General features: G+C 46.6%; 2 protein-coding genes and 1 long non-coding RNA gene across 5 annotated transcripts; 1 reads left to right on the top strand and 2 right to left on the bottom strand.

Moving 5' to 3' along the window:
• Nucleotides 1–17,338: 17,338 nt before the first annotated feature.
• LOC118234719 (POU domain, class 2, transcription factor 2-like) lies at nucleotides 17,339–73,369 on the top strand. 3 transcript variants are annotated; one of them, XM_035431501.1, is made up of 16 exons: nucleotides 17,339–18,683; nucleotides 56,653–56,715; nucleotides 57,987–58,021; nucleotides 58,786–58,842; nucleotides 59,619–59,750; nucleotides 61,713–61,818; nucleotides 62,185–62,276; nucleotides 62,424–62,561; nucleotides 63,380–63,521; nucleotides 64,079–64,227; nucleotides 64,688–64,879; nucleotides 65,245–65,293; nucleotides 65,942–66,086; nucleotides 66,878–66,946; nucleotides 68,986–69,059; nucleotides 69,773–73,369. In XM_035431501.1, exons 1-16 carry the CDS (start codon nucleotides 18,584–18,586, stop codon nucleotides 70,108–70,110), a joined length of 1,881 nt encoding a protein of 626 aa, XP_035287392.1. In that variant the 5' UTR covers nucleotides 17,339–18,583; the 3' UTR covers nucleotides 70,111–73,369. The 3 variants fall into 3 exon arrangements, with proteins under 3 accessions (XP_035287392.1, XP_035287394.1, XP_035287393.1); XM_035431502.1 differs by lacking the exon at nucleotides 17,339–18,683 and adding an exon at nucleotides 47,221–47,378; XM_035431503.1 differs by lacking the exon at nucleotides 68,986–69,059 and having other exon boundaries at nucleotides 69,773–69,940.
• A 14,072-nt stretch (nucleotides 73,370–87,441) lies between these two features.
• On the bottom strand, nucleotides 87,442–126,911 carry LOC118234405 (ETS domain-containing transcription factor ERF-like). The gene is made up of 6 exons (XM_035430916.1): nucleotides 126,255–126,911; nucleotides 98,306–98,540; nucleotides 91,242–91,357; nucleotides 89,633–90,600; nucleotides 88,749–89,276; nucleotides 87,442–88,014 (listed from the first exon to the last, which is right to left on the bottom strand). Exons 1-6 carry the CDS (start codon nucleotides 126,274–126,276, stop codon nucleotides 87,925–87,927), a joined length of 1,959 nt encoding a protein of 652 aa, XP_035286807.1. The 5' UTR covers nucleotides 126,277–126,911; the 3' UTR covers nucleotides 87,442–87,924.
• Nucleotides 126,912–135,393: 8,482 nt separating this feature from the next.
• LOC118234593 lies at nucleotides 135,394–137,526 on the bottom strand. Its single transcript, XR_004766690.1, has 2 exons — nucleotides 137,443–137,526; nucleotides 135,394–135,887 (listed from the first exon to the last, which is right to left on the bottom strand). It is a non-coding gene; the product is annotated as an uncharacterized LOC118234593 (long non-coding RNA).
• Between the last annotated feature and the right edge of the window lie 4,571 nt (nucleotides 137,527–142,097).

Genomic DNA, 142,097 nt, shown 5'->3' on the forward strand with positions numbered 1-142,097 from the left:
ACCACAATTGTAATTTTGAAAACTGACTGATTAACCTGCATTTGATATACTCATAGAGTTAAATTAACATTAAACATTTTACAGTGTGTGGTATGGCTGGAGGACATGTATGTGGCAGGCACAGGGTGGCAACATTTTGGGAATATTCAGGAGTGGAAACTTTCCATGGGAGTTAAAAAGAATATATGACAATTAACAGATATATATGGAATTAATGGGAATAAAAGGGAAATTTTGGGGGTTATTTACACAGACTGCATTTACCATGTCATATGCACAGCGCAACATCAACCTTTATCTTATCATAAGCAGACCTAATTACACAATAAAATGCTAAAACATAATATGTTTAATGAACATATTATGGAATTAAATAATTGATGGTGTGTTGTTCATAGTTTGACCTAGAGTTCACATGAATGAAATTTGTGTAGTCTGACATATGTTGTCTTTCACTATTGCAGTCATAGGGGCACTATGAAGTACACCACTAGATGGAGCCCCAGTATTGATGTAGACTGAGCATTTGCATTTTTCTGTAGCCTAATTCATACATTCCTGTAAAAAGCCTTGAATTTGGCAGGGGATGACTTAATTAATTGGATCTATGAGAATAAAGCATAACACTAACTGAAATATAACACATAACACTGTAACTGAAAAACAAAAGCTGCCTATCTGTCAGGAACTGCTGTAGTTCATACAGTAGCCTACATTAATGTAATTTAAACTGTAACATGTATTCTTTTTTCCAAGTAAAGTAGTACATTCCACATTAATATCATTTTACAGTTGGGTCTATACACCGTTATTGTGAAAAGGTATTTCACAATAAAAAAAGATGCCTGCGAAGGTATATAGATTTGGGGTGGAATTAGTTGCTGAGTAGTTATTGACTGTGCACTTTACAATATTTACAGTAGGCTATTATTCTGCTCATGGGTGGAAAACATGACACTAAAAAGTGAAAAGCGCAATATAATAGGTCTGTTTGTATTTTGTATTAGAATAGTGCATGACAACAGTCTAAACCATTAGTATGCAAAGGACTGTACCATGTAGAAATGTAATGTACCGTGTAGTGGCCCAAAACAAATGGAACAGTGCTGTGTCATTTCCTTTTTTGTTCACTTCTTGTTTCTTTGTCATGAGAAACATTTGTGTTAAGTATTTGTTAGAATTATTGTATGCTGTAGGAAAACTCACAATATAATCCAACATGGCCTATCAGCACAAAATGAGTTGGACCTGCTACACAATTTCATTCAATTCAAATACATTTCTTGGGTTTTGTAACCTTTAAACTAAGATTTAAAATGCTGTATGTTAGGTTATAGGCTACTTCATGAACTCATAAAGTGTTGAAGAATGTTGTCGTTAATTGCATGTACTGGAAACCTTTGGAAATCCACAGATTGCATTCTGTGTACACCTGCCACACTGTGAAGCATATTATGATAAAAATAATATCACAATATGCTTCACAATACTTTTCCAGTAGGCTATGATAAAAAAATACCACAATATGCTTCACAATATGCTTTGCTGAATATTGACTCAAGTTTTGAAAAGATTAGTTCTTGTATGGAACTTTGTGCAAGTGTATCCTGTTAGTACACCAATATTTATCTATTCATTTTGAATTTAATGAATTTAACATTCATATTTTCCCAAATATGATGAAATACTGCAAAGAATGTTTGTGCCTTTGTCTTTGCCCATTTAAATCTGGAACATAAAATCAGGTGTGTCGGCCAAATGTGATAAAACAAGTGGGAAAATGTGAAAAACCAGCACACGGGTGTATACTATGGAAAAAGACGCTAATGAAGGTCTATGACGTTTGTTGTTTGGTTTTTTATGAATTATGGACATCACAATAAATAAAACTTATGCTGAAGCTTCCTCTCCCGATTTTTTCCATTTTATACACCAGTGTGCAAGTTTTACTATTTTTCTTTTTAAATGTAATCATTACCAAACGGAGAGAAACGCAGTTAAATATACAACCTGTTACATTTTAAATCGAGAAAGAAGCTACGGAAAATATCCTTGCGATGCAATTCCGTTTTTTACCTTTAGATGGCAGAAGTGATGTTCATTGAACCAGGCTGCAACTCTTCGTTGTAAAAACAAGAGCCAAGGTCAATATGATGCATAATATTAAAAAGTGTACCTTTTCCTCTTTACCGAAAATTATCTGTAAAAAATTGTAACCAACATGTTGCTTTAATTTAATTCTGAAATGTGATGCATGACTGAAAATATTCTGATCCAAAACATGAAAATACTGATCCCAAATGTAAAACAAGAGAGAAAAGCCAATGAACAAATCAAGAAACTGAAGTGAAACCAGCCCAAATGAGGCATGTTTCAATGATGTGAACTAGCACCGTAATACACATGATTTCATTTCCACACAAACTAGTGCAAGAAAAATAGCCTATTCTCCATAAATAAAACTTTGCAATAACATGCACCTGAAATTTTAACACAAAGCTCCAGAGTACACTCCCCCCAAAATTTAAAGTAGACTAATAAACATACCCTTTTTTTCTATTACTATAATTTAGCTCCATTTGGGTAGTCAAATTACGTTCCACTAATACACTCCTCGCAACCAATATCTTAAACAGGGAAACCTAAATCTGCCCCTCATTGTCGATCATACTGCTGGGTTTTCATTCTTCCTCTCTAATCAGAACTGATTTAAACCTGGGGCACCAGATGAGTTAAATCAGTGGCATGAATCGATCAATTAACATCCGGTAAGAAAACCAGCAGTACTACTGGCCTTGAGGGCCCGGTTTGAGTATCCCGGATCTACAATACATTCCCACTAGGATGTGTAAACATACGCCACGTGTAAAAAATAATTTTAATTATATCGCCTCAGTTCTCTTTTGGATTGCTGTCATACCAGCTTGTAGGGCAAACTAGGGGTCATGCTATAAACGTGGTAAATAGGATGTCACGCGCACACGACCCTCTTTTCACACTATTGTATTGATAGCTACTCCTTTATTAAATGTGCGCTAGTTTGATTATTTTGCATTGATATGTTTAAAATTTTGACCTACGATAAAAGTAGCGTCCCTTTAGGCTATTTAGGATTGCCCCTTATGAATGGCAAGATACTAATAGTGGAAGAAGTTAAATACTGTAAGGGTGGAACATTTTACTTTTGTGAGGAAGGTCCAGCCGCCGATGCTTATATAGCCGCTATAAGTTATTGGGTCTTGAGCCAGTATGAAATTGATAATGCTTCTGCAGCAGACTGCCCTTTATCCTTTCATGTGCACGCGCTTTTTAGCGACTGTTCGGTCTACACGTCGTCATGGAAACAACCGAGGCACATGGATACGGAGAGATGGAGGGCCAAGGTGATGGGTAAGGGGATTTAAGAGCATTGGAAGATTTAAAAAGTGCAAGCGTTACTAAATTGCACACGTCTCCTGGATGTATCCAAACTTCTTTACTGCTCCCCTTCCGTGTATAATTCAACCCATTTGATATGGATGGTCATATGAAGTCAGCATGTCTTCACTATCGTGCTGGACACACATGTCGACAGCTGAACTGCCTGCCTGTGTTATCCACTGAAATATTTCGACATCATTATTTCTGTTAACAAACATTTCTTACGAAATTGAAAGCGCACGTAGGCGATAACGTTACCTGTGACTAAATGACGAAAATTTTGTTTTTATTTATTATTATATATTTGGGCTCATAATCTTGGTCATTGTTCATATGGTCTTAGAAAGAACACGTTGAAAATAGCCATTTCTTCACAAATAAATGTAAAATCGTCTTCTTAACATTAAGCTGACAAATACAGCACAGGGTGCATTTTTGGATACAAGTTTTATGATCACAGAAAATGCTGTCAAGTACTACAATACTGTCGAACAAATACGGCTTGTTGCGGTTTGTTGAGGCCTACCTTACGTGTCTTAGTAGGTGGAAACATTTATGAAGTATAGCGCTGTGATTGTCCAATGTGGTCAATATTTGTTTGGCAGCAGCCCGAACAACCGCAGTTAATCCTGTAATAATACGGCTTTACGCGGGCGGAACGGATGTTAGATGCATTCAAGGCTGATACGCCGCCGAAGGGAAATCGATAGACAGGCTGAGTTAATTATGAGAAAATCAATTAAAAGGAGGGAGAAGGTTTAAAAGACCGGTTGTCCTGTTAAAGCGGACAGAGGAAGAGAGCGGACGCGGGGAGATATCTGCGGGTCCACACTCAGGCCTCTACATTTTTACTTTGCCACACGCTGGAACAGTGCGGGAGCACTGAGCCGCGAAAGAAAGCAATAGGCTAAAAGTCGCGTTCATTATTCGAGCTTGTTTATACTTGACGAGGAATGTATATGTGCCTTACATGGTAACCTATCATGTAGGCTAATTTGCACGTAGCCTGCCATTTAGTTCTGCATAGTGAAGATTTAGGCTACAGATTGACATAGTTTTAATTTGTATGCTTGGAAAATATATTATAGGATGTTATAGGCTATAACCGACATCAGTGTTCTATCGCACTAAAGTATGGGCAAAGGACAGTCGATTTTTCTGCAATAACCTGGTTTCGATTCCGATCGTGGTGTGTGTGTGTGTAGGCTATGTGTGTGCGTGTTCACGTGTATGCAATAGGTATGATTTCTTTAATTAATGCTGTCATCTAAAAATGAATGTAAAAATCTTAATCTGTTTCGAATCAAAATTAATAAATGACGTTGTGGTCTATCAACATGAACGTTTAATTACGGTTCTTTGTGTTAAGTACGTCAGTCATACAAGGGAAGTTTATTAGGCCAGATGTGTTGCTTCCACATCTTGAGCCATGCCACTCCGTGACCGGCACGTAATTTATGTAGAAAATATTGATTAGGCTATATCCATATTCGTGTATTCTATTTACAGAATAATTTATTTTATGAATAAATTGAATTCACCTAGTCCGCAATTGCGTAACATGCAGCTTTTCTTTGCTTATTTTATTCATTTTTTATCGAGGACCAAAGGCTTGATCAAATTTTCCAGAATTTAGTCAGTGTCTCAGGCTCAGTTCTGTCACATACAAAATAAAACAAAATAAAAATTGGTCAGAAATTGGCCCTATGACCACCTTAAAGTTTTTCTCTTTTTCGGGGATCCCGGGTTGTCGTCATGTTTATAGTGAAAACTGTCGTCGTGATAATCTGTTTCTTTGATAAAAATATTGTCACTAATTTCATAAGCTGAGCTCGACAAATATTTATACACATTTCCTTGGCTGTAATGTGTCTAATGGTAAAATGATCAAATTACTTTTCATTAGGCTTCTTTAAGCATATACATTTTTAGGTCGGCTAAACTGAAATTATATACATCATAGTATAGAGGTATCACAATCAGAGATTTATGGCGAATAATAATAATAATAATAATAATAATCATAATAATAGTATGTATGCATATATGCATATATGTATGTATGTACGTAAGCATGATTTATGCATGTATGTATGTTGGTATGTATGTACTTTCACGTGATGATGATGGTTATTAGTAGTAATTTTAGCTTTTACTTATATTTCTTTTTCTCGCAGTATACATTTAAAGATGTTACATCTACCGAAAAAATGTTTAATCCGGCTTAGTATACAGCTAGTACCATCCTTTAAATCTTAATCAAATTGTTTTTCCAATATATTGAGCGCCAAATTCTAGCTCATTTTATGCGGTAACCTATTATTATTATTATTATTATTATTATTATTATTATGGGGAAGAGACCATACAGGTAAGGAACCTAAATATATTTAGACTTTCAAATGTAAGGCTAAATTTTCTTACTTAGGCCAATTATTGATACAAATGTATCTTTGCATAGTGAAATTATTTCAAAATTGATTTAATGGAATACTGGTTTTCCCATTCTTATTCCGTGTGGAAATAATAATCGTCTTTCTGTCATTATAATTTACATATATATGCATTACATCCGAGTTTTTGCAATGCACAAGTGAAGTGTGTTCTGCATCAGCATGGCGATTCATGCGCATTTGGGGAAAGATGAAGACGGGATGAGTCAAGTGTGGTACTGCTGACGAATTATTTAGTTCATATTTTTAAGAAAGAAGAATTTATTTGTTTTATAAAAGATTTTTTAAACTGAAATCACGTGTCGTTTGCTTAGATCCAAGATTTAAAAATGATCGGTTAGCGTAATTGCAACTTTTCTCGCAACAAGTGTAATATGAAAAGTGACTCCATTTTGTAGGTGTAGTCACATATGAAGAAAAATGTGGATCTTTACTCATTAGTGCTCATCAACTAGTCAGTGTATGTGTGAAAGGTTGTAGGCTACACTTGATTCCTGATAAAATAACAAATGTATGCGCGCACGATGATCTTATTTAAGGGAAAATGTTTAGGAAGATTACAGCTTGATATTAAAGGTGATGGAACAAATGCCCCGTCTCCTCTAACAGCGTTTTTATTTTATTCTTTGTGAAATGTCAGATTGCCCCACCTCACCCTCTTGCAGACTTGAAACCACTGGACATTACAAAAAAATTAAATGAATAAAAAAGAAATAAATACATAATGAAAGAACTAAGCATGAGTGATATAAAATGTGTGCATAGATAATATTTGCAGAAAACATTTGACGATTTAAATAATGCTTTCAGAATTTAGAACTTGTATCTTTCAATGGGCTATAGGCTCAATGTGATTATTTTTATTACAGCGCACATTTCACTCAGCCGCTGTTGTTTTAAGTTCAGTAAAAGCCAAATTACATTTTATCACCCATTTAGTACATAAAACCCGAATATATATTTCCTTGAAAGCACTACGACGCAACAAGAATACATGACAAAGTTATGAAAAGAAAAATCATATTATTATTATTATTATTATTATCATTATTATTATTATTATTATTAGCCCTACGCGCCCCTTTACCATATTTGAGAATGTACGTAAACGATACCGAACGTCATTCAGGCCCTGATAATGTCCAGACGATGCCTTGATAATAAGCATGGGACATATGCTGTTTTATGTTCTGTTTGACCAGGTGTGGTTCAAGCGCCCGAAAATATTGTGCTATATCGCTTTTAATTTTTACAGTCTCATTTCTTTTTTAAAATTATTTTTATCGCTGCTGTTGTGTCAGAAACAAATTTATATATTTTGAGATTCAAAACTTATTTTTGCTTTATTTTGGAAAATGTGTTATGCTTAAAAGAGGGTCGACTAATATGCAAGCCATACAAGGCATAAAATGATTCATCATGTTTATCGAAACTATCCATGGCAGATTTCTTTTTTTTTCCAAGTATCGGTTCACTAATTTCAGGAAATGCCTTGCGTCCACCTACGGCGCGCTGCAGAACAGTCATTAAAACGATTCTCTGTCACGAGTACGGGTGGTCAGTGCTGCAATTAGAGTAGCGTTAGGCTGATTGGCTACTTCTTGTTATAGCCCCTTGCTTGTGAACGTGCTGCACTACGTCGCAATTTCATTTTCTTGGGAGACTGTCCTTGCTTTTCATAAAAAGATTACTCTGCTAAGGTAGAATCTGCTAGTTACATACTCGTATTTTATCTTCACATATTACCAGATTGTTATATTATGTCATTGCAAAGCTTATCGTACTTATATAGAGGTGGATTAACTTATAAAGGCTAAAGTACCACACAAAGCAAAAAGCAAAACCACAGGACACCTGAGAAAATGAATAACAGCTTATGTGTGGTAACATGTAGAATATTGTTGCTGTTTTCTTAAAAAGTGACTCAGAGAAAGAGAGATTGCGCAATATAGGTCGATTGTCTGTCCTTTCTCCGGATGTAGAGGTCAAGGTCGAACCTAGTCTGTCTGCTCATAATGGAAATCGTACATGTAGGTGGATAGAATGTGTATTCAATAAGGACATACTGCAATTGCAAACATACTGTCCTGAGCTCTCCATCAATTGAACAGCTTGTGAATGATTTTGCTCTTGTGTTGTAGGCTATTAATGTCACTAATGAAACTGTTATTGCTGACATTGATGTTGGATATTGATTAGTAGTCTTTCTCCTCAATAAGGAGTTTGACAAAGCAGGAGTTCCATAACTAGTTGGATTGATCCCTCCATTCAAATTATCGTCTTCTCTTTTAACTAGCCATAAATTCAAAATGGTTAAACACACAGGTACACAGATAAATGACAGGGTCCCATGTGACAAATGAATGAAATGGATTAACAATCAGTACAATGAAGCACACAGATGCTCTCTCACACACACTTCTGCGCACACACACACACACACACACACGCAGGACATTCTCTCTGCATGGGCTTTGCGATCCATGGATTTAGTGGGTGATCAAGCGGAGGGGCTTTGAGTTCAAATTCATCCCAGACAGATGACCCCATTGGACTGGTTGACCTTTGTGGTCAAACTGCCGTGGGGGGGGGGAGGGGTGAGCTGGAGAAAGCAAGGGAGAAAAGGCGAGGGGGAAAGATGGAAAAAGAGAAAAAGAGTGAGTGAAAAGAGAGTAAGAAGAGAGACAGGTAGGCGTCTGGTTTTTCCCTACTCTAAGTATCAACCAGTCTTTTTTCTTTTTTTCCATGGTACCATCCCACACTCTCTCTTTCTCCCCAGTCTCCTCTGATCTCTTTCGATCTGTCCCTCCCCCCGTTGCTGACCCTGACCTATGACCCCTCCCCACCCCCAGAAGCCACCAGATTAGCACCTCCCATTCAATGGTTTGGAAATGGCATTCAGGTGCTTGTCAGAACCAGGGCATTACAACTTTGGCGTTAATATGCAGCTTCTTACCACTACCAATGTGTGGCAGAAGGGAGCAGTTGTCTGGCTAAGTCCAGTTTAATATCTGTTTTTTTTCATGTTGAAAGGTGGAAGAAAGGATCAAGGGGAAACTTGGATTTTTTTTTAACACTCCCCCCCCCCCAACAAAAGCATCTCTGTCTTCTCCTCACACCCTTATTCCCTAATCCCTCTCTGCTCCCTGCATATGTTCTTTAATCCCAAATATCTCTCCCTCCCCATCCCTCCCCCCTTTGTCCACATAATTCTAACCCCCACTCCTCACTCCTCTTTCTCTGCCTCTCCTCTTATCACTCTCAAACACTCCTTCCATCTTGCCCAGGGTTTGTTCACTCCATCCTTCTTTCTTTTTCTCTTTTTCTCTTTCTCTCTCTCGCTCACACACACACACATACACACCATCACTCTCTCTACTTCCATGATCCCTCTCTACTCTCTCCACTGATCCCTTTTTGTCTTCTAGTTTCTGCCTCACCCCTGTTCACCCCCCTCCACCACACACATACACACACACGCACACCTGTCTATGTCCTTACATCTCACTCCCCGTGCAACTATCATTGTATAATTTAATACAATACCTCCATTTTGTGCTAGGAGCAGTGAGAAGACGGGCTATTCTTGTGGGATTGGTCAAGCACTTCTGTTTAGATGGTGATGGTTGTCTGTCAGATCATATGCCGTACTGCCGTTCTGTTCATTTTTCCCATACTCGGCAGGAGTTGGCTAGGTTCACTCATGCAACAATGACCATGAAAACCGTACCCTGGAAAATAATTTTATCAACCTTAACAAAAGAGGTATATATATGTGATATTTGTTATTTCATATTTGTTATTTTCAGCCTCCAGATCAGAAACAAAATAATTTCTTGCCACTGCTCCTCCTCTGTAAATGCATGTAATTCTATCCACATGTCTGCAAAATATTCCACAAACATTACCACACTACAAGAGAATGAAACAATGGGTTTGAAAACTGTGGGATCCCTGGGATTTCAGAAATGCTCAAAGTACCTTTTATGTCGTAATAGATCAGGTTTAAAATATTTCTGTTGATCATGCATGAAATTGAATCACCTATCCACTACCTATATTTCACAGAATGATGTAGAATATATCAAAATAAGTTATTTGATCTCAGGGATGAAATATGTCTCAGAGCATATACAAAATGTGAAATAATTCAGATGTGTACAGCCCTGTAAAACAGCACAGCACTGTTCGGTTTACAGTATGTTTACCCGTGTCACTGTGCACACAATGTATGAGGAATTCAGTAGAAAGGGATTTCGAGAAGGAAACAGGATGATTTACCAAAGAAGGAGAGGTCTGGTGCAGGAACTGTTTGGAATATCTTTGGCTAGCAGTCCGAGGAAGTGGTTGCACCTGGCCATTAAATCCAGGGCTCCTAACCCTGCTGAGAATGTTACAGAGCAGACAGCAGAAGGGAGGAGAGGAGAGGAGAGGAGGGGAGAGGAGAGGAGAGGAGTGGAGAGGAGAGGAGAGGAGAGGAGAGATAGGAGAGGAGAGGTGAGGAGGAGAGAGAGGACAGGATAAGAAAAGAGAGGAGAGGAGAGAGAGGAGAGGACAGAAGAGGTGAGGAGGAGAAGAGAGAGGAGACAGAGGAGAGGATAAGAAAGTAGAGAAGAGGAGATGAGGAGATGGAGAGGAGAGGAGGAGAGGAGGAGAGGAGAATAAATTAGCAGAGAGGAGATGGAGAGGAGAGGTGAGGAGAGGACATAGGGAGGAGAGGAGAGGGGAGCAGATGGGGAGGAGAGAGAGGAGAGGACATGGGGAGGAGAGGAGAGGGGTGCAGATGGGGAGGAGAGAGAGGAGAGGACATGGGGAGGACAAGTGGAGCAGCTCTCCTCTCCCCTCCAGCTGTCAGCAGAATATGGAAGGATGGTGGAAAAAATGCTCTAGCTGCTTTAGGTTATGGGATGGATTTACCCTCCTTGAAACTCCTCTCCTGAGTCTGTGTATAGTTCCAGCATCCATTATCTGTTAGTTACATTGAGACAAGCAGTCAGCCTTGAAGTTAAAGCAAATGGATTAAGTACAAATGTTCTCATAAAATTCACTCCAGCACCAAATCAGAAGAATTCATCGCTCAAAAATTCAGAGCCTCTGCATCGAATCCAAAGCAGTGTCATTTACACAAATGCTCATTCTTATGTAAAGTCAAAATTATTTGTAGTATTTTTAAAACATTAACCATAAAAACACCTCATAACTGTTGTGGTGGTACAAATCAAAGTTTGGATTATGTATTTATAGACCCTGTGCAGTGAGTGCATGTGTGTGTACGTGTGTGTGTGTGTGTGTGTGTGCGTGAGTGTGTGTGTGTGTGTGCGTGTGTATGAGTGTGTGAGTGTGTGTGTGTGTGGTTGTGTATGAGTGTGTGAGTGTGTGTGTATACGTGTTTGTGTATGAGTGTGTGTGTGTGTGTGTGTGTGAGTGTGTGCGTGTGTGTATGAGTGTGTGAGTGTGCGTGCGTGTGTGTGTGTGCTTGTGTGTGTATGACTGTGTGTGTGTGTGTGTGTATGTGTATGAGTGTGTGCGTGTGTTTGTGTATGTGTATGAGTGTGTGAGTGTGTGTGTGTGTATGAGTGTGTGAGTGTGTGTGTGTGTATGTGTATGAGTGTGTGTGTGTGTGTGCGTGCCTGCATTTCTCATATCAATAGGTTAATAGGTGCAGTGTCAGTTTCAGTGACTGTCTGATTAGTTGTCAGTTCACTAATCCACACACTACTGGGGATCTATTGCCTTTGCCATTGATTTTAGCTCCAGAAGCGGGGGGGCAGATATCGATCGACCCCAAATTAACCCCCTCACCAGTTTCTTCTCACTCAGTGAGTGTCTTTCCATTGGATGTTTTCAGCAGAAAACTCGTCATCTGATTGGATGGCCCACTGCACGAGTACGAAAACCGTCTCGACTGACTGATAGACAGACAGACCCGCAAAGGAAAATGCAGGTTGACTGACACAGAATGGCCGGCTAATACACTGACTAACAGGCACACCAGCACAGACTAATTAACTGACACACTGCAGGACATCTGGTGCACTCTAAAACAAAGAGGAAAAAAACTGTCGACTGAACCTCCAATATTCCCCTACTTCTCTCTTTCATCCATCCACCTCTTCTTCACTCCATATTTCCCCTTCCAATCTCAATGCCTGTCCCCCAGATTCAGACAGTCCCTTCTCCCTCTGCTCTCCATCTGTCTCTGTGTAGCCTACCGCACCGATCATTTCCCTCTCCTGTAGCGCTTTCATATTTCCTCTGTTCTCTCTCTCTTTCTCTCTCCCTCTCCCTCTCTCTCTCTTTCTCCCTCACCCCCCCTATGTAAGCAGAGCGAGGAGGTTGTTAAACATTTTTCTTCCCTCTTAATTGTTTTGACTTGTGCGATTGGCATCCCGATTAGACCCTATTGATTTCCTGGCGCTAAGTTCATTGATTTTTAAATTTCTTATTGATCCCGGCTTTAAATCTCCCCACACACAGTCTCGCTGTATAGACACACTGGGAAAGAGGGAAAGAGAGAGAGAGAGCAAGGAAAGGAAAGGATTTAGGCAAATACTCTGACTGGTGAATACTGTACATTAACACTGTACTGATAGAGACAATGCAATGCGGTTAATACACACCACAGAGGAAGAGAGAGGGGTTAGGTAAATACAGCGAAAGGGTGAATAGTAGAATACAGTAGGTTGACACAGGTCAGCCTTACAACTGATGAACACTGCACACTGCAGTGTTAATGCTGAGAAAACAGTGTAGACCTCCGCCTCAGCGCAGGGTCTGTCCTAGTTAACGTCGGAGCTGTTTGGTGCGTGTTTCTGCAGCTCGCTTTGAGCGTCTGCGTTGGGGTGCGTACGTGTCTGAATGCGCTTTTGTGTAGTCGACGTGTGTGCGCAAACACAGTGTCCAATTACAAATGGCAAAATCATACACAAAGGCGAAATTCCAGGAAGGGGGGGGACGGGGGACTCCCCAGAGCACTGGCTAGTGTTTACACTGTCGCTGGGGAAAGGAAGGCGACCATACATGGCTCTGCTTCCCTGCTCTGCGGTCAACATGGAGGGAACCCAGAAGAAGAGTCCAGACATGCAAATGTGTGCTTCTGTGTGCGTGCTGCCTCAGTCTATACAGCCTGAAACTGTCTGAGCTCTTTGGAGCCATTCGCCCACGTGTTGAAACCTAATGACTGTAGCTTCGGAAAAAGCTGCATTACCTGAGCTCTGATCAACACTGGCTATTATTGCAGACAGTACAAATCTTCAGATTTGCAGACGGACCACTGGTTTGTTTTTGGGACACATAGCACAGCCTGGTCATCCTTCTTGATGTGGCTAAGAAGCTAGGTTTTTTGCTTCATGCTTGCAGGTAAAATTCCCAGCTAGGGCAGTAATACAATACCCCCTGTGAAATTTGACCCGAAAGTATGTATGCAAGTACCTGGCTGTGCTTTTTTAGGTTTGGATTAAATAAAAAATACCAGCCTTGTAAATTACCCAGGATTCCGGTGTCTGCTAAACAAAAAAATTTCACGTGAAACAGTAGATTAGTGGTTAAGGCCTTACATGTCTGACCGGAATGTTGGACCTGAACATTTAACCAGTGAACAGTTCTATTTGGACTGGATGCAGTGAAATTATGCTCCGTCCTCAAACTTTCATAATTTAAAATAGATTTTTTCAGAATCTCACGTCTTTGCACTGTGCCTTGAAGTCAACTGAATACATTGAATTAATGACAATAATATGGGGTTGGTTTTGTTATTGCAATTCAGCTGCTGCAAAAAACTTTAGGGGACCTTCACATGCAAAAGTCTGGTGTGCCCAAAGTAGATTACAGATAGTGCAAGGTGGGAGATGACCTTTCGGTGACAACACAGATAAATATCTATAATAAATACCGTTGCTATTGGCTCCCTCTGCTACCATAAAGAGTACCTGTGAGAGGTGTCACAGAGGGGCAGGACTGGATATTACCAGTATATCAGTATTGATTATTTAGACCAGTGGCAGAGAGAAAGAGAGAGAGGGAGAGGAGAGAGAGCGAGAGAGAGAGAGGGGGGGGGGGGGGGGGGGGAGAGAAAGAGAGAGAGAGGTCAAGTTAATAAAAAGTTGTTTTTTTAAGTGGAGTGGGGAAAGGATAAGGGTGTTGGATGGAGAGGCTGCAGGTACAGAATTGAAGAAACAGAGGAATTGGAGAATGATAGAAAGTGAAAAAGTCAATGAAAAGATTTAGTGGTCTCCATGTTCATCTGGCTGTCTGTCTTCTCCCGTCTCTCTCTCTCTCTCTCACTCACACACACACACACACACACACACACACACACACACAAACACAAACTGCTCCAGTACTGCATACAATTTTGCTCTGTGCCTTTGGCTGTTTAAAAATACAAGCATCTCAACCTAATTGTTGAGTTCACACATACATCCATCTATGCAGTACCTAACCCGCTCATTCCTGGTCAGGGTCCTGGGATGGGGTGCTGGAACCCATCCCAGCATGCATTGGGCGAGAGGCAGGAATACATCCGGGACAGTTCACCAGTCCATTGCAAGGCACACACACCATTCACTCACACCTTCATACCCCAAGGACAATTTAGACTCTCCAATTCTCCCTAACCTGCGCAGAACCTGACCCAGAGGAAACCCACACGGACGCAGGGGGAACAGGCCAACTCCACACACAAGACCCTGGCCAGGATTCGTACCTTGCTGTGTGGCAGCCGTGCTGCCCACCGCACCACCGTGCCGCCCACACACTCATGCACAGCTTCTCTAATGTATGTTCCTGTGCATATCGTAGTTTTCAATCTGCTTGTGTGTGCGTACAAAAGAGAAGGCAGGCTGCATCAGTGTGTGTGTGTGTGAGAGAGAGAGGGGGAGGGAGAGAGAGAGAGAGAGAGAGAGAGAGAGAGGCGGGGGAGATACAGAGAGAGAGGGCATATGTGTGTAAGTGCAAACGCATGCAATGAGTGAGTTTGTGAATCAGTGGGAGAGTTCTCCTCAGTAATAGGTGCTTGTTACAGCAGTGAGGGAGGCAGTAATATAATTGTTAGCTGGTATTGATTGGGGCACTGTGTTATTGATGAGAGAGAATTTAATTCAACCAGCTCGTTTGTCAAGATGACATTGCTGTTTAACAATAACCATAGGGACGCATATGTACACACACGCACACACATTCACATACACACACACACACACACTGAAGCACAGACATTTAAGTATCTGAGAACAACTGTGCAAACTCTAGGCACCATGGCTGTTTTCAGTATGGTCATTTATAATACAGTAATAATATATTAATAATACAATGTATGTATTAATATATTATGGTATGTACTGTACAGTGCTTTCATAAAACAACAGAAACACTGCATTATTATAATAACTATTTTCTCTAATAATATATCTTAATATAGGCTACCGATCATTTACAGTGTTTGCATATTAATATCTTCTGCGCTCCTTGTTGTTCTTATGGTCAAATGCGTGTTTCTATTTCACAAATAGCAAATGCAGAGAGCTGGGATCACGGTTGTAGGAACAGAACTGTAATAAAACTACATTTTAGAGAAGGTCGCAGTTTCCCCTACATTATTTAAAAAGGAACAAGCGATCTACCGTATCCTCTTGTAAATTCTGGTTAATAACACCGAGAAATACTTTAGTACGTCCCTACCCAAAGCCAGTGAACTGTCTTTTTGTCGGATCTGTGAGAACTTGGGACGACACGTGCTAGCAAGACTGGAAGTGTCCAGAGATGGGCACGTGGAAGTGTTGCTCATGTGGATATGTCAACAGGACTGGGTTGCGTGTAGTCGCGTATTGTAGGCTTTTGTGTAGGCCTATAGGCTCGACTAGGCCTATTGGCCGTATTTCCTTATCTGACAGTGTAATTTTCTTAATGTAGGATTACATAAATTGTGTGCCTATCTATAATTGGCACACAAATAGGCCTATCAAATTTATATTTTGCGCATATTTAATTCTGTCTGTATATGAGCAGTTTTACTTTTTTATATCGATGGATAAAATAGTACACATGGTTTCCACCTGTGTACTATCGGTGCGTGAAACCTGTATGATATAAAATGTCCTAAGAAGAAAAGGTAGTGGTGAGGCGCGAAATCCACCCTGCCTTCCAACACTATTTCATTTTCCTCTCCTTCAATCTCACACACCCTCCCTCTATCCCCCTCTCCCACAGACGCACACAACCACACTATATTCTACAAGAAATAATTGCTTTTGTCTGGAAGGAATATCGGGGGGTGCTGAGCACCCTCTCCCGGCGAGGGGGGTTCGTGAAGGACAACTAGTCGCTTCTTTTTTCTTCCTCGTTCGACTTGCAGATGTCATCTGTCAAATGGTCGAAAGAGGAAAAGCAACAATAAACCTCGTGCTACAATTGTTGTGTATTTTAGGGGAAGTATAAAGGCTAATATAACTCGTTGATCTTACGTAACACTACGATGACTATAATAATTTATATTGATTATTATTTCCTATAGCCGAGTCCTTGGTGAAATAATATAAATAAAAATAACAATAATAATAATAATACTAATACTAATACTAATACTAACACTAATACTAATACTACTAATAATAATAATAATAATAAAGCAGCCTTGTAAATTTGCCGACAGTATTTTCTTCCATATATTTTATTGACATTCTTATTGCTGCATGTATCCGTTTTCCTGCTATGCGTACGTTTACAGTTTACAGTTGATCAGTAACTTAAACCACAGTGCCAAGAGAGGTGCATTGGGAGAGAGAAATCTAGCGCGGCGATTTCGATTTTTCCCGTATTCACTGCGATGCTTAGCGTATAGATTTTTCTATTTAAAAAATCTATACTGGCAATAATCTTGTGTGTAAGAGCTCAGCGCAGATTGTGGCTTTATAATTGACAGCATGTAACGTATCGGTGGAAGAAGGAGGAAATACTGAGGGACTTGAGAGTAGGCCAGCTCGCGCTGTACCCTGGAATGCATATAACCAACTACACTGAATGGATTAATGATACCTCCTGCCATTTAAAGGCCTACAACACATTCATCTAAAGCTCAAATTCTGTAAGATTAATGAATCATCCTACGAGCACATATCATATGTGGTAATATGAGTAATTGCAATGGGTAATTTTTCATTCTAGGCCTAATATAGATATTGGATAAATATTTAACCACAAGTAGAAATATATGCTTGCACCGTATTTGAAATTATATGCAAATACATCGAACACATTACCATTATGTAGTCCTGGTTAAAGGCCTATTACTGTGAATACTCTCGTCATTAAATAGAAGAAAATCATGTAATCAATAGAGAGGTCTTTCGTACGATTAGAACGGAGAGAGAGAGAGAGAGAGAGAGAGAGAGAGGCGGATGGGGGTGGGGGCGGGGGGCGAGCGTGTGAGTAGTAGCGGGTCCTCTCCTGCTTCAATGTTGCGGGCAACATAGTGCCAGAGCGATTTAATACGGGAGGGAGTCGAGTCGAATGAGCTATTGAGGTTCCCAAATAACGGGAACAAACAGACAGACACACAGGCGGATGGACGGACAGATAGGCAAGTGATACTAAAAACGATACAACGTAGCAGGTTCAGGGCTTTTTTCTGTTTTGTTTTCATTTTTGTGTACGCTGGTTTTATTTATTTATTTATCGATTGATTGCGTTTTAATTACTAGCCTACCCTGTGACAGAAAGAGAGAGAGACAGAGAGAGAGGAGGAGGTAGAGCGAAGGCCAACCGAGCACGTGTAGTCTTACTTATTATTTATTTATTTAAATTACTGTAATTATTTAATTGATTTTCAAAAGACTTGCGCTTTACACGTAGGCTACGTGTGGATGTGGTGAGATATTGAAAGCTAGAAACCAAATAAATCAACCAAAAACAAAGAAAAAGAAAAAAACCAAAAACAAACGCAAACACGAACACCTCAGCTACTGTTCTTTATAGCTTACGGATGCCAGAACTAAGAAATCTCTGTTGTGTCGAAATAATTAATCCTAATAGTTGTATTTACAAGCTAAAACCAAAGCAAATCCAAAAGAAGGACACGAGGCCATCGACTGTTAAGCCGAATGTTCTCATATTCATCTCTGCAGGGAATACAGAGAGTCAGAGGAAAGAATGAACACGAAAGAAAATGAGAATATGTATGAAAACATATCGAACGGGTCTTCTCTGGACTGTTACAGCTACAGCAACCCATGAGAAACGACGACAGAAACGCCAGATAGGAAAAACGAGCACTATTAGGCCATAATAATAATAATAATAATAATAATAATAATAATAATAATAGAGACAAAAAGACTAATAAATGTATAATCGTATAGTGTAGCCGCAAAAGAAAAAACAAACAAACAAACAAACAAACAAAAAACCAGTCCTATCCGTCTGTTGTGTTAGTTTGAGCTGACAACTGTTCTTCTTTTATTAAAACACAACCACGCAATCATTGGAAAGACAGTCTGTATCTATACATAGCTAATTACACAAGACGACACCAAAATAATGTTAAATTGAATTTAATATACGCACATTTATTGGATATTTCAGCTGACGTTTAAAGTACCAAATACATTTTTGTAAGTGTCTACCTGGAAAACAAGCGAAGATAAAGAGAAGAAAAGACCAAGATTAGTGCCGTTACAACTGTAGCTTAACTATTTAAATTAAGAAGACGAAGGATCATGTTTGTTCCCTTGCCGGTGCCGTTCGTCTTTCAGAGAACTGCTCCCGACCTCAACGCCTGGTGTCTCAAATCCCCGCTGGCTCTGCGATCCAACTCCGGTAAGAAATTTTTACTTTTACTGCTATTTCTGTAACTCTGTCGCCATACCTGTGTTTTCTGATAATTTCATTGAAAGTAAAGGGAGCCTACCCGCCCCTGTAATCCTGTAGCCTACAACGTGGCTCGCTAAAATCCACAATGGAAGGAAATCTTTTACGCGTTTTCCTATTTATGATGTTGCATTCTCTCTTCCACGTCTTGAAACTATTAGGCTATACGAATGACAACCTGCCACAAAGCGAAAAAGAACACAGCGATTGTGTCGTTTTTTAAAACAATACGAGGTTCCGTTTTAGAGTGTATTTTCGTCTCTTTAGAGCCCAAATACATACTCTGTCTCTTTATATTCCTTTTCTCCCATCTCCGTCTCCATCTGTCTCCTCTCTTCCTCTCCCTTAGCCTCTGCCTCTGCCTCCGTCTCTCCCGCGCTAGTCTCACCGCCGGCAGGGAATATTCATGGCAATTTATCGATCTTGTAGAGATCGATTCCAGGACTGTCGGATGGAGGGAGAGAGGGGGAGAGAAACTGGCAGAGGACGAAGGAGAGGAAAGGATGCAGGGAGGAAGAGGGGAACGCGATGCGCCTTTTATCTTTCTTTAAAATAGCTTCTCTCGTGGCCCGTGCCTGCGGTTTTAAAGTAGCTTACAAATGTGTAATATTCGTTAATTCATTTTTTTTCTGCCGACTAAATATGGGATTATGGTCTGATTTGGATAGTTCATATGCGACTGGAATGGGGTGCAATACAAACGGGCAGACTTTCTGCCATCAGAGATAGTGACCAACTCCCTCCATCCCGTCGACAGTAGTTTTGCCGGTTGATTCGAGGAGAGCGACCGAAAGCAGCCCACTGAAGCGGATTTCAAAGAAGACGAATTTGACAGCATAAACTGTTTGTCAATCAGGTTGAGATGATATTTTTTATTTTCCAACACTTTGAATTGAAAAAAGAAGATTCACAGTCCACCTTTAAACCTTTCTTTTTCACTGAACGCGGGCCCCATTGCTCTAGATGTGAGACATAATTTGCCTGCCAATGACGAAAGTGAACAAAAGTTAAATTAAATGAAGAGTAACTAGTACCTTGGATTCCTACGGAATATTGAGAGAGAGAGAGAGAGATGGGGGGGGGGGGGGGGGGGGGGGGCAAGTTTAGAAGCGAAGAGAGTGCTGTTCTCATCTCTCATGTTCCCTGGTTTTGTTGGAGAAAGGGGTGAGGTATGGGAACCGGATTGTATCTCCCATATGAAAATGTCTCAGAGGACACAATTGTAAGGACTGTCTTTTCGATGCTATACCCTGGGGAATAAAGGTGGGAGTGAGCATCGACATTAAAATGGAAATTCTTTGTCAGGATTTTGAAAAAAATCTGTTAAATAAGTAAATAGGTTGGTGTTGAAGAAATGGAAACTGTATTGTGAATCTGTGCACACAACATGTGCAATAAACTGTTTTCTCATCAATGTTCAACAACTACTTTTAACTAATTGTGTGCATTTGTATATTCATTTGTGTGTGTGCACACACTACTTCCATATATTCTGCATTGCTGATTGGAATATGTGGTGCTCCATATGTGGTACTCTTACATGTAGTCTTGGTTTGCTATTGCAGTCCCCCCGGTGTAGTAGTGGTGAGGAATGTGTTTCCAGAATGGGGGTAGGGCTCTGGTGATGGTGTAGTGTAATTGCAGTGGCTAGGTTACTGTAGCACAAAAGGGTTCTGACAATAGTGGGCCTTTCCTTCAGCTTGCAGAACTTGTGAACAGAAAGACGAGCCTGGAGGTTGCAGGGAGCAAGTCCTGTGGCACTGGGAGAGAGGAGGGTTCATTGGTGGCTTATTGTGGTGCAAATACTTTGAAATAAGCATCATACTGCTTCTGGGTGTTACAATCAGTAAGGTCCCAAGCTCGATTCCAGTTGAGAGAGGTGACTTGCTGCACCAGTGGGGGGAGGGGTGTTGGGATGTCAGAGTTCTGTATTTGTTTGGGAGGGGTTAATGGTAATCAGATGCTATAATGCTGCAGAATGCCAGGGCTTAGCCAGTGAAGAACATGTGCATATTGCATTTTCACATTGAGTAACACTGTCATACCAAGATGAACAATTGAGGGTGTTGTCATGTGTCTCTTGGCTGGTGTCTGGGGTGGGATATGTGGTGCAGTTTGGTGGATTCCAAGGAAATGCTGTGCCATTCTCATGAAGCACAGTGGGTTTATTTCTTAGGGTTTGAACTGTGAAAATGGCAAGAACTGGCTATCAGTATGGGTGATATCAGTACTATCAATCCGTCAGCTGTAAAGGTATGAATGTGCAATATAAAAAAGAGAACAACTAGGGAGCCAAGGACTGAGCCATGGGGTACACCTGTCCAGAGAACTGGGAGAATGTAGAGGATGAGCCTTTTCAGGAACGTGGTCAGTCAGTGTAAGGGGTAATTAGCTGTGTCTGAGATCTCCAGCTTGGAGAAGGAGGTCATGTGGACCAGGAGACTCACTGTGTCAAAAGAGCTCCAAAAGGATCTCCACTGGGGAGACTGCAGATGCACAAAATGGAAGAAAGCAATTCACAAAAAGGAAGAAAGCAATCTTAAAGTTTGGCATAGAAACCATGCTGGTTGCGGATTTACTTGAATATATATTAAATTTAATGTAATGCCATCTTAAGCAGTGTACGTGGGTTCCACAATTACAGTGCATTTCATAGTTCAGCCCACAGGAAGTTACAGTTTTGTTTCCTGCTGTACCAAAAATGCTGACAAGAGGCTACAATATTGTTTGTATGCCCTGTGATTGAAGGATGGAGAGATTGGATAGACTGGGGCACCCCACAAGCCTGTCGCTTGCTGTGGGGGTACACCTCTGAGGCCTCAGCACAGGGTTTTTAGTCCGCACTTATCGGCAATCAACCCCAAGAATTGCGCCACTTGGGCGAGATGTGTGGCGTGGTCTGTGGGGCAGCGGACTCCGCCGTACGTTATACCTCGCATGGGCGGGGGTTTGACTCCTGCCGTAGCTCTTTGTGTTCCCTTTTCTATACCTGTTACCCTCTGTGCTTTCTACCTGTCCGAATAAAGCAAAAAATATGAAAGGATGGTGGACTGTCCTGCTCTCCTTTGGGGTCGGGGGGGGGGGGGGGTGGTGCATTGCTTTAGTTGTCACCCCCGTGCTCTCAGCATGACGGCAGACAAGGTAGTTAATGGTGAGGTACATCAGGAAAAACCGCGCACGTGACACGGCTCGGACGCTTTAACGTGTTGCACGTTCCCGGCGGTTCGGTCCGAAGCTCTGGGTTACCCGTCGTACTGTATCTTTGATAACGTTGTGGCTGGAAGCTTGCCACAGCCGGCTATCCCAGGTGGCTTCCGCAGAGGTCACCATTAACGGATCGATTAAACGTTAATGTGTATTTTTAATGACTTCCAGGTTCAGCAGACAAACCGAGCAGGGGTTTTATTGACAGACAGTGCCAATTTTATGTCAGCGGTATTTCGTACCGGTCAGGGACTTGTTGACAGACAGCTGCAGGTGGTAATCTACCGTAGATTACTGGAATGTGGTGTAAATTGAAGTGTAAATTATGCATCCGGCTGTACGATACTCCATGTCAACGACTGTGCGTAACAATTAGCTGAAATTGGTCCGTGTTATCTGCCGTGAAAAAGATGATGCGTGATAATACGTACACCCGCAATCCTTTCGTGAAAATACTTCGTCAGAATGATCCTGCGTGGGCTATGACAATATAATATATAAATTGGTTATATTGTATATTGTAAATTTACATTTGGTATGTCTTTATTTTACTATATTTGTATTGCCGATGTTAACCACTTTGAGGTCTAGGCTTCACTGAAATGTTAGTGAAATATATTAGTGAAATGTTGCAGTGATTTACTTCCCCATTGGCATCTCTGTGGGAATGAGTGCATTTATCCTTGTGTTGATACAGATTTATGTACACAGTAAGGCATGTACGTTAGTGGATGCATGCGAATATAGCTCTCGTGAGTGTGTGTGTGTGTGTGTGTGTGTGTGTGTGTGTGTGTGTGTGCAGATCGGTGTAAGAGGGACTGTGTGCAGGTCCCAGTGCTAACATGATTGCAAATGACAAAATGTCAACCAGGCTTTGTTAGCAGCATAATGGGGAATCAATAGACACAATAAAGATGTCAATACAAAATGGTTTATTGCATTAAGCAACCAAAGATGTCATTACGGCATGTTCTATTGGATTAAGTGAGCTCTCCTCAGTTATTCCCTACCATCACCTATTTCTTCCCCACCACTGACCCACCTGCACGCTCTCTTTTTCTGTCCGTCTCTGTCTTTCTCTCTCAGTTGCATATCGATCTATCATTTTGTGTACACCTTGAGAGTGATTGTGTGCCAGTGTAGCCAGAGGGATGACAATAATAGTAATAATAATGACAAACTAATAATAATAATAATAATAATAATAATAATAATAATAATAATAATAATGAAGTAGCTATTTAACAGATCAAAACAGCAGGATGCATGGATACAGCATATGGGCTGTCAAAATTAAATCTTTCCCGAAGAGGCAAAAAGATTAGATGGATTACATAAGCCGCTAATAACTGTACTGTCAAGTTTCATTCAAACTGAGCAAAATGGAACAGCATGGGATTTGAAGCATTTCTGTTTTCGTAATGAAGAGAAAAGAGAATCAGCAGTAGCAGAAGAAGAATGAATTTCATTGATTTTGTACCTTTCATGTCACTTAAAACATTTCACAACGAGGGACACACCTCAACCACCACTTGTGCAGCCTCCAGCTGGGGGATGCACGGCAGCCATTTTGTGCCAGAGCGCTTGCCTCATATCGGCTGAGGTGGAGAGAGAACATGTAATAATTAAGACTTATATGGAAGCTTGTTCTAGTTCACCTGCTTGACTGAGACTTAAACATTGAGGATCATGGGCTTAGAGCATCATGGGAATTAAAATGATTTGTTTAAGCCACAATATTACAGGAACCCTGGCTAATTTAATACCACCTCACCTCTGGTGGGACGAATCCGACTGTGTCCTGTCGCTATGGGATCAAGGTCATGGTCAGCCAATGGCACAGGCCCTCCTTGAACCTTTGAATCCTGAGATTTCAGCAGTATACGGCCCAGGCTTTGCTCATTACCAGCGCCTTACCAGTAAGCCACTCAGCCGTCAAACGCGAGGAAATTCTAAAGGCACTTTGAGAGATCTGAGCCAAAAGTTCTTATGGGCGGAACATAGAAGCAGGTAGCTCTCCCCCGAGCCATGTCATTGGTGATCACTGCAATTACAAAAAAAAAGGAATGCTATATTTAGTTAGCCACAAAGAGCAGTGATGCATGGCTCACGGTTAGGCTGCCTATGATGTGTGTGAATAACAGTGCAGATGTGTTGGGGCAGTTAAATGGTGTATTAATGTAGACGTCCCTAAGGCTCATTAACAGCAGTACAGGGTATTGTGTTTCTCAGTGAGGAACAAGCAGAAACCAAATTCTCCCATATGAATCATTACAGGCATTAACTGACATAGCGTTCAGCCATACACACAAACGCACATTCACACAAACACACATGCAAATACACACACGCGTCTACACACTGACACGTGGACATGTGTACATTAACCCAAACACACACACACACACACACACACACACACACTCACGCAAAAACACACACACACTCTCACCCACACACTCACGCTCTCACACACTCACGCACACACACACTCACACACTCTCACACACACACGCACACACACTCTCCCACACACACACACACACACACACACATACATAAATGAACTTGTTAGATTTAAGCCACACACACTCTTCCTCACCTTTTTTTTCTGAATTTTCCTCTATCCTTATAGTTCTTCTCTTCCTCTTCCCTGTCATTCAGACTGTATATTCTAAACGATTTCTGCTGTATATCAATTTTATATCTTCTGTTCTTTGCATTTTCTGTGTTGTACCATGGCATTGATGTTACATTAAAAGTACATAAGATATAATTTTACCTTTAAATCCAAAGCAGTCAGTCAGACTATTAATATATTATTAACATATTTATTTGACAAATTAGTTAGTCTTAGTTTTCTTGTGTCCCAAGTTTTTTTAAAGAATGTACCAAACTGAAAATATCGTGTAAATAACGTTTACATGTATTACTGATTTATTTAACCATGTACTGCAGATGCCTTAATTTAAATCATGTAGTTCACTTGTTTAAGCTATAAAAAACACACACCTTTCATATCGGAATTTAGCAGACACTCTTACTCAGAGATATTTTTTCCATACTATCTATGAATACAGCTGTATATTTTAATGAAGATATTCAGGGTCAGTGCCTTGCTGTTGTACAGCAGTGCCCTAGCTTGGAATAGAACACACACCTCGTTACAAGTCCAGTTCTCTTATCAAAATAACGACAGTACTGCCCCTGTAATTAGTTAGCAATAAATCTCACATATTTGTGTACATTTTAGATCAGCGTTTCCCAGCCTTTCTCCTTCCGTTGCGCACTTTCCAAATTTACAGAATCTCACGGCACACCAATTTCAAAAGTGAACGATGTGCTGATGCGACATGTCGACAGTAGGCCTCGATACTCTTGCAGGGTTTTAATTAAATGATATGCATTTTAATGACATTTATTTTTGGCTTTTGTGTTTTGAGATTTGCTCATTATGGTTTTTTTTTTTTTTTTAATTCATTTGAAATTTTAAAAAAAGGATTTTTCATACAGCACACCAGAGTGCCGCGACACACCGATTGGGGAATGCTGGAAATATTTTGCAATGAACAACATAGATAAATTCATTTGGGTTTTTTCTTAAAATGACAATTATTCTGCCATATTGATAAAATTGCTTATTTTTCAGTTTTTTAGAAAACACCCTGACCACATGCATAATTCTAACGTTTTGGTCATGTGTGGTATTCTCTGAGACTTTGCGTTTAAACCCAAGGCAACTCGAACTCTCCTACCATTAAGCAGCTTGCACAGTTTAAAAGATTACCAGTAAAATTATATATGCTGAGGTCTGTGAGTGCTTCCTAAAAATGTGACTTATTAGCCAGTATTGCAGTCATAGGAGAGCTATCGTGCACTCAGTGGTTTGGACCAATCATTCTCTTTTGCTGTGCAAAGCTATTCATTTTGATTGGTTCAAAAAATTCATTTATTGGCATCTCACAGTGTTTCCGCCCATTATAGGATTCATGAAACATCACACATTAATCGCTGCTTTGGGCCTCATTTAATTAAGAGGAACCAGCCCATTTCAGATGGTAGTTTACCTTGAAGTAAGCCATCAGCGAAACAAAGATATGTGGTGTTACTGTTAAAGCCGATTCTGACGAGGGCTCCTGTAATTACAGTTATAATTATATAATTTATTTCCAGTTCATTCCTGGCAACAGAAATCATTCTAATGTGTTGTAACCGGTGCAAACACACCGCAGTGTTGTATTAATAGCCAGAGGCTGAATTGCTGATTAAACCCATATCAAGGTCAAGGTTTCTACCTGATTTTAATTAAGGAGAATAATGAGATTTCACTTTTCAAAATACCGTGGTTCAGGGGTCGGGGAGCGGTGATGCATGAGCCACTTGGCTCCTGCCTCGTGATTTATTGCGTCCGCTTGGAGTTTTTGTATGAATTTATTAAATATGTAACTGGGCGAGAAACTTTGCCTAATAAAAGCAATGGTTTCATCCCTGAAAATTTTGTATTGCCTCGATTTTGTTTCAGTTTAATGTAAGAAGGCCATTTATTGGCCCGTGCTCTGGGCCTGATGTTCTGCCATTTGCTGAATTTCCCTCACGTATGTACGATGAAACGTGACAACAGTGAGGAGAGGCACTGCTGTTAAATTGTGACATCATTTATACTGTGACAACTATATTAAAAATTGTGGCAGCATAAAATATTCTACAAGTAATTATCTGTTCATGTCTAATCTGATCATACATTTTACACATTATTGTATTAATATTTGTTTTATATAATGTGCGTAATATAAATGTCATACAGAAGCACATAATTGTTAGTATTGCTAGGCACGTCCCTTATAGCTAATGCGCATGTCTATGGTGCTGGGTAGCTCCTCGTTTTGAAAAGTAGCGGTTTAATTATATTAGTTCCAGGCCTCCGCTGTGGTTCAATATTCTTATGGGTCCCGGCTTTGTAAGAATATGTTAAGTGTGCATTTAAATAACAGTGTCAAGACTTGACCAGTGGCGCTGGGTTCCTCCCTCCTTTGTGGAGGTGCTTTAGCAGGAGACAAAATGTCTCCATTTCATTTAGTGGACAAAGGTTATGATAATGAGGCTGCCCTACTTGCCCCTGGATGTTTTGTCCACGCTCCATCCGGTCTTTGGTAATGTATGGGTGATTGTGTAGTTGAGTGCAGCTTTGAGAAAATGTAATATCATGCAGCGTGCACGGACACACACACACACACGCACGCGCACGCTTGCGCACACACACACACACACACACATGCACACTCTCTCACTTACACACATGTGCATGCACGCATTTACATTATACATGTGATAGATAGATAGATGGATAGATAGATAGATAGATAGATCTATTTATAAATTACAAAATACACAATGACAGGTGCGGCAAATTCTGGTGTTTCTTCTTTAATATATCTGAGTGCTTGGCTGAGTCTATTAACCTCCTCCCCCCTGTACTCACACGCACACACACACACACACACACACACACATACACACGCATGCATGCACACACACATTCACACACACCCACACACACCCATTGGATTGACAAAAAATTTTCTTGCTCTGCACCCTCTATCCTGTTCCTCTCACCTTGCATTACGCGTAAAATGAATTTGTTGTGTGTCCCCTATGCACCCTTTCCTCCCCTCTTCCTAACCCCAGTCCAGTCTCCCTCTCTGCGTTACGGGTGAAATGGAAGTCAGACTTCAACATCCGCACTGGACTTGACTCTGAATCCCCACCCCCACTGCAAACGTCAAAACTGCGCAGAGACTCTGGGTGCTGCCACTGTCTCTGTCATACCTTCCACAGTACCTGTAAATGAAAATGTAAAAATACATAAAGGTGCATTTCAGAAGCCTCAATGTCACTCATGTATCAACATTCCCCATAGAATTCTGGTCACAAATTATGTTAATGTATTTGCATTGTGCACTGTTTAACCAGTGTTATTGATGTTATTACTATGTATATGAATATACTGTGGAGTGTATTGAACAAATGATAAATTATGTAACAAATTATAAAATTCATGCTTGAAATTATGTGTTTCCAATAAGCAATAGCTAAAGCAATTTGTTAACACAAAGCAAAGCGAATGCGATGAAAGAAGGGGTTTCAGTTAAGATAAAGCATCACAGAGATGTCAAAAGCTTAAGCAAAGAGGCTTCAGTCACTATTGACTGAGTTAGAGGCCGCACGCGTCTGTATTCACCGGTGGTTTGCACAGAGGGGGGAAAACGACTGTTACACAAAGGTTTAAACCCTAACTCCCTTTGTCTCTCTAGAAGTCCCTTTGACTCTCTGACCTCCCTCTCCCCTTTCCCTCCCTCTTTCTGTTTCTGTCCATTTTGTGGCATGCCATGTCTGTCCCTTTTCATCCCTCTCTCCGGCACTCTCTCTCTCTCTCTCTCTCTCTCTCTCTCTCTCTTTCCTCTTTTCAGCACCATTAAGACTCGGCTCTATTGTCGTGCCTGGTGGCCGCATTGTTGCCAAAGTGATTATGGAATGTGTTCAACTGCACATAAAGAGCGGACATTTTGAAAAGATAATAAAGTAGCTTGTACCGGAGTCCATGATAATAAGTGAATAGTTTGAAGAACACAGGAGACTTGAAGTGGAATAATTATCTTAAATCTTTTTTTTTTTTTTGGTAGGGGGGATTAATGAAATGGACAAAAATGAAGACTCCACCCCTTTTTGTGCCTCCTGTTGGCCACATGCTTTCCTGAGTGACAGGTCTAATCATCAGTCAAATTATAATGAAAGAACAGCGCTAAAAGACATTTTTGAGGAGAAAATTTGAAAAAAGAAAAGGATTAAAGGTTAAATAGAAAAAGTAACATTTTATTTAATATAGCTCCTGCTATGGGTGTCTCTTCCTGCCCCAGATATATCTGAATGTGGTGGGAATCATGTCTTTCACGTTCTTCTCGGTCCTGTTGACCAGGTGGATTTGAATCTGTCAAAATTCTGCAGGCCAGAAATAGTTTTTAAAATGCGATAAAAATTATGAAGTGTCACGTGTTTGCCTAACATAAACAACAAATGCAAATGGCCCTTATTCCTTGTTTTTCCATTTTTGTTTTTTGGAATTGCATATGGATTATGAATTGTGAGTCATTTTGACCAGGATTCTGTACATTATTATTTAGCCAGAAACATTCTTGTCGTTTCTGGAGTAAAATAGCGCTTTTTGAGTAACTAATATTTGTGCCCGTCGTATTTCTTTCTTGGGTATCAAGTAACAGAGCAATTTTAAGGATTTTCTTTCTCTTTCCTCGAACAGATTAGGAAGTCCTACCATGGCTTGCCTGCACTGTTCTGTATTTGCCAGAGAGCGAGCCTCAGTCCTCGGCCTTATTCTTTGTGACACAAAAGTCAAATCCCTCCTCTGCACAGATGATCTGGCTCTGTAGTGACTCTCAGAGTCTGGGCTGCAGCAAATCCTGGCTCTGTTGGAACATCATTGTCAGAACTGGGCCCAGGTGGTAAACCTTAAAAAGGTCTCTGAGAAAGATAGAAGAAAAAAAAAACGACACAGATACCTTTTCACTCTGGGCAAGATCACCCTTGAAAAGCCCAGTTGAATAATGTCTGTTTTGTTTTGACAGTTCACATCAGAGAGCTTCAGCGTTGCGCCGGATGCTTTCAAAGATCAAAGATGGACTTGGACTCATTATTAAGGGACTTTCACATATGCCACGAGAATGTAAAGTGTATGGGCCGTCTCTTCCTCCGCGGCAGTTACAGCTGAAGGAGGAGCACCGGCGCTATATAAGTAGTATGGATTTTTACACGTGAATGAGGATTGCCCCTGTCCCTTGGGAAAAATGCTAGTTAAGAGGGCGGTGGGAGGAACCAAGCTGAGAAATTACCCCCCCCCCATGCCCCCCCCTCCTCGCACACATCACTTTATCCTTCCCTCAGGAAGAATGAGGGGGGGAAAGAGAGGAATGGGGGAGAGAGGGATTGGTAAAAAAAGAAGGGGACAGATAGAAGCATTAAAATTCATGGCATTTTTTATTTCCTATGCTGAAAATCAATAGTGTTTACTATGAATGAGGTGAACAGTGGACAACAGCATGACTGGGAGGGAGAAAGAGATGGAGCAAATCAAAGAGGAGGAGGGGGAGAGTAAGGGGAGGGGGGAGAGGGGGTTAGGGTGCGAGAGGGGGTACGGTTTTACAACCAGGACAGAGTCACCGGGGGCCAAGGTTAAATATGAAATACAGGGATGGGCGCCAGGCTAAGGCTGCTCATTAATTTGGGGAATCACAGTACACAAAGTGTGGAATGTCAGACTGCTTAGCTAATGCTAACTAAATGGAATAGGCTGCTCTGGTGTGCTAACCAAAAGAGCTAACCCAAAACCGCTTTGAATTGCCCAAGAGTGACTGAACCATTTTTGTTTCAAGCATCATGGTTTTCACGGAATTGGCTAAAGAGGAAACTATGCTGAATATATTCTTTAGTTTGTGTTTCTGTGTACAGAGCACACTTGGTAGAGCTGTACACTGACTCATGTGCAGTTTATGTAATGACTATGTCACATGTTCAAAATGTGCTGCAAAGTGCAAACTGTTTGAATTTAGTAATGTATAAATTGGTGAGTAAATATTGGTGAGTCTTGCTGAGTAAATATTATATCCGATGCAACCACTAGCAGATATTTTAATGATATTTAGCAGATAGAAAACACATTCTCAATTACAGGCTGATAAAACTGGTTTATGCTCAAACAGGCTCAGCTGCGGGACTTGAAAGCTTGTATGATAATCTGATTTGTTCTTCAGACACCTCAAACAAAGAATGTGGGGTAGTACTAGTGCCGAAATGTCAAACTGGCAAAATTTTGCACTTCAAATATTTGTGCATATATGGGGTCTTAGTCACAAACTGAGAATTATGACTGAAAATGAGTGGATGCCAGTTGCAGAAATTTCTTGGTTTAGGATGAATGCATGTGCGTAGTGAGGTAATTCATGTGAATTGCAAGAGAAAAATTCTGCTGTATATCAGAAGTTTTTTTTTTTGAAATTGCATCAGCATGAATGTGTGTACTTGGATGTAGAGTGTGTGTATGCATAACAAAGTGTAAACCACTGAGCACATTTCACTACAGAGCGTGTGTGTGTGTGTCAGAGAGAGAGAGAGAGAGAGTGTGCTAGGATAGAGTGGGTGTGTAAGAAGTAGAGTTAATGGTAGAATGAGGACTCTTCGAGTAGAAAGGTGTCTGGCGGTGAGCCAGAACATCAATAAACCAAACTAGCGTTTGAAAGCAGGGGTGCTATTTAAGGCCCATTTCTTTTGAGACCCAACAGCACTCTAAAGGACCTGCAGGGGCTCAGTGTGATGACGCACACTGTCCAATTACTGCCAGGAGTGTAACTTTAAATAATTAGTACGCATGCACTGTGGACATTCCTTCCTGAAGAAATACCATTGCAGGAGTCTGTGGAGGAGCAGGAATAATTATGATCCTCTGTGACAAAATCTGATTTCCTTTCACTTCTTCACCCTCGCATTCTCTTTATTTCCCGCTGTTTTTTTAACTATCAATCTCCTTTTTCATCCTCCATTACTCCCACCCTCTTTGGGTCGTCTGTTCCCTTAGCGACTGTTTCCAAGGTGCCCATTCCTAAAGACGGGATAGGAATTTGTTGTCAGGCATGTGTAACAATACACCTGTAACCTTCCTCTGTTTTTATTGCTTTCTATCTACATAGCCTTCCTTCCCTGCCTTTGTCAGTGCTTTCTATCAGTAAAACATTGAAGTTCAACTTGCCAGTGAAACTATATTGTAGATGGAAGACATAACTCATATTTTGTATGCTTCATGCTGCTTATTTCTCCATAAGCAAGTTCCAACTCCTCACTGATGTAACTTTCCAGCTCTCTAGTACAAATTTATTTGTCTTTTCATAAACAGTACCTTTCATTGGCCTCACCAAGCTTTAGGCTTCTTGTTGCACACCTAAATCTTTGGTCTCTGTGGTTTTCTTCACAAACAGCTTTAGCTTTTAAATCTCCTGATTTTCATTTTGAATGCCAGTATTTCCCGACTCATTAAGGGGATTGGTGTTTGGATCACCCGGGTCTTTGAGCATCTGGGCTGCAGGTCAGCTGTTAAAGCTCAGGGCACTGCAGACTGGCTCCTCCCTGCAGACAGCACTGCACACTGGCACCTCCCTGCAGACAGCACTGCACACTGGCTCCTCCCTTCAGACAGCACTGCACACTGGCTCCTCCCTGCAGACAGCACTGCACACTGGCTCCTCCCTGGAGACAGCACTGCACACTGGCTCCTCCCTGCAGACAGCACTGCACACTGGCTCCTCCCTGCAGACAGCACTGCACACTGGCTCCTCCCTGGAGACAGCACTGCACACTGGCTCCTCCCTGCAGACATCACTGTACACTGGCTCCTCCCTTCAGACAGCACTGCACACTGGCTCCTCCCTTCAGACAGCACTGCACACTGGCTCCTCCCTGCAGACAGCACTGCACACTGGCTCCTCCCTTCAGACAGCACTGCACACTGGCTCCTCCCTGGAGGCAGCACTGCACACTGGCTCCTCCCTGTAGACAGCACTGCACACTGGCTCCTCCCTTCAGACAGCATTGCACACTGGCTCCTCCCTTCAGACAGCACTGCACACTGGCTCCTCCCTGTAGACAGCACTGCACACTGGCTCCTCCCTTCAGACAGCACTGCACACTGGCTCCTCCCTGCAGACAGCACTGCACACTGGCTCCTCCCTGCAGACAGCACTGCACACTGGCTCCTCCCTTCAGACAGCACTGCACACTGGCTCCTCCCTTCAGACAGCACTGCACACTGGCTCCTCCCTGGAGACAGCACTGCACACTGGCTCCTCCCTGGAGACAGCACTGCACACTGGCTCCTCCCTGCAGACAGCACTGCACACTGGCTCCTCCCTTCAGACAGCACTGCACACTGGCTCCTCCCTGCAGACAGCACTGCACACTGGCTCCTCCCTGCAGACAGCACTGGACACTGGCTCCTCCCCGGAGACAGCACTGCACACTGGCTCCTCCCTGGAGACAGCACTGCACACTGGCTCCTCCCTGCAGACAGCACTGCACACTGGCTCCTCCCTGCAGACAGCACTGCACACTGGCTCCTCCCTGCAGACAGCACTGCACACTGGCTCCTCCCTGTAGGCTGCCGGTTGTTTCCGTGGAGCGGTGGAATGTTTCTCCGCTGCCTAGCCTGATGCAGTTCTGTAGGCCTTCTGTCCCACTTCCTGTTGTGAGGCCAGCCACTGTTCCTTTCTCTCGTATGGAGCGACTGTACTCTACCTCCTCTGTCCTTCTTTCTCTTTTTTTTTTTTTTGCCCAGTCTGCTCTCTGTCTCTACCTATACCTTTTTCTCTCCCGCCCTCTCCGGCCACATATCCATCCTGTGGCTTTCCTGTTTTGCGGGCAGTTTCTTTGTCTGCTTTCTTTTGCTGTTTTGTTTGGTAGTTTTCTCTCCTCTTCTTCTTCTTCCGCCTCCTGCTCTTCCCCTTTCCCTTTAACATATGCAATATTTTATTAATTTCCCTTGTCTCTGCCACTAAATTTCCTGTCCTCTCCATCCCCCTTCCCCCAATCTTTGCACCCACTTCTCAGTTTTTTTTCTCCTCTCTCTGTCTTACAAGCTTTTTCCTCACTCTTTTACACACTCTTGACCTCCACTTTCCTCCTTTGTTTCCATCCTCCTTCTCCCCCCCCTTCCCCTCTCTCTATTGATCTAGTCATAGTTTTCTCAGACTTCACAGTCCCGGCTTGCTTTAATCAATACAGATAATTGTCTGCTTTCTCCTGATGCCAAACAGTCTCTGTTTTTCTCAATGAATCCAGGTCTTCCCCCACCCACCCCCACCCCACCCCCTGTCTCTAACCCCCCTCCCACCCCCCGGCTGGGATTCCCTCCATTAATGACAGGAGATAACCTGCTTTTCTTACCGATCTCTCCCTCCATACCCTCCCTCCGTCTCTCTCTCCTCCTCATCGATCGCCGTGAGACTCTGCCCCGCGTGCTGTTCCTCGCCTCCTGCCGAATGTAAACACGGCGGGCCTGACTGCGGAGCCCCGCCCGCACACGCCCCCCTCACCCAGACGGGCGGCTCAGAGCTCTGTGCACACGCCCCCCTCACCCTGACGGGCGGCTCAGAGCTCTGTGCACACGCCCCCCCTCACCCTGACGGGCGGCTCAGAGCTGTGTGCACACGCCCACCTCACCCTGACGGGCGGCTCAGAGCTCTGTGCACACGCCCCCCTCGCCCTGACGGGCGGCTCAGGGCTGTGTGCACACTGCACACGCCCACCTCGCCCTGACGGGCGGCTCAGGACTGTGTGCACACTGCACACGCCCACCTCACCCTGACGGGCGGCTCAGGGCTGTGTGCACACGCCCACCTCGCCCTGACGGGCGGCTCAGGGCTGTGTGCACACTGCACACGCCCACCTCACCCTGACGGGCGGCTCAGGGCCAGAGGCCTCTGCAGATAACCTGTATTGTTGGGCTTCTGCTGCCTGAACACTTCCATAATGGTCCAGGACACAGAACACTGCCTGTACTACTTCTGCTATTACTGGGCTGACTAGCCCTGGTCCTGGAGAGCTGTAGGTTCTGCAGATTTTTGTTTTCTTCCTAAAATAAGCAACAATTCCACGCCCAAGACGCTAGCTAATTTATAAATGAAGTGCTGAGTAACAACAAATACCAGCAGAATAGGCCTTGTTGCGCTTTTGCACTACTACATTACCACTAGTGCTACTATTACAGCATGTTACTACTGGCAGTAATGCTATTTCCCTCTCCACCTTAGCTGGAGTGTGTGAGCCGTTGCTGCGCAGACATCACCCAGGTGGGCGCTCTTCACTGCCGGCTCGCTTTCCCTTCCCCGTGTAAAGCGCTCGGAGATCTTTACGGGTGCTCCATAAACGCAGCCTTCAGCTCGCTTTCAAGTGCAACACGTTGAAGGCCTCCGCGAGTCAGTCAGCAGCAGCGCGAGCAGTTCTGTCCAGATTGTTTTATTTGCTTCAGAAAAACAAGACTTTTAGGGGGCTCCTGGGTGGCGTATCCTGTCAAAGCGCTGGTGCTTACTGCAGAGATGTGCCCTCCAGTTCGTAGTGAATGCCTACCACGTGGGTGTCCATTGTGACTGGGGGTCCCAGCAGGGTGGGTGTGTATTAGACGGGGCGTCCCCCAGCCTCAGCGCTCAGTAGGGACCTCTCTGGTCCATCGGGCGTCTGTGCTTTGCCTGCACCTCACGGCGGATCACGAGTGAGGGGAAGCCGCCAGCCGCGGAAGCGTGCGTCCGGGCAAGCCGACAGACTGGGAGGCCTTTCCAAATGATGGGAGCTCCAACAGTCGCACGTTTGTCTGGGTGTCTGAAATGAGGGAGGAAAATGGCGAATGAAAGAGTATCGTAGAGAAAGAGTGGCCGAGCGGCGCAGGCCGGACGCCCGAGTCTCAGGCCGCCCGTAAACGCTCCTGTGCGGCCGGGGGTTCGACTCGCCGCCGCAGTGCTTTCTGCATCGTGATCCCAGCTCTATCTCTGCTTCCCTCGTCTGAATAACATGGAAAAATACCGAAGCAAGGCAGACTGTTCTCCTCTAATGAAAAAGAGAGTCCTGATCTTTATTTGTAACACACATTAGTAGTCTCTCAGTTTGCAGTGATTGTGTTTAGAGTGGCGTGCGGGTGTACATTTTCAGACCCTGAATGCTACTTAGATGATTGGAGGTGAGAAGAGATATTGCAAGTTTTGTTTCGACCAATCAATTTTTGCAAAGCTTATGCTTTTAATCTAGAACGATGTTATGAGTGTTTACTGTTTTCTTTATCCTTGACACCATTATCAGTCCTTAAAATGAAATAATTCCATGAGTGTACATCAATATGATGCGTGAAGCAAATTGTAAAACGATTTTCCAAATTAAAAAATGAGGACACTTTAGAACACTTATCCGGAGAATTTTGCGCAAATTATATCAGTTTCATACAGCCCATTTATTCAGCTAGATATTTTACTGAATCAATTGAGGTTATTCACCTTGCTTAAGTGTACAACAAAAGTGGCACGCCCGTCAATAGGCAACATCAAAGCGACAAGCCCAGTTCCCTCAGCCATTGTGCTACACTGCCTCCCTGGTGAAACCAGTAGTAAAAATCAGTCCTGTGTGGTTTGTGTCACGTGGGCAACTGATTAATTAACTGAATACATGTGCAAGCAGAAAGTTCTGTAGAAATTATTTTCTTTTTTTGTTCATCATGTCTTTTTACACAAAAGGAGCACTAGACTGTCTTTCTGATCAGATGCATTTTTTTCAAGGGACAGTTGAGGAGTGCTGTGATTTTTTTTTTTTTTGGGATTCAAATTAATTATTCATCAGACCAGTGTTTTAAAGCTTTCAGTGAAGTGTATTTGTGGTCCCCTGTAGAGATGTGTTTCTTAAGAACATAGTGTTTGCCTCTTGTCTGGAGATTTGGCAGATAAGGTACTGATCTCGACCACAAAGACTTTTCTGAAGTGCACAGGTCTCATTGGGCACATGTCTGTGTCCTAGAGACACACAAGGAGTGTCTGTGATTGGTGCATTACGTACCCTTGCACAGGTCCCATCAAAAACTACTCCAGGTTATTATTTTCACGTTCTGATGGACTGGTGTTTTGAGGATGGGCTGTCTTAGTCATAAGCCAAGCTAATCCACATCTGTCTACGCATCTTGTGCACAATGGTAAATTCTATAATAATGAGCTGGAGTACACTGTCTTTTTCCAGCTTCTATATGAATGATTGTGTTTGAGCTTTAGCACTGATACATTTTTCCTTCTCTTCTCTTCCCATCTGAGGCCACCCAAATCTGCAGCAAAGCTTTGCCTAATTTTTAAAAAGCATTGGCCAATAATATTAAGCCTACAGTAGAAAAAATAGAATCAAATAAGATTTTTGGTGGTTTTTTCCCACAAAGGGAAGTGAACGAGTTGCAGCCATATTTCCTCAATTCAGTTCAGTTATTTTAATTATACTGATGGCATGTGTAACCAGCAAAATTTGACCTTGTTAGTCTAGCGCCTTGTCAGCTTAATGACTGGAAATTAAATGAGAGTCAGGAAGACAAAGGAACAATGGTGCAACCTACTGTCTCTGAAGTCACGGTGTCAGAACACCACCGCACCACTGCTTCTGGATACTATTGCACTTTCACTTTCATTCCATAAACTCACAGGCCTGTGGAACATGTTTAAATGCTTATTTGTTATACTATTAGAGCAATTAATGACAGGTTCAGGTGGTTTTAGCCAGTTTAGCCTATGAACCACAGAGATGCTTTACCTTCAAAAAACTGTTTCACGTAGAAACTGTCTGGCATTTGCTAGTTGCAGTTTAAAGCATATTCCATATGTGTTCAATTAAAAGTACTCTGTGGTATCCAGTATCATATGTACCAAGCACTTTATATCTAAGATCTTTATTTCTAAAAACACTTTATATCTAAGTGGCAGAGAGCCAGAAGGCTTAGATTTATGAACTCTACCCATAACCCTGGAAATCTATGAAAATTTCCAGCCATCAGAAACAATAGCAAGTAAAGGACCTGGCCTAAAATGGCTTAACTGTTTTTATTGACAAAAAAAAAGATTTTGTTATTGTAATGACAGATTAATGTGTGATTAAAAAGATTATTATCACATAGTTTTTCTCCTGTAGAGACTCAGGAGATTAGACTGAAACCAGGAGGCAAGTCTTCCCTTATTTCACATCTATCATAATTCTGTGGTGTAATACACTCTCTGCCCCAATATCCACATTAAATGTGGAGCCTGGAAGAACAATTCCTCAACAGACCTTAAAATATGTATGCAACTCCCGCATCGATTCATCAGCTCCTCTCCGACGGCTTTAATCGACAAAATGATTGTGGGTAAAACGTTTGCATCCTTCCCAATATATGTCATTATGTGAATAGAGATGCCTAGGAGTATGAAATACTCTCGTTTCAGAAGAAAGCGTTACTTCCCCGGGTCAGTGTAGGATGTAGCCTGTAAGAGGTTCCGTGCAGACATGGGAGCCGGATTCTGTAGCGTGTTGTGTTATGAAATACACCGCTCTCTCTCTCTCTCTGTCATGGTACCGTGGCCACGGGACTATCTTCTATTGAAGCGAGCGCCGTACATGCCCTAACTGAACGAACATGTCCGACACAATGGTGTCTGACCGCAAAAAAAAAAGTGTCTCCGAAGTGCGTGTGCGCGCTGGTGCGCTTGCATCATGCACACGCAGCTGCGCTCGCTGCACATGCTCAGGGGGTGGAGTATCACGGGCTGACCCGTCTGCGATGGGAATTTGTGGAAAATATAGACGTTCCTGTAGACCTCCGTGGCATTACAAAGAGACAGAAGGTCTAGATGGTGGGCTGCCGCTGTGGTGTCTTTGTGTGCTGCCTTCAGCTGAAGATAAAATATTTACTGCTTTGCCAAACAAAAAACTGTGGTAAAATATTACCACAAATGAAATATTTGCTGCTTTGCAAAGTAAGCTACAAAAAAGGTTGCATGATTAAAAAAACAGATGAAATATAAAACCTATAAAATCTGTAACTTATTCAAATTCATTTGTAATAGTATTGTGATCTTTGAAGTTGCTGACAGTGTTATTCATTCACTGAAATTATATTAATGTACCGTGACACATTACACGAAAAAATGTATTGCATAGTTACCGCCAAATTCAAAGGTGTTAAGCCTAGGTAGGTCTGTGGTTAGGTCGTGCTATTTTAATCCTTGAATCTGGTAGTGGCAATCGCAATGAAGGTGACCAACCTCACCAATAAAGGCAAAAACATCTTGTTGCTAACTGCTGTCATTTAATGTCAAGTCAAGTCAATTTCTACAAAATAATTTTATCTCCCTGGTGAAATCTTGTAATTTGGCTGCATGAAGAAAATAGTCTGGCATATCTCTTTACACTTAGGAAAGGTGTAATAAAACAACCATTTATTTCTTGATTTGTAAAAATAGTTTCATACGAAGCAATGGAATGGTTCATATTTAATTTTCTCATATCTGGTGCCGTGGCTTTGGTTAATATCCCAACCAGCTTGAAGTGGTGGTCCAGCAGTGATTTTAAGTGGGATTGTCTCAGTTTTGTAATAAAATACCCGACATATGACCAGCTTTGTCAGTGCCTGGTGTAGAGGCACAGACAAAATGAGAACACGCGCACATCCATAAATCTTCACAAGAAAATCTAACGTATTATAGAGAAGAATGGATTCCCGCAAATTGCTTTAATGCCCCCAAGTGATTCTTCATCAAATTTCGTGACAACGCTTTACCCATAAAGGTCACGGCCAGGTCACTATTGCTCACACATCTTCCGAGGCACATCAGCATAAATATGCACGGGAAATTATTAAATTACACAATAATGGAATTCTGGGGCTGTCCAATATTGCACATTTGGCATGCAGTGGCAGTGTGGCGGAAAAATGATGTCAGTGCTCTGGCCTTAGCTGACTGTTCTCATACAACTTAAGTGCAATTGGGAAAAATGTTTGGTATTGTTTTATCTCACGGTGAGTTTTCTTAGTGTCAGGTGCTCTGCTTTTAACATTTGTTCTTCACAGTGTAGAGAGCACAATGGGGCAAAAATTGACTCATTTTCCAATATTCTTGTCGTGTGGATTTCTTACAAATTTTAGTTTTTATGTTTTGTGTTTTTAAAATGCAGGGAATGTGCATGTATGTGTATACATATACATACCTACATGCACACACGTACATGTGTGCGTATATATATATGTGTGTGTGTAGCATATTACAAATATATGTGTATGTTATATATTGCACATCATTTCAGGATTTTATATAAATTAATATTGAATACATACCTATAACAGTCCAGTTTTCCTATTACCATTTCACAATAAACTGGAAACTGAGAACCTTGGCGCATCTGAAGCTTTCCTCTTAGATTTCTGGAACCTCATAATGCTACAAGATGATTTGGCTGAAAAAAGTGCACTTGATAACCGGTTCACACGGCAACCAGAGACTGTGAGTGTGACTGTCGTTCGTTGAGTGGACATTACTGGTCGTGTGGACGGCTGTGTGGTTAAAGATAGAACCAGAAAGAACAGGCCTTTTTTTTTTTTTTTGCGCCAAGAGCAAAGAGAACACAGTGTTGGTACTGAATTTGAGGCCAGGGACTTTTGGGTTCTATTTGGGTGACAGAACTTCCTCAATATTAAACCAGACCATTGACTGGTCTAAAGGACAGGCAGAGGTCAAATTTGTTTTTCTGCTAAGATGGGTGTAGGCAACAGAATTATGTGTCTTGAACCTTGTTTAAAAGGCACATCAACAAAGATATCATGGGGTTTTTAAAACCACATCCTTCTGATAATGTACCATATCATTATTTTCTTTGGCCTGTATTTCTTCCCTCTGACCCTCCATTCAATGGTAAACGTCCCACGATTTTACACCTAAAAGAAAGGTTATGTCTAAAAGAAAGACCCTTTCATCCGTGCTGTGTGTGTGTGTGTGCGTGTGTGTGTGCGTGTGTGTGTGTGTGTGCGTGTGTGTGTGTGTGTGTGTGTGTGTGTATGGGTGTGTGTGCGTGCGTGTATGGGTGTGTGTGTGTGTGTGTGTGTGTGCAAAATCATTCTCACCAGCTGTAATAAAAAGCCCCACTGAACTGAGATGGAGGAATATAAAGGAGGAAGGAGAGTGGGCAGAGAGAGGGAGGGGGAGGGGAGATAGAGAGGGAACAGTTCATATATTTATATTTATGTACTTACTTTCAGTTTATGTATATAATTCATCTTCCATTCAAAGTGCACGGTGGAAGATGAAAAGCCGCCATCTCTTTCCTTAACCTTTGAGGAGAAGAGCTGTGAATTTATTTAAGTCTCAGAGCGAGAGAGTGGAAGAGGGAGGAAAGGCGAAGGAGGAGGAGGGGGGGGCAGAGTTGGCTGGGCAGAACCTATGGTCATTGTGGAAGGGCTTCCAGCGTACGTGTGTCTGTTCACCCCCTGTGAGGGGCCCCGATCGATACAAACTCGGAGCAATAAAGCTTTCTCCCTGTCATCTCTACAGAATACAAAGCAGAGTGGAGAGAGGGAGGGGGGGCAAGGGGTGAAAAGCTGTTCCGCTAGCCAGACCAATCCCCCCAACCCCCATCCCCCCCATCAACCCCCTAATCAACGCACACTGCCAGCACCTCTTTCCCCTTTCACATTTGGTCTCTCTCCCCCCTCTCATAACTGCGCCCCATTTCTAATGTGCAGCGGCCATGTCTCTGACCCCTCTTGTAAAAACAGCACGTTAATAATTAATTCAATCATCATTCTGATTATCGGAGACGTTGCGATAGAAGAGAGGAAAAGAGCGAAAGAGAAAAAAAGAAAGCAAGGGGCTACCTAGAGAGAAGGAGAAGGCAAGGGGGAAGAGAGGTAGAGAGGTGGGATCCAATGAGATGGAGAGGGAAAGAGAGGTAGAGGAAGGGATAGCTGAGAAAAAAAATAGAAGATGAGAAAACATGGAAATCGAAAGAAAGGAAACTGAGGGTGTATTAATAGACAGAAGCTGGATGTATTTGCAGAGAGAGAGAGAGATAGAGAGAGAGAGAGAGAGAGAGAGGGCAGTTGCATTGACAGACTATGGATGTATTGACAGAGGGAGAAGGGGAATTATGGGATATTGAAAGATGAAGGTAAAAGAAGGCAATGCTGACAGACAGAGGGAGAGAGGAGGGATCAGGGATCAAATAGTGCTTTGCTTTGAAATCCTATTACTGTACTTAGAATGTACCGGCAATCCAGGTGGACCAATATGGCCGTCCCACGCGGACTTCCGAGCAGGCGCAGCCCAGCGGGTATGGAAGGAGATAGATGAGGGATATTTTGTCACTTTATCCTCAATATTCTGAAGAGCAGCGCTTCAAGAGGCCCTGGTTTCTGTCAGTCAGTCTTTAGTGACAGGCTTTCTTACTCAATCTCTCTTTTCATCCCCCCCCTCCCATCACACTTTCTCTCTCTCCTTCTCTCCGTCTCCCCTCCCCCTTATACTCTTTCTCTACCTTTCCCTACCGAGGCTCGTTCGTACCTTAGCGATGCCTTTCAGCATTGTGTAAAAATATATAATATTAATGAGACAACATTGTTCGGTGTTTTTTTATGAGCAGTTACACTTGTTTGCGCAGATTTGTGGTTTCAATTTTTTTTGGTTTACATTTTTCTGCTTTGTCTGTTTGTCCTTTTCTCTTTTTTATGTTATTATCATGCTCTTGACACCTGTTAAATAGCTCTGTAAAAACGGAGGAGCTCACTTCCTTCTTTCTTTCCTCCTCCGGTTCTCCGTTTTATTGTTTTTGTTTTTTTTTTGGTCCATTTTAGGAACCGATATGTGACGAGTCACGTTTATAAAGCTCCCTTTAATTGTTTTCCTCCTTTTCATCCAGTCAGAATGCTGTGACACTGACAGCATGCCTCACCATCACTTCTTTGTCCTTTCACCTCTTCTCCATCCCTCTGTCTGGCCCGTTTCTATGGCTCGTTTTTCTCTTCCTTCTCTGACGCCCCCTCATTGTTCACATTCCTCTCTTTCATCCCTCTTTATTTTATTTTTTAGTTTATTTATCCTTCTCTCCTCAGCGAGCCTCACCCTCCCTGAACCTCTGACACCACAGTTCTCTCAATCTTTGTCTCGACAGCGTCCCTCTCCTGAGCCTCGCTCGCTCTCTACCGCTCTCCACCCATTCCTGCAGGGCTCCCTCTCCACCTCTATCTGTCTCTCCCCCCCCTCCCTCCACTTCTTCCTCCATCTCTTTCTTCCTCCTCAACTTCCTTTCTCTCCCCCCTCCCTCTACTTCTTCCTCCATCTCTTCCTCCTCAACTTCTCTCTCTCTCTCTCTCTCTCTCTCTCTCTCTCTCTCTCCTGTCGTTATGTTCTCTGGGGAGGGCAGTAATAATGGCTGTGATGGAGTCGGGGAGGGAGGTGCGATTATTGTCTTGTCGGGAGTCAGAGGAATCGATCGGCCCAGAAATATGAGGCGTAAGAAAGAGGCCTTGTGTCAGATACAATAACCACCTCCTTCCCATGAGACACACACACACACACACACACTCACATACATACACACACTCACACACACACTCACACACACACACACACACACACATACACACACTCACACACACACACACACACTCACACACACACACACACACTCACACACACACACTCACACACACACACACACACTCACGCACACACACACACACACACACACACACTCACACACACACACATGCATGCACACACACACTCACACAAATGTATGCACACACACACACACATGCATGCACACGCACACACATTCACACACAGAAACACACACACACACACACACTCTCTCTCTCTCACTCACACACACACATTTATTATTAGATATCTTTATTAGATAGTGCAGATAGATACCATCTACCATCAGTCATCACTTAGCTACGGAAGCATTTTCCTTTTTTCCGTGCCGTATTGAAGTTCTCCCATTATAAACACAAGAGTATTTCTTCAGTGCTGTGCATTAGTGTGAACAGATTGTTGAACATAGTCTTGGAAGCTACATAATGTTCATAGAAAGACAGACAGGCAGACAGACAGACAGACAGACAAGCAGGTGCACACACACACACACACACACACACACACACAAATAAATACACTTTCACTCTCACACATACAGACCCTCCGGCGCTGTTGCCTGGCAACACGGCCAAGTGTCCTATCGGAGTGCAGCGCTGTGTCCAGTGATGTCACGGCTACTGCTGACCTGCACGACTGCGCTCTGCACGGAGAGGAAAGAGGAAGAGGGATAGAGATTAATGGAAAGCGGGAGAGAGAGACAGAGGAAGTGGACGAGTGCGCGGATGGCTGGGTTGTGAGTTTTCACATGCACAATATGACAGCGAGGGCGAAAAGCATTAACTTCCGTTCTCTAGGCGAGACATATTTTTATTTCCCGTAGAATAAAATGTGGCAATTCATTCTGGCCCGTGAAAGAGGTGGCACTGGTGTTATTGCCGTGACCAGGCAGGGGTTACATAGACCGCTCGTCTCGAATACAGTTCTTAGATCATTTCAGGCACACAGTGATATAACAGCCAAACCACAGAAGCTAATGGCTCTGCGAATGGCGGCTGATCCGGGGTCAGTTTGTGGTGCAGGGAGGGACCGGGATGTTGACACAGGCCGTGCCACTCTCATAACCCCCTCCCCAGATAAACCCTGCAGTCTCAGACCCCCGTCCACTTTACCCTCTCCCGCACATCCAATCTCCTCTCTTCGGGCGGGTCAAACCACAGTCTATTTGCTCGGCCCTTATTTTTAATTTGCCTCTCCGCTCTCGAGCCTCGGCTCTCCGCGAAGCTGTCTCCTCCTCCGTCGCGCGTCCGGACGTCGGAGCGCGGGCAGAAACGTTTCAGCGAAACGCCACTCGCGTCGCGCGGCTGAAGCGACGAACCCCGTCAAGCACAGGGCGGCATTAATCAGCATTTCGGGTTTCCGTGTGTGTGTGTTTTCTTCATGTGCGCACGAGTGGGTACGTGTGTGCGTGTGTCTGTGCGTGCGGCGGTGGGTGCGTCTGTGAACGCGACCGGAGCCGTGTCTGTAAATGTGACCCGAGCCCCTTTTCGAAGCGGCGAGTCTGTCAGTGCCGTGACACAGACCGTCTGGCTCTCGTCTCACGCAGGGGTCTGTTGGCCTGCCCGGCCCCCGTCCACCTCTTAGCCCCTCCCTGTCGGCTCTGACAGCCCTTTGATTGATCACCCCGGGCGCGGTGGCTCCGCCCCCCTCCAGGTCAGAGGCAGACGCGGACGCGGAGCTCTCTCCGGTGACCCTCTCGTGGGGAATGGCAGCCTGGAGCTCGGCGCTCGCCCCTGTCAGCCGTCAGTGTGCCGCCGCCAGGCTGCGATTGGCCGCTGCCGTGCCGTTAGCGTGCCGCACGCGCGGCCTCTTCACTCATTAAACAGATCCGTCCGATGCAGCACTTTATGGTCGTCGATGCTAAAGACAACGCAGTGCACATAGGGAGAGCAAAGTCTCATGGGAAGAGTGACCAAACCCCCCTACCCCCCCCCACACAAAGGTCTTCACTCGGTGGAGGAAGAACCATGTCGCATGCAGGGTGCGCCCCAAAGGAGGGGGAGGAGTAGGGGGTGGGGGAGGGGCAGGGCCAGGGCCGACGCCGGGGGGCCATGCGGCGACCCCTGACCCCAGGACACACATCCACCCGCCCCTTCCCGACCCCCGGGCCGCCCCGCACGCACCCCACGCGCAGTCTGTCACCGTCCCCTGACAGGCGTGACCGAGGAGCGGCCGGCGTCCTGCTGCCACCCCCCACCCCCCCCTCCCCCCCCCCCCCCCCTCCGGAGTCCTTGGCAGGGACAGCGCGTGTCCCCTCCGCTCTTTCGACCACCAAATATATGAGATGGGGGCCGGGCTCCTCAACAGAGAAACACCATTTTAGGAGAGGACTGCCCTCACCTGCAGTGGTAGTGAGAGTTTACTGTGGGCACCCTCAGGCTGAACTGGCTTCAGGCTCGTCTAGACAGAGGCTTGATATCGCCATTTCCGATAATCAATATGCTTTTATAGTGTATAGTCCGGTCTGTGCGGTAAATGCGCAATTGGTATTTATGTATGTGCGTGCAAGGCGGCACTGTCTGCGAGACGGGTTCAGCGTAATGATTGTTAATGGAGCTCCATCTCCGGTCATGAAATGTGCGCAGGGTAGACCCCCCCCCCCCCCCCCCCCCCCCAAAAAAAGAGAAAAAGGTCCTGCTTTCTCTGAGAAAAAAATTAGAGCCAACACTGCCATCATGTGGTGATGATATGCTACTGCGAGCTGTAACAGGCTCCATGTTGAAGGGAGCATGAGAAGCGAATACAGACGCTGATCAAGTAGTTATTCCAAACATCTTTCTTAATTGTCACACAAACAAATTATATGTTTCATATGACATTTTCCATTGTGAAACCTGAACTTTGGAAAATACATTTGGGTGACAGTTAAATGTTAAACTCATTTGCGAATATCTATTTAAGTGACACATTCATCCATAGATGTGAAAGTAGAAGTAGAAGTGTATTTTGAAATTATAAAAGAGTTAAAAGGTACATTAGAACCATAAAAATAAATAAAATAATTATTATTCATTCAAAATGTTACACCACTTTTCCCAACACTACAACAAGCTTCTACAAAACATGATTAACAATGACATACATAATTGACTTGCAGTACTTGTTTGACATGTTAATTTGCTTCAAAGTAAAAATGATAGTATCAATGAATTTCCTTGGAAACACAAGTTGGAATTAGCTTCATGTTAATTAAGGGTATAGCGCCATGTGAAATTCACTTTAATGAGTTGCAGAACCAAGAGAAAAAGGAAGCAAATACAAAAACAGAATTAGAGAGAGAGAGAGAGGGATGTTTTTTTTAGAAAGTGTCATGATCAACAGTTTCCAGCCACCCCAGCACTTTCCAGTGGCAAAGCTTTCACTCTGTTGCCCTCTCCTTTCTTCCTCCTTGTCTCTTTAATCTTGCCTCCTCCCTTCTGTCCTCTCCCACTCTCACTCTCTCCTCCTGACCCCCGTTCCACACCTCAAGCTTCCTGTCACTCTCTCTCTCTCTCTCTGCTGCTCTGCCTCTCTCTTTCTCTCTCTCTCTCTGTCTCTGTCTCTCTCTCTCTCAGTCCCACACAGACTCCCACAGGTACTGTGGTCAGCCTGCGTATGGGGGGGACAAACTAGAATATTTAGACCTTTTGAAAAGTGCTGTGGTGGAGTAGTTCAAGAGTCTCCATCTTGTGCCTGTCAGTCGATCACAGTTCTCACATTTGACATCTTCCTCCTCCCTTAATCTCTCTTGTCCCTGGTCTAATTATTTCTCTCCTTCTCTTTCCCTCTCTCTGTCTGTCCGTCTCTCGGTCTTTCCCCCCTCTTCTCCCTCTCTCCGTTTGGAGTAAGTCCCTCTCTTTCGGTCGTCTTTCTACACGAGTTCTTTCTCTTTCTGACGTTCGCTCGCGTACAGGATATGAGGGGGCGGGGCGGTGGTGTGGTGTCGGTGGGGCGTGGGCGGGGTCAGTGGTGGAAGGAGGGAAGGAGCGAGGGGGAGGGGGGGGCGGTGGAGACTTTTACCCTCACAGGTTCTGTTCACTCCCTCATTTGCTGAGAGATCAAGAGTGAGAGACTGAGTGGCGTAGAGCTAGACTGTGTAAGTGGGTGATACAGAGAAAGAGAGAGAGAATAGAGTGTGAGTAGAAGAGAGGGACAGACAGACGGACAGATAAATAGACAGTAATGGTGCACTCAGATGCTTGGTTGCCAGGTAAGAATTTCCTCTTTCTGTCCTTGGTCTCTCTATCAGCGGCTGACAGTGATTGGCCTCTCTTGAGGTGGGACTGTGGGGTTAATTAGCACTCTTGGGTCTAACGAGCTCTGGTAATGAGTGGACATCAAAGGGGGTCAGCCAGCTGCAGTTGTAATGAAATGTCAAGGCCCTCGCTGCAAGGGGAAAAAATGAGACAAACATCATCTCTGTGTGTGAGCGCTTGTGTGCGCGTGTATGCGCGTGCGCGCGCGTGTGTGTGTGTATATACCTGTGTGTGTACGCGTGCGTGTGTGCGCGTATGTGTGCATGTGTGTGTGTGTGTGTGTGTGTGTTTGCATGTTCTTTTTGAGCTCTTAACTAGGTAAGACTTTAGAATGGGCCTCCATATACAATGAGTTTCACAGAACTGCTCTACAATGCACTTTACAGTGCTGTGTCAACACTTCCTCACAGAGAAAGTAATATATACCAGAATACATAAGAAATAGGCCACAATACACGTACATGTTTAAAAACTATAAACTATCAATCATTTTCACTTTTATATTTGTAATTGTACTAATATATTTTGGATTATTATGAATAGTATATTGTGATTATGTGCTAACATTGCGTGTCATAAATGATATTCTAAAAGTATTTGGCTCACATATTGATATGAATTGACATATATTTAATATATTCCAATATACATTCCTTACGAAGGGCTATAATAGTGTCATTGTAGAGGTACATGGAGAACCTCATATGGAATGTGTTCTGCTCTTTAAATGTGTGTACTAATATTGAGCATATTTTGGTATCACTGCAAATAATAGCGGATTAGTGAGTTTTGCTGGGACTGATGGAGTGGAGCTTCATTAGAATGTAGTGCACAGTATTGGGTCTTAAGCACTGTTTGCTGCTTATTGAAACAGGGTGTCCCTGTCTGATCTCACACATACATGCTCACACATACGCCCCACTGCACACAGGGACCCAGGGGAGAGGATAGCCGATGGTGCTATCACACAGTAGCACTTACAACTATCTGGCGTGGGCACCATCGTGTGTTTCGTTATTAGAGTGTTTTCAGTGCTCGATGTTTGAGTGTGCATATACGTGCGTGTGTGTGTGCGTGCATGTGTGTGTGCGTGTGCGGTGTGTGTCCGTGTGCGTGTGCAGACAACAGTGGGTGTAGTAGAGTATATTAATAGCTATAAGGACTGTAAGTGTCAAGTTTAGCACTAAATAAAAACCAGTATGAGTGTGAGGGGAAGTGCAGAGGGGAAGTGAGAGAGAGAGACCATTTTACATTACCCAGCACTACCCACACATCTACTGTACATTTACACACTTACACTAACCATGTACTCAGTCACATATTCATACCCACACATCTACTGTACATTTACACACTTACACTAACCATGTACTCAGTCACATATTCATACCCACACATCGACTGTACATTTACACACTTACACTAACCATGTACTCAGTCACATATTCATACCCACACATCGACTGTACATTTACACACTTACACTAACCATGTACTCAGTCACATATTCATACCCACACATCGACTGTACATTTACACACTTACACTAACCATGTACACAGTCAGATATTCATACCCACACATTGACTGTACATTTACACACTTACACTAACCATGTACTCAGTCAGATATTCATACCCACACATCGACTGTACATTTACACACTTACACTAACCATGTACTCAGTCAGATATTCATACCCACACGAACAGGCCCATGTTCGCAATAACTTACTGTACACACAACACTCTAATACTTCTGATGTTGTATTAAGCAGATGGAGTGAGACAAGCCTGTCAAGGACATAAGAAACTATAGCTAGAGCTAATCATGGTCATTAATGTAATGCATTTATGATTGATGAGCTGCAGCCTGTGCATTAATAATTAAGCTATAGGTTTTATACACATATGTGATTTTCCCAAATTCCTTATTATTGCTTAATACAAATAAGTCTGTAGTTTGGGATGAAAAAATAATTTTGTACTTGTCTGGGGACACATCCTATTTACCCTTCTTCAATTTCTACAAAGCAATTGTACTCCCATTGTTGTGAATTATGAGGTGAATTATGGATATTGTTTTTCATGGATTATGTTTGAAGTATGTGAAACAAAATTATTAATTTATCTGAAACAATTCAAAAAGTTCGATATGTTTGAAATTTATCTGAAACAATTCAAAAATATGTTTGAACTTCCCTCAGCAGTCCAAGAATGACACAAAGGTTTTAGTAATATTCTAGGTAAGATTTGTCCTCAATGAAAAAAAGCTCATTTTATGTACTGTGTGCACTGATAATTGTCTGCATCCTGATCAGAAAGTCTTGTTTAGAACTTCTTTACCTGTGAATAATACTGTGAAGAAATGATAACTGTTCTTACACACCTTACGCATGGTTACTCACTTGAAACTCACTGGTTCCCTCTAGTGGTCATTGTGTTGAGCGCTTGAGCGCTTGATGATGGAAATATTCTATACCTAACTAGTCAACAATCCCCATCTGTTACCTCAATTCAAAACATCAATGATATAGGTTATCTTGCTAATGTAAATAATTCTTGCTAATGTAAATAATGTGATGTGGTGTGGTGTGGTGTGCTGATGTAAATAATAGAGTGATTTGGAGATGGTAACCGTGCTAACTAACCATGCCAACTAACTTCTGCAGAGCCAGCAGAGCAGACAGGCAGACAGAGACAGAGAAGGAGGAAGGAAAGAGGAAGAGATAGAGGAGGGGGAAGTTTTTATTTTTTGCAGGTGGTAATTATAATTAGTTTTTCGTTATGAAGGTTTTCAATATTTTAAAGGAAGTTTGTGTGCGTACGTCAGCAACTGCATTTTCAGTGTGTGAGTGTGCGTGTGTGTGTGTGTGTGTGTGCATGCGTCCATATGCCTTATGTTTCAGTTTTAATTATTTGTTTTTCAGTTATTGAACAATTATTTGTTACAGACAAGTTCAATGTGCAGCTTATAGCAAATGCCACATTTCAACAATATCACATTACCCAGGTAGGTGTACTGCAAAAGTCTAAAATTTCATCCACAATTTATATACACACTGCATGCTGGCATTTCTCTACACTAAAAGACTGTACCTTTGATTGCATCATGAAAAAATGTGTGGCCTGACGCGCTAATAGACTAGCTGTTCAGCCTCAATGTTCCCATGGTAACTCGGCTGTTGGTTGTGACTGACAGCTGTTGGTTGCAGCAGCTTTTGACTGAAAGGACAGTTTTGGTAACTTCTGCATTAGGAACATAAGCAAGGTCACACTCGGGCACACAGAGCGACACCTCAGCTTCAGCCCATGGCTTAAAATAAAAATGCAATTCATTGCAAGCCATTATTATTATTGTTCTTGTTCTTGTTATTAAAGCAAGCCACAATTACCAATGAATCAATTAATGTGAACTAAAAGATAATAATATGAAAATAAATGATTGAAGAAAAAGGATAATAATGTTGAGTCATGAGTTATCAACCCCCCGACATCACATAATTTGGAGGAAAGCCCTGTAGAACATTGAGAGTGCCACAATCAAAAATAAACAAAATAATAAATAAATGAATGTTGAAATATAAAATGAATAAGTAAAATAATCTAAAATAAATAAGTAAATGTGGAAAGTAATATAAAAATGAATAAATAAAAGAATTGAAAAATATGTAAATAAAGATATCTGGAAATTAATATAGAAATATAAATGTATGTACAATGAATTAAGTTATATTTTTTCTTTATTTTTCATTCATTTTGAGATTTATTTTAACATTTATTTATTCATGCACAGTGAGCTCCATAATGTTTGGGACAATGATGTATCTGTACGCCACTTTTTTGATCTGTAATCAAACAATACACATGTGGTTAAAGTACAGATACATGTTGGTTTCACCATATAGAAATGACAGCACTTTTTATACCTAGCGCCCCCCCGCCCCCCCATTTCAGGGGACAATAATGTTTGGAACAAACGGCTTCACAGGTGTTTTTGATTAGTCAGGTGTGTCAAAGAAGTCAGTTGCTTCTTCAATGCAAGTATAAGAGACCTTTCAGTATCTAGACTTGAGTCTATGCTTTTGATTGCCTTTGGAATCCATTATTGGTGTTTGTCAACAAAAGGACCAGAGTTGTACCAATAAAAGTCATTATGAGATGGGGAAATACAAAAAAAGGTCATAGACATAGGCCAAAGCTTAGGCTTACCAAAATCATCTGTTTGGAACATCATTAAGAAGAAGAGAGCACTGGTGAGTTCAGTAATTTGCAAAGGGTAAGGAAGACCTCTATTAATGATGACCAAGGAATTCTCACCACATTGAAGAAAAACACCCAAACACCTATCCCACAGATTAGAACACAATTCAGGAGGCAGGTGTGGATGTGTCAGTATTACTGTCTGCAGAAGACGTCTCAATCAGAACTACAGAGGCTACACTGCAAGGTGCAAACCACTAGTCAACCACAAAAACAGGATGGCCAGGTTACAGCTTGCTTAGTACCTAAAGCATACTTATGGAAAAGCAAACCAATTATGGTCTTGTGGACAGAGGAAACCAAGATTCACTTGTATCAGAGTGATGGCAAGAGCAAAGTCTGGGGGCAAAAAAGAACTTCCCAAAATCAAAAGCACCTCCTCATCTGTGAAACATGGTTGTGGAGGTGTTATGATTTGGGCATGTATGGCTGCAGGTACTGACTATCTTGTCTTCAAGTCAAGTCATCATTTATTAAAAGTGCATTTCACAGATGTCTCAACACACTGTACATTTAAAAACATAAAAGGTTGTAAAAGATTGGGCAACAGTATAACAACAATAACAAAACAACAGGAACATCATCAAAAACAGCAAAACAACAAAACATCAAATCAAGGGGGGTCAGAGGAGAAGTCTTAGTCTTCATTAATGATGTACTGTCACTGCTGATAGCAGCAGCAGAATGAATTATGAAGTGTACAGAAACATCTTCTGAGCTCAAGTTCAAGCAAAAATGTTCAAACTCATTGGATGACATTTCATCCTACAGTAAGACAATGATCGAAAACATACTGCTAAAGCAACAAAGGAGTTAGTTGTAGTACTGTGTGTGTGTGTGTATGCGCGCGCACACATGTGTGTGTATGTGTGTGCATCTGAATAGAACGTGTTTAATTGTATTAATTATAGGGGTAATGTTATTCTGACTATTTTCTGAGCTCTTAAGTGTTGTGTGTTGATGAATAAGTGAGTGTTTTCTGTCTTTATTTTTTAAAAGCTTTTATCCTGTATACATTTTTGTTTATTTTATTACAACAGTAATAATACAATTATTATTATTATTATTATTATTATTATTATTATTATTATTATTGTAAAATTTCTTTTTTGCGTTCTGTGTCTCCATTTACTGCAAGGTTTAAATTTCTTGGTCAGCTGTTTTTATATCAGTGTGTACAATACAGTGGTATTTCTTCGTAATGTGAAATTGCTGCTATTTCTGCGAGATCTTAATGATTATCAGAAACGAATTAGGTTTTGAGTTTTTTTTTTTTGTGAGGTTATGAGTCCTTCATTCCAGGAAAATGAACGGCAGCCATTTTAGTTTTGCCAGCTTTTGAAGCTGTGTGAATCCTTCTCTCTGGGGATGGGGCAGTCCCCATGCTTAAAAGGAGGCTGAAGAGGAAATGATTCTGGGCTGAAAGTGTGATGTCATAATGAGTCACCGGATGGCGTTGTCCAAGGCCTCAAATTGTCTGTCCCCCACGCCACATGCGATGCATCTCACACGTGTGAACGTGGCGTACGTGTACACACCGTGTACTTCGAATGCTAACAGGGAATTATTGGCTGTCATTTCGAGTTTATTATTGTTTTTGTTTTTTACTCATATTATGGTAATTAAACATCATTATAAACATCAATAATAATAATTGTTATTATTGTTGTCATTGCTATTATTATTATTATAAATATAATAAAAACGTATCGCCTTAGGTTGCTAGATGGAGGTTGACTGCAATTCTGCTGTGCAACGATGTAAATATTCCCCTGAAGTCCTCCCTCCAACAACATTAGTTTATAGTAACAATTGTGTTTGTGTGTGTGTGCAAGCGCGCGTGTAAGAGGGAATGAAAGAGAGAGAGGAAATAGGAAATACACCTTGTGTTAATTATATACCTTTACTTAAGTACACATTCATTTACTGTGTCAGTACCAGCACCATTTTCCCATTACATAATTAGCATGGCAATGCCATAAAGAAGGATGTACAAGCAATGGCAATGGCATATCAAACAGGACTTAACTGATGCTGGTATTATCTAGGTGAACTGTGGGAGAATGTAGTTCTGACTCTCTGAGGAACCATTACATTACATTACAGTCATTTAGCAGATGCTCTTATCCAGAGTGATTTACACAACTTTTCACCTTTGATGACCTGAACTTATTCATTCTTGAATATGTATTTCTAATGTTTTACCTAATATATATATTTGTGTGTGTGTGTGTGTGTGTGTGTGACTTTAATGCAGGTAAATTAAAGATGTTCTAGGGTATCATTTTGTTCTTATTGATAAATATGTATTTATTTATTATCTACCCTGTAAACGGCTATTTGAGTACAGTCCTCTAGCTGAGGTATTATAAGGATACATTTAGTTCTATATTTCTGGAATACTCATCAGAATTGACTTCAGTCCATAGATATGCTTAGATATGATACGCTATTTGTGTATGTGCGTGTGCGGGGAGTGGTTCGTCACCAAGATCTATCTTTACCTGCCTACTCGATTCCTACCTGCGCCGACCGCCTTGTCGATGTTATTGTGTTTTCTTTTATCTTTAGTGTGGGGGGGGATTAACTGTGACTTCATTATTTCCTTTTCCTTTTAACCTCATGACGGAGTATTTGAAGTTCAAAGTGTGTAATTTAATCTATTGGAAATTAACAGCAGCAGTCTGAGTGCACGTGCTGATTTGTGGTCGAGTTTAAATTATTTAACTTTAACTTTAGTTATTTGTTTATCATGCGTGTACATTAATGCTAAGAGCGTGAAAGTGAGAGTCCCTGTAAATGTCAGCGAGAAAAACCCGCCCGTGAGTCACGAGCGATCGCCTGGCACTGGAGTAGCTTAATAGTGGTTTTCTAATATTGCATCTCACTGCTCATTTTGTGACGGGATGTTTCTCAGGTAATTTAATGTCTATTTTTCAAATACGTGCAGATCGCTGTCCATCCTGTTATTTATTCTGATAGCACTGTTGTAAATAAGCACCATGGGCACAGTGCCTAGTATTTGTTATATGAAGAGTGAATCTTGTAGTTAGAAGGCAAGGGTTGACACGAAGAGAAAATTGTTCGAAATGACTCAGTGTCGCCACGGCGGGCGATGCAGCCACCTGACTTAAACCCTGATAGCCTAATCCACGGTAATATTGGTTCTAGTGAGATTAGGTATTCAGATATTATGTTTTATCTAATTTCCACAGAAATCTGTGTGGTGCATCACCGATTTTATTACTAAATAGGCTATGACAAAAATGAAGATGCTTTGCGATGCTCCCAATAATTCTCACATATTTGAATATCCTCTTCTGCTTATTGCTGTATACGGGCTGGATATTTTTTATATGTTTCATAGCGTTTGAAGGTAGCGAAATAATACAATTGCGCTATGGAGTGATACATTTGATCAGTTCTGAAAGGTATTATGCATCCTGCGGTAATATGTTATCTGATGAATGAACTTATTTTTGATAATTGAATTATTTCTCATTATGAATACATTTATTTACCGAAAATTCAAACAAATCTACTCAGATCATGGAAGTTCTTTAATTTACATTTTGGAGAATACAAGGCTGTGAAAGTTCAGGGACTTTGCATAAATTGATCGAATGCGCTAGAATGTTGGTTGGAGTATGCGTTTGAAACCGTTGCGATTCCTTTATCCCGCTCGATTAAATTACAAATATCGAAACTAATGAGAATCCAGTGGCATCGATGTTCTTTCTTTAAAATCCTTCTCTTGTAAATAAATGAAGACTGGCTATTTTTAAGACGTGAACAAGACCATTATTCATTTATAAATACAGTACTGGAGTTTTTAAGAGTCCTTGGAAAATCCTTTAATAACTAGGAAAACGTATTTTTAAACGTAATTTAGAGAATTTAGTGAACATGTAGGCCTATTTGGTGAAAATACATAATTCAAACATTTTAACGAAACTGCCTGACAAACTGCTTAATTCACACAAACGCCATGCATCTGTGTCAAGTGTCAGGAATCAAAGCCATACGAGGCCTAATGACTATACCAAAATATATTTGCACATTATTTAACTTTTTTTTTAGCGCATTAGAATATCCACACGTTTTTCAGAACGATCACTCAAATCCATTCATTTGAAGTGGCTGAAAATGTTGATCATCCCTTAGTCTTGTAGCAGATTTCATTTCAGGGAACAGAATGATATATTATCCTGGATGCCATTCTGGGAAAGTAAGAACAACTGTTAACTGCTGCTAAAAACCCATTTCGTGGAACCATCTATCCCGAATTTGTTTTTAATCCCCCTCAGCACGGACGAAAATAATAAAACACGAGCCCACAAAACAACTGTGATATTGCTTGGGATTTATTTGTGTAGGCCAGTTTGGATTTGGACACATTTGACATTTATTTGAAATGATTGCAAATGCCATGTCTATTTGGGGAGAAACAGACAACTGCAGCATAGCACACAGTAACACTGCGGACGAGGAAGAGACACCCATAGAACAAAGAGTGAAAAGGTCATATTTTAAAATTGTGGCAGCCCTTTACAAACAAGGCTGATCCATCTTTGTTAAGTAGTGATAAACTACAGGCTGGGTTATACTTGTCCAAATGTCTGTGTTTGTGTAATTTTGAGGTAGGATGCCGATGGACATGTTTTCATTTTTTATTTCAAGTAGCGTCAATGCAAGTCTGCCTGCATTGGCTGCATTGGTTTATTTTCACTGTTTTAAAATGTGTTGAGTACGTCTATCGGAGCTGTGCTGATTGGTGTGGAAATGACCCTATTTGATACAATTTTGAAAGATTTTGAATTTTACAAGAAGGCTGCAACTTTGAAAAGAAAGCGTTGGAAAAAAAAGAGTAGAATCTTTCCATACTTTCCCCTCCCTCCCCCTTTTTTCTCATCTTCTGCTTGAGGTTGTAAAACTGCTGATCAACCTTCTTTTTTCTCTCCTGTAGATATCAGAATGTCAAAGCCAGTAGAAGAGAAACCTGGGGTTGACTTTCCAATGGAGAGCACAGGCACGTGTGTGTGTTTGCGTGTATGCGTGTGTGTGTGTGTGTGTGTGCGCGCATGCGCACCCAAATGTGTGAGTGCATCTGAATGCATGTTTGCTTTCATATGTAACTGTGTGTTTGTCTATTAGTCTGTGCATACATATGCATGAGTGTGTATGCTTGTGTGCAGTCGTATTGTGTTTGTGTGCATGTTTGTGTATGCACTTGTGTGTATATGTGCATCTGAGTGTGTGTGTGTGTGTGCATCTGAGTGTGTGTGTGTGTGTATGTGCATGTGTGTGTGTGTGTGTATGTGCGTGTGTGTGTGTGTGTGTGTGTGTATGTGTGCATCTGTGTGTGTGTGTATGTGCATGTGCATCTGAGTGTGTGTATGTGCGTGTGTGTGTGTGTGTGTGCATCTGTGTGTGTGTGTGTGTGTGTGTGTGTGCATCTGTGTGTGTGTGTGTGTATGTGTGTGTGTGTGTGTGTGTGTGTGTGTGTGTGTGTGTATGTGTGTGCATCTGTGTGTGTGTGTATGTGCATCTGTGTGTGTGTATGTGCGTGTGACATCAATGACATACATTTTAACACATGTGGTGCCATTCGGTCTCGATTTCTCATTGTTTCCAATCCTCAGTGAAAAGAAAGAGCAGTAGTTCTAGTCAGCTAGTGTGTGACACACATCCACCAGAGATAACCATCACTGACAGTCCAGGCACACATCACATTCACTTCAGTTTTAGCACAGGTCTGTCAGCATTTCACACATGTTAATTAACTGCTTATGTAAAAAAAAAAAAAAAAAAAAAAAAAAAGCCTACGCGGCATAGTTATTATGCCGATGTATCACATATGATTCTGTATCTTATGTGTGCCATGATGTGTCTGGGTCATTGATAGTCATGGGTTTTGCCGCTGATTGGTTGGGGGGGTGGGCTGACTCATGATATGTTTCCCACCGCAGCGGTCACGTCTCCCACTCACTGAAGCGCGATGGGTCAACAGCGCCCTCTAGAGTCGCAGTATAATAATTTTGAAACTGTTCGCAGCCGAATAGTATAAAAGCGAAAGCACGTTTTTTCTATAGGATAATGAAGGCTCGTCGCGTGAATGAATGTGGTCACTTTGTGTCTAACGCAAATACATTCTCTCCATACCTTTCTCTGTCCCTCAAAAATGAAAAGTAATTGAAAAAGTTATTGAACTTTACTGTTTGGCCTTGAATTTTGAATAGCATTTTCAAGAGGAACCCAACCAATGATAAAAAACATTCACACTTCCTTTTCTCCTCACAGACTCGGACAGAAACGGGCCCAACTTCAACAATCAGGTTTGTAATTATATAAACATTTTTTAAATGATCAAAATTCTGTTTATATAAGCACCTGTTTGTTTTTACTCAAGGTGCATTGCATTGATTGTTTTATTTTGTGGTGATTCCCATACATAACATCTGTAGTTTGATTAACACATGAGGTATCTGTAGTATTAAAATGTCCATTAAAAACAGAACTAAGAGGTAGGCTATGGCATACTCACATGTACCCTGCATAATGTCAAATTGTTTTGATGGCAGCCTTAATAATAGTGAGAAACAGATCTCTGACAGACAGAGGCACCAGTCTTAGAGAATACCGGGTTTATGTCTGAAGAACTCGTTATGATCAGAAGAGCTGTCCCTATTCCAAAACATAACCATTTAATGGAAAAACTGGACCTGTTCCAAAGCAGTGTTTTGTACAGTTTTCATCAAAAGGAAATAAAGATTTTTAGTCAAAATTGTATTATTCATACAATAGACTCATTTTGATGAATAAAATCATTTTGATGGCTACCAAACTACTGGCTTACCTTATTCGAAAAATGGCTGATGCATGTGCAGATTTTGGTTTTAGTCCAAAACTACAACACCTGATTTAACTAACTAACTAATTGTGGTCTTCAGTCGAGGCCTTGAGAAGTAGGAACCAGAGAATGAGTTGCCTAAATGCTGGGCTATAGCAAAAACCTGCACCCACATCTGGACTGAAAGACTGAGTTTAGGACTGACACTGAGATTGAAGCTTCTGCTTTTTAATTGGTCCCCCCGTACAGGTTCAGCAAATGAAAATCCCTCCTTTCTGCCTCTCTTCCTCTCTGGGAAACACCAAGGTGAGTATGGGAATGCAGTGCGCGCGGAAGCCTTCGTTTGCATGGACAGCGTAGCATGCTAACGCTAACGGTTTCAGACCTGCGCTGCCGACCAGCCCAGCTCACCGCTCTCACAACGGGGGGGAAGGGAGAGCACGTTCACGCGGGGAACAGCCTGAGCGGAGTGTGGCGGGCAGGTCACAGCTGTGCTCACAGAGGGGCATAGAGAGAAGAGCAGCAGAGACTGTGAAGGCGAAGGTGTGAAAGAGAGAGATAGAGAGAGAGAGAGAGAGAGAGAGAGAGAGAGAGGGCATTGAGGGATACAGCAGACTGACAGGTGTAAGTCAGCGATGGCAGTGGCTGCGGTGTCTTGGAGACTGTGGTGGAGAAATCCAGCCACTGGATTTCACCATGGTAACAATGGCTTCTAAATCCCAAGAGCAGTTATTGCCGATTGCTGCAACACCAGGACACCACTAAAGCCTGAGAGAGGCAGCGGGGGGGGGGGGGGGGGTCTCATTGGCTGAAGGAGAACAGGGGGCGTGATTATTCCAGGGTGAAGGGGCTAGAACAGACCTGGGGGGCCTCAGTGTCTGCAGGTATTCGATAATTTCCTTTCGCTCTGCTATTGATTTAGGTCTTGTAAACCAGGTGTGTGGACTCTTTAGCCAATAGAACGCACCAAAGACTAGTATACACACCATCCAAGATGGGAGCTGCACACCCCTGAGCTAGAACAACAGGTGCATGTCCTGTCTGCCTTTCTTACGGCTCAATGTCTCTCTCCTCGTGCTCAGGGCAAAATGGAGGAGTGTGGCGAGATGTCCCCCGCCCATGGCCCCGCCCACGGCCCCACCCACACCCCCGCCCCCTCACAAGCTACCCTCCCCCACACGCCGCTCATGCTGGCAGGGAGTCAGCTGGCCGGGGTAAGACCCCCCCCACCCCAATCTCTTTTTCCTTCCATCCACACCACATACCCTTACGCATGTCCCATAATGCCCACCTTCATTCCAACTCTGTCCATCCTCTGCATTTCCCTCTGCAGCACTCTCTCCGTACTTAGATGTCAGCACTAATATTCTGTCATCCTTGTTGGAAGTGATGCCTTGTGGGACTTGTAGTCATGTATAAGCTCAATTGGCTTCCGCAAAGGATGCATTGCTATATCTTTCACTGAAGGAGGTATACAAGGATTGTTCACATTTTCATTATTCATTTGTTGACAATTTGAACATTCCTGTGATTAAGTGATTTAGCCCCTAAAAGGTCACACGGAGATGGAAGGGACAAGGAGTGAAAGAAGCAGTTGAACTCAGCCTGACTCTCAGTTTGTTCTCTCCCTCGTTCCATCTCATGAATCCTTTGCTCATATATTCATTCTGCCTCTGGCACTCTAAACCATAAAGACAACATTTTGATAATGGACACAGCATGAATTGAGAGGGACAAATGTTAAGTTAGAAACTTACTCACTGTGAGAAAAGAGAATAAGTGAGTGAAAGTGGTGTGTGAGAGGTAGAAAAAGAGAGCTAGAAAAAGACTAGGGGTGGTGTGTCTCTGAGGGCACACAGGTTTGGGTGTTTAGTATTCCTGCAATGTGCCAGAGTTGTGAAATGGTGGCACAGATGCTTGCCTGTCTCCTGCTTGCTGTTTTCCTGCTTTCCTCCTGCTGGGTGACAATGTTCTCTGTTTCTGCTCTCCTTCACACCTACGCTCCCGTCCTCTTTCCCACCTCCTCCCCTCTCTCTGTCTTTCCCTCCTCCGCTGCCTCCTCCTCTCTCTCTCTCTGTCTCTCCTCCACTGCCTCCCCTTTTCTCTCTCTCTCTTTCCCTCCTCCGCTGCCTCCTCCTCTCTCTCTCTCTTTCCCTCCTCCGCTGCCTGCTCTTCTCTCTCTCTCTCTCTCTTTCTGGGCGGCCTGCCCGTTCTCCTCTCGCAGCTGACCGCCCTCCTGCCCGCGCAGCAGCAGCTGCTTCTGCAGCAGGCTCAGGCGCAGCTGCTGGCCGCAGCCGTGCAGCAGTCCAGCGCAGCCCACGCAGCCCACGCAGCCCACGCAGCTCAGGCGGCGCAGGCGGCGCAGGCGGCCGCCGCGGCCAATCAGGCGGCGCAGTCCCAGTCGCAGCCTGACGGCACGCAGGAGCAGACCCCTGCCCCGGCCCCGCCCCCGGCTCCGCCCCAGCTCACCCTCTCGCAGCCCGTTCAGCTTACAGCGCAAGTACGACCCGGCTGTCCACTGACTCAGGGAATCCCAGTAGATTTATCATTAGCAGTGTGCTCACATACCTACTCAAAACAATGTATGTTCAATAATTTTGATATATGTAACTTATTTATATATATGCATTTCACACACACACACACACACACACACACAACCCTCCCTTGTCCTAGCCCTAGCTAAATGAGCTAATTGGTTGTATACACTTATACTGGTTTACTCTTAGATTAGATCACTGTAAAGCATTTCACAAGAATAGTCTACAGCTGTCATTCATGCAGTTATCAAGAAATGTAGCTAAAATGTCAGATGGCATAAATGTTATGGCTAATTGAGTAATTAAGGCCAGAAGTTGGTATGAAAACCTTGTTGTCCACCTCTGCTCTATACCTGAAACATAGAGTAGTATAATGGGTAAGGAGCTGGTCTTGCAACCTAAAGGTCATAGGTTCGATGCCCAGGTAGGACACTACTGTTGTACCCTTTAGCAAGGTACTTAACCTGCATTGCTTCAGGATATATCCAGCTGTGTAAATGTTTGCAATGTAAATGCTGTGTAAAAAGTTGTGTAAGTCGCTTGGATGAGAGCGTCTGCTGAATGCCTGTAATGTAATTGTCCTGTCCTCTCTGACCTCTCTGTCCTGTCCTCTCTGACGTTCTCTCTCTTCCTCAGGACATCCAGCAGCTCTTGCAGCTGCAGCAGCTGGTTCTGGTGCCTGGACACCACTTGCAGTCACCTGCGCAGTTCCTCTTGCCGCAGGCACAGCAAGGGCAGCAAGGTGGGGTCCTAAGGCCCTCTCCCGTCTGACGTGCTCTATGCCCCTGCTTTCCCTCCTCCTCCTCCTGTTAGATCCTCACACTGTATTCAAACAAGATCCCAGGGTGAACAGTAAAATCATTTCACACATTTACACAAAAGTGGGGTTTAGGATAACAGTGATTACATACAGTACACGTGTGATTTTGCAAATCATAATACTCACACACACAGTGCATATTATCTGCAGTGTCATGGATGTGGAAAATCGGAATGGATGCCGAAGTATAAGATCATACAAGAATGACTAGTATTGGAGTGAGTGAAATGTATGAAACTACACTGATGCATTTTTGTGTACTTACAAATACATAAATGTATTTCTTAGGCCTGCTATCGACACCAAATTTAATTTCACTACCTCAACAAAACCAAGGGGGGCTCCTGTCAACTCCCTCCAGACTGGGCCTCCAAGCACAGGTAGGATCAGCAGGAAAACTCCTGGCTTTAGTTTGAGTCTGGGCCCAGATCATTTCTGTGCACCAGTAAGCATGTATCAAAGTATTAATGTGCCTCCAGGGAGAGAATATTAGAGGCATGTTTGCTAACTGCGCTTTTGCCCTGCAGAGAGACAAGGGTATTGACGGTAGTGTGACGTTAGCCTCCGGTGTGACAGCTCACCCTGAGGAGCCGAGCGACCTGGAAGAGCTGGAGCAGTTTGCACGCACCTTTAAACAGAGGAGAATCAAGCTGGGCTTCACACAGGTACACCATACACCGCACACGCTCAACACTATTAAATAACACACTCCACAACATTCACTAAACTCACTATGTAGTACACACTCTATACACACTATACACTACACACACATTCGGCAAAACACACTAAACACACTTTATACTATACACACTATACACCACATGCATTCTACACTATTAAACAACACACTCTACTGTATAAATATTATACACCACACACGCTCTATACTATACACCCTGTGCACCACACACCATCAATTACCCTGACTAAATTAGCTAATATGGCTGTATACACCAATACTGGTTTACTCATAGATTAGATCACAGTAAAGCATTTCACAAGAACAGTCGACAGCTGTTCTTGTGACAAATTCATGCATTTATCAAGAATTGTCAGATGGCATGAATGTTACGGCTAATTGAGAAATTAAGGTCAGAAGCTGGTATAAAATCCAGAAAATGATACAGCCCTCATTGCCCACCTCTGCTCTATACTATAAACATACACACACTTTCCATCATGCACCTTGAACAAAAACAGTGTACACTGATTACTGAGTTTACAGTGTCAAAACTATATATCATATAAATATACACTGGCTGGTGCCTACACTGTTTCTGCTCCTCTAACCATAAAAAGCATGTTTTAGTGCATATCTATAGTGTGCCTCTATCATGTAGCCATGCTGAAATATAACCCGCAATATGTGTCTGAAATTTCATAGAAAGCACTAACTCTGTGTTATAGTGTGTACTGTCTCTTTATTAAATTGTGTATTGCTGAGCTGATGTGTCAGTGGTGTGCTGTGACTGTGCTTCAGGGTGACGTGGGGATGGCTATGGGGAAGCTCTATGGTAACGACTTCAGCCAGACCACCATCTCCCGCTTCGAGGCCCTGAACCTCAGCTTCAAGAACATGTGCAAGCTGAAGCCCCTGCTTGAGAAGTGGCTCACTGACGCAGGTGGGAGCAGAGGGTGTGGGGGTCGCGCTGTGTGGGTGTGCATGTGTGTGCACCTGCACGTGTGTGTGTGTGTGTGTGTGTGTGTGTTCATGTGTGTATGTGTGTTTGTGTGTGTGTGTTCATGTGTGTATGTTTGTGTTTGTGTGTAAGTGTGTGTGTGTGTGTGTGAGAGAGAGAGTGAGACAGCAGATTGTGTGTGTGTGTGTGTGAGAGAGAGAGAGTGAGACAGCAGAGTGTGTGTGTGTGTGTGTGTGAGAGAGAGAGAGTGAGACAGCAGATTGTGTGTGTGTGTGTGAGAGAGAGAGAGAGTGAGACAGCAGATTGTGTGTGTGTGTGCGTGTGTGTGTGTGTGAGAGAGAGAGAGTGAGACAGCAGATTGTGTGTGCGTGTGTGTGTGTGTGAGAGAGAGAGAGTGAGACAGCAGAGTGTGTGTGTGTGTGTGTGTGAGAGAGTGAGAGTGAGACAGCAGATTGTGTGTGTGTGTGTGTGAGAGAGAGAGAGTGAGACAGCAGAGTGTGTGTGTATAGTTAATCTCTCTCTCTCTCTCTCTCTCTCAGAGACCATGGCGATAGACTGCACTCTCCCCAGCCCCAGCTCTCTCTCCTCTCCCACCCTGAGCTTCGAGGGGCTGCCCGGGCGCCGCAGGAAGAAGCGCACCAGCATCGAGACCAACATCCGCGTGGCCTTGGAACGCAACTTCATCGCGGTGAGACAGAGCCGCCGCCCGCGCTCAGCTCCCTGCTCAACCTATGAGAAAGGGAGACGTGTTAGCATAAGGTCGAACAAAAAAGCTACGGTGTGCTGCAGAAAACTACAATGTGCTTTAGAAAACAATGGTCATGGCATTGTTTGATTGCGAATCTAAAAGTGTGGAGTACAGAGCCAAATCAAGAAGAAAAAAAAGATGTCTTTGTCCCAAACAATATGGAGCTCACTGTATGTGAGTGAAAGAGCAAGGAAAGAAGTTCAGAGCAAAGAGGGGTGCAAAGGTTTATGGTATTTAGGGCACTTTCACATGCAGCCGCAGCTGTTTGTGAGTGCTGTGTGAAACCTGAGAAACATGGCGGTTTCAGGCGCAGACGTAAACCTCACAGACGCTCAGAGCACTGTGACAGAGGCTGTGCCCGTGCTGTTGGTGGTGAGGCCGATGTAACCGTTCCCCACAGAACCAGAAGCCTACCTCAGAGGAGATCCTGCATATGGCGGAGCACCTGAATATGGAGAAGGAGGTGATCCGGGTCTGGTTCTGCAACCGGCGCCAGAAAGAGAAACGCATCAACCCCTCCAGCGTCACCCCCCCCTTGCCCAGCCAGCCCCCCCCTGTGACGCACAAACCCCCCTGCTACAGCCCACACATGGTATGGCCCGCACTCTCCTGACCTCGCCCCTTCCCCCCTGCTGCCATGTTCTGGCGTGAGCATGGTGTCTACCGGCTGCCGTGTGACCTGATTTTTCTGATTCCACCCACTCCAAATCCACCCCATTACTGCTTCCACCCTGAGCATGATCTCACCCCACCCTGCTCGACTTTACCCCCGCCTCGACCCAAACCCCGCCCCCGCTTGCTCCGCTCTCCCCCTCGCGCTCCGCGTGGACCCCGCCCGTGTGGTACTGTTCGCACCCACAGCGCCCGCCCACGGGACGCACGCTTTCATCTCCTCACCGCTGCGTTCCCCTCGCTCTTTTTCCCCTCTCTCATTCACTCTGTCTCTGCCCCCTTCAGATGTCCGGTCAGGGACTGTCCCCAGCTGTCACCAGCCTTTGCACCGCAGGTCAGTGTGCGAGCCCTGTCCCTCTGTCTGTGTGTAAAGCCTGTCCTCTGAAGTGTGAGGTAAGGAGGTGTGTAGAACGTTGTGTGTGTGTGTGTGTGGGCGGGGGGTGGGGGGCTGTGGGGGGGGGGGGGGTGGGGCAGAGGAAGAATGTGGGGCAGAGGATGCAGGGTGTGGGGTGTGGTGTGGGAGGGGTTTGCCGGTGGTTTTGATACGGAAAAGGGCACCTGACGTCGGGCTTCCGTTGCGGGGACAGGCCTCAGATTTATATCTCGCTTGGCTGCTCTCGATGGTGTGAAATAAAGATTTTATACGTCTCCAGGCATAAAGGCACCGAATAGGATCTTCCCTCTAGCTTTTTGCAAGGGATTGTGGGGAAAGAGAGAAACGGTTCACCAAAAGTTCAGTGGGGCGGCCTTTTGTATGTTGTTTCTTTTCACTCACAGAAAAGCCGGACCTTCCTGATGGTGAGCTCTAAGTTTAGCTTAGCTTCGGAAAAAGACCAGTGACAGCTTAATTAACATCTGTATTACCTTCACACTGAAATGGCACTGTCCATTTCAGCTATAGATGAGTGAGGCCTATAGAGTTAAAGGCACACTGACAGTAATGATGTCTTCTCTTTTTTGTTTGTTTTCCCCTCTTCTTCAGTAACCACAACATCTTCAGCGATGTGCCCTCTGACACCAAGCAGCCCAGTGGTTATCGGCTCCTCCCCTTCTCCAGTGACCCCGCCCCCCTGCAGCACCGCCAGCCCCGCCCCTCCCAGCCACAGTGCGCTGAGCCTCAACCCGAGGTGAGATATTGCAACATCGTCCGTACACTCAAACTCATGCAGAACACAGGCTGCCTCAATTCTACCAGGTTTTTAAAGTACTGTCACTACGGTTCTATACTCAAATTCACGTTAATTCTCGGCCAGTTTCCACCACTGAAATCTCACAGCATTCGTAATCAGTGTCGTGCGGTTCAAAAGCAGTTTAACAGGTCAGTTTTTCTGTTTGGGTAAATCAGGGGTTTAAGTTAAACAACATAATAATTAACAGTGTCATCACCATGACTGAATGACGCTCGGTGACTTTCCTGCAAAGTAATGAGCTCTTTATGTGTCTCTGGCTTTAACCGGTCAGCAGACCCAGAGCAGCAAAGCCACTCAAGTTGCCCCCTGTACCTCTGGAATCCAAACGCAACCAGTGAGGAGCAGCATGCCGTGCATTTTCATATGGCCAGAGAGACATCACTCATTATAAAACACAAAGGTGGCTGCTGTCGAATGTAGTTTATCCTCCATTTTGGGATGTTTTTTAGAGTAATGCAATACACAGTAAAGAAAGCACTGATCACTTGGCACGTACTGGCAGTAAATATTGAGGCTTGCAATATGAAAGATGTGCTTTTCCTCCAGTTTGTGATGATGGATGTGAGACCAGTTGAAAAAACTGATAACAACATAATGACACATTTTTTTCAGTTCCTTCAACCCTGAGCAACCTAACTGCCCCTCTTCCTCCCCCTCCTCCATCCTTCCATCCTCCCAATCTTAGCATGGCTGTTTCCTCACCCTTTGAATGTGGTTTTTGTTCACAGCTTGTGGTGTACTGGTAAAAAGAATGGTGACGTGTCTAACTACATCACCAATATGGCCGCCAATCTGAGGTAAATAAGAGAGGGAGATGGCTGCTCCGCATGCACACACACGCACGCACACTCACACACACACACACACACACACACACACACATGCACACACACACACACACACACACACACACTCACACACATGCACACACACACACTCACACACAAACACACACACGCACACATTCACACAGACGTATGCACACACACTTATGCAGGGAAATACAGTGGTATGCACAAGTTTTGGCACCCTTGGTCAAATTGCATGTTTTGTTAAATCTCTAAGTGAAAAGAAGTCAACACAACCTCTGCAGGGTACAAACTTAAACATGACATATTTCTGCAAAGGTTCATGCACAGTTGCTGTATGTTTGTTGAATTTAGCAGTTAGAAAAAATAAAACAGTAAATATTGTGCTTTATTAGTCTCAAAAACCACATGACTGAGAAAAGCAGCTGACTGAGAAGTGTTATTTTAACACGTCCAGCTGGAGTTTCCACTCTCAGAAACATCAGTAAGAAATGTAAATTAAGGTCAAGGCAGTGTTTCTCACACAAAAATGATCTGCATGGAAGAGTTGTCAGAAGGAAACCTTTCCTGTGATCTTATCATAAAAGCCAAAGTCTGAAGTATGCAATACAACTTTTATAAACGATAGACTTTTTGGCACAAAATGCTGTGGATTGACGACACATAAATTCAGCTCTTTGGCCACAACCATCAAAAATACATTTGGTGAAAAATAGGGGAAGTATTTGGAAAAAAAACACCTTTCCAGCTGTTAAGAATGGGGGGGATGATCTATTACTCAGCCAGTGGCACAGGAAACCTGTGGGTGGAAGGAAGAATTGACTCAATTAAATATCAACAAATCCTAGAAGCTAATGTCCCGGAGTCAGCGAAGAAATTAAAGCTGAAAAGAATTTGGATATATTGCAATAAGACGATGATCCAAATCATCAACATCTCAAAATCAACCATGCACTACTTAAAGGGACAAATGATTAAGGTATTAGAAATGCTGTCATAGTTCCCAGACTTGAATATTATTGAAGATCTGGGGGAAGGTCTCAAACATGTAGCGCATGCAAGAAGAAGAATATTTATGAACTAGAAGGGATCTGCAAGGAAGGATGGAGAAATCATTCCTAAAGCAAGAACAGAGAATTGTAAGCTGGCTACAAGAAGTGTTTGTAAGCTGTGAAATATGCTCAAGGAGGTGTTGCTGACTGGTGCCTGACAGGGTGCTCAGACTTTATCACATGCCACATTTACTGTTTTTATTTTTTCAGTCTGTTATATTCCACAAATAAAATGTAATTGTGCGCTCAAAGAATCAGAAATATGTCATGTTTTAGTTCTCTGCAGAGGTTGTCTTGACTTCAGTTTTAAAAAACAACATTTAATTTGTGCCCTATGCATGCCACTGTATGTATGTGTACAGTGAACACAAATTATTCAAATCCTAAATATAAAGAGAAACAAAAGTCAAAAAATCTTCAGAACAACTGTTTAACCATTTCTTACAAATGTGTTGCTTGAGTAAATAACAATAAATACAAAGGGAAATTTGGTGTTCAGAATGTTTGTAAATGCAATAATATCAGAACATCTCTTGCTCACTGTTTCTGTACTGGTGCACAATGGTGGACGCTGAATTAGTCACATCTGGAAAATGTGCTCCTCTGAGCAAGATCGCGCTCTTTGAACTTTGCACTCCTGCTGATGTTTCCTCTGTCAATAAATAAAACCCTTCACCTAGGCTCCTTATAATATCTTAAATAACATTTTGTAGAGGTATTACTCTCAAGAGCCCTTCTCTCCACAGCTGGAGAGTGGCTGGAGGTTTTTGATATTATGTATGAGCTTCGTCATGTGGTCTTACAACAGGGTTCTGATTGGGTTGTGCGCATTGCAGTGAATTACAGCGCTCCTAAACTTGCTTGCACATGTGTGTCTGTCTCTCCGCCTCTGTCTGTCTGTCTGTCTGTCCTGTCTGTCTGTCTCCTGCGGCGCGCTCGCTCTGCGTGTCTGTCTGCTCGCCCGCGCATTTCCAGGAACACAGCGATGGGGGTAAACGCAGGGAGGAGCCAAGCTCTCATCAGCAGCAACCCCCTGGCTACCCTGCAAGGTGTGTGGAGTCAGAGCAGAGAGCAGCAGCCTGCACGGAGTATTACACTGAGAGAGTTAGGCAGGAATATAGTGTAACATCTGCCCATTAATACATTTATTGAAAATGAGAAAAAAGGTTGCCTTATTTACTTAAACCTAAACTAGCGAAAGATGTTGACGATATGTATGTGCAAGTGCGTGAGCACACGTGATGGTCTTAAATGGAAAAGCTCACTCCAGGTAGTTTACCAAAGTTGGCAACCCTGCTGAGGGCCTATCATCACTAAAGAGGGTCTGGTTTTGGAATGCGTGAGAATGGAGGGTTACCTGGAAAAATGAGGGGAAGATGGAGACATAGAGAGATAGTAACCAGGTTAGGGAAAGGAGGGTGAGGCAGAGGAAGAAGAAAGGATAGAAGTTGTCTGAGCGAACAGAGATGAAAATGTTTTTTTTTCATGCCATCCCCATTTAAGCCTTGCACATCCATTGGTCCTGTCAATCAGCTATCTCTTTAACAGCCTTCCTCTACTGCCCGCCAGCTCAGTCGTTTTCCTTTTCTCTTCTTCTGTTATCATCATTTCTCCCTTCGTTACTTGCGCTCTCACACTCGTTTTCGCATTGCTTTCCATCCGCCATGTTACAATGCTGAAGTTTTGTTTTTGAGTTTGAGCTGTTGTACATGGCCCCTCCCCCCTCCCTCACGCTTTCTCTCTCTCCCGCCCCCTGTCTCAGCTCTGGCAGCCAGTGGTGGTCAGCTGCCCATTTCCAGCCTTGAAGGGGGCGGCGCTGTGATGCTGGGTGGCACGGGGGGCTCAGCAGGAGGGGGTCTGCCTTCCTCCCTTTTCCTCAACCACTCCTCCATACTGCCCCTGACGCCCGGATCCGGCATGGGATTGGTCGGCGCCTCCATGGCCAAGGCCGCCCCGGCGCCCTCGCTTCCCCCCATCGGCAGCGTGAGCGTGAGCCCCGGCTCCTGCTCCCCCGCTTCCTGCCTGAGCCCCGCCTCTTCCTGCTCCTTCAGCGAAGCGGGGCACAGCCCGCTGGATCTGGGAGGGCCCCAGGCCGAGTGACGCACCCAGAAAGGCCAATCACAGGAGGAGGAGGAGGAGCCGGAGCCGGAGGAGGAGGAGCGAACAGAGGAAACGGAAAACCTCACCTTTCAACCAAAGCCGTCTCTCTCTCTCTCCCTGCCTCCCTCCTGCCGTCTCTCACTTCCTTTCTTTCTCTCTCTCTCCGAGTCTTTCAAAGCCAAAAATACACAGAATGGAAGAGAGGAGAGGGGAGAAGGAATGGAGTGTAGGAGGGAAAAGGAGAACGGGAGAGATTTAAACCAAAAATGATCTAACATTACCTATACAGATGGAGAGGAGGCATTGTGGGAGTTTTTTTGTCACTTAAGAGTGAAGACTGCACCTTGTCTGTTTTCTTTAGTGAAAGGATTAACAGAAAGGTCAGGGACGCGTGTTGATTCCTGAGAATCAAAACTGTTCCTGTGTGTGAAAGGACGACAAGGGAAAAAACAGAAGGACTTTGGGAAGGTCAGTAAAGGGAAAAGAAAATAAAGGATTTTAAAGCCAAAAGAAAAGAAACGGAAAGAAAAGGAGAGAATGACAAAAAAATGACAACCATGCCAAAATCCCCTAAACCAAAATACCAAAAACCGAAACCAAAAAAACGGATGGAAAAGCTTTAACTAAAAGACCTGTAAAATACTGACCGTCCAGGACCAGACAACAAACACAAACAACACCAAACCATCCATTGTTCTTTTTTTATTCATTTTTGTATTGCACTTATTTTACATTGACATCTATTATTAATACAAATCGTTTGTGTTTTTATAAATATTTTATGTTTGAATGAGCTGAGCTCAGATATGTATATTGCGTAGTTATGTCAGTGTCTCTGTACCTACCTCTTACCTTTAGCTCTGTGAACATCTGGTAGACTCTCTTTGCGATTTCACATGCGGAAGAGTGGGTGCCTGTTCCTTTCAAAAGATTTAATTTTAGAAGATTTACAAGGAATAATTATTCTTTATTTATTTATTCATTCTATATGTTCGCTGTTTATGTGGTCAGTGGTCCGTTCTTGTTATTGTTATCATCGTCATTACCATTTTTATAATATACTTTCTCAGTTTCCAAGAAAAAGGCAAGTTCAACTTCCGAATCTGCGATTTAGATAGAGTGCCTGTCATTGCAGTAGTATGCAGCAGAGGTATTCATACACACGCACGCGCACACACACAAACACACACACTGACACATGCATGAAATACAAACCATGGCCACGCTCATTGGACTCCACTTCCCATAATCCAGTGCCGCACATCCTCTCAGACAATAACGCACACTGAACGAATGGATACCTAACTGTCCTAACTAACTGCTGTGCACACATTTCTTCTCTAGCAGGCACACACGTCTACACACACATCCGTAGGCCCGTTTGGGTCATTCACAGCAGCGTAGACTCATGCTGTCATCTGTTCGTGTGCGGCTCTGAAGTTCTAGCTTTGTGTGTGAAGAGAGCATCGGTGAAGCAGCGAACGTGCGTCAGTGCGGGAACATTGTTCCGTTGCCCTTTTGTCATCCTTGTTAGACAGCCTTAATATCGTACCGTCGGCGTGGGTGGATGGGCACACGTGGGCTTTTAGTCATCCTTCACTTTCCTTTCTTCATTCTTCTCTTCATTCCAGAAAGTGTTCTTGTTTTTAAACATTAACTCCAGAATGCCAAAGCGTTTATCCTACGGCTGTTTCTGAAGAACCGTAGGGTAGCTGTTCCTACAAAGAATTCAGAGAAGATGTCAGCCATGACCAAAAATAAATAAATAAATAAATAAAAAATGCACACTTAAAAGAGAAGGACCAAAAAGCAACACCTTCCCCCCCACCCCTGTCCCTCTGACCTTTTCGACTGCAGCCAGCGGGGAGCACAGGTAGGGGGGGTACTGGTGGACCGCATGGCGTGAAACTGAGAGAGACATTGCCTCATGAGCAATGGTTAAAACCAAAAACCAAAAAATGACCCAAAGTGAAGAAAATGAATGACAGCCAAACCAAAACCAAATCAAGCCAAATATGGATGGAGGATGGAGGCCTCGTAGAGGGTGGAGCAGTCACGTCTGTCTGTCTGTCTGTCTGTCTGCCTGCCTGGCGAAAATAGGCAGGCGCACATGGAGGCCTGGACTCATGCCCTCCCCCTCAATCTCTCGCTCTCTCTGTCTCTCTGAAGTTCATTTATTCTGGTCCTGGACGGAGAAATATCGAATGACCTCACTGAACTTATAAATACTTTTTCGTTTTTTCGCCTTTATGGTCTATCCATTGAAGCTGTTTGATTTTTGTCGTCTAGTTTCTCCTCTTTGGGATAACGTCGCTTACTTTCACATTTCTCTCATTTTTGTTGTGCTAGAAATTTTCATAAGGTGGTTGCAAAAAATACTGTGAAAACGTAGCTTCCAAATTTTTTTTATTAGACTGGAAAAAACAACCAAAAGAAAAAAATCTGTCGTAAAATAAGCCAAAACTTAAAACCAAAAGCAAAACTTTTGGGACAAACCAAAAAGTAAAGACACAAAACTAAGAACAAAGCTTTATTACACCTGTCCTGTAACTACCCTCCCCATCCCTCTTAAGTGGAAAGGGCTGGATAAGTCATAGTGACTGTGTGTGAGTGTCAGTTTGTGGAAGTGTACAGGGAAGTTTCAGGAAGAATATTTACTGTTTTCACATATACATACAAACCATGAACAAACCTACATGCACAGATTCAGACACGCACACTCATGCATCCATGCACACACGTACCTGCATGAACACCCACATAAACATGTCAGCACACACACACACATGCTCAAACACACATAAACATAAATGCGTAAGCAGTTATACATGTGTACTCAGACACATATCTTTCCTGTCTTTCTACACAAGAAACGTTTGGCCAAAGCATGTGTGTGTAAAAATGCGCATACAGAAATATATGGAAGTGTTTTAATAGAAATGGGAAAACAAAGAAGTGTCCAAAATAATAAGAAAAACAAGTTCTCAACATTAACTTTTAGATGGAATGTAACTGTTTGTGCTTCTATAGATTTGTAGAAAAAAAGATCTACTGCTTCTCCTTGTTCTACTGTTTACTTATTGCTAATGTATAAAAAATGAAGAAGACTTTGTGAAGAAGATAATGACTTGATTTCCAGACCAAAAACTTCAGCTATCTCTCGGGGGTTTTAGTTGGAAGATTTTTATTATCTATTCTGGGAGGCTGGGTGTTGCTGGTTTGATTTATTCACATTTTATAAACTGAGAACTGATGTGTATGTACGTTTATTTCTTGTAATCTGGTAGTTAAGTTGGGAGGGGTAGCATTAAGATTGTGCCATAAAAGAAAAAAGAATTTTTAACTGATACCAAAAATGAAAACTTTGTTCCTGTGTGAAGGGTGGAGGGGCGTGGGTAGAGGGCTAGTTATGCCAGTTGGGAATATAAACACCCTCTCCATCCTGATGCCACCCAATCAGAGATTCAGAGGGAGAGCTGCTTCAGCAAATAGCTTTATTTGGGGGTGCGGCCTGAGAGCAGCACTGTGTACAGTAGCACTGTGAGGATGCTAGCTGTACTTTTGGTTTGAGAGGTGCTGCGGACATGGTGCAACTGTGTTAAACTCCAAAGTGGCTTTATCTGTATGGGCAATAAGTGAGGAGGTTCTTCTGGAGAATACAGGCCATTGAACATATTCTTTGCTTAACCCTCTGTGTCCAAAGTTAAAACTTGAAAGAGGAGTTTCAGAAACAGCGGCAGCATATCATCAGAGCCCAAACAGATTACAGGACTGGAACGGAAGTTACAGCTGTGATTTTAAACATGAACTGAACTTGGCTGAAAACAGGAAAACCACCAAGAACAGAAACGGTAGTCATGGTAGTCAGATACTGGTTTCCTAACAAGCAAGATGTCAATTATTATTGATGTCTAAAAAAAATATCTATCTAGCCAGTTTACTGTGTGTAATTTTGTACATTTATTAATTTTGTACTTTACCAGTGCTGCATATTTACAATGAGACATTTGAATGTGGCAATAATAATAATAATAATAATAATAATAATAACTGATATACAGTATGTGTAACATGCAGAACATTTTACCCTATGGTCCTTATTTCAGGCCTCATATAATGACATGTGAGTCTGTTTCTTGACATTAAATATAGTTTCATAACCAGCTGAACTTCACCCTTCAGACAGTGATCCAGAGGACTGTGCACTCTGACCCCATTTGCCAAAGCTTATTGAAAATGGCTTCTATTCCACAGAACGGCACCAGTGCTAATGTGGGATTTCCATCTGCGGTATATGGAGCACTGCATGGTTGCTAGCCTCACAGCACCGTAAGCTGCGCACAGAAAGCGTGCCTCGCGCGTGTGTTCTGTTCTTCTCCCAATGCTAAATGCACACTCTTCCTCGATTTGGCCACGATGTCTCCACGGCACGCAGCCGGCCCAATCAAAGGCACCCTTGTGCGTGAGAGGGGCACTCCTGTAACAAGCGAAAGTTCCTGCGGAGACAGGAACTCCCCTCCTCTGGAGGTGCGGTCTCGCTCACAGTGCTGCTCTTTTCGGTCGACCCCCTCCCTCACCAGCGCTCTCCCCTTCTTGCCTTTATCTTTGTTCCTGTGTGTTTTTCTCATCCACTGTCGGAAGTAAAAGAGAGATAGTTCATCATATACCTCATGTTCTTCGATGATAAACCAAATATACAAATGCATTTTTTTAAAATGGGGATCATGCTAATTTTGGGGGGTGGGGGGGGTGGGCAGGGGAGGGGGGTGTTAGCGGGAAGTGACTTAAGGGAATGGATAAAAACACAGACAGTAAGGTTATAGGCCAGATGTAGCTTGAGGCTGGCAAATGCTTTGACACGTGATACAGAAGCACACAAATAGACAAGAGCCAATCACAGAGCAGCTGAAATCCCCCACTCCACCCCTGCATTGTAGCACGGTTCCCTGGGATGCACTTGTGTGTGGTTGTGTTGTGCTTTATGTGCTTGTGATGTAACAGCATGCATCAGAAACGCTGGCTGCGATATCTGCACACTCCGGCTGACATATTCTGATCTGAAATTATGTGAGCCGAGGTAGGCCTAGGGCACCGTTAACCGTACTTCCTGCTCAGGACCCTCTGTAGTGGACAACACCACCACCTTTTGTGACTAAAGAGGAATGGCACCATCACTGTTGCAGCTGCCAGCCCCTTGTAGCCTGCTAGAGATGTGAATAGATCCGCTGAGCGGTGGATCAGAACAGAAGGCCAAACTAAGCCCCTCTTCCAAGAGGTGCAGTGGCCTCCAAAGAATGACTCTGTTCTGACCTAAGAGGCACAGCTCATCTCAGCTCAGTGCAGTGCAGGCATCGGGCTAACAAGGCATCGAGCTAATGAGGCTTCGGGCTAACAGTAAAGCATCAGGCTAACGAGGCACCGGGCTAACAGTAAGGCATCAGGCTAACAAGGCACCGGGCTAACAGTAAGGCATCGAGCTAACAAGGCATTGGGCTAACAACAAGCATCGGGCTAACGAGGCACCGGGCTAAAGTAAGGCACTGGGCTAACGAGACTTCGGGCTAACAAGCAGAGCTGAAAATTCCAGGTTCAGAAAGTAAAAGTCCTCCCCAGTATTTTTTTCCAATCACCTGGATTTGGTAATTAGCACGATTCTTCAGTCAGGAGGGAGAACTAATTACTGAAATCAGCTGGCTGAGTTCATGGGTACAAGAAACACATTGACTTTCACTTTCTGACCCCTAGACTTTTCACCTCTGCTAAGGAAGCGCAGGCTAACAAGTCATTGAGCTAACAAGACATGGCTAACGAGACATCGAGCTAACAAGACATTTGGCTAATGAGATATTGGGCTGACTAGGTGCACACCAGCTGGAGACCAGGACTCACTGTCTGATGTGCTTGTTTGAGCTCGGCAGTGTGCAGGGAACCAGGGTTAGGGGGCGTGCTCAGGATAGGATGAGACTGCGTTAACCTCCCGACTCATACACTCCATGACCCTCCCATTCCCACCCCACCCCTCCTCAACTCACAGGCAGGGAAGGGGTGAGGCAGAGGGGTGACTGTGCAGTACGGAGAGGTCGAGAGAGGTGCATGCAAAGCCTACCTCCCTGCCTCTGTTCTCTCTCTTCTCTCTCGTAAAGCTGTTCCTGTAACTCACTGTGGTGTGGGGCGGGTGTGTGGGGCCTCTCTGTAGACAACCCAGAGTGATACCAAAGTCAAACCTCTACAGTGGGTCCTCACACACACGCACACACATTACATTACATTATTATACATTACACACACACACACTCACACACACACATACCTGACTCTGCCCCCTACCCCTTCCTAGATTAGACCAGGATCTCAGAAGTGAAAAGCACATTAAAACTGTAAGTTTATGAATTTTTAGTTTATGAGATTTTCTCACAGTGGCAAGCACTGGTAGAAATTTAGGATAAGCATTCATGATACAATTCCAATATACAGTATATACTGTAACAATGTCACATCAGTTTCCGTCGTCCTATTGCATTCTGGGGGCATGCAGGTATGCTGTGTGTGTGTGTGTGTGTGTAGTGTAGATAGGTCAGTAAAACTCAGCGGAGAAAGAGTGATAGATTTTAAAGAGTTTATCCCTTCACTTCCCCCTTACACTCCTGCTTTCCTTCTTTGTGCAATGCAGCTTAAATCCAAAGGCACTGAAAGAAGGAAGCAAATGAGGATTTTACAGATTACTGGTGAAAACCTTAAAAACGAAACCAAAGAGCTCCAATATTATCTCTTCTCTGATGCATCCATGCCTTTTGTCCATATCCGATTTCATTCTTCTGTCTACATTCCTGGTTCATATAGTGTTTGAAGCAATGACCTCAGCTATCCAAAGGGAATTAATAATACTAATAATAATAATAATAATGATGATAATGATGATTAAATTATTATTTTTTAACTATATGTCACTGGGGAAAGCATACGCCTGTTATAAATATGGTGATGACGATGATGATGATGATGATGATGATGATGATGATGGTGATGACATCTTACTATATCTGTATCGCTGTACCTGTTCTTATTCTTCTTTCATTTGTACCGCTGAAAATCTCTCACTTATTTCTGAGTCTGAAACCCTGAATCTTTCTGTTGGTTCTTTTTACACATCTCTGTCTGTGTGTCTGTTGTTCAAGGGGGTGGGAGGGGGGGCAACTTAAGTGTTAGGAATAAAGTGCAAACTTAGGACAACTTTCCTGTCATCTGTACTCTTTCCTGTCACCTCAGTAGACTGCGCTAATGTTTTTGTGAATAATGAATGTAGCCTGTCAAGGCGACAGCAGTACCAGCGTTAGCGATAACTCTACAGCATCCAAACACAGCAGAACCCCACATTCATATCTGTTCTCACAGGCTGGTGCAATCAGCGGTAGCTCAGGCTCGACACTCATGAAACTGAAAGCATCCATTTATCACAGGAAGATTTATAAAAAGTTATATACCACTGAATATTTCTCAGCTGAATTCTCATTAGCAGTAATGCCCTTGGAAATCAAAGAGGGTAGTGAACACCAGACCTGGGTCAAATACCTATTTGTTTTGGGTTCAAATGCTTTTCTACGCTTTACTGATCTTGTCTGGTGTATTGGAACCAATGAAAAAAATTGCAAACCCCACCTTCAGGTCATATTGGCAGGCTCAGTTACTCCAGGCAAGATCAACAGAGCACAGAAAATGATTCCAAAACAAATGCATATTTGACCCAGGTCTGGTGAATACACAGGATTGTGCAGCTGGCTAGATGTTAGAGGGATGATTAGGTGGTCAGATGTAGAGAGCCAGCTATGTGGGCAGTTCACACCAGGCTAACACTTTAATTTCATGTATCTTTAAGGACCTTAAGGACCTAAATTCAAGGCCTTGTTCAAATGACAGCACTACATAGCACTACACCCGATCCCTGCACTGTGGCATTGGAAAAGTCAGCTATGCATGTAAATGGTTTTTATTTGAAGTTAGTGCATGCACATATGAGTGATACACACACAGTGAGCTCTGTAATGTTTTTTTTGGACAAAGGTATTTTTCTTGATTTGGCTTTGTAGTCCACGGTTTTAGATTTGTAATCAAACAATTCACATGTGATTCTCAGGTTTTATTAAAGTGCATTTTTATAGATTTTGGTTTCGACGTGTAGAAATTACAGGGCTTTTTATACATGGCCCCTGCCCCGCCCCCCTTTCAGAACTTTCAGAAATATGGAAAAAAACGTAGTCAGATCTACAGGTCACGTCTTAGGCTTACCAAAATCAGCTGTATGGAACATTAAAAGGTAAGAGATCACTGGTGAGCTCAGTAATCACAAGGGGGCCTTGTGTAATGTAATGTAATGTAATTGGCCTGGTAGGCTAAGAAAGACCTCTATAGTTGATAGCCAAAGATTTTTCACCATAATGAAGAAAATCTCCCAAAGACCTGTCCTACAGATCAGAAACACTCTTCAGGAGGCAGGCATGGATGTGCCAGTGATTACTATTTACAGAAGACTTCACGACCAGAACTGCAGAGAGTATACTACAAAATGAACACCACCAGTTAGCTGCAAAAATAGTACGGCCCGGTTACAGTTCTGTGAGGAAGCACCAAAAAGGGCCTGCAGAGTTCTATAAAAAGGTTCTGTGAATCATGTTGAAAAAAAAACCTCAGTGAGTGACACGGCATCCTGGGACACTGAACCTACAGCCGGTTACTTTTTACTGGACGGAGAGCCAGCTGCAGGTGCACGTTCTCCAGTGCGATACAACGGTGCAGCAAAGCAGATTAGCCTAACTGAGCTTCTTCTGGTCTCCAGCAGAGGGCCCCAGCGAGGCAGTATTGAGGAATGCAAGCTCAGGTGCTTACCTCTGCACAGAAAGGTGCACAGAATGAACTCTGTGTGACTTTACAGGCTGTGGTTCACACTCAGCTGTGTCACTGGATCCTAGACCAGCTCAAGTCTTGAATTAATTAGTGACAGGGAGAACAGGCTTTTGGAAGCGAGGTGTCAACTGACATAAACGAAAACCCAGAGGGAAAAGCAACGGCTGCACTATGTCACAAAGTGAACTGATGCAAAGTTGTGACAGTAAATGAGTTAATTAATTGAATAAATCTATATGAAAAGCACTACATATAATGTATTGATATGACTTTGCATGTAACAAATACAGCAGGACACAAATAGTTGTGGCCTGTTTTATATATTTAGGTTGACAAAGTAGTTAAGATATGGATGTAAATGTTGGAATATGGTGCCTTTCAAATAGTTCAACCAATGTAACATAAAACTGAGCAAATCCTGCATTGCATCTTTAAGTATCTTTCAGCATATTAAAGCATCTTTAAGCATCTTTAAGCAGTGCAATGCCGAGTTACTGAGAATGGCCTGTTTCCAAAACAAATAACGAGGAAGTCTTTTTGCACAATCCTAAATGGCGCCGCTGCCTTTATCCCCCCCCCCCCCTTCCCCTTTCAAAAAACAAATGTTGACTGAAGGCTTGTCTGAATTCTAATCTGTCCTGTCCTGCAAGACTGGAGCCCACATGTGACACAAGACTGGGAGCAAAGGAGCATGGAACATTTCATCTGAGTTTTTACTTCCTGCTTTAACACCAGCTGATGCTCAACAGCACTCCTGGGAATAGGGGAAGACAGCTGAAAGACAGACAGCACTGTCCTCCAGAGAGACAGACAGACAGACAGACAGACATAAAGACAAACAAGAGCAGGGACAAACGGATGGATTTGCGACGAGGAGTTTCCCAAAACGTATCGATCCGTCCTAAGCCAAACAATATTTCTTCTCATATACCCGGCATACGCTTTCTCCCAGACTCCAATCTGGCTCCCTTGAAATGGCTTCTCTTTTGTCTCCCGCCATAAATCAGATCAGTCGGCATTTTATGATGGGAAAGGAGGTGGGAGGGGAGGGGGGAGAGGAGTGGTGCAGCTGCAGAACATTAATACTCTGTTCACCATTCATAAAGAGAAACGGCCTTGATCCAGGCCCAAGCCCGAGCTTGGGAAGAAGCTCCTTTGTGGGTGAGACCAGGAGGGAGGGTTGGAGCGCTCCATCTGCAGTTCACTAGGGAAGCAGATGGGAGGGGGGACCACCGCTGAAAGATTTGTTTAAGTGAGCTCTGAGATGCATGAACTTGTCTAAATACTGACCAATGGTGCTGAAGGAAAGTGAAGACCAGCATTAGACACAGTGGTGTACCCCCCCCCCCCCCACCCCCACTCCAAACCTCTCATCATCACTGCTTCAGGCCGAGTTTCAATGAGCATCACTGCATCTCACTGAACTGAGATTTACTGCATCACTCAACTAAACTTCGGTGAGATTCACTGCATCACTCAACTAAACTTCAGTGAGATTCACTGCATCACTCAACTAAACTTCAGTGAGATTCACTGCATCACACTCAACTAAACTTCTGTGAGATTCACTGCATCACACTCAACTAAACTTCGGTGAGATTCACTGCATCACACTCAACTAAACTTCAGTGAGATTCACTGCATCACTCAACTAAACTTCAGCGAGATTCACTGCATCACTCAACTAAACTTCAGCGTGATTCACTGAATCACACTCAACTAAACTTCAGCGTGATTCACTGAATCACACTCAACTAAACTTCAGCGTGATTCACTGCATCGCTCTCAACTAAACTTCAGTGTGATTCACTGAATCACACTCAACTAAACTTCAGCGTGATTCACTGAATCACACTCAACTAAACTTCAGCGTGATTCACTGAATCACACTCAACTAAACTTCAGCGTGATTCACTGAATCACACAACTAAACTTCAGCGTGATTCACTGAATCACACTCAACTAAACTTCAGCATGATTCACTGAATCACACTCAACTAAACTTCAGTAAGATTCACTGCATCACTCTTACAGCATGTCACTGCCTCATACTGAACATTAGGCCAATTTTTTACATTTTCCATCTCTCAGATTACAACCAAATAAGGCAGTGGCAGTTTACCTGAGGACACACACTGAAGAGAATAGAATATCCCATCTGGATATCAAATGCCACTGTGGAAATATGCCACTGCAACATGCAGGCGCCGGTTTGAAACCTGTCTAAATATACACTTGTTTTTCTCCACACACAAGCTCAGACATTTGTTTGTTGTATGTTCTGAAATAAATCCCAGACGGTGGCTGTGTCTGATTGCGTGTATGCCTGTGTATGAGTCTGAATGTGTCTTAGACTGGATTCTCCCTGTAGTTTCCTTTTTTTGAGATTATTCTGCAGTGTCCCTCCCTACCTGTCTTTTACATGTGACCACTCCTCTTCCTCTCCATCCCCTCATTTCTAACCTTCCTTCAGTAATCAGAATATAATTTTCACTTAAAAAATAGTATTCAACTTATCTTAAAACACACACACACACACACACACACAAATGGCAATGCTAGTTAATTCTAGATTTATAAAGTGTTCTCATAACGCAAAGTGATTCATCCAAATAATTAAAAAAAAAGAAAAGAAAAGAAAAACTCTACAAGAGGAACAGGCCCCTTGTTGTCTTTTAAACCCCAAAGGAATTCCAATATTAACACCTGAAAATATGAAACCCTGTCCACACAGGTCTCTGTTCCTCAGGTGTAGCCATAGAGACTCTCTTTGTGCAGTAATCCACCAGACGTCGTAGGAATGGCCGTCCAATTACAGGCAGACGCCAGTTTGAAAAGCCAATAGAGTGTGCAGTTGCACACTGTCTCTGTGCTTAATTAAAAAGTGGGACATTCCTTCTGCATTCAGCCATCTTACAATTAACGCTTTATTGCACAGAACTTTGATGGGAGCTCGGAACCCACCAAAGGCCACAAGGCCACAGATATGGTTATGGTTCACCTCAGAAATGGAAAATACCTATAAGAAAAATGATAGTATAATTTATCATTTAGAGGTATCACTTGGAGGTATCGTTTAGATTACCTACAAGTATATAAGCAATGTGCATATCTAATAAAAATATTTGCTGGTGGAAGAAATATCATTGATCAGGCAAAGTCAGAACCAGTGTCAGCTCTGTTTCTGAATTGAACTTCTGCTAATCACTTCTTTTGCCAAATAATTTTTAATATTTGACATATTCAATCATTATAGTTTTGCCATATAGATCTATTTTTAAAATATGAATGTATTTGCTTTGGTGAAAGGTAAGATTTTAAAAGGTAAAAGATCAAACTGAAAAAGAAGGTGTTGGAATCATAATTAATATCGAATAATTCGTTAATAACACAAAAAATTACATTCGAATGTTTTATTAAAATGTTTTGCGGCATTAAAATGTTATTATGAAAGAAAAGTGGAAACTATAGTCTATACTATAATGAGGTGAAAAGTCAAACAAACACGAATATCGTGAATTCCAGGGTTAGGGAGAACCTTCACTCTGTTTGGTGCCGTTATTTATTCATTTATTTATTTATTTATTTTGCGCTTGTCTTTTCCTGGCTACTTTACTTCTTTTCGCCACTAGATGGGGCTAGTTTCTTGTCATTACATCTTTGAAAATATACTTCAAATTCAAATGGTCTTCGTGTTTTGACTTTTTCCAGTGTACTTCTTCAGATTTTTCCGTTCGTGTGTAGCCTACATTATGGTATTAACCATAACGTAGGCTACACAGTACTGCTGCACATTAAATTGCAGAACGACTTTGAAAACGTAGTTTCTATCATTTATATCCGCACTGTCAACAATGTGCCGCCCTTTTTCAATATTGACACGACTTTTCATTTCAAGTTTCAAAGCCCTTTCGTCGATTTATTCAATTTATAATGTACTTCATGCGAGACCAGTTCGCCTCCCTTTCATCGTTTGGCTTGATGTAGTAGACCCGAGACAACCTCACCCCCATTAAAACCAAAGTAGGCCACCCAGTGAAAAGTTAGGTTTCCCTGGCGTGGTTCATCCCCACCCACTGTGTATGTATGGAAATGTGTATTAAGCTTCATTGATTTTTGATGTTATAGTAACACAAAATTGTCTAAATTTTACGCGCAATCACCTGTTGACCGTTGATGATTAATCGCTAGTGCCAGCTGGTGGTGATAAGATGCGCTAATAACATTTTGCCAAATGGATAGCGTACTTCATCTTGAGTCAAATTAATAACCGGGCAAAATATATTTTTACTTCTTTATTATTCCGTGGTGCGCTTAGTTACAAAATGGATCACGAATTCAGCCTAAATTGATTTTAAGATTTCGTAAAATTTTTGGCCCAGTTCCTCAGATTTAATTCCCTTTTGTGACATTTTGAAACCAGTGTAGGCGAAAAATCCTCCGCGTCAAACCTGTCACTGTCGTCGTAATTCAACCCACAATATCCTCCGTGCGCTGCCATTCCTCGACGCGAGTCAGCACTGCTGACAAATATCGTTGCCCGTTTAAAGAGGTGCGAGGCTGGCTCATACATGTGACGTTTTGACTATTAGAATTACTCTTCATGTAGGTGTTGACGGACCCGTCCATCAACACCTACAATATGAATAGTAATGACTAACCAGTACCACCCCCTCAGGCGTTCTTCCTACACAGGTGGAATGACAGGTCATATTTCCAATGTAGTTTTTCAAGCCTTTATTTTGAAAAGAGGATATAATTTCACCTCGAGCTAAAAACATTTGGTGGGGGGGAAAAATCACCGCAGAATACGTGAGTACGAGTGAGCCACAGTAGCTTTGTTCTCTCGAAGGTTGTCAGTACTTCTCAGAGAGGCTTCTGTCAATGTGTACCAGCATGTGTTGTCTGGCAATGCACCTCAGATGTATCATGTTTAAGTGCCTCACCGAAATGGCAATGTCTCCCAGTGTGACTGACGGCGCTCTCTGGTGTGACAGTGCGTCTCCCAGAAAGGTCTCGAGCAGTGTTTCGGTGTTGTGATGCGCTTTGCGACAATCTGTTTGCAAACAGCGCCATTCAGAAATACTGAGGTTCGTTCTGAGAAAGTGCGTCTGACGGAGGGCTGTCAGTGGGACGTCTCGGTGAGCATGTCCGATCATCCGCGCGCATCTCGGAGATGACGGCGTTCATCCTCTCCCAGACTCCCACACACGGGATGTGCGGTAGCACGGTGCAGCAGGTGCGTTGGGGGCACTTACATGCATACACCCGGAGGTCCCGTGTAAACGTGAGCGGAGGGAAGCGCGTTCCCAGGAAGGGATAGACCCGGTGTAGTCTGGACACAGGCTAGTGTAGAAAGAGCTCCAAGGTGCGATAGCCCATTGTCCATTAGATGGAGATAAAAACATCTCCCTTCATCTAAAGGTGGATTTCATTTGTTAAAATTCTATTATTTTTATTATCATTTTCAGTATGGAGGTCACAGTTTAGCTTAATGGTCATTATGCCCTCGGGCAGCGTGTTTACCCTGAATATCAAGCTGTATAAACGGACCTTATATAAAAACGCCATCTGTTTAAGTCGCGCTGGTTAAGTGTCCCTGCTAAATGGCAATAATGAAAATATAGGTATGAGGTGAGAAAAAGCTCCGTATTTAAGAAACAATTAAGCCTCATTTCAACTGACAAAAAATAGGAAGATGTTCAAAAACAGAAACATATCTGGCAGCACAGTTGGTTTTTAACCAATTTTAATTAACCCTGATTACAGTTTAATTACAAGTTGGAAAAAAAAAAACAAGAGAATCATAGAAGAGAAGTTCAATGTTATATCATCATGGTATTAAAACTCATCTCCCCTTCTGCGTGTTACATAGCTACAGAGGGAGAGACAGACACCTTTACATAGTAAAATACAAGACTTCTTTTTTTTTCCTTTAAATGACATCCCCCAAAAATGAAAAAAATAAAAAAATGACAATATGTGACAAGATAGCATACCTCTCTTCCCCACAGATCAACTCCCCCCACTACATTTCCCAGCAGCCCCTGCTCTCTTATTTGCGTTGAAGTAAATGTCGAGCGCAGTAACGTTTCCGTTAGCGTACAGCGCGAAGCTGGGCTGGAAGAGGACAGAGGACGCGGGGGAAAGCAGAGGATAATGAAAGCAAAAAAAATCATCGTACACCAAAAGGGGAGGGAACTCAACTACACCATATCGGCGGGGCGGGGGAGAGGTAAATAATTCAACAATAATGATAATTATTATAATAATAAGAACAGCGAACGGCAATATTGACATCGAGAGATAAAATCAGATGAGGTGGGGGGATCCTATTGTGAAAAGTGATCCGTGTACATTTCCTGTGCCCCCGTCCCGTTCTTCTGCTGTCACACTACAGGTGGGTGCGACCAAAATCTCCTCCCCCCACCCTTACAGGGGAGGGGTCCGGGCCTGGGTCTGGGGCCGGGAAAAGAGACGGGCAGTGCAGCCAAGAGAGAGTGCCGTTTAAGGTACAAAAGTTAAAATGGGTAAGGCAGCTGTCAGTTAAGAAGCAGACGCGGGCGGGGCGGGCGGTCTGGCTCGGTGCTCAGACGCTCCGGTGCTCAGGCCGACGTGCCGCCTGGGGGACGGCCTTTTCCAGACTAGCCCCCCCGCCCCCCCAAAGCCTGGGAAGTGCTGCTCTCCTCTAATGCGTCTGCGCCCTCTTTGTGTTCCTCCACGGCCTGCAGCCGTGAGGTCAGAGACCCCAGGGGGGAGAAGCGCTTCCGCACTCAGCCGTTAGGACCCCAGACGGCCGGAGCTGGGTCACACAAAGAGCCTTCCCGCGCGGCGCTCGCTGCGTACGCCGCCCGGCGCAGAGGCCGCTAATTTTAGCCGCCGCCCTGCGTGGCTCCGTGCAGATGTGGAAATGCCACAGGTCCGCCAGGCGGCCAGCCAGCTGGTGGTGGTGCTGGTAAATGGGAGCCAGCTGCGGTCAGCCGGACAGAGGGCATGCTGGGAAATCGCGCCGGACCGAGACGCTCCTGGCCACCCGCGCCCATACCGCTAACGTCTGAAGAGTCCTTTCCCCGGTTTTCATGATTTACAAAGAGTTTTTTTTTCATTTTTGACTGAGTTTCTTTTTTAAAAAAAAAAAACATTCCCCCACTGATCCTTTGCACTAACGACCCTCTAAATTCCTAACGACAGACAGAGAGGATCCGATGCGCCCCCTCTTCCCCTCGCCATCACGCCACTGGAAGAAAATTAAAATAATAAAAATGACCACCATTTACAATATTCATAGTCAACACACACACACACACACGTGTGCGTCCTTATACTACATGTTTTAACATGGATTATAGTTTACATCGAGATCGGCATTTAAACTTTAAGTTTTTTTTTTTTTTTTTACATGCTATAAAACAAGGCAAAGAGGCAGTGTGTGAGGTCCAGACGTGTGTGAGGTCCAGACGTGTGTGAGGTCCAGACGTGCCCTCCGTCTCGTCAGCGCGCGGTGGGGGCCCCTCTCTCGCGGGACCGGGCCCCGGAGAGAAGGAGCAGAGCCGCGTGCTGCAGAGCCAATGAGAGGGACACGGAGCTAAGGGCATCGCGGTGCGTGCGTGCGTGCGTGCGTGCGTGACCCTGTCCAATGGCTGCGCGTGAACTCCTGAGGGGGGCGGGGTCACAAGCGTAAGTTACTGTACGGGAGACGGGACGCTTGGGGTCAGGCTCCGCCCGTCCTCTTCTCTCCCTCCCGCTCTGCCGCTCACTTCCTGTGCGCCTTCCTGTCTGAGCGCCCGTCTCCGCCTCTAACCACTCTGCCCCCCCACCCCCCCCTTAGGGATTTCAGGCGGAATGATAGACCACGTCGGGTGTGAATTCACCTGAAAAACCTGCCACCTTAAGAGCCTTCTTCCTGTTTGCTACTCACACCAGGTTAAAAACAAGCTTCAAGTACTTTACAAAACAGGATGTTTACAAAACAGCTCAGAAAGCGACGGCCACGTGACGACTCAGTAAAAATCTCACAATAAGGGGGGGTTTGGTGTGAGGCCTGAGGCCTGGTCAGCGCTCACAAAACGTGTCATTCAGTGCCGTTTCTGACAGAGCGAACGAGAGACTGACTCTGCCATTCACCAGCAGCCTGCATTAAAACGGTGAGCCGTGCCTGAGGGGCGGTTCTGCACACGCACCTGTCCCGCACTGGACTTTGGGTGAAAAGGTGTGAGGCACCGTGAGGGGGAGTGGGGGTGTGGGGTGGGGGCTGGGGGGGGGGGGGGGGGGGGGGTTGAGACTGTTAAAAACATGGATCCTCTGGGAGCCGCACTGCACAAGACTGTAAACACAACTGCACTTCTGCACACTGGGGTGAAGCTGCCTGTGCGCTAAGCCCAACGCGACCCCAGCCCCGAGCCAAACCCCAGGTCCCGGACAGGCGGGGGGGGGGGGCCCTGGGTGGGGGGTGGGAGGCTGAGACGGGCGGGAGGAGCCGAAACGTGAAGCGGCCCTGACTCCGCCCTGCAGCGCTGCTCTCAGCTGTCTGAATGCTCGCCTGGATGTATGCAGAAAGGGGCGGGCCTTCCAGTCAGGTGATTTAGCCCCGCCCCCTCTACCCCAACCCCAACTGTTCCGGTTCGTTCGTGGAATCAAAGTCAGCTGATCAGAAAGCCACCCGCCTCTGAGCGGACGCAAACCAAGCCGCGAAAAAAAAAGGTTGTCGTCCCGATAAGCCCACCGGTCCAGGAGCTGTCCCTGTAATGGCCTCGCTCTCCTCAGTGTGGTGTGTGAGCGGACGTGTACGAGGACAGGCACTTAAAATCCCGCGTTTCAGAGTCTAAAAACACAACAATAAAACCCCCCGTTTCACGGAGGTCGGGGCCTTCCGGAGAGCAGAGGCGGGGCCAGGGTGGGGCTCGGACCGGAGAGCCGCTAGTTCAGCCACAGCTTCGGCTTCCTCCTCTCCTCGTTTGGACCGGCGCCCTCTTCAGGCTCGGCGGTGGAGGGGCAGGAGGTCTCGCTCTGGAGAGGGGCGGAGGTCCGGGAGAGCGAGGGGCGGCGGGAGAGAAAGGGGTAAAGCACAAAGGCCACTGTGAGAGCAGTCATCACGCCCTGGACTGGGGGGGGTGCTGGGATTAGAGTTTGCTGAGGTTTAACGCTTGGTGGGGGTGTCAGTATTGGAGCATCCCGCCTCCTGTGTCCGTCCACATTAGTGTAAGCGTGAGCACTCCTGAGCCAGGCCCTGTGTGTTAGTGCATCTGTGTGCTCATTAGTGAGTGTGAATGTGTGAGAGGACATGCATGCGAATGTGTGTGTGCACGTGTGACTGTGTATACAAGTGTGTGTGTGTGTGTGTGTGTGCGTGTGTGCGTGTGTGCGTGCGTATTTATAAGTGTTTGTGTGTATAAGTGTGTTAGTGTGTGTGTGTGGGTCAGCAGTCGTTCTCCAGGGAGAGCTGGTGTGTTAGTGTGTGTGTGTGTGTGTGTGTGTATAAGTGTGTTAGTGTGTGTGTGTGTGTGTGTGTGTGTGTATAAGTGTGTGCGTGTGTGTGTGTGTATAAGTGTGTTAGTGTGTGTATGTGTGTGTATAAGTGTGTTAGTGTGTGTGTGTGTGTGTATGTATGTGTGTGTATAAGTGTGTTATAGTGTGTGTGTGTTAGTGTATGTGTGTGCGTATAAGTGTGTAACAGTGTGTGTGGGTCAGCAGCGGTTCTCCAGGGAGAGCTGGGCGGTCGCTCGGTGCAGCTCTGCACTCACCCTGCACTGGGCCTGCGGGGGCGGGGCCGGGGCCCTGCTCTCCTCCCTCTCTCCGCTAGGCTCCGCCTCCCGCTCCCCCGGGTCGGCTCGGGCCTTCTTGTCGTCGGCCTCGTCGGCGCCGGCCTCCAGGCGCTGGTCCTCGCTCCAGCGCCGCTTGAAGCGCAGCTTCAGGGGGATGCACCTGGAGCCGCCGGGCGTGGCCGGGGCGGGGCCGGCGGCCGTGCTGGCCCCCGGGGGGGCGTCTCCGGGCTCCACCGGCTCGCTCTTCAGGGCGGGGGGGCGGCGGGCCTCGGCGGGCGGCCCCGGGAAGGGCGGGAGGGCCGGCGGGGGGGCCGCGGGGGTCTTGAACACGTCCTCGTCCAGGTCGTCGTCGGCCGGCGGCGGCGGCAGCGGCATGCCGTTGGGCCGCTGGTCCCGCCGGTGGTGAGGGGGGAAGGGCTCCAGCCCGTCCTCAAGCTCCGCCTCCTCCTCGCTGATGTCAGTCACCTCCACCTCCTCCTCAGACTCCATGTCAGAGATGGGCTCCACCTGCACAAGGCCAGGGGTCAGGTGTTAGAGCACGAGAGACAGAGAGAAAGAGAGAATGAGAGAATGAGAGAATGAGAAATTGAGAGACAGACAGATAGATAGAGAAGGATCATACGCAGAGAGAGAAAAACAGAGATAGAGAGGGAACATACAGAGAGAGAGAGAGAGAGAGGGAGGGGTCACACAGAGAGAGAGAGAGAGAGGGAGGGATCACACAGAGAGAGAGAGAGAGAAAGAGGGAGGGATCACACAGAGAGAGAGAGAGAGAGAGAGGGAGGGATCACACAGAGAGAGAGAGGGAGGGATCACACAGAGAGAGAGAGAAAGAGGGAGGGATCACAGAGAGAGAGGCTGACCTTTATCTTGGGCAGGCTGCCGGTGCTGTTGAGGGAGGCGGAGGAGGAGGAGCTGGAGAGCAGGCCCGAGCCCCCAGCAGAGCCCAGGTCGCCTCCGAAAGAGAAGGGGGAGGGCAGGCCGGAGGGGGCGGAGCCGCAGGCGGAGGGGGCGGAGCCCGAGCCGCTGGGGCCGGCCCGGCCCTGGCCCTGCCCGTCGCGCTGCTGCTTGCGGCCCAGCGGCGGCGGCTGCAGCTTGAACTTGAAGGGCGAGAGGTGCGGGTCGTCGCCGGGGTGCAGCGGGTGCGGGTGGGCGTGGCCGTGCCCGTGCGCGTGCGCGTGCGACAGGGCCGCGTGGTGGGCGGGGCCCTTGTCGGGGCGCTGCGGCTGTGGGATGATGATGTTGGGGTAGTGCAGGAAGGCGCGGGGGCTCAGGTGGTAGTTGTACACGCTCTGGGTGTGGGCCTGCAGGTAGCGCTTCATGTCCTCGGGGTTGAAGGAGAAGTGGGAGCCCAGCATGGGGCTGAGGGAGGGGGAGGGCGTGTAGGGCAGGTGGGAGGAGGGCGTCATGGAGAGGGCGGGCGAGAGGGGAGGGGCCAGCAGCCCCGCCCCCCCGGAGCCGGGCAGGGGCGAGACGGGGAAGGGGGAGAGGGGGTCGGGGTGGACCCTGTGCGCGGGGTGGCCGCGCGGGTGGGGCGCCCCGTACAGGCGGAACAGGGAGTCGTGGGAGAGGCGGGGGTGCAGGACGCCGCGGAAGCCCCGGTCGCCGCCCCGCTCGTCGGCCCCGCCCTCCTCCAGCTCGGAGTTGACGGACGTGCCGTCGCTGCAGTCGCTGATGGAGTTGCGCGCCAGGCGCCCGGCCGCCGCGCTGAACACCGGGCTGCGCAGCTCCTCGCTCGGGGACAGCACGTCCGACGGCGTGGACGGCGGGAAGCGGAAGTGCGTGCCCGCCCCCGAGGGGACCGGGGGGGCGCTCTGAGGAACACCGCTGCCTAAAACACACAGAGAGAGGGAGGGGGCAGGGGAACACAGAGAGAGGGAGGGAGAGAGGGAGGACAGAGAGGGAGGGGGCAGGGGAACACAGAGAGAGGGAGGGAGAGAGGGAGGGGGCAGGGGAACACAGAGAGAGGGAGGGAGAGAGGGAGGGGGCAGGGGAACACAGAGAGAGGGAGGGAGAGAGGGAGGGGGCAGGGGAACACAGAGAGAGGGAACGAGAGAGGGAGGGAGGGGGCAGGGGAACGAGAGAGGGAGGGGCAGGAGAACACAGAAAGGGGGGAGAGAGGGACAGAAGAGAGGGAGAGGGGGAGGAAGAGAGAAGGTGAAAGACTGAACACACGGCTCGACAGCGCTCCCATTTTAGGAACATTTGCTCATGAAAATTAATGTGTGCTAACTGGAAAAAATAATGCAGGAGCTCATCGACTAATTAGGATGCATTAGTGTGCTCCTCAACGTTCTAACTAAGGAGCACATGTGCGCATGGGAAAAATGCTAGAGTAGAGCCCCAGAATGCCATATACTGTAAGCCATGGACTAATATCCTGCTATTCGAAATAAAACACTGCTCTTCTGTGCAGACAGAGAGCAGGATGTGGCTCATTAGGAGCAGAGGAACAGCAGTGGAGCCCCTTACCTGCTGACCCCATGTCAATGAAGGGGTAATTCACCAGCACCAGCTTATTGAAGTTAAACTTGTAGGTGAATCTCTTCCCTTTAGTCTTATGCAGGATCCTCTTGTTATAGTAATACCTGTGGAACAAAGACAGTGCTTACAGTCACTCAATGGCAGAAAGCATGGAATCCGTGAAAGATCCATCAGTAACACACTAAAGCGCAGCCAGGCTATCTGCACACTGGAAATAGCTCGAAAGTCACAGAAAATAAAATCTGAGGGGGGGGGGGGTGTTTTGATTGGATGTAGATCTGTGTGCTGCTTGCATACCTGATCAGAAACTGCCTTTTTTTCTTGTTTGAAGACTAATATGTTTACAAATAACACAGCAGGGCAGAGTATTGGCATCCGTGTTTGTGAGCTAAGAGGTTGCAGGGTTTGAATCCCAGGTTGGGAGCTCTACCCAATCTGCTTCAGTAAATATCCAGCTATACAAAACACAACTACATAGCCAATATAAAAAGTTAACTGTGTAGTCTTTTAGGTGCCTAAATGTAACTGTCAATGTACTGTACCAATATGCCAGACAGAATGGCACTGAGTAAGGCCAGCTGTTTTTGGGGGACACAGATCAGCCTGTCTGACGGGACAGGCAGTGGAGCAGGACCGATTCGCCCTGTTCTGAAGGCTGGGTGCGAGACGGTAATGAGTAATATTTGCGCTCCGCGCGCGCTGCCCCCTCATTGGCCCAGCCCGAACAGCACGGCTCCTGAGCAGAGGGACAGACAGCCTATCGCTCTCCAGGAACCTCTACAGAAATACGGCGGGCGACTCCAGCCGTCAGTAACGCTCCCACGGCCCGTCTGCTCACGCAGCCAGCGCACCGCTCCTCTGCGCGCGCGCATTCCTCCCTCCCCCTATACCTGAACTCAGCCCTGTTTAAGAGCAGGGTTCTCTGGAATGTTTTTCAACATTCAACATTCAGCGTTCTAGAACTCTGCTTTAAGTTACCAGCAGTAATTGTTACATTGGCATTAGAATGTTCGATTAAGAATCACATTCTAATTCTAATCACATATTTGTGATCTCACACCACAAAGGGTTAAATATCTTACACCTCTACATAATTTCCACTTCCAGAATGTGCTCACCCGACATCATCACTCTTAAAACTCATCTCAAACTGTCCATCTCAAACATGCGCAACCAAAGTCCAACACATAAGAGTCTCATTATGCTGGAACATATACAAAACACTTCTGACGTGGTCTTTGGACTAATAATGTGTTGCTATTCCTCAATTCAATTACACTATTGACTACGTATTTTCCTGAATTTTCATTAAAAGATCACAAGATAAAGAATAAAATACATCAGCAAAGTAATACTAAAACACCATAATGACCAACCATTATACAGGCTTGGGCTTTTCCAGAATCGATGCTTAATCTAACTTCCTGGCCATGCTTCGAACAGACACAGTGGTAACGTTTTATCAGTGATTTGGACTCAAACCAGCGAGGGCAACTTCATGTATGATTAGACACCTTTACTTTAAAACTCAAAGCACCACATAACACGTCCCACCAGGCTGAATAAGCCAGTGGACTGTAAGCTTCTGGAATGTTCCTGATGGGTACATGTCCAAGGGTCATCCCTCGCCGGGGCAGCAGGTCCGAGAGCTGGAGCAGCTACTCCTCAGAGTCCGAAACAGAGTGAGAAAGGACCTCGCACAGACACTAGTGTCCCCCCCTGCGCAAGCCCTCAGGAGGAGTCCTGCCGCACAGGAGCGGCATCTGGGCTCCCACACATCAAAGACCAAAGCGTGCCAAACAAATCCACAAGGAACCAAACGCGGTGCCCCTCAGACACCTCAACAAACTGATGAATGCACAAACAAAGCAGCAAATAATTACACCAATACATCATGGATCAGAAGCAAAAACCCTTTTTTTACTATACAAAGATATAAAGACCCGTAAAAAAAGTAGACTGGGCAAAACACAAAGCTGGGCAAGGAAAGGGAAGGCACAATTTATTTCTTGAATTGTTAACCAATAATTAATTTGAAAATATTACTGATGTTTGTCATGTAATCTTAACTGACAATGAGAAGGATGTGTGCTTTCCACTTCCATGAATTCAGGTACAATTCCAGTAAAGCAGTAACGGATAGCGAAGACGAAAGACTTGGCAGAAGTGATATAGCAGTATCGCTTCCTCTCTGGCTATTTCCGTTTCCCAGCAGAGGCCGCGAAACTGAGCCCGTATAACGTGACCTCTGGTGCCGGTGCAAAGTGTCAGAAGACCGATCTGAAAGGGCTACGAAAACACGGGCCAGTATCTGGTCAGAACCGGGTCAGAACACGGCGGTACTGCAACGGGTATGCAGCAGTGCAGTTCGGAAACGAACTCGCTCAGCGCGCCGAGGGAAGTCACGGAAATCGAATGCGAAGCTAACGAAGGAATTTCACACCAGTCATTTCTTTCCTGCACAAGTTCACAGAGGCCAGTCTGTGGTCTACTAACAGCCAAGACTCCTGATCGCGTGCGTATCAATCGGCCAGTAAAACGGAGCCGCTCGGTCTCACAAGAGCTGTCCTGAATTTCGGATGCCCAGTGCGTCTCTTATGCACGCATTTTATTCACGGATTTCTCATCTGCTCCTCGTAATGCCGTTTGGCCGCGTCTAATGCTTAAACGGCCACGTGAGCCTCAAACGCACAAAGACGGGGTTTTGTGGACCGGCGAAATTTGTGACGAGCCGCGGCGTGTCCGCGCTAATGCTTTAAAAATCTAATGAGCGGATCCGAACGCCAGGGTCCTTTCGGGGTGGCGTCAGTCTTCTGGCACCCTCCCCCTTTCCCGACCCTCGCAGGACAAACACGCAGCTCACGCGACACCAACTGCCCGTATAACGGATTAACTCTCCGTAACCAGGTATGCCAATCTATTATTACTCGAATACCTCGAGATCCTGGCCTTCTGACAGTATGCGAGCGCTCAGTCTAAAAGCTAAAAGTGCTGTGCTGGCGAGAGAGCGCAGGCTGGACACAACCGCTCTGACCGACTGCCACCAAAGAGAAAACAACATGGACTGGGAAAGTTTCTCAGCTAAAATTCCAAAGCGAATTTACTTGAAGATTAAGCGTTTATCCAGAAATACTCGATTCGACCTTCCAGGAATTCGGGAGGTTTCGGCATCGGGTCAGAAAATCTAGCGTCCGTTTATAGAGCTGCCGATTAAAGAGCGCCAAATTTCAACTTAGCATTTTGGTACATAAATAAATGTAATGGTTTGGCGGGCTCGGCTACAAACGAGAGGCTGCCGCCGTTTGATCCGCAGTAGAAGAATTGGGAAACCTTCTCCCAATTCTACACGATCGACCTTCACGTTAACTATTAACGCCGGGTCGCCGGTTCAGTGCCCTTGCATCAAATAACAGCTCAGAAAGACGACGGTTCATTTCCGCTAGGATACTCGATAGAAGCAAGGGCAACGGTATGAATCATGCCACAGTGCAGACAGCCGAAGCTCCGGCGGCTGACTAAAGCTGATGTCAAACACATACTTACCATTATGACTACAGTTCTAAGCATTTTATTCTGAACTGCATTATAAGGCAAAAAAAAGTACCATTTTATGTACCATTTAATGGACAGTAAATCTAGCTTTATTGGACTCGTGTGTGTGTTGGGTCAGAGCGCTGTCTGCTGTCTCACTTCCGTCACACCGTGACTTTGCTTAATCTCCCCTGGAGGGACCGCGGAACAGAATGTGAATCGCATTATCCTGCCTATTCTTACTGCGCATTCTGGATTGACTCCACTCGGCTAGATTAACACACGAGTGCGCGTTTAAGTGCACTGCATGAGCAGTCTGTGCCACTGACACCAACAACTTGAGCTGCCCTTTATCAATACAATGTCAAATGAATTTAAATCACTGCAGTCCCACTGTACGTGTGCCTTCTTCGGGGAAAATGGGAATCTTGAGTGAGACGGAAGGTATGCGATGTTTGCGGGTGTTATTTTGGCGACTGGAGTCTATTATGGTTATTAGCTGTCTGTCATACTCTGTACGAGACAAGGCAAGCCCATATTTTCAGAAACACTGTTTATGTAGACAAAGTCAAATCTAAGAAAAAAGTAGTTGATAATTCTAGGGGGAGCGAGGAGGTAGAGAGAGAGAGAGTGAGTGAGTGAGATAGAGAGATGGAAGTCAAATACTTTAGAAGGCACATGAAAGAATACATGGCTGAGTCTGAAAAAGAAGTATGGAAGACACGTGTCGAGAAGCAGGGCTGAACAGGGAGACCCACGGACTGGGAGTACAGCCTGCTGACACACTCACGCACACACACACTCACGCAAAAGGCACAGACACACATGGGTCCTGTGTGTGTGTGCGTAACTGCGCGTGCGTGTGTGTGTGTGTGTCTGTGCGTGTGCATGTATGTGAGTGCGTGTGTGTGTGTGTGTGTGTCTGTGCGTGTGCATGTATGTGAGTGCGTGTGTGTGTGAGAAACATGCCGAGACACACAGAGGCGCGGGGAGACAGGCGAGCTCTGGAGCACTTTGAAAAGCATTTGAACTCACTTCAAAGGAGAAGGCTGGCTTCTCTGCGTGTCTGCAGTTACTCAAGTCTGCTGGGGCCCCGACACTTCGCACAGACAGGGGGGGGGACAAAAGCCTCGCTCCAGAGTGGCTTCCAGCCCGCGCCCGGCCCACGTGCGCGTAGCGCACGCCCCAGCTAGCGCGCTCCTTTCCCAAAACACCGCTTACGCACTGGCCGGGGGCACTCACTCATGCCCGGGCAACCGCTGAGCAGGCCCAGCCCACAGGACGAGCTCACGGCTGGGTCTGCTGGGAAACTCTCAGAGTTAAAACCTGGCAAGTCAGCCAGCGACGCTAGTTCATGTCAAGTTCACGGCGGGTATGGGCGGAGGTGGGGTGGGGGGGTGGGACAGAGGGAGAGAGAACGGGGATGGGGGAGAGAAAGAGGGGGGGTGAGAGGGAGGAGGGGGAATCTCACCATCCGAGCAGATACACATGGCAGCTATTGCTGGAAGGCCGTCCCGGGCGGGGCTGATTTACGAGCGCTTTATGTTCCTCTGCGAAAAATAACTTCCTGACAGGAAGTGGGCATTACCCACCGGAGCAGTGTGACAGCAGCAGGCACACGGCTGCCTGGCACAGGCTCAGGGCTGTGCCGCTGGGCTGTACTGCTGGGCTGTGCCGCTGGGCTGTGCTCAGGGTCTGAGGAAGCCTGGGGGCACAGGTCAGTATGCACAGGCTGAGAGCTGTGCCCAGGCCAGGCTCTGTGCTGGCACAGGGGCGGCGAGTATGAGCTCACAGGCTGACCTCGGTCCATGGGACTCTACGAGCTGTGTGTGTGTGTGTGTGTGTGTGTGTGTGTGTGAGAGAGACCACTGACCACTCTACAAATAAAGGGGCTCATTCTGTGATGTACAATGATTCATACAGACCTCACTCGCACAAATGTGTGCATGTGCATGTGTGTGAGCACACACACACACACACACACGTCACCAACTCACTTCCGCACAATGGGGAGCATTGTAGCCATGGCTGCTGACCAACTGATTACGACACAGGGCTTCAGTGTTACAGCAGACCTAGTGCGTTACAGCAGAGTTTGCATGTTACAGCAGGGCTAGTGCGTTACAGCAGAGCCTTTGCGTTACAACTGGGCTAGGGCATTACAGCAGGGCTTGTGCGTTAGCTAGCGTGCAACAGGAAACTGAGTGTTGCAGATGAGCGAACGTGTTACTGGAGAGCAAGAGCGTACCGCAGGAGGAGCACCCGAGAGAGAGAGAGACGAACTGAAAACACTTTCTGCACGCGCTCCCAGAGGGGCCGGCGCTCGGAGCTCAGCGCAAACGGCCCCGTTACACCAGAGACGCCCCGCTTCCACACACCTGAGCTTCACTACCAGCGCGGGGGGGGGGCAGGCCTTCAGCAGCGTGTGAAAGACTGCAGCTAACTGCACCGTACCCCCCCCCCACCCCACCCTCACCCCGCCTCCCTAACCCCCCCCCCCCCCCCCGCCCTAACCCCCCCTCACCCCACCCCCCTCGCCCCCCCCCCGGTCTCCCCGAGTTCAGCGCTAGTCTCTCGGAGCGGTTATAATCGGCAGCTCTGGGGTTATTTACGCGCGGCCCCGCCCTGTGGAGGGTGGTCCATCTGGTTCCAATGCCGTCGAGGAGGCCGCGGCTCTGCCTGCTGCGAGTGTGCGGAGCCCGAACGGAGCCCCCTCTGCAGCCTGTGCAGGCCTCGCGCTTCACACCTACCCCACACGGTCCTCACCCTGCACGCGCCAGATCGACCGCCCCCCCAACTAAACTGTCCACACAGCCGCTCGTCTGTTCTTCTGGGCACTGTGTATGTAAGCATGTGCCTGAGCGAATCAGAGAAAAGCCGCGAGGGACTTGCAGTCGAGGAAAATGAGATCTTTTTTGGATCTGGGTTGCAGAACTGGTAACACACTGAACGGGTTCCCAGAGTTCAGTTCTGCACCGACGCGATGCGGCGCTCGTCACATGGTGACACGCTGTGAGCGACAGACCCAGGGAACGCCCCTTACTGGGCTCAGTGTCGCAAGGGCTGCTAACGCACCCTTCCCTACCTCAATTACTGAACACGGGGGGAAAGTGAACTAAGAGGAAGGGCTTCAGGAAAGCCTTGGCTCTGGGCAGCCGAGCCAGTCGTGTGCCTGAGCCTAGCGGGTCATTCAGCGTGACATCACACGCTACGGCTCAGGGTGAGGATAGCGCAATGGGATACCAATGGGGCTGTAACGCAGGGCTGAACTGTCTGTGTGCGCCTGCATGTGTGGATGCTGCATTAGCAAATAACACCACAGCGGCTGGCTGGGCCAAATGACCACACAGAGAGGGAGGTCCAGCACAACCTGCATTTACCCAGAGTTCCTTTCACCACCCATGCCCAAGCTACTCTGACCCTCACAGTGTATAAGACGCCTGCAGGGCCGGTGTTCCCTCGTTTAGGCACTGACAGCGCTGTGTGGTGCAGGTGAGCGCTCTGGCCAGCGGGGGGCGTACCTGAGCGCGCGGCTCAGCTTGTCGTAGTTCATCTGGGGCTTGCACTTGCGCGCGCCCCACAGCCGCGCCACCTCGTCGGGGTCCTTGATGACGAACTCGCCGTAGTCGCCCTGCCAGGCGATGACGTCGTGGTACTCCTCCTTCCGCAGCAGCTCCAGGATGAAGTGCCACAGCTGGATCTGCCGCGAGCCGGGGCTCGACTCGGGCTTGTAGGCCCACTCCGGGAAGGCGAACCCTGGGGGGGGAGAGGGAGGGAGGGAGGGAGAGAGGGAGAGAGAGGGGGAGGGAGAGAGAGAGAGACAGGTGTTAATGTGGCTCTCACACACAACCACCTGCCTGGCACACATGTACACACACACGCGGACTTCTACTGCTGCGGTAAGTCACACCAGCGTCACTGTGTGCATCTCACACCTTTCAGAGAAACACCAGCAGAGCCCCATTCACTGGCACTAGCCTGCTCTGATCATGAAGGCCCCAGCGCTAACGCTCGCCCCATTCACTGGCACTAGCCTGCTCTGATCATGAAGGCCCCAGCGCTAACGCTCGCCCCATTCACTGGCACTAGCCTGCTCTGATCATGAAGGCCCCAGCGCTAACGCTCGCCCCATTCACTGGCACTAGCCTGCTCTGATCATGAAGGCCCCAGCGCTAACGCTCGCCCCATTCACTGGCACTAGCCTGCTCTGATCATTAAGGCCCCAGCGCTAACGCTCGCCCCATTCACTGGCACTAGCCTGCTCTGATCATGAAGGCCCCAGCGCTAACGCTCGCCCCATTCACTGGCACTAGCCTGCTCTGATCATTAAGGCCCCAGCGCTAACGCTCGCCCCATTCACTGGCACTAGCCTGCTCTGATCATGAAGGCCCCAGCGCTAACGCTCGCCCCATTCACTGGCACTAGCCTGCTCTGATCATGAAGGCCCCAGCGCTAACGCTCGCCCCATTCACTGGCACTAGCCTGCTCTGATCATTAAGGCCCCAGCGCTAACGCTCGCCCCATTCACTGGCACTAGCCTGCTCTGATCATTAAGGCCCCAGCGCTAACGCTCGCCCCATTCACTGGCACTAGCCTGCTCTGATCATGAAGGCCCCAGCGCTAACGCTCGCCCCATTCACTGGCACTAGCCTGCTCTGATCATTAAGGCCCCAGCGCTAACGCTCGCCCCATTCACTGGCACTAGCCTGCTCTGATCATTAAGGCCCCAGCGCTAACGCTCGTCTGCAGGGCTCAGGGGCATGAGAGCCATCTTAAAGGCGGTGTGCGTGGCAACAGCCTCTCACACTGCAGAGGGAGCACCGCGCCCGGGCCGCTCATGGGCCCCGGACTCATGCTGTAGAGCAGGCAGGAGCAGCGCCACCCTGAGGACAGACAGCTGTATAACAGCACACTGACTGGAGCTTCACTGCGCTGCGGTACAGGCCTTCTGTTCTGAGCCAGCCGTGCAGACGGCCAGTCTGGACACTTTGGGCAGAGCAGAGCAGCTCAACAGCTTCACCCCTAACGGGTTCCAACGGGGCACTCAGGGCTCCTCACATTGCTGCTGCTGGCTCCCCAACACACTCGGCTTTCTGCAGTACCGCACGGGCGCTGGGCTGTGAAACCGCCACAAACGCCGCTCACGCCGGCCGGCTCGTTTGGCACGGAGCGCGCTCAGTCTGACGGAAGCGCCCAGCTCGCCGTGGAAACGGCGCGAGACGCGCTCCGCAGCGGGAGCGGAAGAGAGCTTGTGCAGAGGAAGCGAGCGCGAGTGCGGCTGACAGAGGGGAAGCGCCTGCGGAACACGAGCGGTGTGAGCGAGAGCTTCTCTCTGCGCGACAGTGACATGATGCTCATCCAATGTGCGTGTGTGTGTGTGTGTGTGCGTGTGTGTGTGTATCTCTAACGGTTTTAACATTTTATATTTACAACATATTCCTTTTAGAAGTGAAAAAGGAACAGAAAACACATTTGTGTGCGTGCATGTGTTTGTTTGCGTGTGTGTGTGTGTGTGTGTGTTAGTTAGTTTGTGTGTGTGTGTGTGTGTGTGTTTGTTTGCGTGTGTGTGTGTGTATGGGTGTGTGTGTGTGCGTGCGTGCGTCTGCACTGAATGAACACGCCCTGAAAACACACGCGTGTGTTCAGCACGTGGGTCCCTGGGCACGGCCGTCTGAACACATGCGCTCCAGTGTTTGTCTGCGGATGACCTCACCCTCCTACCCTGGCTTAACCCCCACGACCTCAGACCCTCCCAAAACCAGAGAGGACACCAGACACCCATTAGGACAGAGAGGCGATGAGACCGTATCAATAATGCACAGCGCTGGGGAGGGCTGGGGGGGATCTCTGCTCTGAGACACACAGTGGGAGTGGCCCGTGGGGGGGGGAGGGGGGCAGGGCCTGGGGTGAGTCCTGAGGAGAGGGGGCAAGCAGACAATGGCAGGAAGGGGGGTGGGGGGGGGGGGAGAAAAGGAGAAGGAATGAGATCATAGCTTGTCTGGGAGTCTGTTGTCATCCAGGTTAGGTTGCCCCTCTCGTCCTGAAGGCTGGACTATGAGCGCTCTGCACCCCGCGGGCGTTCCCAGCGTTTCTGACAGAGCGCTTACGCTCCAAACGGCTCGCCGTAGCACAGACAGACATAACCAACAGAACCCGCAGTTCTGCAAACACAGAGCGATTCCACGAACAGAGCGCCTTTCTGCGAACAGAACGACATCGATTCTGCTGTCCACCTGAGGCACATTTTTGCCATAGACAAGTGGCGGGGTGAGCGTGTGTGTGTGTGTGTGTGTGTGTGTGTGTGTGTGTGTTCTCCAGCCAGTCAGAGCAAAATGGGGAGAGAGAGGCACGTCTCAATGATCAATGAGTTGAGGCCAATCAGACAACTGGGTCTGCAGTCACAACAAGAGCAGACACCCAGAGACCCAGACACGTGCAGATTCACTCAGGCGCCTGGGGGAAAAACACACAACAATGCATGCGCACACACACGCGCGCACACACACACACACACACACACACTCCCACACGCCCATACACACACACACACTCTCGCACACACACACACACGCCCATACACACACACACTCATGCACACACACCCACACGCCCATACACACACACACAAACACAAACACACACACATGCTCATACACACACACACATACACACTCCTGCACACACACCCACAAGCCCATACACACACACACACACTCCCGCACACACACAACACTCCTCACCCCAATCCCCCCGCCCCTCCACACACTCACACACACACACACACACACTTTAAAACGGTGGCCTGGCTCCTCCCCCAGTGCCGCGGGCCACTCTGCAGCCCATCAGCAGGACGGGGGGGGCACCTGGGAGAGCCGGGCGGGAACAGAGCGGACTACGGGAAAAACCCCAAGCCCCCGCGCTCACCGGCCCCTCTCTAATGCATTAGATAAGCACCACTTCAGACACAAAACACAGATTAAATCAACAGAGAGAGAGAGAGATATCACAGGATCTCATGCAGAGACGGAGCGCGGCGCTCCTGTGGGCCGCTGGCTCGCTGCTAGCGGGCGCAGATAAGGCGTTTGTTTGGTAGAGATGACCGAGATGCACTGAGCACGTGCGCCAGACACGCCGCTCCCCCGTCAGACAGGCTCAGACTCCCGAGCGCAGCTGCTCGTCCTTCACCCCCGCGGCCAGACGGCTGGCCTTGGAGCGGGGCGGGGCCGCGAGACAGCGCTCATCCCCGGGATCTTCCCCCTCTCGATCCCGCCATCCCCGCCCATCCACTCAGCGTGCAGATCCGTGCACCTGCCCAGGAGCTCTGACACAGAACAGCGAGCCCCGCAGCCGAACAGCGCCAGACAGAGAGAGAGAGAGAGCGCCACTGGCCTTGGAGAGCTCAAAATAGAGCCAACGGCAGGGTCGCTGCGCTACTAACAGACTGTGGGAAGAGGATTCAAGGTGCCTGGGGCGGGGGCGGAGTCAGACTGTAAGGACTGTAAGAGAAGCATTGGAGGGATGAAGGATGGCACTGGGGCTGATGGGAAATGTAGGCGTAGACCTAACACACCGCCAATACAAATGTGGACAGGAGGAAGATGCAAAAAATGTAATCTCAAATAGTGCCACTCTGGGGGTGAGACGGCAGTGCCACTCTGAGGGTGAGGTGGCAATGCCACTCTGAGGGTGAGGTGGCAGTGCCACTCTGAGGGTGAGGTGGCAGTGCCACTCTGAGGGTGAGACTGCGGTGCCACTCTGGGGATGATGTGGCAGTGCCACTCTGAGGGTGAGGTGGCAGTGCCACTCTGAGGGTGAGGTGATAGTGCCACTCTGGGGGTGAGACTGCGGTGCCACTCTGGGGATGATGTGGCAGTGCCACTCTGGGGGGGAGACAGTTAACTCCACCAGGCCTGGGGCTGCACGTGGGGTGGAGCTTCCAGGAATGTGTGAAATTGTGACAGGAAGTGTGCGACTGCTCTACGCCACAACAAAACTGCTTCCTCTGTGCGCCTTTGTGTGCGCTTGTGTGTGTGTGTATGTGTGTGTGAGTGTATGTGTGTGTGAGCGCGTGTGGAAGAGACACAGAAACGCAGGTCAATGAGACACCAGCGTGCTGTGAAGCGTAAGGCCACAAACATCCGCTGCAGAGCTTCTCACGGCTCAGAAACCGCAGCTCACCTGCGCCCGTGCGCTCGCTGCAGCAGTTCCTGCACCCTCAGCCCATATGAGGAGCGTGTGCGGCCGGGGGAATCAGCCGGGGGCTCCGGCCTCCACACCGGCTCCACGAGCCCCGATACCAGCCTGCTGGAGCACAGCAGGGTTGTGCTAATGAAGGGTGCAAGTCATAGTCTACGTTAGACTGCTGCTTGCTTTCTTCACCCGCTGAAGCTTAACTGTTGGTGCCGCCATTTTATGGCCACAAAAAAACACTACAGCAGTGAGACCGTGAGAGCGCACGTTTCACCTCACACTGAACGCCCTTTTCACAAGTGAACGCACCCTTAGAGACCTTCTCTTTTGGTTCACATGACACTGGAGCTCAACCACTGACTGCACAGCTGCTCGTCCTTCAACTGGCTTTATCGTCTAACACTCATCATTATTATTATTATGTGCTTAAGGCTTTATGCAAGCTTTACTGAAGCTCTGTACCAGGTTAATTACTGCTAAAATACCCTAACCGTATTTCCCAGGGAGCACACCAATGCATCCCGATCAGTCGCCGGGCTCCTAAATGATTTTTTCAGGGTAGCAGACGCCAGTTTTCAGGAAAGCGTGCTCCTGAAACGGGAGCTCTGTGGAGCCGTGTGCACGCAGGCGACCCGGACAGCGAGGAGGCGCGGGGGACAGGCGCGGGGGGACAGGCGCGGGGGGCGGGCGCGGGCACACGCCGGGCGCCTGCGTCACTGGCCGCTGACTCACTCCGCCCGCCCGCCCGCCGCGCGTCTCATTCAGCCTTCACGACGCAAATTCCTCTCCTCCGCCGCTCGCTCCCCTCGCTCTCCTCTCCCTCGTTCCCTCTCTCGGACAACCGTCTCCTAGCAACCAGATACTTGGGCACTAAAAATAAAACTCCACAAACATAACAGAGAAAAGGCGGGGGGATGGGGGGGGGGGGGTGAGGGTTAAAAAATTGACAATTAAGGCTTTCAGACTTAAAGAGCAGGGACTGAAATAGAGGAGGAGAGAGGAGGAGAGGGGGGACGAGTGCAGCAGGTTCCCCGGGCGAGCAGCGGCTCTGGGCTGCTGCTGATCCCCTGTTTACAGGCGCTCGCTCGCTGGCTGGCTCTCTCGCCTCGTCCCCGCGGACGAGCCACGCTTCTCACACAGTTATTTAATAGTTCAGCGCGGGAGGTGTGCCTCCAGGGACCGATCTGACACACACACACACACGCACGCACGGGCGCAAAACACTGGCGCACGCACACACCCCTCGCCCACAAACACGCGCTCTCGCCGGCGAAAACAATAATAGGAAGCGCCCGCGCAGGCGCGCCTTCCTCTCCGCGCTGGCGGCTGGCGGGAAAGCAGACCGCGCTGGTCCGACCAGGAAACGGCAGCCCGCTGCCAGCAGAGGGGCCGCGGAGGGGCGGGGCTCCCCCGCGTGCATCCCCGCGTCCGTCAGCGCGTCTCTGTGCTTCAGCGTCTCACGTGTGAGAGTCGCCAGCGGAGTTTCAGGTCACGGTACCAGCTCCTCCAGGCCTACAGACCACTGGGGGCGCGTAGCTTCCTGTGCCAGAGCTGTGTGTGTGTGTGTCAGTCACTCAGCTCAGCGTTAGCGCAGCCGCTAATCACCCCCGCAGCTGCAGCTCTGCTTCCCCACCGCCGTCGCCCTCTCTGCCCGGGCAGTGCTGAGGGCTGGGGGGGAGACACGACGCCGAGACGCGCGGAACGCGCAGGAGCGCTAAACAAACACGCGCCTCCCGTACGGACGTCCCCGCCCCCCCCTCAGCTCAGACCGCCGGGACGGGGGTGTTTCCGCCGAGCCCCCCGGCCCTTCAGAGAGGGGCCGCGCGTTTCCGTGAGAACGGAGCGGCGACGCTAAGCGCGGCGCGAGACCCGCGTCTGAGACGAGCGCGAGTTAGCCGCGGGTAGCGCGGAGGCTAGCGGAGCGCTGGAGGCTCAGAGGGTGCTGGGTGGGAGCTGCTGCTGCTGCTGCTGCTGCTGGGCTCGGGCTGGAGCAGCCCTGCAGGCCTCCCGCTCCGCCTTCCTCCCATTCTTCCACCGGGCTAAATTTAACCGCAGGAAAAGCCTCCGTCTGCACCGCGAACAATCCCAGCGCCGCGCTGGGGGTGCGGGTGGGGGTGGGGTAGTGCCGGGCCTCTCCCTGCTACGCGTGTGCAGGGCGGACTGACCCTCGCGCTGGGTGAGCCGGCTGGGCGTGGCCTCGCTGCGTCATTCCAAGTGATGTCACCGCCTTCCAGTCCATAACCACTGGCTCAATGGCGCATGGAAAAGTGGAGTATGGGTGTATTCAGCAGGGCCGATGCTAACAGCAGTCGCTACGCTGTGCTGTGCTGGGCTGGGCTCTTTGGGCTGTACAGAGAAGGGAAGGGAAGTGAGGACATGGCTGTGCCTCTCGCTCTCTCTGCTCATTAACCACAGAGTGGGTTTTTTGGAATGATTTTTCAGAGCCCTAAGGCAGTGTTCTAGAACTGCACTGATTCCAGTCAGCGGCAGTGACTGTGACATCAGCATTAGAATGTTGAGTTAAGAACGTTCTAATGGCGTGTTTGTGATCTCACAGCTCGTAGGGCTACAGGGCTCAGCGTGGCAGCTGAAGCTGATTAAGCCTGGCGGCGCTGCAGGGGCTTAGCTCCTGTGTGGGGCAGAGGCGCGCTCCGGCCTTCCCGCCAAACGGGGCCTGTCCCGGCCTCCCGCGAGAGCCCCCTCTGCAGGCCCCCTACCAGCAGGGTCGCCACACGCCGCTCTTCAAAGGAGGCGCCCCGTTAATTGACTAATTGGCCGGATTAATTGGGCCGCTTCTTGGTGCGTCCATGCATTGACACCCCCTGCCCGGCCCGCCCCCCCCCCCCCGACACCGCTCCGCTTCCCTGGTGTTTCCCGGGAGACCGTAACCCTCGGCCGGGGCGCATGGCGCTGGCGGTTGCGTAAGCGCGGTGATGTAACAGTGCTGCCGGCCGGCCGGTGTGGGCCGGTGGGGGGGCGGGGCCAGATAGCCAGGCTACCAGGCTGGATGCAGTGGGGGGGGGGGGGGGGGGGGGGGGGGGCGAGAAAGAGGGAAAGAGAATGACAAACACACAAAGGGGGGGGGGGGAGAGGACAAAGGAAGGAGAAAGAGTGTGGAGCTGGTGCCCCACGCACGCTCGCACAATAACGAAGAGTGCCCTTACATAACGAACGCGCGTGGCCACTCTGACCGAGGGGCGGGCGACAGAGAGAGACACAGAGAGAGAGGGGGGAGAGGGAGAGAGAGAGAGAGAGAGAGAGAGACTCCACAATTGGCTGACCCTGCAGGTCAGGGACAAACCGTTCGTCAGCGTAAGGGATGAATAGAGCCGTGCTGAAGACAGGCCCCGGGCTGACAGGAAGCCCGCAGCGAGAGCCTCGCTCACCCAACGCGCCTCTCCTGAATGAGCCGCAGAACGCGGGCCTTAGCAACAGACCGAAAAAGCTCCGCGAAAAGCGGACTCAAGGGTACGACTATAAAAATATTCTCCATTGAGTTAATATTTCATTATTTCCAGGTCAAATTTTACACCCAGCGACTGGGTAACCGGGCTTGAGCGGCTGCAGGTTCAGTTCCCGAGCCGGGCACAGCAGTCACAAGCAAGACACTGAACCTGAACCAGCCCAGCGAGAGACCCAGCTGCACGAGAGGACTGTATATACAAACATTAGCACCTTCTGTACCTTGCTCTGGCGTTTATATGTATACATTAAATATGGTGCATGGGTACGCATGTGTCATCCAGAAATAACCAACAGTTTGGTACTAAGACAAAAAAAAAAAAAAAGCTAAAGGACAGCACAACAGCTTACAACTGGCTAGCAACAAGTATCTTTCTTCATATTTATACAGAAAAGGCGGTCACAGCATGCTAACAGCACCCAAACATTTGTCAGGCTTATTTACTGAGCTCAGCCATCTTCCTGCGAACAGCTACGAATGTGACAGGAACGTACACTCAGGCCAGTCAAAGTTCTGAAGTTTGACACGAGCAGAACGGGGTTTTAATCACCGCTCGCAGGGCTACGGCAGACCTGTGATTTTCTGGCGGTAATGAGCAGGCTAGCAGGCTAACCGCAGCGCTCCCGGCTCCGGGACCTGCAGCCGCGGCCGGCGGCGCGACGACGGCAAGGCCAAGGGCGCGCCGCTATCCACAGACGCAGCGTATCTGGAGCGGGCGCGCGGGAAACGCTGTGGGGCGGGTTCCTGTCAGGAGCGGAGATGACAGAGCCCCGCCCGACCCGACTCGGACCCCAGCGTAGCGCGGCGCGCGATGAAGCTTCCGCGCCGACGACATCCAGGCAGCAGAGCGCTCTCCGGCCTCGCCCCTGGCCCCGCCCCCCAGGGCCGTGGGGTCCATTCCAACACAGGCACAGCCGTCACACACACTACAGAACGCTCCCGTGACATTCACAACACACACCTCAGCTGCTGGAACACATAGGAACACACAGGCAGAAGCACAGGAGCCAGCTCTGATTGAAAAGATTGGATATAAATTGGATTGTGGGCTCCGTAAGTAGGGTAGGGTGCCCCCTCGCCCCCCCCAACACCGTACACACAAAACTTGAGCAGGGCCTCTCTCCCCTTGGGCGAGAGCCCAGCGTCTTACGTGTGGACGCGGGTTTGGAGCCGGGGCTGCACAGATCCTGCCTTTGTGCCACGCGGACGGGGGCGTCAATCTCATCATCTGTGTCCATTATCAGAGATCAGAAAGCAGGGAGCCGGCGTCACGGCACACAGAAATACACACAGAAATCACACCGTCCGGATTAGCGGTCGACCGCGCTAGCGCTTAGGCACGCGGATTTGGGTTTAGGCTTGTGTGTAAAGGTCACATGGGACTGCTCAGGAACGAACGCGCTCGAGGAGAACGGGGCGATTACGAACGGAGTGCGTGGAAAATGGCTGATTTGTATACGCGAACACGTAATCTTAAGAGCTCTCCAAAGGGGCCAGGAGCAGCGTCTCCGTGCCGGAGAGCCGAGGGGCGGCTCTGGAGCCGAAGCCCCTTCTCCGTCTCCAGTTTCTCCCGCTGCAGGACGGGCGCGGCGCGCTAGCGGCAGAAACGGTCGCAGGCGGAGACTGCGCTCTGCTCTCCCGTGATCGAAGCCACGCTTCGCCCAGCCATTCTCCTCCCCTCCGGCGGCTGAGTCACAGAGCGCGCGGCCGCCCGGGCCGTCCCCTCCCACCCGGCGGCTCGTCATGTCTCCAGCACCACCATCCAGGCATGGACAAAAAAAAGCCCACTGAGGGTCCGAGAGAGGGCTGCTGGGAAATGAAGTCCAATACTGATAGTGCCAGGGTCACGTGTCCGACAAACACGTCTCTTTCCTTGTATCACTTAAACATTCCCAAGTAGAACTGCTGAGTCACACGTGCTGTACTTTTACAGTAAGACATAAAAAGGAGGAGGAAGTAGAAATATTTGAGAAGCAAGGTCAAAAAGTGGGCTGACCTAAGGGTAGGAACTGAACACAGAACACACCTGAGCGTAAAGTCAACACAACGCTGAGAAGGGTGTCAGGGACGGACGGGTGAGCAAATACAAGGTCACACTGGCAGCATGATTTAAAAAAATAACCATTTGTGCGTCTGCCTGTCCGTCACAAGGGGTTTGAGATTTGGGACCCTCCCCTCCATATAGCAGTGTTCCCTGAGGGACAGGCCTAGGGCTCAGTACCCAAACTCAGCAGCAGCACAGAGGTGGGCTGAGAACTACAGCCAGCTGCTCATGAGCCGAGCCTCTGTGTGTGTGTGTGTGTGTGCGTGCATGTATGAGAGAGTGTGTGTGTCTGTGTATGAGTGTGCGTGCGTGTGTATGTTTATGCGCATGAGCGCGTCTGACAGGAACACAATGGCCTCAGTGTGTGCTCCGGGCAGCCAGGTGTGCTGGGTCTGGACCTGGCAGACGGGAAGGGGGGGGGGGGGGGGGCTGGCGGGCTGGAGGCTCTGAGCTCACGGCTCATTCCTCAACCCCCCCTCCCCCCGAACAACACAACAAACAGGCTGTGTTACTGTACTCCACAGAGTTACAGCAGGGCCCAGGGGCTTAGAGTCTGAGTGTCCAAGACTCAGTGTGTCTAAGTGTGTGTGTGTGTGTCTGAATGTCTGAGTTTCTGAGTGAGCACACGTGTGTGTGTGTGTGTGTGTGTGTGTGTGTGTGTGTGCGTGTGTCTGAATGTCTGAGTTTCTGAGTGAGCATGCGTGTGTGTGTGTGTGTCTGAATGTCTGAGTTTCTGAGTGAGCACACGTGTGTGTGTGTGTGTGTGTGTGTGTATGTGTCTGTGTATTGCATAATCACCTTATCTGGATCTGTGGCTAAAAAGGTCAGTTTATGACAAAGATGAGGAGAACGCTGCAGCCGGAGTAGGAGAGCGGCCACTCGCTGAGGTCAGCAGCACAGACGCAGCGACAGACAGAGCGAGAGACCGCGGACCCCGGACACGGTCCTGAGGAAGCTCCAGGAGCTCAAAGGAAGTCCACAGCAGGACAGAAGGAGAGAGGGGGGATCAGGGGTACAGGAGAGAGGAGACGGGACGATCAGGGTGACGGGGGAGGAAGGACGGGAGGCAGAGAGGAGCGGCGGAGAGGACGGGAGATGGAGGCGGCGCAGTTCCAGCCGCGGCGCGGCGAACGCGCGTCCAGCGCGGGCTCCCGGGTCGCCGCCGCCAGTCTCGCGCGTTCAGACCACAGCGGCTGCCTCGCTGGCACGCTGACATTTCGGGGAGTTTGTTCTGTAAACAGCCGCACCGTGGCCGGCGCACGCGACGGAAAGGTGCGAACGCGCGCGCAGAGGCACGCCCGCTCCACTTCAAACACGGAGCAGCGTGTGCACGTGCCGCACAAACGCAGGCTGCTCCGCGGTTTCGGGGAAAGGCGGCGGCTGGCGTTCCCGAGGCCGAGGCTGACATCGCGGGCCCACGACAGCAGGCCGTTAAGTTTCACTGACGACCCTTTTCACGCACGCGGTCTTTCCGGAACGCTGCGGAACGTTACCGTTAAGGAGTCGCGTGCGAACGAGAGTGGGAAAAGTTGCCCTGCCAGTTTCGGCTGATCGAGACCGAGAGGCGTTAAGGCAAACGCCGCGTTTCAAAGGCAGTGAAAAGAAAGCCTTAACATGAAGGGACGGGGCGTGCAGGCTCCACTCCGCTTCGCCATGACACCCCTCCAGCCATGTTTGTTTCTTGCTGCCGTAAAGACATTCTAATGTAAACAGAGCTCGTACAGCGAGTAAATAATGCCCTCCTAATTACACACGATTATCATGAGCACACATTCACAAGCTTCTGAAGTGCACAAAAGTGCATGCATATTAATATGTAGCTGGCACGAGATGATTTTAGCTGTTAAGACTTTGTTCTGCATCGGCAAGTTACTTAATATTAGCTAGCGGGTTGCTTAATAAGCCAAAGTGTAAAAAGAGAGAGACAGAGATGAATAATCTAACTTTTTCCCCGTCGAGAAGGTTGCACAGCTTCAGACTACACACAACAGCAAGAACGCTGCATCTGGTAACACCATGACCCAGTTTAGCCACACAAAACACAAAACTCAGCACTGGCCCAATACACTGCACTCTGGCTCCCTTTTCTGCAGGAAGGGGGATATACAGTAATGGACTGGCTTCCAGCACTGCATATTTACCTGCTAACTGTGTACCTACCAACCAAACAATACTGCATACTTACCTACCTAATAATACTGCACATTTACCTACCTGCTAATTCAACACTGCACACCTACCTACCTGCTAACTCAACACTGCATACCTATCTAACAGTACTGCATACTTACCTACCTGCTAACTCAACACTGCATACTTTCTGACCTAACAATACTGCACACTCACCTACCTGATAACTCAACATTGCATACTTTCCTAACAGTACTGCATACTCACCTACCTGATAACTCAACACTGCATACTTATCTAACAGTACTGCATACTTACCTACCTGCTAACTCAACACTGCATACTTACCTAACAGTACTGCATACTTACCTACCTGCATTCATTGATGTCCCCTACACTGCCTGCCACACACACGCCAGCACACTCAGCGTATTCTCTGAATCCTTACACCTTATGTAAACCTGTGCTCAAGCTGTTGATGCAGATGACCAATTTCCCCTTGCCCTTACTTGGAACCCGTTTCTAATTTCTCTGGCCAAGCTGTGCTCTTCTCCAGTGTATACACACAGTCATAATGCTTCACGTGTATTACAGCAATGGAGCACACGCACACGCACACGCACACACACCACGTAGCCCCTGCTTTCCCCGGCCCACAGTAGCAGTGCCTTCACTGCACGCCCTGCCAGCACACACTCCGCTCACAGGAGGGCATTCAGGCCTAATCTCATTTGGCCCGGCGGCCGCAGAGCTCCCTCTCCGCTCGAACCGCAGCGGTCAGAACAGGGGCCCCGAAAACCGACAGGCCCCGAGAGGGAGCTGGAGAAGGCTTCAAACACGCCTCGTTCCTGACTCGGGGACGAGCGGCGGGGCGGGCGGGGGGAAAGGTGGAGGGGGAGAGAGAGAGAGAGAGAGAGAGAGAGAGAGAGAGAGAAGGCAACAGCAGAGCCCACACGCAGTGTCAGTGTGTGAAAGAGCGGCACGGAGCAGCACAGAGGTGACTCCTCTGACTTTAGTGGCTCCGTACTCAAATGAGGGCTCCTTTCCCACGGCGGGGGTGGGGGGGGGGGGGGGGGGGGGGGGGTCAGGCCTCGCTCTGTCAGGCTGGAGGGAACGCGCTCCTGCCACACCTGCGATAATGACGACACGTCTCACACCGCTACCAACCGCTACAATAACGCGTAGCCGCGCATTTACATTCACGCTCATTTGCATCACCCCATCCACAGCCAACCGCTCGCTTTTTTTACATAATGCGCATTTACGCAGCTGCAAATTTACCGGAGCGGCTTGGCTGAGGCGCTTTGCTAGAGGGTGCAACGGCAGCGTGCCGTCAGGGATCTGAACCCGCAACCCCTGCTAATTAACTGCTGGCCTGTGGCCGTGTCACAGCGAGCAGGCTGCTGTGAAGGCCGGGAGGACGGCGCTGTGAAGGCCGGGAGGACTGCGCTGTGAAGGCCGGGAGGACGGCGCCGTGCCGCGGCGTGTGCGCGGGGAGAGCGGCAGCGCTGGCGTCAGAGGCGGCGAGTCAGGCTGGGGGAGACGGGCGCGGGCCCACCCTGGCTGCTCCGCTACTCGCCGCGCCAATCCTAAGATGTTAATTTTAGCCTGAACCCCCCTCCTCCTCCCCCCGGTCTGGTGGAGATGTGTTGAGGCGTGTGGCGGCAGATCAGTTTCCCCTCACACCACCTCGGCTCTGGAACGGCGCTGGCTACAGCCCTGGACTGCACACACACGCACAGACACACACATGCACAGACAAACACACACACGCACACATACGCACGCACACATACGCACACACAGACACACACACACACACACACACACACACGCACAGACAGACAGACAGACACACACACATATACTCACACGCGCGCACACACACACACACAGCTGAGGGCCAGACCCGATGAGGAGCTGGGGACATTATAAACCAGGCCATTATACTCCAGCACGTGTGGCTGTGCCAGTGAAGGGCCCAGACCGGCCCACTCCTCTGCGTGTCTGTCACAATGATGGATTTATGCCCCTTCAGTGTCCGCAAAGTAGGCTTGCTGTTCATTTAGCACAGGTGCAAGTTACCCATTAAGCCATGCCAATCCAGTTTGAATAACACCGTTTCATACAGATAAATAGATTTTATACTTCAAAACGCCCTCTCTCTCTCTCGCACTGATTCTGTTTATGACTTTATCTTTAGTAACTGTGTCACAGCAAATAACGTGGCAGAGCCACCCAAGTATGAAACGCTTCCTCTCTGCGCAGGAAACGAGTGTGTTGAACAGGTGCAGGCCTTGCGCTGCCTGTAATGGGATATCCTGCTGCTGAAGAGCGGCGGTGAGGGAGAGGCCTGCAGGCCTCTCTGCAGTGAGCGGAGCCCCAGCACGCAGGACTGCAATGAGCTGAGCCCCAGCGCGCAGGACTGCAATGAGCTGAGCCCCAGCGCGCAGGACTGCAGGAGCATGCACGGGTGGAAGGGCTGCGAGTGAGGGAGAGCGTGAGCCAGTCAGTCAGTCAGTGAGTCAGCCAGTCTGCCAGTAAGTCAGTGAGTGAGTGAGTGAGTGAGTGAGTGAGTGAGTCAGTCAGTCAGTCAGTCTGCCAGTAAGTCAATGAGTCAGTGAGTCAGTCAGTCAGTCAGTCAGTCAGTCAGTCAGTGCGTGAGTGAGTGAGTCAGTCAGTGAGTGAGTCACTCAGTGAGTAAGTCAGTCAGTGAGTGCGTGAGAGTGAGTGAGCTAGTTAGTCGGTGAGTGAGGGAGTGCGCAAGTCCATCAGTCAGTGTACATTAATCAGTCCGCCAGTCAGTCAGTGAGTGTCGGTGAGTCAGTCGGAGCGCGAGTCAGTGAGTGAGTCAGTCAGTGCGTGAGTGAGTCAGTCAGTGCGTCAGTGAGTCAGTCAGTGCGTGTGTCAGTCAGTCAGTGCGTGAGTCAGTGAGCGGAGCAGTCAGTCAGTCCATCTGAGGAGGGCCCAGTCACAGAGTGGCAGTTCTCTGGCGCAGATGTGGGCCCACAGCTTGCCCACACCATGGTTTTGAACCCCCGGGCCGAATCAATCACGGGGGCCTCTCCGGGGTTAGAGTGCGACAGCAGGGCCCTCACGGCCGCGTCTCCATCAGGGGCCAGCGGCCATCTAAACCAGAGGCTGCTTCACCACACCAGCAATTACTTGTTTTTTTGGTTCTGGACAGAATGGCAGTGCTTCATCCTGTGCACTGCTTCAGTCAACCAGAAGAGCTGGACTGAGTGCCCGTGCTCATATTACAATGGGAAGCTAAGTAAATGCTATGGTCACAATGTGCCCAATTAGTAATAATATGCAGGAACACGCAATTGAATTTGTGTCCACAGATCCTTAAACTGGTAATGATCTTCTTACGATTCAATTCAACCGCCAGCATTAGTGTTAATGTGGAAACAACGCAATTATCTTACATGGAGTTTAAAACTTAAAGATTATCATTATCTAAATTCTACCATTGACATTTGTACATAAATGTGTGAAACTGTTGCCATGCAGAGATTCGGCATTATCTCATCCTACAAAACAAACAAATACAATCTTATCAATCCAAGCCTGCAACCCGGCAACAATGCACTAAGCGGGAAGACCCGCAGATTTTTTTACGGCCCTCAACGTTACATAACTTTGCTTTGTATCAGGGATAGGCGTCAAGGCCCATATTTGGAGAAAACACCTCATAAATTGACCATCATCGTAGTTTTGGAAGCCGGTATGAAGCATGGGGACGGAAGCAGGGTCTAACCGTGCGGCTCAGGCTAGGCTCACACACGCTGTGGTTTTCACAAAGGTCATGCGAGCAGCCCGTGACAGACAGACCTCACCCTGCCTGACAGGCCAGACTGTTTATGCAAGGCGCCCACAACTCACCGGTTACAACAAAAGCGCTCTTCCGGCCAACCACGGGAGCGGAAAAAATTAAAAAGGAAATCGCGGGACCCGTGTTCGCTGTCCAAAAACTGGGGCAGAAAACCACTAATTAACGCCGTTCACACCCAGCAGATGAGCACCGAACAACAACCGAACAAAAACTGACGTTCCTTTTTTTGTGCAGTGGACGCGATTTCTTTTAGAATTACGGTTGTTTTGCTGCGAAAATGGAGGACTGGCATTATAATGAGCTTGAGTCAGAGAACACATCGCCTTCAGGTTTTTTCTGACTCAGAATCAAAACGGTCAAACATTTACCAGTACTACAGAACAAACACAGCGGGGGAAGGACTGGAAAAATGTCATTAGTGCTTTACGACCAGAATGAGAGCAGTCCACAAAAAGAACTGTCGCTGTGGGTCAGGGCACTGCGCGTGTGTGTGTTTGTGTGTGTGTGAGTGTACATGTGTGTGTGTGAGTGTGTGTGTGCGCGCGTTCACGCATGTGTGAGTGTACGCACGTGTGTGTGTGTGTATGTACGCGTGTGTGTGCATGTGTGTGTGTGTGTGTGTGCGTGTGTATGCATGTGTGAGAGAGTGTGAGACTGTGTGGCATTCTGTTTTTCTACTCCAGTCAAAACCACATCGAGAAGCAAATTTTATTGCTTTCATGTGTCGGCTTCAAAAATGGAAAATTCCTGTGGGTGAAATGGTGGCGTTCTCGCTGTGTTTGGACTCGCAGCAAACGGAACGCTGCAGCGAAAGCGGGCCCGCAGCGCGCAGGGAATCCCCGGCGGCCCGCCGACTCAGCACGCTCGCGCGCGGCGTCCCGACCAGCGCTCCGCGGCCGGGGGTCCCGCCAGGAGAGCCGCCCGGGGTGGGCGGGGCTTCAGCCAGCAGGGGTCTGCCCTGCCTCGCGCCCGACTGGCGACCGGGCGACCCCTCCGACCAACGGGGCGCCTGTGACCCGCCTGTGTGTGTGTGGGCCGGGCGGTCCTCCAGAGCAGCAGCAGCAGAGGCAGCCTGGCTGGCAGCTTCCAGTGGAAAACAAACAGGAGCGTGAGGACGTGTGTGTGGGCTGGGCTGGCCCCGCCCCCCTCCCACCCAAACAACCAAGCGCCTTTCAGAGTCGGGACGGGCCTACGGCTCTCAAATCCGCCAGTCTGATTTGGGGTTAAAGATTTAGAGGGGGGGGGGAGAAATAAAGTCTGCACACCCACAAGAACTCCTTTCACAGCAGCGCAAAAGCCACTTAAGAAAAACAGAGCGCCCTGGAGTCCTCAGGGGCTCGGCACAAGAAGCAAAGCTCTAACACTTTCAAAGCCAGCGTTTCGCGTTAGGCCAGCGTTTCGGCCTTCTCCGCTTGCTGCTCGGGGATCGTCCTCGCGCTCAGAATGTACCATTTCGCGGGCGTCTGAGCTTCACGGGGTCTGAGATACGGCTGCGGCCTCGTTCGCCGCGGGTTGGTACCGCGAGCGCGACCGGCGTTCCGAACCGGCGGATGGCGGGGGCCTGAAGCCCAGCCGCAGACAGAGCCGGCCAGCGATACGTCACGCCCTCATCGGCGACAAACAGCCCAACGGTCACACGGTTTATCGCCTGGCCCTGGGCCACTGCCGCTGGCACAAATCACGTTTCTGTTTTTGTTATTCTTCCTTTGCTCCTGAAATAGCCTGGTCTTGAAAGCAAACACACAAAAAACACAAGGAACAACCAGTAACGATTTTGGTGCCAGCAAAAAGAAATTAATAAATAAAAAAAACAAAACAAATCCAAAAACTGGCTTCGTCCACTTAAACAACATTTAAGTTACTGCATCACAAAAAGATGAAGCACGGCGAGGGGCTCTTTGGGCTGTTTAATTAAAGAAATCAGCCAATCAGTGCATCAGGTCAGACGGCAGAGGGAAGCTGGTGCCCAGCTGGCTCCTGAGCTGGGATGGCCATGTCAACAGGTAGGCCTAGCTGCTCTCCAACACCTGAGCAACGAGAGCGGCAGTGTACCTGACCACTGCGCGGGCGCGGGCATGAACAGGTCAACCACGCTGCAGTACGACTCGGGTTATTCCCTCACATTCAGTTCCACGCTAACGCTCCACGCTAATACGCCACACAGACCTACCCGAGTTGTCCACAGTCATGGCGGAGACTCTCAAACTCGCTTCGGTTCTCACTTTTAAATGACATCGCGCAACGGTTTTCTGTCATGTAGCGGACACCTTTATTTGACGTGCATTGTGCGCACGGCTTATCAGAATTAAAAGCTTTTGCTGTATTTCAGTTGGCGGACGGCAGCAACAAGGACGGTTAGCGCAGCCTTCACAGAGCCACGGGCGCTCATCTGGATTAGCACTGTGAAGGCAGCCTTCACAGAGCCACGAGCGCTCATCTGGATTAGCACTGTGAAGGCAGCCTTCACAAAGACACGAGCGCTCATCTGGATTAGCACTGTGAAGGCAGCCTTCACAAAGCCACGAGCGCTCATCTGGATTAGCACTGTGAAGGCAGCCTTCACAAAACCACGAGCGCTCATCTGGATTAGCACTGTGAAGGCAGCCTTCACAAAACCACGAGCGCTCATCTGGATTAGCACTGTGAAGGCAGCCTTCACAGAGCAACGAGCGCTCATCTGGATTAGCACTGTGAAGGCAGCCTTCACAGAGCAACGAGCGCTCATCTGGATTAGCACTGTGAAGGCAGCCTTCACAGAGCAACGAGCGCTCATCTGGATTAGCACTGTGAAGGCAGCCTTCTTACACTTTAGCGAGGGGGAAACGGCAGTCTGGGGGCAAAGGACTGGCCTTCACAGAAACGCGGATCAGTCACACAGCAACACATCTGCCCCGTCACCTCAAACCTCTATACAGATACAGTGGTTCATATGGAAACAAATACAGTGAGGAGGTACAGGAGTTTGCATGGAAAGACACGGGGGAGATGATCGCTGAAGACCAGGGTCTGGAGGGAAACAAAGTCCCATCACAAAGGGGAGGAGGGAGAGAGTGAGTGAGCAGGAGAGAGAAAGAGCTGGGATGTCTCACAGAAATACAGGCTAGGAGCAATCTGGCTTTACAGTTTCCACAGAGCTCCTCACTTCAAGAGAAACGGGAAGAGAGAGAGAGACAGAGACAGAAACAGAAAGAGAGAGCAAGAAAGAGAGAGAGAGACAGAGAGAGAAACAGAAAGAGAGCGAGAGAGAGAGACAGGGAAACAGAAAGAGAGCAAGAGAGAGAGAGAGAAACAGCAAAAGAGAGAGAGAGTGAGAGAGAGGGAGAGAGAGAGAGAGAGGGAGAAAGAGAGAGAGCGGTTACATCTCCCATATAGTCTGTGTTGTGGTTTGGTCTCCAGACTCTCTGTCTTTACTTTCATTTTCCTCCAGACGCACACGCCAGACCCACAGCTGCTGACAAAAATACAGCAGCTCCAGCTGGGAGAACACTGACGACACATTAAACCAGTAACCCTGCTACACCACACTGCCTGCAACTTTACACCAGTAACCCTGCTATACCACACTGCCTGCAACTTTACACCAGTAACCCTGCTACACCACTGCCTGCAACTTTACACCAGTAACCCTGCTACACCACACTGCCTGCAACTTTAAACCAGTTACCCTGCTACACCACTGCCTGCAACTTTACACCTGTAACCCTGCTACACCACACTGCCTGCAACTTTAAACCAGTTACCCTGCTACACCACACTGCCTGCAACTTTAAACCAGTTACCCTACTACACCACTGCCTGCATCTTTACACCAGTAACCCTGCTACACCACACTGCCTGCAACTTTAAACAAGTTACCCTGCTACACCACTGCCAGCAACTTTACACCAGTAACCCTGCTATACCACACTGCCTGCAACTTTACACCAGTAACCCTGCTACACCACACTGCCTGCAACTATAAACCAGTTACCCTGCTACACCACACTGCCTGCAACTTTAAACCAGTTACCCTGCTACACCACTGCCTGCAACTTTACACCAGTAACCCTGCTACACCACACTGCCTGCAACTTTAAACCAGTTACCCTGCTACACCACACTGCCTGCAACTTTAAACCAGTTACCCTACTACACCACTGCCTGCATCTTTACACCAGTAACCCTGCTACACCACACTGCCTGCAACTTTAAACAAGTTACCCTGCTACACCACTGCCAGCAACTTTACACCAGTAACCCTGCTATACCACACTGCCTGCAACTTTACACCAGTAACCCTGCTACACCACACTGCCTGCAACTATAAACCAGTTACCCTGCTACACCACACTGCCTGCAACTTTAAACCAGTTACCCTGCTACACCACTGCCTGCAACTTTACACCAGTAACCCTGCTACACCACACTGCCTGCAACTTTAAACCAGTTACCCTGCTACACCACACTGCCTGCAACTTTAAACCAGTTACCCTACTACACCACTGCCTGCATCTTTACACCAGTAACCCTGCTACACCACACTGCCTGCAACTTTAAACCAGTTACCCTGCTACACCACTGCTGGCAACTATAAACCAGTTACCCTGCTACACCACTGCCTGCAACTATAAACCAGTTACCCTGCTACACCACTGTCTGCAACTATAAACCAGTTACCCTGCTACACCACTGCCTGCAACTATAAACCAGTTACTCTGCTACACCACTGTCTGCAACTATAAACCAGTTACCCTGCTACACCACTGCCTGCAACTATAAACCTGTAACCCTGCTACACCACTGCCTGCAGCTTTAAACCTGTAACCCTGCTACACCACACTGCCTGCAGCTTTAAACCAGTTACCCTGTGACTTCAAAAATCGAATCAATCATCTATATAAAACTGTAAACAAATATATACAAATACAGAAACATTAAATTAGAGCGAGGTTCCAATTCATCATCCTGCCTCTCTGCTGTAAAAAAATAAAAAGAAGAGAAATGTTGCCCTTGGTTACATCTCTGTGGTCTTTCTGACCTCCACTTGTGGTCAGACAGTGAACACAGTCTGATACACACCTGCTGCCACCGTCAATCTCAAAGCCACAAGTGCAAACAGTGCAAATACTTCAGCAATGTCATGCCACTAAATTTCCCCCATATGACCCAGTATTCTCTGATTTTCCAGTCAATTCGGGCCAAATTGACCTTAAACTGAACGTCACTCGTGCACTCTTCTGGTAAAGACAATATTCACAATTCCATCGCATCCAGCTGTCCAGCAGGTAAGCCCATGTGATTCAAAAGCAGATTCGGTGCCTTTTGGAAGTGATTCTTTCACATTTCAGCTATTGCAAGTCTGGCTTCAAGACCTTCGACCAAGAGCTAGGCCCGCACTCGGTGACCTTAGCGCCTGCGTGACCCCGGAGGGACAGCCTCGTTCCCTTCCCACACCCACTCCCTTCACACTGCCTTCTGCTTCCAGAATGAACTGACATCAGGAACAGAAACCAAAGTATAAAAATACAAGGCGAGTCAATGTGGCGTCGCCACAGAGATGGCAATCCCAATGCACACGAGTACAAGCGTTAGCGCGCACGTGTGTGTGTGCGCGTGTGTGTGTGTGTGCGCGTGTGTGTGTGTGTGTGTGTGTGTGCGCACGTGTGTGTGTGTGTGTGCGTGCGCTGCAGTGCAGACAGCAGCAATTAAAGTTCTGAGCTGTGATGTGGTAGGTCTGGGCTTTCAAATAAAATGAGCCAGAGTGTGGTTCTCTGTGAGGCGGCCCTAATAAATTCCTACAAATATTCATAGCCTCATATCTCGGGTGCCAAAGTGCATCTGGCCCAATGATATCCTCTGACAGAACTCCTTTAATTGATCTTTAAAGGCATGTTTTTGGTGGCATTTTGGCCCTGGGGTTTTATCAGTAAAGGCTGTGAAATGAAGTGGAGAGTAATTAGCACCAAGACTGCAGACTCACTATAATATTTCAGCTGGAGCATAAAAAATAAATAAAAAACTTTAAAAAACTAGGAAAAAGTTTGGCTAACTGAAGCTGGCACGGTTGTTGGATCACTACAAGGAGCGGACAAATCTTTCCCTTTGTTTTCGCGTCCCATCCCCCTGTTCTACCCTTCCACTGCACCTCTGCCTCTTTCTTTGAACTGATAATGGGTCCAGAACACTTGGACAGGGAGGGGGTTAAGGGGGCCTGGAGAATAAAACACAAGTGGGGCCCAGTAATCCCCCCGAAATCAAAGGCAGCTACATTCTCTCCAACTTAGTCCATCAATGGACCTCCACAGGCTGAGACCACACCCGCGGCCAGGCAAGCGGGGAGGGGAGGGGGGGACACTGTGAGAACCAGCCCCCGGAACGGCCCCGGGAGCAACCGCGCGGGAGCGCGTCACAAGACCGCCGTCTGCCGCACCTGGAAAACCCGAGCCACGGTCGCCAAAGTTACACGGCGGCGGGCAGCGGCCTCGCCGGGACAGCCGCCGGAATCTGGAGCCGCCGTGCCACTGTCAACACGCGCAAAAAAAAAACCAAAAAGAAACTAAAGCAAACCGCGCGGGCGTCCCCGGCCAGCCTCGAATAGCACCGCGGGCGGCCCGCAGAGCGCCGGCCCAGCAGAAAGCCGCCGCCGCCGCCGCCGCAGGCTCGGCGGGCGAGCCCAGTCAGCGGCGCTCGATTACAGCCCTTTTCCACTGATGACACGGCGGCGAGCCGACCCGCCGCCCCGCCGCCAGCCGAGGCCTGGCCCGCTCTCCCCGGGGGGCCCAGAGCCAGGAGCGCCGCGCCAGTCTGCAGACAGGGGGCGCTACGCTGCGTGGAAAAAAACGCCTGAGCAAGACCAAAGCCCTACGCTCGGTTATCACACTCTCTTTTCACAAAGTCAGCAGTGGACCGAGATTACCAAGAGGAAGAAAACGGTCTTATACGCTATATGACTATGACAGAAAGAACACTTTTGAGGTGCAGTTCCTCAACATATAGCTAGGGCTCCTTTCTGTACCTTAAGGCAGGTAGGGGGAGTGGGGGCTCAAGAAATCACACGCCTCCTGAACATGACTGAAATACGACAGTGATGAAAGACTCAAAGGAATAAATCACATCAGAGGGCAATTATGATGGCCAATGTTTTGATAGCTAAAGTAGCAGCCTGCAGCACAGACCACTGACCATAACAACCCGGGGAAGCGGCCGCCTGACAGCTTTGACAGATCTGGAACGGACTGGATGTCCCTCGCACTGAATCCCCGCTACGGGAAGCCAGGCCAAAACCAGACCGGTCTGAGGCCAGGAATTCAGACCGTCCACCATAACCAAAATGTAGCCGTTCGGGACTTCTGCAGGGGGAACTGTGTGCGTTCCCCTCGGCAACGGAGAGGTGGACGGGGACGAGCACCCAGAGACCCTGGTGAGGAGAGCTCTGGTGTTACAATCAGCGGTGAATTCAGCCTTTGCGGCGTGCAGGTGTAAAAGGTGTTAAGTGTAGACGCTGCCTCTTCTCCCGCGATCGTTATAAATCGCGCAGTCTTGGTGGAGAACGTGCTGCCAGCGCAGGGCTATCGATACGCCCCCGCAGTCAGTTTCTTTCCCACTTGCGTCCTACGGCTCCCTTTAAACAACCATCAAACAAACTTTTAAAAGACTGGTTTATTGTGAATGACTTGGAGTTGTCTGTCTTTCCGCACTGAAAGCACCTTTAGCTCACATGCTCCTCATACTTGGTTTCTTGTCCAAGTCCACCTCCATCCACCAGCTAATTGTCAGCCAACTAACGGAGTTGCTTTCAGTGCCGGTGGCAACAGTAGAGTCCTCCAATCAGATGGGCCTGAGAGGAGTGGACTCCACCTATCAGGACTGAGCATGCAGACTACAGTACAGCTCCCGACCTCTGTCACCACGCTGTCCAGTCAGTTTGGGTTTCTTTTTTTTTTTTTAATCTGACATTCCACCAAAGTCAACGGTGTCTTCTACACGGCCGCCAGGGTTGGCGTCTCCACACAGCCTTTCCACTGCTGGCCAACAGCCGCGGCTTTGCGCCATTCCGTTACCGTTAGCCCCACTTCCATCAGCGGCCCCACCCAATAAGCACCAACCCCGGCACGCAAGCGCGGATGGCCGCCGCGGGAGGGCTTGGGTCCAGGGGCCCCGGGAAGCCGGCGGCCTTTCCGCAGCTCCAGGCGACGGCGCTAGTAAAGATAAGGCTGCGTGTGGAATGCGGTGTGGGTCAGCGCACTGGAGGTGTGACACAGAGGTCAGGGGTTCAGCTGGTGGACTGCACGCTGGGCTGGAGTACACGCGACAGCCGAACCCAAACCGGGACATGAACGCGACGGTCTGGCAGGCAAGTCGCCAAACTGCACTCCACACCACACAGACAGGCACGGAGGCTGGCGAACGGATGATTCAAACAGAGACCTCTCCTACAAACTCCAGGCATCGATGAAGAAACAAAGGGGGTCACCAGTCTGAGAGAATATGAATTCCACCCGACGGGTGAGAGTCACATTGTGACCGCCCTTGTATTCAAAACAGTCATAGCGTCAACGACGCAACAATGCCTCGGAAAAAAAAGCTCCTATTTACATTTCGGGTTGCCGTAAACCACACCCACTCAGTGCTGATTTCCCCGGCATTAAGGCAAATTCAAACAAAAGGCAAGTTCAGATAAAGACTGCGGCACTACCACGGTGCGAACGACATGACTCAGAGCACTCAGAAATGTGGATGCAGCTGAAGTGATCATCTGGAATGCTTCCCCGTGACTCCTTAACTCAGACTGGAGAAAGTGTGTACAACTGTGTCCTCAAAAAAATTTTTTTAACTAAATTGGAACCAGCAATGGCAAGATCCAATTAGTAGTCCAGGATAACATGCACCAAAAGGTGTTAAAAACAGCCGTGCCATACCCAACTTACAATAATGAGCATTTGCAAATGTGTTTTGTGGGGTACCGAAATCACAAAAACCAAACAATTATGCAAAGGCTGCAGAGTAAGGGCCAATCAAGCAGAAACTTATCTGGGGGACACATGAGGTCATTTGACTCTTCAAACCACTATCAGACTGGACCATTGGTTCAGCAGTATTAGAAAAAAGCACACGCACCACTCAGTTCAATATTCTCATTGTGCCTGGGACTAGGTATGCCTGCTAAGTTTCCCTTAGCCTGTCCCCCTGATAAAGGCTAGATAGTCCCACAGCTAATGTCAGTACCCCAGCGAGGGACTCTGCCCCTTACAATACTGTATTTAAAAAGCCATATTTCAACACCTTTTTTTTGCGTGTGGGGGTGGGGAGGGGCAGGAGCCGGGACGGCACAATGAACACAGCTCTCCCTCGCACAATATCACGAATATGCTTTCGCGCAATTTCAGACAAATAGTATCAACACTTCCACGATTAACTCGGCAATAAAATTAAGATTTTCAACATTTATTTTCGGCAAAGGAAGCACCCATCACGAACAATAAATGTGAACCCACCACTGACAAACCAATCATAACAGCTTTAATAGTTCCCTGTGATTTGTATCCACCACTATAAAACCCAGATACTCGTAAAATTTGAATAAAAACTCCGTTTTCAGTTACACACAAACCTTCCGGATGATCGTGACCCTAGCCTGGCTGATACGGTTTTGTTTGTTTTGTCAGTGTCTCATTGATGGCTCGGGCAGTGTGGGTGAACACATTATCACTGCAGCATCAATGTGTGAATTCCTTGTGTGTTATTGTCAGCAAACGGGTGGCCGTGATTTATAACTGGGGGAGCAAAGTTATTGTTTGCACAGGGTTCGGAAGAGCTCAACTCAAAAATCCCGTACCACAATGTAGGTAATTTAGGTCCCAGTCAAAACGTACAAAACGGATTTTTATACTTTTAAAATGAGTTCGTTTCACTAAGCGAGTGTTCTCAAGAGAGAATGAGGGGGGTGAAATGGAATAATCGGCTAATGTTTTCATAAAAGTGAGTATGACTTCACTGGCGGCGCATTTAATTTCATTAAACCATAGGGCGAATGATTCGATCTAGACCAACCTTGTCTCGCATTAATATAAAGTTTATATTTGAAGAGTGGAAATGTACGCATATATTACTAGCTTCTCCCGGGAACGTGGCGTTTCACGAACTGTACTTGACAGCTTTCCGTTTTTAAACTTTCGCAGTTCAAAACATGCGAAAAACCGCGTGTACATGCAAAGTAGCAAATCGAATAACAGATGTCTTTGCTACAAAAAATTCCCAAAAGCTAATCTTACATTTTCAGACGTGCGCGACGGGAGAGTGGGATTTGAAGAAAACATGCATTTAAATTAAATGAACAGAAACGGGGGAGATCTTACGTTAGCTAACATGGATTCCTAAACATTCCGCAACTTGCTAGGCCGAAAGTATAACTTCCGGAAGAGGGAGAAACTCGCAAGCTTGCTCGCAAAGACAGGAAAGCTACAGGGATCAAACAGCGTACGTTAGCCGGGAAACTAGCTACACATACCGACACAAAACTAGCCAGCGTCAGCTGGCAAAGAGGTCGAACTACACATCAACTCGAAGCATTATTGAACTTCATTTTGTAGATTAAACAAAAATAATAAAAACACTCAGCAACATCAAGCTTTCGATGAATCATTACAAATGAAAACGATTACCCCTGAGTATAATTTGAGAAAAATAACTAGTTCCAAACTAGCTGAGCTATGTATTTGTCACATGTAAGAGCGCTCGCTTCCATTTTGTAGGTTTGCCTATGTTGCTAGTTAGCAAACCAGCTAAAAAGTAGCACGCTAACTAGTGTAGCTAACGTTGGCAACATATCTACCTTTCTAGACACATTACGTTTCCAATTATCGTGAGAAGGGTAATTATATATCGCTCGTTAAGTACCTAACTGAATAGGTGTGAAGTATTGACGGTGTAGTCAACTTAGCTTCTGTTCACCCCTAGCGAACTTAATGACTGTCAAAATTTGCATTTCAGTTGCTTTCCTATTCTCACAAAATAGTCCACACTAAAACTTACTGAGTTCTAGTTACTAGCTAAGTTAAATGTTCCATGCACTCAGCAGGTCAACGAAAGACTGCTTTCTGCTCAGTACATTAGCTAGCATGATGCACGCATTTAACTTATTAAATGACAAGTTAGCGAACTTAAAGTATGAATGCCCAAGAAAGCTGCAAGGATGGAAGAAACTCCACCGAATCTTTAACGTTAGAGAATGTCATTTTTGTAAACCTTCACAATTGCAACACTAAAGACATTGATTTAAACGGCATACATGGTGTGCGGTATCTTGATTAACGAACGTTATCGTATTCATTTACATACATATTTACATAAATGTAATGATTATTATTAAGTCGCTGGCTAGCCAGGTGAATGCACCGTTGGGTCAACATTAATGTAGCTAGACAACGTTTATGTTAGCAAGCAAGTTAACAACTCTAGTAGTTACTCCAGCTAGTAGCTAATTCACATATTTTATTCGAACGCCGACTGGAAACGAAAATGAATCTGTGTCACGATATCCAAATTCTCCATAAACTAGCCTATTGAACCGTAGCTGGCGAACGTTACATTGGGTCTGCCACAAGCTAGCTACTAGCCCACAAGAAATTCAACAAAAGAAACTTTTTTGATTTTTCCAGTATCAAGAACTAAGTAGCTAGCAAGCTCGTAATGCTACTCAAACTCTCAAGGAACTTCCAAATTTGAATAAAGAATTTCCAGGTTGCCCAAGTTAGCTAGGATCCATCTTAAATCAACGACGTATTTTTTGATAATTGAGCTTATAAAATAAATATCAGAAGAACTCACCCGTATCTCCCGGGGTTTTCATGATGAATGTAGGTGGGTCAGTTGTTTCGGGAGGTGAAAGTCGGCCTCCCTCCTCCTCTCGTTTCCTCCTAGCGTATCAGCCGCAAAACTGAAACTTTTCTTTCTGTCCCCCTCTTGCGCTGGTTTGCTTCCGTTTTACTCGCTGGTTCAGACACCCCCACCGCACTCGCACTTCCCAGGCCCCCTACGGTTCCCCAGAGTTTGTGTTGCTTTGTAGTTTTCTGAAAACTGCAGTACGCTGAACGTGTCCCTGGACTAGCGCGCAGTCACTCCGCTAAGCCGAAGTTGCAGAGAAATACACGGGCCAGTGGTCCCAATGGACGACCGGGAAACTGAATTGTGTTGTTGTTTTGCCAGTTTGTACTGAGCAGTTGCGTGTAATCTCTATTCCACGTCTTTCCAGAAATCACAACAATTCGTCGCCGATAACTCACTGTGACAGAGAGAGAGTGAATCCCCCTTTTTCTCGTTCTCTGTTTTTGCCGACTTTTTCTTCTTCTTCCACTCACTCTGTACTTTCTCCTCCCCCCGGCTCTCTCTCGCCTCTCTCGGGGTGTCGTGTTTCCTTCTCTCTCTACAGCACGGGGCCGCCCACGCGGATAGGGGGGAGGAGATCACGCCCACTCGCCACGAGCCCGGCGGCCGGGAGCCATGGAGACCGCCAACGCCGTGTTGTCATTACGTCACATGCACGTCCTACACGCCGCCGACGTGATAAGCAAAATGACACAATCACGCCCAATTTACGTCATTAGTAAAACACACATAACATAGCCAAAATATTTATTGGTATTGTTATGAATTTTTGCGTATTGCTCGTATTCTATAGGCGATAGCAGACAGTATCATTAGAAAGTACGAATGTGATGTAAAAGGATAGATAAATGCAGAAATGCTGTAGGAGTTTATGGTAACCATGCAGTCAAATCAAGGATTACAGGAAGCACAAGACGGTAAACAATCAATGCTCCTTGCTACTTCCACCTTAGAAGAGCACATTGGTAAAAATGAATTGTGGCGTCCTCATAGAAATATGCAATATGGATCTGCAATTGACATGAATGTTCCCAACTCAGAGATAAATCCTAGTTTATCTGCTGATACACTCTGCTCGGAACACTTCTTGCACACTAGGTTTCACCTGTGGGGTTTTCATCTGTGTGTGCTTGTGCAGTGTTATGATGTAAGGAGAGGAATGTTGTGGTACAGATGCCAGATGAAGTTTGTTGTTCAATTAATTGGCTTTATTCTTCATCAATTGAAAGTTTTCCATATTTTGCCTGTATTCTACTAAATTTTGTGCCTAGAAGGGCTGTGCACATCATCAAATATCCTTATGTTCTTCTGTCTCCAAGCGCTTTGTGCATTCACTTATATGTCCTGAGACTCACAGTGTAACATGTGACACTGGCCTTGTTGAAAAATGAACTATGACTGAATATGGTTTAGTATTCTGTTTTTTAGAGTTACTTGATTTGTAAACAGGGCGTTTTCTCTTGCCTCAGGTGATTGGTCATTGTTGCCGTCAGTGTACACAATTAAATAACATTGGCAGACTGGACATCCTCAGACCCCAGCCCTCTGTAGCCAGAATCAGTGTAGCCCATGGGTAACTTCCCTAGCTACCAATATTAGCTCATATAAAATTCAAATCACTGGAGCTATTCTATCAGGCAGCTAAAGGGACCACTCTGTTTTAGCTTCAGAATATTGTTTGATCATAAAACGCCGGCCAGATCTCTCTGCAACTTTGGGGTGCCTAGAAATTAACCACCTACTTAGTTAGTCAGCTACATCAGGCACACTCATAGGTGAAATCCTACAGAACTCTTTCCCCATGTTTTCTATAGAATTATCCAGTTGCCCTTCAAAGGGACAGTAGTCATCCATTGTAAGTGAGTGACTCTAACAAAGATGGGATTTTGCAGAAGTGGAAATCATCAGCTCTCACAACCCGAGACCTGTTCCTTTTCTCGCCCTCTCCCAAGCTCTAGAAAAGTCATCTTGGCTCTCGTGAATCAGACGTGTATTTTCAGAAGGCCGTTGCACCTGTCTCGGGTCCAGGGTACAGTGTGCCTCTGTACACCGACGGTCAGGCTTCTTCAGCACACAGTGTGGCTCATCTACACATCTGAGTGGATGTGAGGGTGGTCCAGCGGAGGAGGTCGGTGGGTCTCTGAGGCGTGGTCGCAGGCTTGAGCTGAACCACACGGGTTCTCAGTCATGCCTTTTTCCTCCCCCTGCCTCTGTCTCTCCACTGAGCAGCATTCGAGGGAACTGTGGCTGAAGATATAAGATGCAATGGTAGAGAGCAAGAGGCTATCTTAGAGTGAGTGAAGGATAAAAAAGACAGGAACAGGGAGGCAGAGAACGCACGTTCCCTTCCCCTCACTCTTCCTCCCTCTTTCTCTCAGTCACTCCCTCATCTACCTCTGCCGCAGTGTCTCCCACTCTCTCTTTTGAAAGTACTCTGTGTGTCTACGGGTGAATTTAATGACATTTCCCTGGAGTTCCCCAGCACAGATCAACAGGCTCCTCCCCCTCAGCCTACATATCTTCTCCTCCCTCCTTATGTCTTCCTCCGTGCACTGCTATCCTTCCCCTCAGTCCCTCAGCTCACTTGCTCACCTTTCCACCATTCCTCCTCTCATCCTTCACTCCATCTTTGTTTGTCACTCTGTGTTCCTCCCATCTCTCGAGTCCAGTGCCAATGGCTCCTGAAGACTTGAATCTGAAGTTTCTGTACATTCATCAATTTCATCTACGATTTCTTTCTTTATTGTTTATCAAATTGCCTCAGGAGCAATATGCAGCATGTGTACCCACGGCCATACATGCTACAGTGAGCCCTGTGTGTACCCCTGGCTTGAAATATATTGGCAACGGGATTATCAAATAAATATTATGCAAAAACACTTGTGTGAGTCAGTCGTGCCGTGTGGCTGAATCTGTCTGTTTTCTGTATTTGTTACCTTCAGAATTCTGACACCGCCCACCCCTTGCAGAAGTACCCATGTAAATGCCTGGCTACCCAGCAGTTGTAAACCCTGACACTAGCACCATGACTGCATTTATACATTGGTGTGTAGCCTAAAATACAAAGGCAGGAAAAGAGAACATAGCTTTAGGTAGCATTTCATTCATACAGTTTTTGAATGTGGACACATTAAACAGCATTCCCAATGTCTATTTTTATCAAAGAAGTCTTCAAGTAAAAAGAAATCTTTATGTACACGAATCAGGTTGTTTCCTCATTCATGTCTGTAGTGGCATGTTGATTAATTTAGCCTTTTTCATGCCCATGTCATTTAGTCTACTGCCACGTGTGATGTTGAGTGATTCACTTTTTATCTATTTGGGTGTTCAGCCAAAGTCTTAACTTGTCTGAATTCCTTATGCATTAGCAGTTATTATTTTAACATGTGACATGTTCTCAGTAAATTTTTAAATTGCTTGAAATTTTATCCATTTCAATTATCTCATTGATTGATAGCCAGTCATTAGAATGACATGATAACTCAATTAAAAAAAAAAAAAAATCATTCTCTATACAGTCACTTCAAAGGTCTTTTTCAGCATGCAGGCACCAAAGGCCTCAAGTGGAAGAAAACCATCAAAACAAGTTTAATCAGAACAGTTACAAAAAAAATGTCAAAAACTGGTCCTGACATGAAAATTTAAAAAGGAAATGGATTATCCTGAGGCAATTGATCTTTTTCTCTTCTCTACACTGGTCAGCGAATGCGTGGGAATGTTGCTCTTTTAAGGGTCTCCAGTGTGGGCTGAGAAATGGCCTCAGGCAGTGATCAAGACTGAGGCTTCATGAATCCCTGCATGGGTGGGGCTCCGATGTCATACATTTGCCTCTGTGATTCAACACATTCCACATTGTTTTGCTCTGGAGAAGAAAGCCTTTTGATTGGTTCATATAATCAATGATTAACACCACATGCCAGGTCAACCCATTATAGGGTTTTGAACCCCCATTTGCCAATTGTCAGCTTGAAGGGTTTGCTGGATTTAATAAGAGCTCTGCTAGAGTGAAACGCAATCATCACAGCCATAGGTCTCCAAGTGAAGTCTGAGAATTCCCTCCCCCAAATACAATGCGCCCACCAACGGCACCCCTTCCATAGACACCCCACAAATATGCACACCCTGAGTCCTGTCTTTTATGAGATAACGTCCCCACCACTGGCCGGGAAGGTGTGAGAGAAATGTGGAGTGAGACGAGCCTCTGCCTCTCTGAAAAGGGCCACTGAAACACCCCCTGTGTGGCCAACCTACACTCAGCGTCCCTGCAAACGGGCCACCAAGGCTGATTCAGACAGGCATCATCATGCAGCAGGCAGCAAGGTGCTGGCACCGATCGTGCGACACAGAAATAACACACTATTCAGAAGAGTGGGCAAGGGGCCCCCATCTGTAGATGCACACACACACGCGCGCACACACACACGCACGCACGCACGCACTCACACGCATTCTTTCCCAACACAAAGGAACAGAGAAAAGATGAGATTGTACGACTGAAAAACATAGCTAGAGACTCACTGAGGATTAGTCAAGAGAGAGTGAGAGATCAAATGAACAAACAAACCATTTTGCATGGATAAAGAGAGAGAGGAATAGTAGAAAGGTCTGTTAGGCCTAATAGAGTCAGGGCCCAGAGAAACCTGCCCTCACTTATGTCCTGAGGAATATTTAGCCTGCTACAATTGATTCACAATATTAATTAACATGGTCACTATTGTTTCATTGCTTGTCCCTAACGAAATTGCAAAGCATTCATGATTTTTGGAGCGGTGCTGTAATTTGAGTTAGGCTGCTGATGAATTTGTACCCTGGTGGCATAGAAATCAGCCAGACAAGCAACAGAAATCAAACCAAATGGGATTAATGTATGAAACTGAGAGAGGAGCGTGGTGATGGTGCAAATCTCTTTTTTTTAAAGCCAGGATAAAAAATAAAAAATAAAAAACCACCAGTTCTAATCAAAATCATGTCAAGTAACTGCGCTTAAAATTCCAGTCCAACCCACACCCTGACCGTGACCGCAGGAGGAACACTTCAAACTCATGTGGTTAAGGTCAAGCTCGAAACCACTGACCTCCACCGATCCATGCTGACACCAGGCAAACTGATATGTGACAGACCGAGACTGCGCTGAAACAGAACGCCGGTCGGCTAGCCGCGGCGTACAGCGCCCTGTCCCGAGACGCTCTGAACAGGCATATTACAGGCGCAGGCTTTCATCTGCGGGTCAGCCCGCACATCCCTATTACTCCTGAATAAGGGCCTGCTGAGGGGGAGCCGGAGAGCACCGCCCTCGTCCGGAGGCAGGCTTGCCCCTTCAGTCCTCATACCAACTCCGACATGGACTCCACAGAAAAAACACTGCCAAGAGAGAGAGGGAAGGGAGGATTCTGGACAACAGGAAAGAAAAGATAGGGTAGGGAGACAGAGGGAGAGAAGAAACTGGGTGGAGAGAATGAGAGCGATTGGGTGGGCTCGGGCGACCTGGGGGGAGGGGTGGGGGGGTGGCGGGGTGAGGGGCAAAGAGAGACTGAATGGGTTCTTTGTGACCAAAGAATCTGTTTATTTTCTCGGCTCTTAAACTGCCAGGCTGCACGTTCCCTCCGTCTTCTGGCTAACTGGTCCTGCTCTGGATTTCTCCAAACTCAACTCATCTCTCTGCCTCTTCCTCTCTCTCTCTCCTCTCTCTCTCTTTCTCTACCTCTCTTCCTCCTGTTTGAGGGTATGCTGGTACAATTCTACCCATGAAACGTTTAACTGCAGCTTAGTGACTTGCTCTCTGTATGCGCTCTCTTCATCTCTATCGCTCTATCCCCCATCGCTCGCTCCCTCCTTTAATTTCTCTCCCTCTCCCAGCTGGTATTCACACATGGGTAATGGGATTACCACACTGCTGCACAGAGGAAGGAAAGAGAGAGGGCATGAAAGGGGAGAAGAGTGGCAAGAGACAGTGGAGGGAAGCACAGGCAAGGAGAAAGGGCTTCAGTTTGAGAAGAGGGGAGAAACAGCGAGAGGGCTGAGAAAGAGGAAAAGGGGTGGACTGCAGAGGTGAAAGAGAGGGAGAGAGAGCTGGAACTGGTGAAGGGAGTGGGAGGGGGGAAGATGCCTGAATATTGTTTTAAAAGAAAAAATTGATTTACATATGCTAATCTATGACAGCTTTTTAAAGTGTAAAAAACAGTGATGCAGAAGACCTGTTTAGAAACTATAAATCTCTCTCAAATTCAAAGTCAAATACCCTTATTTGTATGACAAGTGAATTAGTGTTGCTGGACCATAATACAAAGGTGACCTTAACGATACCCCCCCCCCCCCCCCCCACATAAAAAACAACATACTGAAACATGCATGTACTGAGCACTGGGAATGTTACTTATGCACTGCATAACTAGTTCAGCAAGTAATCTCACACACACGCACACACGCATGCATGCACACACACACAAACAGACACACATACACAGACACACACACACACAGACAGCAATGTACACACACCAGAAAGTCCTGAAGTCGGTGAAGTTGTACCGTCATTACTGAACCGTCGGGTGGACCCCCCCCCCCCCCATTAAAGTGTCAGTAAAGTGCCTTAACTTTACAGAGAGTGAGAGGGTAAAGGGAGTCAGTAAGGAGGAGAGACAGAGAGGATATGTACGCTATATTAGACCTGATTCTGGCAGCGTGTCAAACACATGCAAAGAGAGGGGAGAGTGGGAGGGAGAACACCCATTAATTTCAGTGGGGAGAAAAAGTGAGAGGACAGTGAAGAGTTTGTAAGTGAGGGAGAGGGGTGGAGAGGGAGGGAGAGAGAGGTGGAAAGAGTGAGGGAGAGAGAACGAGGGAGAGGTATGCCTGGCACTGTGTCAGTTTCTATATTGAGCTCAGCATGTGTGTTGACAGTGTCTCCTGTATCTCTGTGAGGAACACATTCTTCCTATTGGCACTGTTCACTGCTTCCCCCTCTCTCTCCCTCTCTGCCCCCTCTCTCTCTCTCTCTCTTTCTCTCTCTCTCTCTCACTGCCTGACCCACTCACGCCTTCTTTCCTTCCATAAGTCATTCCAGGACTGATATCAGATTAAAAATTTAACGCCCATGCTTCTCAGAAAGCTCAGGCATAGAGTCAGATTAAACCAAGCCTTTGACAGAAGTCTCACCCCCCCACCCCCCACCTAATGACCTGGATCAAGCCTTGTTTTGGAAAATCTGTCCGCGGCGCACTGGAAATTCAACTGGAATGGCATTAATGTCAGCGGTGATGTGTTTCAGAGCCTGGACAGCGTGTTGTGACAGATTTAGTTTGTAGTAGCTGTGTTGTTGCGATTGCACACTTGTTCAGCACTCCTACACCCGCGGTGGGTTCAGTCACGGCTTGGGCTGTTTAGGGAGGGGAGAGATGCATTGTGGTCTTGGAGCTGGACTCCCCTGGCGACGTGAGACTCCCAGGCTGCCTCTGTAGGCCTGCTCAGTGCGGGGGCTCCGGCGCGACCAGGCCTTCGTCCACCCCCACCAAAAACTCTGGGGGATGCTAGTGGGCGGGCGCTCTGACTGTTTTCACACCAACCTATTCTTCTCTCTTTCTCTCTCTTGCTCTTTCCTTTTTTTAAAACAATATTTCACGGTCACTCTCTTGTTTCCCGCCATACGGTCTAGTTTTGTTTTGCATCGCTACAACAACAAGTACAAGGCTGTGACCAGAACTCCAATTTACATACTTTTTTTTATTTTGGAATGACTCAACCACACGGCCCAGAAAACCAGCGGTCCAGCATTAGAATTATCCGCCAGTGGTCTGTGGGTTGCCTCGTTCTGAATGCGGCTACACGGCATAGGCAGGCTCTGCGTTTGACCCCAGGGGTGACGCCATTGCAAGCGGCGCTTGATTTAGCTGCAAGCCTCTGTCACACCAACACCCACGGTGGCACACTGAGCGTGCTTCACAGGTACCGGCAACGCTGGGGTTGGCATGGAGACTGAGGTAGAGCGAGGGCACATGCAACACGTCACCCGGCTCATGGGCGGCCTGTCGCTTCTTCAGCTTTCAGCGCTCACTTCTTACTTGATCTCACTCGCCTCTCAGGCTCCGCCCCCAGGCATTTCACCCCTCACCTATACATTGTTAAAGCCCCGCCCACCGCAAAAAATAAAAAATAAAAAATGACTGGACCTAGGGAGTGGTTTGCAACAATGGGATTTCCCATAGAGGAAAACCTTTAAAAATCATATCTGCTTATTACACAACCTCTTTCTCCAAACAATGTCTTTTGCATTTCAGTTGATTGTAAAAACATACATTTAAAAATTTTTATCCACAGATTTACAATATTATTAAAAAACTACACAACAGATCTAGGCCTACTGTTTGAAGCACAATGTATTGGGGGGCATTATGGCTCCACACAAAAATAAGCTACTGCCTTTGGATTCTAAAACTAAAATGAAGGTGTGGATTTTTCAGCACTTAACAAATATACATATATACATATATATTAAATAGAGTATTCTGCCCAGTTAACATTTTTTAACATAACCATAAAACAATGGCCATGATTTTTTTTTTCCTGAACATGTTACCTGGGAAACACTGAATTTCAGTTTCAGTCCTCACCCTCAAGGTATTACTGCAGGCACTCTAATTGCAGTAAGTGAAGGGCCCGCGTGTTTTTTTCAGCACAGTTTGATCTAGCTCCACTTGATCTTGACTGAATACTATGATTAATTTATTATTGGAACTTGGGGTTGTAGTATTTGCTAGAATAAAAGGCCGCTCCCATGTCAACCCTTTTCAGATAAGATTGGACACAGCTGCAATAAGTGCATGTTTAATTGAAAGTACTGCAATGCGAAAGTCCTGCATTAGCATCTCAGGGTTGGAGGAACTACAGGTTAAAAAAAAGAAACCAGGATAAGCTCATTTCCCCACACACAGCAAACGCCTGGAGGATCTGAGCCAGGACTCGTCTGCATGTCACAAACATGGTGGAGAAGTCCACTTCTGATCCAGTACTCGTCTACATGTCACAAACATGGTGGAGAAGTCCACTTCTGATCCAGTACTCGTCTACATGTCACAAACATGGTGGAGAAGTCCACTTCTGATCCAGTACTCGTCTACATGTCACAAACATGGTGGGGAAGTCCACTTCTGATCCAGTACTCGTCTACATGTCACAAACATGGTGGGGAAGTCCACTTCTGATCCAGTACTCGTCTACATGTCACAAACATGGTGGAGAAGTCCACTTCTGATCCAGTACTCGTCTACATGTCACAAACATGGTGGGGAAGTCCACTTCTGATCCAGTACTCGTCTACATGTCACAAACATGGTGGAGAAGTCCACTTCTGATCCAGTACTCGTCTACATGTCACAAACATGGTGGGGAAGTCCACTTCTGATCCAGTACTCGTCTACATGTCACAAACATGGTGGAGAAGTCCACTTCTAAGGCTGTGAATCGCTTGAATACACAGATGCATTGGAGTTGGCATCCATGTCTGCCACAAAGTTCAATGACCCAAGAGCAACAGCCATCTCATTGGAGTAGACATGCATGTGTCAATGCGTCCAGAGACAACTGATGGGTAGAGATGCAAGGTATGAGGAAGACAACGGTTCAGCCCCAGCGAGCGCAAACCTGAATATAGACGGAATCTAGACATCTAGAGGGGTGGAAATCTAGGTTGAGAGATGTTTTGACATAAATGGACTAGGTTAGATCAATTTAAGCCCTAATTTAGCTCAGGTTTTACCCAGATATTGCCTGGCTATATTCACCAAATGTGTAGATTGTTCAGTGATGTTCAGTGAAAGTCTGGCTAGACTTTGTTGATATGTTAATGTTTTCGAGCCAGCTAGGACATAGCCAGGCTACATCCGGGTAAAGCCTGAGCTAAATTAGGGCTAAATTGAACTAACCTAGTCCGTTTAGGCCACAACATATCTCAACATAGATTTCCGCCCCTCTAGATGTCTTGATTCCATTCATATTCGGGCTTGTGCTCACTGGGGTCTAAATCAATCAGCTTTACCTTTTGATAGGAAAGGAAGAGAACAAGAAGAGATAGTATGAGAGAGGGAGAGACAGGGCACTGGAAATCAGCTCAGTCACAGGTTATAGTTTGGTCACAATGCCTGAATGCATGGAACACACTATCATAGGGTTTCATGCAGCTGGACTCTATGAGGGGATCAGCAAGGAGGGCCAAATCCGTTCCTGGATTCCACAACTTCTGATCTTAATGGTTTAACCAGTCCAATCAAGTGCATGATCTGATGTTTTAACGACATTTATTTTTGTGGGCTGATGTGAAACATTTACTGCAGTTTAATCCTCAAGTGAACTGCCAGTGGTTTATAGAGCTGATTAGTTAACTGAATCCAGTGCATACATTGGCCTTCCTGGAACGACTTGCTCGAGGTTGCTCTATTTACAACCTCCACACCAGTAACCTCGGCCCCTCGCCACCAACCACCAGCAACTCGATTTCAAACTCAGCGAGGTTCCCTCATTAAATAAAGGGTAAACAATCACAAAAAAACTTTCCGACAACTCCACTCTGAGGGAACAGGACTCGGGTGGGAGAACTAGAAAAAGAACAGGAGGGATATTTGTCAACAAGCAGACGTCCTCTGACTCAACGGCCATAGAGGACTCTTCGTCCTGGAGCTGTCATCTGCTCTGTGTCTCATCTCACTGTAGTCATCGCTATTACAATCACAAGCACAACTCCTGCGACCAGAGCTAGCTCTACCGCTACCGCTAACGCGTCTTTGCACCGAGCCTCGCGTCGCGCCAGGACCGTTCTGACCTCTGGAGGATTGTTCCAGTTGATTAATGGCCTATTTTGGTTTGTTTTTGTTTTTCGTACCGAAGCGTCCTTTGTCTCCCCGATCGTTATGTATCGGACGGTCTCTCACTTACGTGTCCCTTTTCTTCAAATTCGGATTCGTATTAACATTCGTTCTCTGGCACGGTGCGCGCATGCCGGTCTTGCCAAAGTACACGCAGTTAAAAAAGGAACAATTTTAAAGTGAAGTTTAAAGAGAAACAGTTTACTGGAGAAACAGAAGGGTATAATTATGAGTAATCAATCACAGCTTTGAAAGTCTTTTAGATGTGTACTTCTCACCCGCTTGCCCCCCTTTCATATTATGCCAGGTTTCATGAAGGTGCTGTCTGGGAGTGCTAGGAAGTCCACAGCCGTAGCCAAAGCCCTACACAGCCTCTAATTATGGAGTTCAGCACCCGTTGGGACATTTGCCAAATGTTGCTCAATGCTTGCCAACTGCCATCACCCCTGGTAATGTCCTTTGCCAATTTTAGATCAGAATGGGGTAAGAGAAACACAGAAATAAAGAGACACAAGTTCAGTTGCTGGAAAGGAACTTATCTGAGACAGTGGTCATCAAGTGGTTGAACTATCAGGGAATGCACATTCTGAGTTGTTGATACCAAAGAAGCATATAGACATCTGTTTATAAACCTCTGTGCGGTTTAAAATAATTTAAAATCAGGCTATTAAAAAACCGATTTCTCCATTTCATGAGCAGCTCTGTGTTTGTCCGTTTAGGGTGAAATAACCGGCCTGCGATGAAATGGGGGAAAGGCACTGGGTCTGGGCACAGGGCACTTGTACAGTCAACTACATCTGTATGAGAAAAAGTATTTCTCATACATTTCCACCTCCATTCATTTTAGAATCTTGAACATACCCTTGGGAATTGTCATGGTAACCCTTAAGCTTTTACTTCATGCAGGGAAAATGTTGGACTGGAAGAAAAGTTTTGAGCATACTTTGTGGTTGGGTGCATTTTAGCTGATGTCCAAATTAATATAATGAATCATTTGATATTTGTATTTTAATGTTTATTTGGATTTGATATGTATTTTTACCAGCATGTTATTATTTCAAAATGCATTTTTGCATTTGTTATTTGCTAGCCGGTGGATTAAAGAACAATACCTGTAAAGAAATCTACTTTCAGCACTATTCTTGGATTGTGCGTGGTTCAGAATATTATCACAGTGTGCGTATGCGTGTGTGTGCGTGAACTGTAGTTCACGTTGCCTTCAAAATAGGAAACATGAAAATTGGTGTGATGCTTCACTGTCATTATTTGAGAACTACCTCCCTCTGCTGCTCATAGGAGTTATTGCAGTCACACAATCAGATTTAAGTCTTTCAATGCAACATAAACTTTCAAAAGTAGTATGGCCATGCCATGAAGACAAATCGAAATAACCAATATTAGCTACCATTAAATACACTGAAAATGCCTAATTAATGTCTCTGGCTAACCCTATGTTAAAGCGGTTCTATAAAAAACAATGTGTGCCTACTAGCAGAGATGTCATAAGTGGACAGTTGGAGCATATGTCAAACATTTTTTTCTTTTGTTACATAATTTGCATAGTTTTATGTACAATTTAATAATTAACCATATTATATTTTTTAACGAGTAGGGGTGTTAACTGTGGCATCCTGGTCAGATTCCCACAAAAAGTATCTCTCTACACCTCGCCACCTGATCATTCCCTCTATTCGATTGGTGTAATACTCTCTTGCCCAACTTGTTTTGCCTGGTCATGATTCAAAAGAGAATTTGGTTCTTAGTGGACTTGCCAAGACAAATAATGGTAAACTTGTGAAAGAAATTTCAGCTGCGCCAGAATGACATTTTGTACCTTCAGCTATCTTGTAACAACCTGTGTAACAAAGGCCCGTTCACTGGCCTCCTCTGATGCGCTGTGCCTGTGTGGGAACATCATTACTGCTGGAGGCGACCCGAGCTTCCCCCAGCCGGCAGCCTTGGGGGCCATCCCGGCTCCAGTCAGGTGCTGGCGCTGACTGCAAAAAAACACCACAAGGTCCTGCCTCCTCTACCCTAGACAGGCGACGGCCTACTTTCGCACCGACACCCAGACGCCCGGTCATGTGGTCACTTGGTAGTGCGGTGCGGGAATTCGGGGCCCTCAGAGGTGCAGTCAGAGGAGGCGTAAGTGGGATGCTGCGTTGGCCAGGCTGGCTGCGTCCAGGGGAGTTTCAGACATGGATAAACCCGTTAACTTGACCCTCAAAACCCAGAGACGCCCCAGTTCACCTGCACCTTGAGCAGGAGCCGCAGCCGTTAGCTCATCTACAGCATGGTCTCAGCGCTCCCCGATATGGGGGATTCGAGGCAAACCACTCCACTCCCATGGCAGCGCTCCGGAGACCGCACACAGCTGGCAACCGACCACGGCAGGCCTGGCGCAGCACTACACAGACAGGAGTTATACCCATAAGTCTCTTGGATGTAGTCCAGTGCCTGAACTGGGATGCCACGTCGCCGACTGCCAGGAGCACAGAGAGCCGGCTGAAAGGACAGGAAGTGGCGGGAGCATATCTGGCGAGCTCAGAGGCACGTGCCAAGGCGAGGGCGCCAAAGTCAGGCGACTCATTTACATGGCCGCCTTTTAACGGGGGCAGAGAAAGCCGTGACTTATTTAGACTTATTTGGACTGCTTTTATGAGAGCTGTGCTTCACATCTTGATCGACTGCATGCTCACGACGGAGAGAATGAACACTGCCTCCGTCAGCACTGCTGCTATTCCTCATTCCAAGTGCTTCTGCCCCTGCTGATTATGTTTGCGACACAAATCCCTGTCCTCTCCCATTGGCCCAGCGTAATTTGTTTTCTTATCTCTGCTTGCTGTTGTCTGCTTTCTTAGCCAATCACATGGAGCCATCTTTGACAAGTGATTGATTGGTGAGTATGGAATATGCTGCGGGGGTTTTTGCCTGGTCGAGGGTAGGGTGAAAGGTCAAAAGTCCCAAGGTGAGGAATAGGGGAGAATATGTAAGGGACAGATAGGATAACAAGTGAGTCATTACCTGGGGTGGTGGTTTAGATGTGAGAGCAAATTTGGACCCAATCTGGAGAAATTTTCAAATATTATCTTTTTCACAGCACAGTCAACCAATATACGTATCAGCATGCAGTTACTTACACACTGTCTGCAGTTGTTTCCTAGGACTCTAACATGACTGATTTAGCATTTGACAGGGATGACTATACAGTTCATCTCACTCTTATGCACATGACTTTGTTTGCTGTATATAATTCTGTTTCATGTGATCCTGCTATGGCTCACAATTATATTTATATTCTCTCCATAAATGAATTATTTAATGAACCCATTATGCTGTACTTTAGTCCTTTGTTGTTTCTCTGTTTCCTCTCAGGCCTCAGTCTCCTCTGAGCCTCTCACACAAACGTGTTAGCTCTCAATGGCATAATGAGCCATGATGGTTGTAAAGTGGAGGTAAACGTGGATGCTGTCTATCCAGGAGCATAATGTGATTTGACCAGTCACTCAATGCTAAACAATAATTGGATTTCAAATGCCAGCCAATTAGCCAATGAGGCTCCTTATATGAGTGGAAGGTCAAGAGTTTGGGGGTCTTCTGACAGTGCTTTGGGAATACGTCTTCCCTTTATATGCAGTCAAGTTTGGAAAAAGGTGTCATACTATATGCATTTAAAATAATGTTTTTCTTCACTGCAGAGTGCTGCAAGTAATTCCTATCGACAAGTGTGTATTTGCTCTGGCTAATGTCCAAATCCAGTTACTCACTCAATCACTCAGCTAACTCCAGTTAATAGACTAGATATGCTATCTAATGTTATTAATAGGCAGAATGCAGCTTACGTTGGATTAAAAAGTAGCTGTATCTGTCTACAGCACTGACTGTAAGTATCAAAAAGTTTTATCTGTAACAAACTTTACCAAGCTTGTCTTCGGCTTGGGGAATGGGATAAAAATAACATCACCCCCACCCATGCGAACAGTTTGTTTCTCCATCGCTTATCCCTTGGTTGATATTCTACCTAAGGCCTATCAACTTATAGCAAATGTATGATTGACACTGCAATCCAACATTTAGAAATGGCTAGAAATGTACTACTTCCTCCGACATGTAGCTTCGACACTGTTGGCAACATTATAGCTGATAGCAGAAAAAACTAGCTTCAAGTTACAAAGTTTCTGTAGGTAGGAAGCTTGCAAAACGTTTTTTTTTTTCTCCATCCCCCAACATATGGGAGCATCGTGTAGTTCTGGCAGGCCACGAGAGTCAAGCTGCTTCTGGCTGAATCAGCTGATGGCTCAGCTGAGTGATGTTCACCTATCACAGTACATTCACATAACAGGGTGGTCTACTTAAACAGCCTCCCTCTACTCATTCGGCTGCTCCTCCTGCATGCAAGCTTACTGCACGTTGCTTTGTAAATCCCCTCCACCACCCCAACTCCATCCCTATGTGTTAAGAATTTGCATTGCTGCTGGATCTGTTCTGTGTTTACCCCTCTAGAGGGGTTTGGCTGCTGGCCTCCCGGCCTTATCCACGCTTGCTGCAAGGTTAGCAGGAGGGCTTCCAGACCAGAGCCATACCACCAAACATAACTATATTGCCTTTATTGTCAATAAAGATCTTACTTTAACGACAGTGGTCCTGACTGAAATCATAGTTTTAAGACAGGTCTACAAACATAATTTGGGTATTCCATTTTGGGAGAAAAAGAAAACCTGGGTTAACATGGTTAAACCAAAGATCCTGATAATTTGTTTTGAAAAGTATTACCAGGCAGTTCTTAATTCCTAGGTAATGAGGAGAGATTTGACAAGACCCCGTTGTCTTAGTTTTTCCCAACAAGACTTTGTAGCTGTCAGTAGTGAAGCATATGACTTAATGATATCTATTTGATAAGTGCTGGCTCTCTTTAGTACTCTGTGAACTGTTG

This window comes from Anguilla anguilla, chromosome 8, assembly GCF_013347855.1.
Source record: "Anguilla anguilla isolate fAngAng1 chromosome 8, fAngAng1.pri, whole genome shotgun sequence".
Lineage (NCBI taxonomy): Eukaryota > Metazoa > Chordata > Actinopteri > Anguilliformes > Anguillidae > Anguilla > Anguilla anguilla.

Coding starts and splice junctions, on each gene's coding strand:
- LOC118234719 (XM_035431501.1), top strand. CDS start 18,584: ATGTTTGTTCCCTTGCCGGTGCCGTTCGTCTTTCAGAGAACTGCTCCC. Junction 56,716..57,986: donor CTTTCCAATGGAGAGCACAG/GCACGTGTGTGT, acceptor TTCTCCTCACAG/ACTCGGACAGAAACGGGCCC. Junction 59,751..61,712: donor CAGGGAGTCAGCTGGCCGGG/GTAAGACCCCCC, acceptor TCTCTTCCTCAG/GACATCCAGCAGCTCTTGCA.
- LOC118234405 (XM_035430916.1), bottom strand. CDS start 126,276: ATGAAAACCCCGGGAGATACGG. Junction 91,358..98,305: donor AAGCTGAGCCGCGCGCTCAG/GTACGCCCCCCG, acceptor TTTGTTCCACAG/GTATTACTATAACAAGAGGA. Junction 89,277..89,632: donor GCAGCCTGCCCAAGATAAAG/GTCAGCCTCTCT, acceptor GGCCTTGTGCAG/GTGGAGCCCATCTCTGACAT.